Source organism: Stegodyphus dumicola, chromosome X1, assembly GCF_044657685.1.
Source record: "Stegodyphus dumicola isolate Sdum_Otavi_A_Nest chromosome X1, ASM4465768v1".
NCBI classification, from domain to species: domain Eukaryota; kingdom Metazoa; phylum Arthropoda; class Arachnida; order Araneae; family Eresidae; genus Stegodyphus; species Stegodyphus dumicola.
This window is the reverse complement of record NC_140780.1, coordinates 84,316,116-84,430,170: the sequence shown is the minus strand read 5'-3', so window position 1 is coordinate 84,430,170 and position 114,055 is coordinate 84,316,116. Positions and strand designations below refer to the sequence as shown.

The 114,055-nt window shown below is 33.1% G+C and overlaps 1 protein-coding gene across 4 annotated transcripts; it reads left to right on the top strand.

Annotated features, from left to right (window-relative positions):
- Positions 1–456: 456 nt before the first annotated feature.
- On the top strand, positions 457–87,344 carry LOC118182675 (KAT8 regulatory NSL complex subunit 2-like). Of its 4 annotated transcripts, none has more exons than XM_035352065.2 (9): positions 457–605; positions 26,012–26,243; positions 39,140–39,360; positions 48,954–49,068; positions 55,156–55,322; positions 59,210–59,449; positions 59,655–59,803; positions 71,368–71,496; positions 86,439–87,344. In XM_035352065.2, exons 2-9 carry the CDS (start codon positions 26,014–26,016, stop codon positions 86,523–86,525), a joined length of 1,338 nt encoding a protein of 445 aa, XP_035207956.1. In that variant the 5' UTR covers positions 457–605; positions 26,012–26,013; the 3' UTR covers positions 86,526–87,344. The 4 variants fall into 4 exon arrangements, with proteins under 4 accessions (XP_035207956.1, XP_035207958.1, XP_085663913.1 ...); XM_035352067.2 differs by lacking the exon at positions 86,439–87,344 and adding an exon at positions 72,913–76,265; XM_085807787.1 differs by lacking the exon at positions 457–605 and adding an exon at positions 10,660–10,678.
- The last annotated feature ends 26,711 nt before the right edge of the window (positions 87,345–114,055 follow it).

The window sequence follows — 114,055 nt, the reverse complement described above, 5'->3', positions numbered from 1 at the left end:
ATTCCGTGTCAGGGCCTCTTTTGGATTTCTCGTGTTGATAGTGAACAGCTAACAAAACACCTGAAGTTTCGAAGAAGAGAAGTTTCCTTTTTCAATTTGATGAATGAGACATTGTGTTGCCTTGGCTACTAATGTTTAAAATTAATTTATGACTAGGAACAGCATGAATTATAAACAAATAGCTAAGTTATTGCATTTTATTTTTCGGCTATCGAAATGCGACGCTACGAGCAACGTTTTGAAACCAAAAACTCGTTATGAATTACTTTAGGACTTTGAATTGACTTTGAAAACGGTCACAGAGCATTCTAGAAAACGGACAAAATCACAATGAAAATTATCATTTGGCAGGGGTAGTGTCTTGTGCACAGGCATACTAGTACTTATCACATTCCACTGAGACACGCGGAATTGTATTTTACGTTAGAAGGTTTTCTGGACATTACTGCATTGGCCGTGGCCCGAAGAGCCCCTGCTATATAATTTTCCCTTTCCCCTCCCACGCTGTTAGGCTGAAAGACTAGCTAGAAGTGAACTGTTACTTTCGTTAATATTCTGAAAGCAGGCCCTTAAAGATCAAGAAATTAAAAAAAGTTGAGTTGCAAGTAAGGAACAATTAGTCGGTTTCAAATCATTTGTAGTTTCTTTTGAAGCAATATTCTACATAATTGATTGAGAGGTGACATTGTTATTCTAACAGTATGAAAAAGATAGTATGATCAGCTGTACTTTGGGTTTCATTCATTTTGGTCTATAAAGCGAAATTTTAATGTTCATGTGATATCTTGCACGAGTATTTAGTGAAAGAAATTTATAGGGTATAACATTGAGCAGTTATTTACTGTATTTTTTGTAGGTTCAGTGGTAGTAATTTTTGTGGTTTTGCTATTTGAGGCTAATTAGGGTGTCTTCCAAATAGCTTTAGTTGTTGGATTTAACTTTTTGGTAGAAAAATTTTCTTGGTTATTCCTGTTATTTAAGCATTGTATATCATTTTAAGGTTAGAGTAGACTGAAGGGTACCTCTTGTATTATCGCGAAGTTTTTTTTATTTTTTTTATTTATCGCCAAGTTGTTTCGTTTATCGCTAAGTTATTGTTTCATTTATGGTAACACAAGTAGTTGAATGTTTCGTAAATATACTTATTAATTATAGAATTATAGAATTGGGTGTTCCTTTCACTTTTTCAGTGAAAATATATTGATGTGAACATGGACAAAGTCAAGGGAGTGCACAATGCCAAGTTTGTACAATTCTCTGATGTTTTTTAAATGAAAACAGGTTGATGTGTACATGGATAAAGTCAAAGGAGTGTGCAATGCCTAGTTTGTGCAATTCTGTGATTTTTTTTAAGTGAAAATAGGTCAGTGTGCACATGGATACCGAGTTTGCGCAATTCTTTGACTTATTTTTTTGTCTTTGTGTAGGCCCACCAGTGGCCGAGCAGTAAAGTAGCTGAACGCTGGTAGTTCGGTCCGAGGTTAGAATGCCATGAGTGGGCTGGCTGCATGGCGTTTTCATGGTTTTCTCCCGTGTGTAACATGTATACGAGCCAGTTTCCCTTAGAAAGTCCTCCATGAAGGCATCCCTCCCCTTAGGCAGATAGCCCTCGAGGCTTTGCCATAATCTCACAGATACATTCAAACGTTGTCTTAGTGTAGTGGTGATTTTTGGTGCTAAAATCACCACTACGCAAAGCCAAAATAAGTCAAAGAATTGCGCAAACTTGGTATCCATGTACCGCCAAAAATCACCAATTTTCGCCAAGGTTTACCATATCAATCCTTCTGCCCTTTTGATCATGAAAGTTTAGAACAAGCACACTTATGTTATTTTCTCGAAAAATCTAGGAATTTCGATGAACATTGAGAATTTGTAAAATGAAATTCGCACGCACAAAAAGCATTGCTTTATAAGCATAAGAATTTTGCATGAATTAATTTCCGTTCTGATTAGGTATTTTAACATGTATGTTGTGTTAAATCTATAACCAAGTTTCAGTATTTGTTATGATAATACGTATTTTCAATCTGTATTTTTATTTATCCTTTCATATATTTTACTTTTGTTATATCATTTTCTTCCAGTTGTAATTAGAGATTCACTTTTAGATTTTCTTGTTGGAAAGCACATTATTGTATAAGTTACTAGTGTCTTACAGTACAAAGTCTGAGATCCGAACTCGTCGGGACTTCCGTGATTCCAGATTTGGGATTTATTTTTCCGGATATTAGATCATCAGTTTGAAACTAGTAAGATGGCATGTAGAAATTCTAAAATTAAAAATATTAAATCATAATTTTTGAAATAATGAAGCATTTATGATCCAAAGGGTATCAAAATTTACAAAAAAAAGCTTAATATTTATTTTTTTTACTTTATTAAACATTTCTTTCAATGTAAGTTGTTTAAGTTGCTTCGTTTTTTGTGCTAATACTTTCTCTTTAATTTTGTAGTCGGACATAATTTCTTGTTTAGTTACATTGTTCAAGTCCTGTAATTGCTGTGTCGAGAATTCCGACTAACTTGTCAATTGAAAATTTTTATTTTCAGTAACCTCTCTGTCACTTTCTTCACTATCGGTAGTGGTATTTTCTGGATCTTTCTGGTGACCTTTTGCGGTCCAGATTTTAGATCATTCTGGATGTCCGGATCTCAGACTTTGTACTGTATAAGCTGTTACTTTAAATATTAAGTAATGTGGTATTCTCATTTGAATAATTAGAAGTTTTTTTTTAACTATAATTGAAGAGACTGTGCAGTAATTTTAGTAAAACATTGATGGTTTACAGACATAATGCCAAACTAAGAATACATGCATTTGTGTGACACTAACTTTTATCAATGAATATGTGAATATGTTTGTTACAAAATAACTATTTGGCCACTCCAAAAGTATTATTTTCTTCCTGTGGAACTTTAATGTAAAATCATAGTAGAGCACTAATATTTAATGGCTAAGATTATCACTATTTCTCATTTTGAAACTAAGTTTTTATTGCCATCTTTATAGAAAGGTAATCTCTGAGGTTTATGTATGCTATTATGTATTGTTCTAAGGTGTATATAAGCAGTACTTTAAAATCCTTATGAGCTAAGTAATTTTGCTTTGATCTGGACTCTTAGCAGGATATGTAAGCAGCTCCCATCTGAATTTTTGTAGAGTGATCCTTATGATGTTACTGTAAGGAAGCAAATTTCTTTTCCTATTAGCTGTTTCAGGCAGTTTGAGTAAAATGCATGAACAAAATGGATGAGTGTATCACACTCGTCTTCTGAGTTAATTTAGATGAGTTTACAATGAACTGTAATACTGGCTCAATTAAACATACAGTAAAATTAATTTTCTATAAATATCTTTCTTTTTAAAGTTCTTGTCTTTCAAAATTTGATAATCATTGTCATTTGTGATTAGCAATTTTATTTAATATCTGCTTTTAATCAGCTGTAGCAGTCCAAGAATAATTGGTACTTCTTTGTTATAGCAACGTCCAAGATTGAATTGCCAGTCAACTGATGTATCTCACCAAAATCTGGTTGCATTTTCTTATACCTCTCTGCATGATCATATATTAGCACTGGCTGGGTGTTCTTTTATCTCGCCACTTGTATATTAGCACTGTGTTGTATTTTTTGTCTCGCCATATTATTCCTATACGATTCATTTCTGATAGTTTTCGAATTCGCATTATTTATTTAAAAATTTATCCATTGCATTTTTTTGGTAAAAATATATATCAGGGTGCCCCTTGACAAAAATTGGCAATTGGCCAGCAAGGCACAGTTTCAAGATGGCCGCTACACAAAACCAAAATAACAAGTCAGAGAAGTGCGCACTACCTTAATTTTGTCCATGTATATATCGATTCATTTTCACTTTAAAAAGAAATCGGGAGAATTAGGACCTCATATAAGGTTAAAAAAAGGTTACTCATTGCCAAAATTGAGCAAAATTTATAGCTGATCGAAGCTCAATAAACTGCATTTTAAATCACACAATGAAATAACATAAAAAAGGATGTACATATTATCTCATTTACGCACTACAAAAAGGAAATATTGACTTATCTTATTTAGAACTTTCTGTGTCTTCAGTCTGTGGCACATAAATTCCTTAACAGCATCCAAAAACTTTCTAAAATTATCTAAACTAGATTATGCATATTGCCGCAGATATTAAAAAAAGAGTAAAAAAATATTCTCCATAGTGCCGGACTGCTGATGGCATTTCTTCCGAAAATCCCTTTTTATTATATTCTACAACCTTTCGATAATGTTGATACGAGCTCCGGTTTCCGGATCCATAAATGTCACTGCACGATTTACTGAGAAGTGAATGAAGCCATTATCAAAAAGACACCAGCAGTTGGCAGTATGACTTCCAGCAATTGGATATGATCGTGTTTCCAGGTAAAATATTCTGTTGAATTGCATCCAACAAAGTTTCTTTTCATCTGTCCTCGACCACTTCAAAAAAAAAAAAAAAAAGTTCCACTTTCTCGTACCAAGCACCCAGTTTACCACCAGTAGCCATTTTAAAATGCAATGCACAAAATACGCAATGTACTTCCTAACCGTCATCCTAAGCAGAAATAAGCTGTTACAAATATTTTCCCATCAGTCAAATTCACTGCAATGACTCAACCAAGCACATTGTAATAGGGTTTTCATAATATTCAACTACTCACAGAGTTTCCGACTGTCCCAATTTTCGACCGCTCTCCAGCCAACTTGATTTACAATATATTTCTCCCAACTTTTTCTTATTCTTAAAATTTCTCCCAATTTTTATGAAACTTGGCTTAGTACTTTGTTATATGAACAAAAAAAAAAGTGATTTTGGATGTCTGAAAGCAATTGAATTTTCTCTAGATTATATCTAAAACAAAACCTTGTGAATCAGATGAGAATTTCTGCTTTGTGAGTGAGAGTATACATATCCAGAAATGTCTTTCTCCAGTTCTCCAATGGGCATCAAGCTCCACTGCATGTCATCTGGCATATATTAGCCAATGAGCACAAAGCATGCTCAAGGCTGTGATTTGGATGTTCTTTAGTTATTTCGTTCATCTTGTCCTGAGTTGTGTGAGTACATGTACCTTCGGGAAATAGTTTTAGAATTTATCATCTTTTGCTATGTCTGCGGGAAATGTGAAATATTCGTGTACGTTTCAAAAATTGTACACGGTTGACTTTCCTTCCTTCCATTATTTCCTTAAGGAAATGTAATAAATTTGATATGTGTACCATCTGTCGTTGTGATTTTTCGATTTTGCATGGTGGAATGGCGAATGTTCTCAAACATGTGCATATACAAAAACACAGGACAACATGAGTTTTTTTGAAAAAACGAAAAATTAAATTTTTCTTTGGAAACAAAGGACCAAAACGTTATTAATGCAAAATGTCTGTTCTCTGCCTTTTTACTGGAGCAAAACCTGCCGCTGAAGGCATCGGATCACACGGCAGCTTTATTTAGAAAAAATTTTTCCCAATAGTGAAATCACTAAGAAGTACTCAAGTGCAAGGACCAAAGCAGGTGCAATTGTTAAAGAAATGGGTTTGAAAAATAAATCTTCAGTTATTGATTGCATTAAAACAGCTGCATTCTGCCTCTTCACGGATGGAAGCAATAATACCGATTCAAAACTGTATCCGATTGTTGTTTCTTTTTTTAATCCAGAGTCTTCAGAAATTGAGTGCAGTTTACTTTCTGTCCCCACTTTAGAAGGACATTCGACAGGCTTTAATATACAACACAGCTAATTATTAAAACTTTAAAAGAAAATGCACTCCCTCTGGATAATTGCTTAGCACTTGGTACCGATAATGCACCAGTAATGGTAGGCTTGAAGACTGGTTTTGCAGGCATCTTAAGAAAGGAAAATTCAGATTTGCAGATTATGAGGTGTACCTGTGACCTTTTAAATTTAGCAGCTGAAAAAGGGGCAGCTTCTTTACCAATAAATGTGGATGAACACATTGTTGATATTTATTATTATCTTGAAAGGAGTTCTAAAAGGAAGGGAAAATTGAAACAGTTCCAACAGCTGCATAATACTGAAATGAGAAAAATTTTGAAATGTGTGTACATGCTGGCTGTCTTTAAAGAAATGCTTATATAGAATCCTCGGTCAATGGAACCCACTTCTTGCATTTTTTAAAGAAGTAAATGCTTCGAGAGTTAAGATAAAAGGCTCTATTGAAAGTTATAAAATACCTAAAGTAAATGGAGATGTAGTTACTACTCCCATTGTTAAAAATAGGTTTGAGAAAAATAAAGTAATTTCTGCACCATTCAGCAATTCAACTGGCAGTTCTCAAAATAATACTGCAAATATATAAGCGTAAAGCTGATACAGATTTCTGTCAAATTTAAAGAATTCCTCAACACATGAAACATTCTCCGATTACTGTAAGTTTATCTTGTAAAGAACGAATATTTATGTTTTTTTCTTCGGACCTTAACAAAGCTTTTTTTTTTTTTTTTTTACAATTTATTTTGCCATCATTCGATGTTCTTGACACATTTCTACAAAAGAGAATCCCATTAATTCTTGTTTTGCAATCAATAATTTATGATTTGTTTAAAGGCATTTTATCAAAGTTTGTAAAACCAGTCTGTGTTTTGTCTTGTCTATATATGATGTGATTTATGGTGAAATAGAAAATCAGAAGAAAGATGAAAATTTGGTAATAGGAGCTGCAATTAAAAAGTAGTGGAAGAACTTTCAGAAGAAGACAAAAATAAGTTTTGTCTTCTTCTGAAAGTGAAAGTTCTGACAAAAATAAGTCTGTTAGTGAAATCAGGCCTATGTGCTCTAGCAAATGCATCTTTTTCTGATATAAACAAATTAAATTTAAATTTAAACAAACACGTATAAAAGTAAAAAAGCAAATTTAAAGCCAAAAAAATATGTGTAAGCATGTAAAAGATTTAATTCTCAAACTAATCTACAACATCATTTAAATTCAGAAGCATAAGCAAATCAAGTACAAAACCAATCCATGAAAATTAATTCACTAATTTAGCAAATTAAAATTAATCCAAACAATTTTTTTAAAAATGTATAAGTGAATGATTGTTGAGCAGGCAGGAGACAGACTTATCAAGGGGAAGTTGCCTCCAAACCTAACTCTCCAATCATTCAATTCGTGTTTCATCATTCATGCAGGCAAGGGTAAAAGTCAAAACCAAAAGTAAAAAGTGAAGAATGTCTAAAAAGAAATACCAATAAAGTGGTACCCTTAGAAATTAGCATTTAAGAATTAAAGTTCTAAAAGAAAAATACCAATGAAGTCTTTTGAGAAACAAGTAAAGGCAAGTATTAAATTAAACTTTTAAAAAAAAAATTAAATTTTTTAAAAAACTAATTTTTTATAAAAAATAATTTAGAAACTAATGTATTTTAGAAACCCTTGTCTACAGAAACCTCCCCGACACGAATATGCATATCAATAAAAAGAAACTAAAAAAGAATTAATATCAATAATAAGAAACAAAAAGAGTAATAAAATTTTTTTATGTGTAAGGTATTTTTGTGTTGCTTGCATTTAAGAATTAGTAACTATTTAAAGTTAATTCATTATTAAAAACTATATTTTTATCATTTAAAAAGTCTTTTTAACATTGTGAAAAATCTCCTGATTTCTTAAAAAAAATTCCTGATTTTTAAGTGTCATAGGTTGGCAAGTATGTACTCAGATTACCAGAAGTGAAATAACAATTTGGCCATAAGTGAAACAACAACTTGGCGATAATCCAATTTTTTTTTTTTTTTTGTGAATTTAATTTATCAAGGAATGAGGTGGATGACGTGCCATTTTTTCAAGAGAAAGATCTTTTACCTGACAAACGCACGGAAATGGCCACAACGTAGAACTTTGTTAATGACAAAACCATCTGGAGCTGCAGTGTTCAAAATTGCACAAAGAAGAAAGACCTCCATGATGGAAATTGGTTCGGCGATTCTTGAATATTGTTTGTCACTGCTGTTAAATTTATGTATTTTTGGGGCGAGAAGTTGTCGGTCATGAAATGGTGTAACAAACAGCTTAATATGTGTGAAAGTGCTACAGTTGACTTGAACAACATATGATAAAATTATAATAATAAAGATAAGGTAAAGGATTCTTAAAAATATTCTTAGGAAGCAACGTGGCTATTATTGCTATTATTGTATATTATGTTGTTTATTTTTACAGTCACCACTTCTGAGCTTTACAAATAACACATTTTCTCGCATTATATTTCTGTTGCAACATAGTTACTTCCAAATACACTTTGGTAAATAAGCTTTGTTGCTTTTATAGGATGTGTTTAAATTTTTGAACTATACAGTGCCATAAATGCTTTTATTTGGAAAAAGAATTATCGTTTTATAAACTGGAACAACATATGATAAAATTATAATAATAAAGGTAAGGCTAAGGATTCTTAAAAACATTCTTGGGAAGCAACGTGGCTATTATTTTTATTATTATATATTGTGTTGTTTATTTTTGCATTCGCGTTTCACAAAGTTGACGAAAATATAGCTGAGATTTTAGAGCAAATCTAAAATTGCCAAATATTGTTGAGGATGGATGTAACAAAGAAGTACCAAACAATTTCCATGTTTAGGTGAAAGGGTTGAACAAATGGACATTCGTGCTTGCTGTGTACAATAATCCAGTCTCGTTTGCTTCTCAGACTGTGTGTCAAATAATAGAAAATCTACCCATACTATGTGTACTGTTTTGCTATTTCCTGCAATGCCTGCCAGTGTCTATGTCTTTAAGATTTACCTGACCTTCAGCATCTTCTGATCTTCACAAATGACACATTTTCTCACATTATATTTCTGTTGCATCATAGTTACTTCCAAATACACTTTGGTAAATAATCTTTGCTGCTTTTATCGGATGTGTTTAAATTTCTGAACTATACAATGCCATAAATGCTTTTATTTGGAAATAGAATTATCGTTTTATAAACTGATGGATTATGAATAACATTACCCTAGAAAGTCCTTAACACTGATTAGAATTGTTTAGAAATAGTGTACTCTGCAGTTTGAAAAAGTGTTGTGAATAAAAAAAAATGTTTTAGTTTTGATGTAATATAGTATTTGAGTAAGGAAATGGAACATGCATTCATACTTACATACACAAAATTGGTACAACTATATTTCAGGGTGCCCCTTGGCAAAAATTGATAATTTTTGGCGATTGGCAAGGCACAATCAAGATGGCTGCTACACAAAACCAAAATAACAAGTCAAAGAATTGTATAAACTCAATGTTCATGTACACATTGATCTATTTTCACATAAAAAAATCGGGAGAATGATGAGGTCGTATAATGTTAAAACGAAGTTACTCATCACCAAATTGAACAAAATTTGTAGCCAATCAAAGCTCACTAAACTGAATTTTAAATCTCTGAATGAAATAACATAAAAAAGGAAATACATTTCATCTCATATACGCAGTACATAAAGGAAATATCCACTTAACATATTAGAAATTTTTGTGTCTTCAGTCTGTGGCACGCAAAATTCCTTAACAGCATCCAAAAATACTGCTATCATCACATAAATTCACAAAAAGCAAGAGTCAAAAATATCCTGTGTATTGGACTGTCGGTGGCATTTCTTGCATGAACCTTTCTTGCGACAAAGCCATCTGAACGATCTTTACGTTCAACCATATGCATTTCCTTCGTACAAACAGGACATTTATAATGAGTACTAAGTAAACCTTCATTTACACACCAGTCAATTAATGCTTTTTTCCCCTCCATTTATTCCAAATAGTACAGAAACTGAACATTAATCTCATCACATAGAGCCATTTTACAGTGTACAGCACAAAATAAGCAATGTACTTCCTGACATTGAATGCCGAAATAAGCCCTTATAAATATTTTCCTATATGTCAAATTCACCGCAATCATGCCATAATAGGGTTTCCATAACATAAGTACTCAGTTTACCATAACTGAAACAGTTTGATGATAATCCAAGGGGCACCTTAAAATATAGGCTAACCCACAAAGTCTTGCATATTAATTGACATTTTATTTAAAAACATCAAAATATGAACTTGGTCAAAAATACGTTTTAAAAATTATTCTAAGAAATAGCTTATTTAATTATGGGAAATTTCAGTAAAGCTGTCGGTCTTAGAGGAGGTATGACTTTATGGAGGAATTGTTAGGAGAAACTGGTGCATATTCGCATATCATTTCTGGGAAGCTTTTGAAACAGTAATGGAGTTTTGAAACAATAATGGAGTGAGATCACTATTTACACTCAGTTATGTGTATATATAGCTGTGGGTGAACTACTGGTTTGTTGATCCCCGATGGAGATCATTTTAAGAAAGTTACTGAATAGCTTTTCATTCATGTATTCTAGTTTAAATTAATTTTTTTTATTGTAACAATTAAAATATCAGCAAGTATGTAATCTGTATTACTTCATATTGAAACTGTCAGTGTACTAAGTAATAAATTTCATATTGCTATTGATCCCCTTTCTAATGGTTCTGTTGTGAAAGAAAAAGTGTTCATGCAGGTTCTCCAAGACAATTCGTCATTAGGATACCCTTGTGCTTGCACTATTTTGAAAATCAATTTTTAACTTGAACATTAATAAATGTTCTCACACTTTTCAGCCATTGTATGGTTGTGCAGGTAAGATTCTTGTTTTTTTTTTTTTTTTTTTTTTTTTTTTTTTTTTAATTGATCATCATAGCAGAGTAAAACTTAGTTTGAAATGGTGTCCTGACATGCACTTATTAGTGCAGTCTTAGCAACCAGTTTGTTGCCTAGATAAGTGTTAAAATTAGCTAATGAGTAATGATGTAATGAGTAAATAAATATTATGGTGAAATGTGGATAACCAAATTTCCAAACTATAAATAATTAAGAAAGCCTTCTGAGCTGGCTGAATCCTTCGAGTGAAAATTGCTAACATATGGTGATACCATTTTGTGAGGATTTGTCTTGATGAAGATTGGCTGACTTGCATAAATGTGCTAGCACAGTTAATGCAGCTGTCCTGTGACAACCACCCTCTAAGCTGACTATCTTTAAGCCATTACCTGTATTTCTGAGGACATAAATTAACATTTACACTAGTAATTATAATTGTATTCTATTAAGTGTCCAGCTCCTGACTTGATGAAAATGATCAAGTTATGTACTAAGGTAACTACCAAGATGTCTAATTTCACTGTGAATCTAAATCTTTTATGTACTAAACAAATCAAGAAGTTGTATTTTCATTTCTTACTATAGCAGGATGTTTTCTTTGGTATGGAAAACATTAACTTATATTCGAGTCATTATTTTGTATTTTTTCCGAACTTGATGTAATCTGTCCTTTTAGCCCAGGGGTTCTCATCCAGATGGAATTCCTCCCTAGGGCAGAATGCATAGTTTCAGAGGGGAACACTGTCAGCCTTTTATTAACCTGTGAAGTATTTAGGAACAGGAATACCTTTTAGAGATGTTCTGGCCGTTATTTTTGCTTTTGCTGTGAAATTTCGTATAACATTCAAGATTACATTTTTGATGATCATAGGGATTGTGACTGGCGCTCTTTCTGTTAATTAGGAATTAAATTATTGTGTAAATATGTTAATTTTTCACAGGATTATTTTTAAAATTTTGCTTCCCTTTTTTCCTTTTTTTTTTTTTTTTTTTATTACATACTAACCTTGAATACATGAAAATTTCTAATGCAGGTAAAGAAATAGTTGGTATGTATTATTTTTCTAGTTTCATGTTTGTATTGTATTCAACACATATTTTTGTTTGGCAGTATTAATTTTCCACGGTGCCAAACAAAAACTCATCCCGCTTATGGAATATAAACCTGCAAAACACATTAAAAAATAATCTAAAAGTAAATAATTGTATTTTTTGAGTTTTGGAAAAGGGGGCCAAATGCTCATCTACAATGGTGAAAGGGATGCATGGGGTAAAAAAGGTTGAGAACTGCTGTTTAGACTTAATGACTATGATAATTCAGTGTAGCCAGGTCTAAAACTTTTATCATAATTAAGCAAATTGGAATCCATATAAAAATAATCAAACATCAGTTATTGGAAGTATGTGTGTACAAGGGTAAGAAATGGTTGTATTGTCAGTGATTGCAATTGAAATTGTATTCAGTGGTAAGATTGCTAAATGACTACTAATTATCAGCCATTTCCAAAGGATACATTAGGTGCAAGTGCCCAGCTATTCGAAACAACATATTTGATTATTAATTATTTACACCTACCTAAAGGTTAAGTACCAAACATTATATAGATAGATCTAACTCATAGTTTAAGTAAGTGCTTACATATTTATAGCGATATAAAACTGTGAAGAGGAGAATATAATGAGTTTTTTATAAAATTTAAATTTTTCATGAAGGTTTATCTGAAATAATATTGACTGCTTGTTAACAGACACATCAGTTAGAGCAGGGTTTCTTAAAATTTTTTCAGTCAAGACCCCTTTTTATCACTGAGATTTTTTCATGACCCCATGACCCCATAATATTTACAAAAATTTTGTGGGACCACATAAGTATTGCACAAATCCAACACAAGCATGAGTGAAACTGTCAGTTTTTTCACTTTTACTGTAATACATTATTTCAGGTTTAAGTCATTAACTTTAATTTCTATTTTCAAGATATAGTACAATGTAAGAATTTTAAATAAGTAACGGATGAAATGACAGAGTCACGTGCAAAGCAAGGAAAATGAACGTTTATATTATAAAAAGAATGCGTCGAAACGTTTTTTTTTCTTTGTCTGTGTTGTCTTATCTTTATCTATTTTCAGATACATTGTGTAAAAGTATTTAGTAACTGTAATATTATAATAAGTTAAAGAAATATCAAAACTGCTAAAATTTTTGACGACCCTATGCTGCAGGTCCCGCTACCTCCTTGGGGATCGCGACCCACAGTTAAAGAAGAGTTAAGAGCAGCGAAGCTGATTTTTATATAGAACATGTGATTGAGAAAAGCAGTAAGAATTTATTCAGCAATTTTCTTGCAGTTATAAGTGATCAAGTAATATGAATCTGTAAAAAATTAGTGAGTTATCCTGCATTCTTTTCCAGGCAGATGAATGAGCTGTGTATATGAAACTTTGGTAATTTTTCTCATATGTATTGATAATACAGACCAGTTTACTTTAGAAAGTCCATCATGAGAATAGCTCTTCCCATAAATTTATTGCCGTAGCATGCTTTGCGGAAATTAAGCCAGAGTTACAGTTTTTTCAATTAATTCCATTCTATTATTAAGTAGATAAATAAATATATCGCCCTTGTTTTCACAAGTAAATGTGATTCTACCAGCATTTGCACCTAGATAAAGGTGGTAGAGAAAACAAATATAGCTGGTCAAATATATAATAAAAAATCTTTCAGAACAATTTGGTTTTCATAGCACTCTGTACATTATAAATAAAACAAAGCTGACAAGCGTCATACTTAACAAGAGACGTACTTAGTATATGTGTGATTACTGTGATGTGTCAGTGAGCTATGGTAGCATTATGTTTTAGTGATGTGGTGTTCTTTCTGCTTACATAGCCGGATACTCGCAACTTAATGTATTCTTTGGAAATGGCCGATACTTACTAATGCATGTTATTAAGTTATAGATAGATCTTGTTACACATAAATAAGAAATAAATTAGTGCACATGCAGCCTTGCACATTAATACATCAAGAATACAAAGCACCAAAACTTTCATTGAATTATTACCTAAACGAATTCTTATGAAAACGAAAACTTAAGAAACATCTCATATATAAGATTAGCCCAAGTAATATATAGATGTATAATTGTATTTTCCCTGTTTATTCATCTGTCCTTTCATTATATTATTAAGAATGTTAAAAAAATGGATCTTTATTTTATTGTTGATGCAAGTATATAGCTGAACCTGAAAGTATATATGGGGATTAGGGGTAGTCAGCAGCCTACGCAGTTGCAAATAAATGCATAGTTGACTTCTGGAAACTTAGAAATATTGTTCTTGATCAGAAAATAGCTACCGGTAACATAAATAGTATATTAACACATATTATATATGTTCATAATGTTATATGTTGTATTCTTACTATAAAGTAAGCTAATGAAAAGAAAAATTTTCTGAAAGAAAATTGCAGGAAAGGAAAGAATTATCTATAGTCTACACTGTATTTATCCATAAATATAGAATAATTTACAAGATGAATTTTCTGTCAGTACCTACATTGTCGTACAGCATAAAACATACTGTAGAGTTTATATCTATTACTAACCTAAGATGCCAAAGGTTAAATGTTTGAAAAATGGGTTGTACATAGCAAGTGATTCAACTTTTTTTTGAATAGCACAACTCCTGTGTATTTGAATTAGTATCAGTACAATGGGACTTTGTTTGTATGCACATTATTGTGTTATTTAAATTTTATTATGTTATTTAAGATCTGTATAATATGCTTAACACAATATGAGATAACTGAGAACTGTAGAAAATTTTGCTTTTCTATAATAACTCATTTCACTGATTTAGCAACTTATTCAAGTAGAGATAGTATACTTCATAATTTGCATTTTAAGCAGACAATTGTATAACACCTAAACTCAGCCCAGTATTTTCGTACATTATTTCAATAACACAGTATATTCTGCAGTTAATTTTTGTATATTTTTTTAATATCTGCATTAAATTACTAAAGCTACTAATAATTGAAATATAGGAATTAATTATCTTATTACTAGGTAATTGTTTCATTAACACTTTCCATGAATCTCTTTTCTGAATTCTCTCTAGGTCTCACCCTCAGAAACTAAACTTTTGGTGACTCTCGGACTGAGATTTAGCACCCCCTATGCATTTCATTAGTTGCTGTCACCATTAAATCCCTCATCCAAGATTGAAGTGTGGGGGGGAGGAAGCCTGTGTATCAAAGATGACAAAAAATGGCAATGTCAAAAAAAATCACCTGCCTATTAATTTCAGTAAATCAATTGATAGAGAAGTTGAAAAACATGTAATAAAATAGTTAATACAGATTACTTTTACATCTACTCTGAGACCTTCTTTAAGCAGTAATATGCAAATTATTAATAATTAGTAATCCAAAGGATGAAGTCTTTTGGTTTTCATATAGTAGCTGGAAAGGAAAACACACAAAAAGTGTAATATTAAGAAAATGTCTCTAAAGATTTCTGTTTTCCTTTCATACTAATCAATGGTCACTAGTCTGTATAACGCATCAACATTGCTCAACTTGGCACCTGGGAAATGTGAAATTGTAGTATAATTTTTCTGTAAATGCTCTGGCCAATCTTTTCAGATTAGAAGAGTGCAGTGCGATCTTCATTCACCAGTAATTGTGATTCCAGTAGTATTTGCATCTTGATAAAAGTTGTAAAGAAACTCCGCCGATTCCGGATTAGGGATTTTTCCGGATTATAGATCATCAATTTAAATCTCGTAAGATGGCATGCAGAAATTATGCAATTAAAAATATGAAATCATAATTTATGAAATAAAGAGCAATTATGATCTAAAGGGTATCAAAATTTACAAAAAAAAGCTTAATATTTGTTTGTTTACTTTATTAAACATTTCTTTCAATGTAAGTTGTTTAAGATGCTTCCACAAAAAATTCAAAAAGTTCCTTTTTCTTGTGTCATATATAGTAGCCTTTCCAATGCCATACTTCTCGCATAATTTTGAGACGGATAGGCCTTTATCCGTTTTTTTTTTTGGCAGCAATTCCACTTTTTGTGTAATGGACATCAAAACATGCTTTAGCTTTGTAGATCCTTTGGCAGCTCCAGAATTGGAAACTCTTTTTGACATAATCAAAAGTTCAAGCTTAATTTTTATAAAATTGCTCTAACGGTCTGCAAAAAATAAACTGTTGCTGAATTGGGTCATTGAATTGTATCACCTAAACTAATTCCTATGAAAGTAAAAACTCAGAAACATTTCCAATAGAAGATGAGCCTATGTAATATATAGTAAGTTTCCCTTAAGTATTTCTTTGGTTCTCTTTCATTATATTATTAAGAATTTTTAAAAAAATTGAGTCTTTATCTCATTGTTGATGCAAGTATAGTTGAACTTTGAAGTATATATGGAAATTAAGGGTAGCCAGCCACCAATGCAGTTGCAAATCCATGTATATTTGACTTTTGAAAACTTAGAAAACCTATTCTTGACCAGAAGCTACCAATAATACAAATAGTAGATTAACACATACGTGTTCATATTTGTTCTATGTTGTATTCTTACTATAAAGTAAGCTGGAGAAAAGAGAAATTTTCTGAGAGAAAATTGCAGGAAAGGAAAAATTTATCTTTAGTCTACATTGGATAAGTGTGGTTCACCTTTCAAAAGATGATTTGCCTAATTGTGAGCACCTACATTGTTGTACAGCATAACGAGTTTGTTTTTTGGAATTAGTATCAGTACAACTGTTTTTATTTGTGTGCATGTTATTGTGTTAATGAAAGTTTATATTATCAGGAGTACAAATATGTCTCTACCATTTTTATCAAAAATTAGGCATTTATTGTGAAAGAACAGTATGTTATGTTTTATTAAAAGTATTGTCCATCACTAGCCACTACTTTTTCTCATCTTTCGGGCAACATACGGATACTGTGTCAGAAGTGTATTTCATCTTTTGAGATTATCCACAAATCAACTCTATTTTTGGTATTTTCATATGATATGAATTGCTGCTCAAACAGACATTATCAATCGAAACAAGTGGTAATCAGAAGTAGCAATGTCTGGTGAATGCAGCTCGAGGGATAGAGAACTTCTCGTTTGAGTGTTTCTAAGTAGGCTTTTGCCATGTTTGGGGTGGTAGTGGGTGCATTTTTCTTCGAGTGCTCGGCTCAGTCTAATCAATTTTGTTTGGTAGAAAGTCTCAGTAATGGTTTCATTCAATTTGAGCAACTCGTACACAACTACACAATATAATTTTTTTTCCATAAGTATTAAGCATGGTTTTTAATGTTGAAGCATGGCCAGGTGGTTCCCATGATTTCTTCTTCTTTGGGTTATTCTACGAGATTTATTTTTAATCACCAGTTAGTTACTATACGGTGCAAAAAACCTTTTTGTTTATGCCTGGCAAGCAGCATTTCACATGGAAAAAAAATCGGTGGTCAATATTTCTTGCCTTCATTTCATATGGAACCCAATTTCCTTGCTTTTGAATTATTCCCAATGATTTGAAATTGAATCACTTCTAATGTAAATGCAAGTTCTCAATAACACAATATATCCTTCAGTTAATTTTTGGGTACTTTCTGTTTGTCCCCCCCCTCAGCCCCTTGAGAAGACAGTTAAATATTGGTGACCAATTTTTCGCCAAGCTTATGTGCAAAAAACAACTGTCATTTTCAAAATGGCAGTGCACCAAGACTAATCAATAAAATTGAAAAACGGGATTCATACAATCCCTACAAGTCCTTGGGTTCTTTTAAAATGGTTTTTGATCTTTAGAAGTCTGTAATTTCAGCTGAAATTAGGAAAATTACCTTAATTTTAATCATCTGGCATTTCTGTTTTTTACAACTGCCATTTTGATTGTGAATTAGCATTTTGGAGGAATATTTTTGGTGATATGCTTCCAAATACACTCATGTCCATAAATTAAGGATAATGCAAAATCAGGCAAAAGAAGAGTTAGAAGCAAAACAAATTTGACTTATTTGTAAAGCTTATTTATTAAACAAAAGGTGAAGAGCCAAAAAAGATGCTATATGTTTGATATTATTAAAAAAATTAGCGATTTTTTCTCCCTGGAGCAAATTACAAAAAAAAAAAAAACCCTATTTACAAAAAACCAGTATTACATGGTTGGTATGATTGTTAACACATTGTATATCTCCCAGACGATGCAATACAGTCCGTACAACGCCTAGGCATGCTGAGTATCAAATTATCGATCTGATCTTGGGAGATATTACACCACTCAAAAAGCAATGCTCTCCGAAGTTCCGGTAGACATGTAGGAGGAGGTTGACGGGCTGCAACTCGTCGGCCAAGCATGTCCCACATGTGCTCTACTGGATTCAAGTCCGGTGAGAATGCTGGCCAGTCCATACGGTTGATATCCTCCAATTTAAGGCATTTCCTTACGATGTTTGCACGTTGGGGATTGGCGTTGTCATCCATAAACACAAATTGTGCACCCATGGCGCCCCGAAACAAACGTACATGTTGTTCCAGAATGACGTCCCGATAGATTTGGCTTGTCAGGGTTCCAATTTGAACATGCAGGTCAGTTCTGGAACTCAGAATAATTCCACCCCAAACGAGCACTCCTGCACCACCGTAACGGTGTCGCTCAATGACGTTTTCTTGGTGGTAACGGGCAAGGTCCGTAGAAAGAACAGGTTAGCTCACTTGGGGTAAACAAATGAAAATGCGTTGTCGCTGTCTATTGGCTGTGACGTCACTGAAGTTTTCTCTCCTCAGATCAACATAGATTTTTGCAGTGATTTAAGCTGAATGTAAGCTTGTGCGCAACTATGGAAACTCGTTCGTTTTTCTTTTCTCTCAAATATAATTAAATTTATGTAGTATAATGGTTGGTACGCACTGCGCGATTGCATTATGCGCCAATAATGCAGGCAAAATAAAACATAATCAGCAAAATGTATTATTTCATAGGTATAGAAACTTAGTGTTTTTTGATTTGATGCATAGAAACTATTCTATGCATTTTATCAGGTATATTTAAATGCCAACGGTTTTAAATATTGTTGTGAATTGTGACAGATGCATATAAATACGCTTAAATAGTTTTAAATTATGTGTATGTGCATTAACTAACTCGTGTTACACATGGAAAAATGGCCATACAACCAGCCTTTTCTCCAGGAATTGAAGTCAAACGACCAGTGTTCAGCTAATGGGCTTTGTCAGTTACTTAGAATTTGAGCCTATTGTATTGTTAATATGGTACATGCCAGAAATACAATATCATTAATACACGGAGTACATGTAAGCAATAAGAAGGATAGGTGACGGAGGACAGGGATGCCTGGCGTATAACATTTCAATAAGAAGAACAACAACACCGCAGAGTACAGAAAGCAACATATTAGAAGTCCACAATTCATTTGGCGAGCAAATTAAGTTGTATTATTGTACTTAAGGCTATCATTTCTGGATAATTTAGTTACAGTAATTTTGCAAAGATAGTAAAGCAGTTCCTTCAGCAATATTAATTTTCTAATTATTAAGGCTTTTTTCTTTCATATTATTTGAAAACAGAGTAATACACAGCATGCATTTAAATGCAATCAAAATTTAGGAAATGTATGATTTAAGAATATAGAAACATTTAAAAAACAAATATGCTAAAATTCTTGTAAAATATAAAATTTCATTTTCTATCTGTACTTATAATTTGTTATGATTCGTATTATGAATGAATAATATAACTTAAGCAAATATTTTATTTATTATAGTTTTAAAATTTGCATTCCATTACTATCCAGTGCACCATGATATATTTCATACAAAATTTTATCTATAAAATTAAGATCCACATTTACTAAGATTTTGTTGAATGTAGTGTTTAAAATTTAGTACCAATTTTGACTTTTGCATTTAATTATATAAATTTACCTGCAAAATTATATTTTGATAGTATCCACGAATGTAAACATTATGTGTCTGTGGGGATATTGTACACAGGTCATCATATTAAATAAACATCCACCCTTTTTCTATGTGTTCACAGAAAGTACGATGACAGTCAAATGACGTTAAAATAAACTGCATAATGTTTTTATGAGTGCATTTATCTGTGTATGAATAATATTTTTCCACAACTAAACTTTATAACTCTAATTTTTTTTTTATTCATAGAATGGTTAAACTGAATATGCTAAATGAAATGTAATATTTAAGTTATCATATAAACATATTTCTTTTTTGTTACCAAAACAAACACATACAGCATTCAGTCCTATTAATATCTGCCCACCAGCGGCCGAGCGGTAAAGTCGCTGAACACTGTTAGTTCGGTCCGAGGTTCGAAACCCGCGAATGGGCTGGCTGCATGGGCGTTTTCGTGGTTTTCCCCATATGTAACGTGTATACGAGCCAGTTTCCTTTAAAAAGTCCTCCACGAAGGCATCCCTCCCTTTGCCATAATCACACACACCACACCACCTATTAATATTTAGGATTTACTTCTCTGAAATAAAAAATGAAGATGACAATCCAGAAAATGACTACATGTTTCATTTCGTTATTATTTTTATAAATTTAACAATACATAAGTGAAATAAATATAGAAACCTAAAAGATAAAATTCTAAATATACAATATTAATAACAAAACATAATAGAGGATATGCAATTATTCTTTTAATATCTTTTACTCATTATTTTATATAAAAAGTTAACATCTTCTATCTGAATACTTTTGGAAATTTTTATTTTTTATTTTTGCTAAAAAGTAAAATTCAAAGAATTAAGATTTAAATTAAAATTAAGTCTCAATTTTTACATAGAATTACATAATGCAGCTGCTGATTTTAAAGAGTCTGCTGATTAAGTATTACACTTCCTTTCAGTTATAGCTTGAATAGTTCATTTGTTTATATTTCTTGTTGCTGCTTTACATCAAGAAATTACAAACAAGTTTTAGAATCTAGCGACTTATAATTTTATGCAATTCCTTTTTTTTTAATCTATTAAAATTAATCATATATTACAGGAAAAGCTCATGCGAGTTCATCTGAAAAAAAAAAAAAAGTCACAAGTAAACTAAGATTTCTAAATGAAACAAGTACTGCAGAAACAATTGGACCGAAAGTAGGCTTTAGCAAAAAATTAATTTAAATTTCAGCCAAATTAGATTCCAAACATTAGGGACAAGTTTGTACAGCTTTATAGAATAAATATTCTTAATTTGAATTTCTTCTATATCGCTACACTCGGCTTAATTTCTAAAATTAGAAGTGCCGGAACCCTATGGAAGACCATTAGTAAAGAGGAACAAGAGTAAATAAATAAATAAAATGACTATTAAAATCATTTATCATTTAAAAATTAAATAGTTAATTATTATCAAATTAATAAATAATTATTTAATTAATATTAGCAATTAATATTTATTAATTATTATCTAACCATTAATTAATAATTGATTATTATTTATTAAAATAATTCAATAAAATGCAAAGAGGTAAATTGACATTTAATAAGGGATTTTCAATATAATTTTATTGCTGCTAAAAATAAAATTTTTGAGATTAAATTTCTACTGAAATTGTAGTTCCGTTAATTACATAAAAGAAGTGCCAGAGCCTTCTTATGTAGGGCTCCGATCCATTCCGGCTAGAATTATCATTTATCCTATGAACTGAAAAGTACCAGAGCCGGCACAATTTAAGCTCTGACTACACTACATATTTTCCAGTTCTTGTGAAGTGTGGGTTTTCAGTCTGTTGAAGCTAAAATGAGTAACGGTATAAACAGCTGAATCTTGAGTAGCAAATTCTGTAAGGAAGTTTGGAAGATTTTTGGTGAAACAATAAATTACTGAGGGAACTTTTCGTAATTAAAACTTATTCTATACAGTAAACTAAGATGCTACAGTGAACTTCAGTGATGTCACAGCCGAACGAGTCGCTGGCTCTTCGTTTGTTTACTCCAAGTGAGCTAACCTGTTCTTTCTACGGACCTTGGGTAACGGGTACCTGGAGCTCTCCATATGAAAGTCCTCCGAGAATCAGACTGCCAGCTAAACCTGGACTCGTCGGAAAACATCGCACAAGCCCACTGTTGCAGTGTCCACAATGCATGCTCTCTACTCCGGGCTAACCGCAGGCGACAGTGGAACGCATCTGACAGGTCTACGAGCATATAGACCAATCTGTCCTAAGCGTCTGTACACGGTCTGCCTTGAAATTGTCGTACCAGTGGCTGAAGAGAGCTGACGAGACAGGTCTGGGGCTGTGCTCCACCTGTTTCTTTTGGCAGTAACCACCAAATACTGGTCCTCATTCGGCATTGTAACTCTGGGGCGACCTGTGCTGTAACGTCTACTCACATTATCATCATCTTGGAATCGTTGCCAAAGCCTGGAGATGACATTGTGGGCAATTCCAAGTTCGTCTGATACTTCCAGTTGGGTACGGCCACATTCCAGACGGCTGATAATTCTACCACGTAAAAAATCATTCAAATGCGTGCTTTGTGTCATAACTATTCGGTTATTGCACTGAAATGCTTATAAAGCGCCTGCGAACAATTTGACTTCTTTGCCTGTATTCCTTATATATCGCTCTCTTACACTCTCGCCATTGTGATGTACCATCGGTGTCATATGGTTACTTCCTGAAATTTGCATATGATTCTTGAAGATGTGTGTAGTGATTTTACAGGTGATATATTTATTTTAGAGCTCGATTTCCGCATGACTCTGAATTATCCTTAATTTATGGACATGAGTGTATGTATTTGATGAATTATCATTTGAATTCATTCATTCTTTTAATATAAATGGTGTGGTACTCGAGTTTCTGGGCAAGAAGTGAAACATAAACATTTTGAAAGTAAGTACAAAGTCCGTAATCCGGACCTCAAAGCCATAAACTTTTTTTTAAATGCTTTACGCATGCGCGTAATGTGTTTACGCATGCATGTTTAATGTATAACGGATGGTATAAGCCAGGCTAAAACTATCTTTACTGATTCTAAGGCATTTCATTTAATGGATTTTATAATTATTGGATTATATTGTTATTGGAGTTACCAGTTATTGGATTTTGTAAAGAAATGTGGAGAAGTGGTAATAAATGAAGATGATATAACAGAAGATTTTCATAGCGACAACAATGCCCCAATCATCAATCAATTAATGGATGGCGAAATCTGTAGTATGGTTCTAGATCCAGAAAATAATGCTTCTGATAGTGAAGAAAGTGACAGAGAGGTTATTGAAAACGAAAAAATTTCGATTGACAAGTTAGTCGCAATTACAGGACCTTGAACAGTGGAACTTTGTAACTGAACAAGAAATTATGTCTGTTTATAGAATTAAAGAGAAAGTATTAGTACAAAAAACAAAACAACTTAAAACAACTTACATTGAAAGAAATGTTTCATAAAGTAAACAAATAAGTATTAAGCTTTTTTTTTGTAAATTTTGATACCCTTTAGATCATAATTGCTCTTTATTTCATTAATTACGGTTTCATATTTCTAAATGTATAATTTCTGCATTCCATCTTACCAGATTTAAATTGATTATCTATAATCCAGAAAAACCCCTAATCTGGAATCGCCGAAGCCCCTACGTGTCCGAATTGCGGACTTTGTACTGTATTTCCTTTTGGCTAGTAAAGAGCTCATAAAATATTACGTCAAAAAACAGCTTTTTCTTTTTTGGGGATATTAATTCCTTTATTAAACTTCTCTAAATTTGCTACTTATCAACATTTTGGCAATTTTAAGATTTAATTTGGAGATCTATGAAATTTTCGACGATTTTTTTAAATAAACTTAATAGCATTGATTAATATCATTAAAATAATGATAATGTATTAAAATTATATTTATGAAATATTAAAATAAAAAATTATATTCCTCTGTCATATTACAGAGTCACATTATTTTTCATTTTATTACTTTTCATTTTGGCAACCAGAGCATTTTGAATCTGAAAAATACGTAAGGTAATAAATGCTGTGAAGCATAACTTCCAAAACACTTTTTTGTGAAAGCAAAATAGCTGTTGTAATTATTTTAAAATTAATGTACTTTGTCGTCTGTTAGTTTTTTTTTTTTTTTTTGTTTTTCATGGTAAGAGTTTTTCTCTGCTTAATTGTCTGAGATTATTCAAATGTGTATATTTCGTCTATAAATTTCACTTTACAGTTTTCTTCTCTGAATTTTTTTCAAAAACAAGCTGCCTTTTTGCTGTCACAGAATTTGTAGGGATAATTTTTCTTTGGGATTTTAAAGCTTGCACCTCAGATGGTTTCAAAAAATTTGAAGGCAAGATTTATAGACCTATGCTTCCAGGAGATTCCAGAAAATTGTGACAAAATGAAAAATGTCTTTATGGTATTAATACACAGTAGACATGTTTTAGCAGAAGCTTGTGATGAATTTCTTATTTTTTTTGAGAATTTTTGGAAGAATGTGGAAAACATAATTATTTGAATTTTCTACTTCTGATCCTAGAAGTCTTTACATGATTATGTTCTTTTTTATTTTCTCTTCTTTTCACTAGATACAAGCATAGAAAATTGCAAAAATGGTTCTAATCATGTCATATGGGCTGACATGTGTAGAAATTAATTTTTCTGTTAATAAAGAAATTGAAAATTGCATTTTAAAATATTCATGTTGTATGTCTCAATGCAGTATGCACAGGGCTGGCAATGGACATTTTCCCACCTGATACAATCTCTGCAATTCCTAAATTCCAAAATTTTTGCTACCTCTAAGTTCTGTTGCTAAGTTCCTGCCCTAGATTCTAAAAATTTTGCCTTACCTAGATTTTGCTTTTCTTTATTAAATTCTAAAATTCTAAAAATTCTTTGACTCTGGCCCTAACCATGTATCGTTTCATATTTATTCTCAATACTCATCTTATGAAAGAAATAAAATTAGCAGATTCATCTGTACATTCGAAATACATGCAGTTTTTTAGAGTAACATAACTCTTTAATTCAAAAAATTCTAAGTTGAGAAGAAACTTATTGAGGAAGAAATTAATACATAAAGGCAAAGAAAATAAATTAGCTAAAATATCTGGGAAGTTTTCAAATTAAAAAGACACATAAATATTGTGTATTATTTGTAAATTCTTCTTTATGATTTTAACATTGAATTTTAATCATTATTTTTAAAAAGTAAAAATTAAAACTAATGGTGACCATGTAAATCGATAATGACTAAGTTTACATAACTACCTAATTTAATTATGTGTAATTAATTGCTTACCCCAAAAGTTATCTCTGCATGTTAATGCAAGGTATTGCCTTTCGTTAATTGTTACTGTGGACACAAGATGAACATAAAATGTAAAAGTTAAAGTCTAACTTTATGCCTTGCAGCTAGTGAGACTTAATATGTTACAAAACGTCTTATCATCTATAGTGCTTTATTGGCTTATTGGAACCTTGAAGTATATTAACTGGATTACAACTCCAGCAATTCTGCAAGAAGCTACGATACTAACTACATCAGACAGACAGAGATAACTAACTTTCAGCATTTACCAACTGTATCAACATTATGCATTTAGGTCTGTTCTGATCAGCTAGTCTCTCATTGCAGGAAAGCAGAAGCAGAGACAACAGCCAAGCTTTTTTTATGAATCTTGCCGATTTATGATTGTACTTCTCTGTTTAACCTATGGCAAAATCTGCATGCTGTTTATTCATCCTCTGGATGACGCACATATGTGGTAAAACAAGGCATAGAAGAAAAGGTCAACATAAAGCTAGCTGTTAGTGAAATGTAAATAAACTACCCCTACATCACTATTCTTCATTAAAATATATCCAACTATTGTAAGTCTATGCTACTTGATAAATTTTATAAAGTTTATTTTATTCTCAAATTTGTTTAATAATATGCATCCTACTTACAGACTTGTATTATTCTTAGTATGATATTATAAAAGTGAAATTCAAGCATAGATAATATCTTTAATTTATTTAGTTCTCATTTTCCAATTGGTACTTAATTTGTTGTTGTTTATTAATTTTAACTAATTCTTTTAACTTAATTAGAATAAAGGAAATTACACAACTCGAAGCACATAATTTAAAGGTCAACTGTTGTATGATGTAATGAAACAAACGTTTTAGAACCTTCATCACTGTTATGACCAATTTTTATTATTAGATTTAACAGTTTTTAAAAGAATGTAACTTTTAGCATTGTTTTTACGTTATGTTTCAAAATGATTATGGTTACAATATGTTATGCTTATTTTGAATATTTTTATATTTTAGAAATGCCAAAACCTGCAAAATACAGCAGCCAAGCAAATCAACCAGAAAAATTTTGTCGGTATATTCATCGCTTTTGCAACCAAACTCGATTGGATGGCTATAATTATTGCATACGCCACATATTGGAGGACAAAAGTGCACCATTTAGGCAATGTACATACGTTCATTCGGTAAATAAAAAGAGATGTACCAATGCTGCCCCTAAAACTGACAAGAGTGAAAAACGTGATGGGTAAGTTTTTTAATGTTTTGACTAGTTTTTGTTTGAATATTTTATAATTTTTTGGCATAAATTATGTGTATATTTTAAAAATTTCACAGTTAGATAAACTACACGTAGCATATCATATTTAGAAAACAAAATTTCTAATTTGTTGGCATTTTGCAAAATGTTTTATTTGCTTTTTGATGGCTTGCACCATCTCTGTATACCCTTCTGCTGTGCCCTAGAAAATCATATGGTTACTGTTTCCTTCAAAATTGTCATTTTGTCTCATGAAGAATATTACTGAACATTATTTTTTGCTTAAATCTTAATGTGTAATTCTTGATATAATTAACAAATATCAAATGTATTTTTAAGCATGAACCATATATGTAAATTCACACATAAAACTATATAAATTCAGAAATCACCAGAAGGATGTTTAGTATGTATTGCTGAAATGTACTTTTCTTGGAACCATTATTTTTTAACCGTAGTTTATTGCATCGTTTGAAAGGTTAATCTGTGACAGGTATTTAAGAGTTATTGTTCATGTCATCCTTGGTGCATGTGTAGGTTAATTATTAATAAATCAAACATTAATACTGGTGAATTAATCTCATGAAAGCTTTTGAGAGTAATAGCAACCTTTTCAGAGCTTTTTTCTTTCTCTTTTTTATAATGCTTCTGAAATAAGCTCAGTGTCATTAAATAGTGCCCACTGGATGAACAGTTGCAACCTTTTCAGGGTGTTCCTTTTAAAAAATTCAGAACTTTTTCCCACATTGCCAACATTTCTTTCATCTCACTTGAAGAGATAACCTCTTCCACTTTTGCTTCCTCTGCAATCTCCTGCAGAAATTCCATTTTTTGCTGTGTCTGTGGTTCTGTCAACTTCTCTATAAACAGTTCCTCGGATTGCGCAGCGACAAGCTTTTTAGTATCTTCCTCATCCACTTTCCAAGATACACAGTCTCCTCCAGCACTTCCTGTTCAGATCTAAATCCTTGAAAGTCCCTTTTAGTCGCAATCTCAGGCGTCAGAGTCCTTTTTCTAACTCCTTGACAGGCCATATCAATAATTTTGAGGCATATGACAGTATTGTAGCTGTCGTTCCAGAATTCTTGAAGGGTGAGGTTTGTGTTCTTCATAACCACAAATCAGTTTTGAAATGTGTTTGGTAAAACGTTTCTTGAAATTGGAGATTGCCTGTAGGATAGGTTTGGTGTTGGGAGGAAGGTAAAAATCTTTACAAAGCTGATCTTCATGAGGATGTAGTCCTTAAGGTTTGGTGGGTGGAAAATAACATTTACAAGGAAGAGAAGGACTTGTATGGGTAAGTCATTCACCTCGTAGTATTTCTTGACAGCAGGCTGACAGACCAAATTGACTGTTTCCACAAAACTTCCTGGTGACCCATACCTTTAGGCTTGCTTTCCACATAACCTGTAGCTTCTCTTTTAAAACCTTATTAATTAAGACAGTTTTTCCGAGTGCTATACAAGCACTGTTTGATCTTGCAGTTGCCACTCACATTTGTGCACAGTGTGAGAAAATTTATCTTTCCTGGGAGTGTGATCTGGCATCATCTTCCTTCTGCTGTTATGTAACTTTTGCTTGTCATTTTTTTGTGCACAGTGTGAGAGAAAATTTGTCTTTCATGGGAGTGTGATCTGGCATCATCTTTATTCTGCTGTTGTGTAACTTTTGCTTGTCATTTTTTTCCAGAAGAGCCCTGTCTTATTACAGTTGACAGGGTTTATAGTGGTCCTTACTAGTGCTTGTAAGTCCTTATATTTGAAAATAAATTACAAAAGCCCTTATAGGTGCTTGCTTTTTTCTAAAGCACTTATTTTTTTGTTTTTAGTGCTTTACCCCCTCGCATCAAAGCCGCAACTAAATAAACAACTTTTTCTTTCTTATCTGGAGCGTCAGATTGTGAATCATACTTCTGGAAATAGCTTTCTCGGCATTAACGTAACCTTTGATTCGCGCGAGTAGAGACAAGTAGAGCCGAGTACGTCGTTCTATTGGTCAAAGAGTTGTGAAAGGGGTAGAAAATTCCTGTATATTTCACATACTTTTCCTCCCACCCACAGACTATAGAAGTTCCAAATCCCACATGGTCAGTTCATATTCGCGTTTATTACGATCGATAAATATTGATAATATATGTGCAGTAAATGCTGAAGTATAGCTAAAATGGGTGGGTGTGTTTTTAACACAGATTGGCTTTCTAAGAAAGAATATTCTGAATGGCTTAAACAAAGTGAAAATAATTGCAAGGCCATATGTTCCTGGTGTAAAACTGAAATCAACATATCAAGTATGAGAGAATCTGCTTTAAAGTGTCACATGGATCGTAAGTAAACTTTTTCCTATTAAATTAAAAGATCTTAAAAAAAAGAATCTCTTAGAAAGAGAAGTTAAAGTGCTTGAAAATAAAGCAAATGAACTTGCTGAAAAGGCTGAAGTTACAAAAGACTTTAATCTTTTAAATAAATCTAATGAAATGCTAAAAGCTATTTGTGAAAAACAAACTTTCTTAAGAGATTTGGATTCAGACATTAATGACAAGAAAGAAAATAAAAATAAAAAATAGAAGTAATATTACTAATTAATAAGCATAAATCTTTTTTTGTGTTTCTTTGTTATGTTGTAAAGTACTTTGTATGAATATAATAAATACAGTTTATTATTATTTATTTTTCTTAAACTGATATTTCATCATTAAATCTTGTATATAGTTTATTTTTGATTAGGGTTCTTTCCCCCCCTCTCATTAAAAACTAGTTCTATAAATTGAACTGTTATCTGCAATTAAAAAATAATTATAATTGTTTCCGATGGTTGAGTAATGCTGATTCTCTCTTTAAATACTGAATTTCTCCGATTTTGAATTATGGTTAAATCTCATTTATATTTTTAGGTTATGCAGTTGTGTATATATGTAATTAAACAGCTGCTTATTTTTTAAACTAAAATGTAGCTACGAACCCTGTGTTGAACTCTTGTTAGAGCGATATATCCTATGGCTTTGATCAGTTCAGCAAAGGATTTTACAAATTTTTCTGCTTTACAATCAGAGCTCATTGCCTCACCATACCTGACATATTAAGTAAACCCTGGTTCCTTTTCAGTTCTTGAACCACCCCTGACTCTTTGAACAGTTCCTGTGAAACCTTCTCTGCTGATGTACCCTTGCTCTGCTGCAGCAAAACTGTGACTCTCACAAATTGTGGTCTCTGTTACAGTGTCTCCAGCGAGTTGCGTCTCTGTCAACCACAAAAATAGGAGATTCTCCATCTTTTCGGGGAACAAGAGTTGCATAATTTTGAAATAAATTTAATGCCCTTAAGCTGGAGTTACAAATGCCCTTAAGCTGGAGTTACAGCCTTTACCAAATCCTTTTGCTTCATAATAGTGCATATCATAGAAATCGTACGATTTGCTGCATTGCCACTACATCTTGCTCATGTTAGTTTATAATCTCGTGCTTTAATTCCATGGGTACCACCTTTTTTTTGCTCGCCAATATTCTTTCCATATTCTAATCATAGGACTTCTGGTTATAGGATAAAAAAAATTAGTTAAATAACTGTATGTGCCAAAAAATACAAAATTAAAACAACATGACAGAAATGATGGGTATATCTAAGATGTGGTGACATCACAGACAATTTGCAGGTGCAAAACTTGCAAATCTGATTGGTGGCTCAGATTTGCGAGTCTAATGCATATCAGCTGGCTGTGATGTCACTGAGGCTGCTGGTATCTCAAATTTTGACTTGTAACTTAGGTAAAAAAACTGAACCCAGTGACTGCTCTTATCTAAAAAAACCCGTTCGGCACTTGTATCTCAAGGTACCACCATCTAAAATTATTCAAAATATACACATGCATTTAAAACATGAACAAGAGAGTTCATATACCTCCATTTAAAGACCACATGTAATATTTATTTATTATTATGGTGATTCATCTGTGTCACTCCAATCCGTGTAGTATAGCCACTTTTGAATTTTTGATGCATAGGACGTGTAATGCATTTTATATGTGTTGTTTCCGTATTTGGGGGTTCGCTTTACAAGAGTGCAAATTCTTTTATGCTGTTGATTGAAGACGGTTGACTTCCACTGTCTTTGCAAATTCTTCTACAAAGGTGAGGTTTTCCTTTTTGTTAAGGTTATTTTTTTAAAGTGGCTTGTCAACTTCTCCCACAAAATAAGTATCCACATAAAAAATGTAGAAATAAGCAGCCACATTGAATCGCATCTTTTCTTATGTATCAGAGTTCATATTGAGTGTACTGTTGAGGAAGAGAAAATAAGTTTTATGTCATTCTGAATATGTTTGTAAAATAGTACCTGTCAGAAGAAGGAGATCAACTAAAACTGCAATTATTGAATGTTAATAGCTTGTCTAGTGATAATTTCAAGGTAGTTAATATTTTATCTTAAAAGTAACCATTAGATTAAAAAAAATAAAATTGTGTAAGTTTTTGGATATCTTGTTAGATATACAGACACTTAAGCAACTTATTTTTAGCTTAATTAAGAATTTTTTAATGGTAAGTTGTTTAAGTAACTATATATAATTTCTTGTTCAGTTACAAAGTTCTGGTAATTGCCGAGTCCAGAATTCTTAGTAAATTGTCAATAAAAATGTTTTCCATCTGTAGCAACCTCTTTGTCTTTTTCTCACCATCAGTAGTGATATTTTCTGTATTTAGAACTATACTATATAGATTTCAAGTAGTGTTTTGTTTTTGCATAGTTTACAGCTTAACAAGCATCTGCTAAATACTATAGACAATGTATCATGAAATTAGAAACTAAAGACATGTTGTAAGGATCTTAAGTTTTACTAACGTTTATTTTATTTTAAATCTTTACTATCACTTCTTATTTTCTACTTCCGGTCAGAATTATAATCGTTAAAGTATTTATGCAAAGTTTGTCTGGCGAACGCCAAGTATTTAAGTTGTGGCTTTTTGCCAAGCGAGAGAGAGGAAGCAGTTAGTCGAAGCAGGCTGCTTACCTTAGAAGTTTTACTCAGTTGCTGGTTGCCTTCCAGGCCAGAGGTTTAATCCTCTTGATAACTTTAAACGTATTCTAGTGTTCACAGTTCTCTGTACTACATACGGCTTCCTGTTAATATAAGGCCAATCTTCCACGTTTATTATTTTAAAGTTAAATTAGAGTTTAGTTTTATTTTTATATTTTTACGTTTAGACCACAAGTAGTGGGTCTTTGTATTCCGAAGTACGGAAGTTATTGTAAATAGAGAAAAAAAAAGGGTTTTTGTATACCCTTCTTGTGTATCCTGTCTACTTCCCACAGTTATTGAACATAGCTTTACTAAGCTCTCTGTTCCGAGTCAGGTCCTTGCATGTTCCCGAAGAAAGTAAGACGGAACATTGAACCTGATAGTGGCGCCCAACGAAGAAGAATAACCATGGCCGAGTTTCAAGAAGAACCTCTGCTGCCTGCAGAAGCGGCTCAGAATCCAGAAATGCCAGCTGCCGCCCTGGAAGGATTTGGTTACATCGTCCAGACCATGCGCACTTCGATGAAACCAGAAGCAACATTTAATGGAAACTCACCGGTAACCAGTTTTTTGGAAAAATTGGATGACCACTTCATGCTCTACCCCGTGCACGAATTTCAAAAAGTTACCTTAGCTACCAGCGCTTTGAGGGGCCAAGCGCTTAACTGGTTCAAATGTATAGGCAGAAGTCTCTTGGGTCAAGCAGGAAGTCCCACCTATACTTACGAGAATTTCAAGACTGCTCTAGTAAAAGCCTTCCCTGTTGTAAGGGATCGTACGAAATTAGAAACGGAACTTTTTAGTATATATCAGCAAAGAATTGAAAATCTCTCAAGCTTTATTTTAAGAAACATTGACGTCTTCAAACTCTTGTATGGAAACCGTCCGGATCCTGAGATAATTCAAGTGATTTTGCCGAGGTTACTGCCCCAAGTGCAAGACTTTATTGAATTAAGAAATCCGACTACACTGGAAAAGTTATTTGAGCTAGCAATCCAGTTTGAAAGTAGAAGAACGGCGGACATTGAAAGAAGACGCCAATATCAACAGCGAAACCAATTTGGTGCGCCAAGACTACAGCAAACTCAAGCACACGGCTACGGAAGCAAAGCGAATCAGTGGGCAAGGAAACCCGAGCATTCAAAAACAGCCGGCGAACGTCGACAGTTCAATAGCAATCCAGGAAAAAAGTCTCAAGGCCAGTGGAAAAAGAAGGAAAGCACGGAAATGAAAAATAATTTAAACTAAAACGGATTTCTGCTGACTGGAGGGTGCGGAAATCCGAAGGCCATGAAAACCCCTCTTCCTTCAAGTTAAATACAGTAATGGTGAAAAATTTGACTCTTCCGAAGATTGAAGTGTTAGTGAATAATATCCCAGCCACCGCACTCCTGGATACAGGCGCGCAGTGTTCCTGTGTGGCAGATTTTTTTAGGAAGTATTTTCGGAAATACCGCATATATAATTCGGATAATATGACAGTGTTAGCTGCGCAGGGAGAAAGATGCAAGTGCATAGGAAAATTACCGTTATACGTTCGTATCAAGGACGAGCAAGTAAAGATTATGTTTTTTGTCGTAAAGAATTTGCAAGCACATATCATCTTAGGGATAGACTTTCTTTCAGAGGCAGAAGCAATGCTGGATTTTAACGAAGCGTCCCTTAAGCTGACGATGAAACCAGTTCGAGAAGAAAAAACACAACCACCAATGTTAAACCTTGACCACCTGCCTAAGGAAGAACAACAAAAAATTCGACAAGTGAATTTGCTTCGTTATTTAGTGATATTTCAGGATTTACTCAGGTTACTAACCATAGTATTGACACCGGAGATTCAATGCCAGTTCGCCACAAAGCATACCGGTATGATAAGAATAAGGAAAAAATTATAGAATGGTATATCACCGATATGCTACGTAAAAAGATCATAACGCCCATCTCAAGTAGTTATGCTAGCCCGGTGGTTTTATGTAAGAAAAATAATGACTATCCTTTGACACATCCAAAAAGGTGGAGATTCGCAATTGACTACCGTAAATTAAACTCCATAACTAAATATCCGGTATATCCGTTACCTATTATTGAAGAAATTCTAGGGAACATAACATCCACCAAATATATGACGACTTTAGACTTAACGACTGGTTATTTTCAAATAGGGGTTAGGCCTGAGGACGTGCCTAAGACTGCTTTTATAACCAAGTCTGGCACTTATGCATTTTTGCGTATGCCGTTTGGCCTTTCAGGGGCGCCGGCAACATTTCAGCGATGTATGGACATTGTGGTAAGGCCTGTTCTTGGAAAGTCCACATTTATCTATTTAGACGATATCATTATTACTAGTGATAATCTGGACCAACATGTACAGGATTTAAGACAGGTGTTTTCTTTATTAAATGAGGCCGGTCTAAAAGTTAATGTTGAAAAGTGCAAATTTGCAGCCCCTGAATTAAAATATTTAGGTTACAAAATATCTCAGAAAGGAATAGAGACAGGCGAATCAAAAATAATTGCTGTACAAAAGTATCTGACTCCAAACACGGCAAAGAAGCTCTCTTCTTTTCTAGGACTTTGTTCATATTATATGTCCTTTATAAAAGATTTTGCTATCGCTGAGCCATTGTTAAAATTAAAAAGGAAAAAGGCAAGATTCTCGTGGACGGCCGAAGCCAATAGTGCTTTCGAAAAATTAAAACAAGTATTAACGCAAGCCCCTGTGTTGAAATTTCCTGAAAAGGATGAAAATTTAGAAATTTCAGCGGATGCTTCGGATTATGCGGTAGGAGCGGTACTTCCGCAAAATCAACAGCCCGTGGCATTTTTTAGCCGAACTTTAAATCAAACACAAAGAAACTATTCCGTGACCGAGAGAGAGGCACTTGCAGTTCTGTTAGCAGTGCAAAAGTTCCGAGTCTATTTTGAAAAGGCGCCAATAACAGTGTACTCTGATCATGCGGCGGTAACTAGATTGTACTCAGGGAAAAACTTATCCCCAAGGTTAATAAGATGGGCACTCAAGCTACAAGAATATAATCTGGTAATCAAGCATACCCCCGGAAAGGAAAATATCGTAGCAGATGCCCTATCCAGAATTAAAATAGATGAAGAAGGTAATACCGTAAAGGTGGCAATGCTCACAGCATGTACAATAAATTCCCGAGAAACTGTAATAACCGAACTGGGTAAGGATCCTGAGTTTGGAAGCATTTATGAGTATTTAAAGGATCCTGAATATTTTAGCCACCAAGATATTGTGGCGATAAGAAATAGGGCGGCCCATTACGAACTAATAGATGGTCTATTATTCTATACAAAAACTACGAATTCCAACAACGAATTTCGACCTGTTATCCCAGCTAATCTTAGATTAAATATCCTGCAGGAGCTCCATGACAGCCCTTTAGCTTCTCATGCTATTATTCGAAAAACTATCCAACGCGTACGTGAGGCAGTCTATTTTCCTGAACTGCAAAAGTTAACAAGGGCGTATGTCCAGTCCTGCCCAACATGTCAAGCAGTTAATTATATTAATTTCCGCCCGGCCGGGTTTCTAAATAGTATTAAATCCGAATTTCCAAATGAAATAATTGGCATCGATTTATTGGGCCCTTTCCCAAAAAGTCAGTTAAATAAAAGTCGCTATCTCCTTGTTATGGTTGATCATTTTAGTAAGTGGACCGAAATTGTTCCCTTAAAACGAGCCTCCGCGAAATTAGTTACTGATTCTATTTTAAATAAATATATTTTAAAGTACGGGGTGCCCCTAAAAGTTATATCGGATAATGGTCCTCAATTTGTAAGTAATGTATTTGAAGACATGTGCCAAAAACTGGGCATACATCATTTAAAAATGGTCCCATATTGGCCGCAATCAAATATAGTGGAACGGGTCAATAGAAATATAGTGAAAATTATCCATAGTTATGTTAAAAATTTTCATAAAAGCTGGGATAACTATGTCAATGAGTTTGCTTTCGCCCTTAGGACCGCAAAACATGATACAACGGGCAAAACTCCTGCTGAGTTACTTTTAGGCAGAAAGATTATAATGCCGTTAGATAAATTATTTTATGTGCAACAAAGAGCCCCAGAATTTAAAATGGGTGATATAGAAAAACTAATTGAAGAAGCAAAGAAGAAACAAAAACTGTATTATGACTTGAAACGACGGGGAGTAACTTATAAAGTAGGGGATGAAGTTTTAAAAATTAAGCATTCACTTTCTTCAGCACCAGAAGATAAAACTGCCAAATTTTTTCCACAATTTGAAGGACCATATGTCATAGAAAAAATAACTCACGCTGTAGTAGTGTTAAAAGATAGAAATGGTGAAACCTGCTCCGCAAACAGTGATCAAATCAAACCCTACTTTGATCGTAATAAAATGCAAATATTTACAGATCTTTTGCAGGATCCGGCACGGCAGACACTGCAGGCACAAGCTCCAGAGGTGGACAAGGGCAAGCCATTAAGAGGCAGGAGCAAGTGAAAAAAGTTTCCCCGCGGGAAAATTGAAGGTAGCAAGAAAAAGAAGCCTTTCCACCGTCCAGAAAAGAGAGCTCACGAACACCCCCAGAATGAAGAAGGGAGAAGGACGACGTATGCAAAGAGAGCCAGGAGAAATGACGGCAACTATAACCCGGCTCTAAAATGGAAGATCTACTCATCCGACAGGACTCTCCGCAGCAAATGTCGCCGAACTGCGGAAGGGCCACCAGCGGCGGAGGAAAAGTTACAAGGAAAATTTGAACGGCCAGCAACGAGGTCCAAGCAGGAACACGAAAGAAGTTTCCCGGTTCCGCCAAGACCAGCTGCCATCAAACGGCCAAGACCACAGGCAGAGGCGAAAAAGAAGGTATTCAAGGGTGACCGAACTGGAAAAAAAAGAAAGCTTCTAGAGGAAGGCACTGAAGGGCGAGCCCGCACACGAAGGAAGATAAATCAAACAACAATCTACACTACTTTCCAAGACTGGGCTCAGAAAAGAATGTCCGAATATCACAAAGATAAGTAAAATTTTATGTTACTTTGCAAACTTAAGTTAATCTTTCATTCTTACTGCAAGTGGCAGATTTCAAGAAGTTTTACCTCATGCGAGGTCTACCTTTATCGCCAAAAGGGCGAGAAATGAGTTCTTACCGATTTTGGTATTATGTTTTTCAATTACTCGCATGTAAAACTAAAGTTGATGTATAATAGCGATGTGTAAAGACTTAAATATTGTAAAAATTTTTGTATAAATTTTATTTTGGCACTTGCTTTGAAAAGAATAGAAGTTAACAATGTACTACTAATGTATGTTGTCAAATGCGTAAAATTAACGGCATGTTAATATGTTCTTATATACAATGTGAACTGTTATTTCAAATGTTAAGAAATACCGTGATATGGTAAAAGTGAAAGTAATGTTAAAAATTTTTTTATTCGTGTGACTGTAAAAAGACTAAATCATGGTGAATTTGTGTTAAAGGTTGAATGAATGTAGTTAGGCTCTCTGACGCTACACTTCAGAGTTAGCCACTTTCAGAATAGTACCTCAGGGTTTAGAGTTGAAATTAGGGTGTGTTACGAGGTCTTGGTATGTTGAATTTTAGCACGTTAGTGTTTTGATTGTAGGAGGAAGTGTGGAACACATAGACAGAAACACATTCGTGTTTGGTGTTCTTTTACAACACATGTCAGAGAGCACGGGGAGAGATAATTAAAATAGTCATGAATGAAATAAGAATGTTAAGAGAAATATAATTATAAATGTTACTTGCCATTTCATTGTGTAACATTTCATTAAACTAGTTTTCCTTCCAGATCTCTGGAAGGAACCAGATTTGAATAAAAGCTCCTGTTTAGCAGTACAGATGAAAAAATTGTGTGTCCTGGGAGCTGCTATTGTAAAACAAATTTTTTTTAAATTTCTAGTTTCTAAATCTAGAGAAATGTTTGTAAAAGATTGGCCTCGCGTTAGATTCTAGAGCTAAAAGTTTTCAACAAGGTCGTTTTAGACCTCAGTTTCAAACTAATTAACTCTGGCGGGAAGTATGTAAGGATCTTACGTTTTACTAACGTTTATTTTTATTTTAAATCTTTACTATCACTTCTTATTTTCTACTTCCGGCCAGAATTAAAAGCATTGACTTATTTATGCAAAATTTGTCTGGCGAACGCCAAGTACTTAAGTTGTGGCTTTTTGCCAAGCGAGAGAGCGGAAGGAGTTAGTCGAAGCAGGCCGCTTACCTTAGAAGTTTTACTCAGTTGCTGGTTGCCTTCCAGGCCAGAGGTTTAATCCTCTTGATAACTTTAAACATATTGTAGTGTTCACAGTTCTCTGTACTACATACGGCTTCCTGTTAATATAAGGCCAATCTTCCACGTTTATTATTTTAAAGTTAAATTAGAGTTTAGTTTTATTTTTATATTTTTACGTTTAGACCACAAGTAGTGGGTCTTTGTATTCCGAAGTACGGAAGTTATTGTAAATAGAGAAAAATAAAGGGTTTTTGTATACCCTTCTTGTGTATCCTGTCTACTTCCCACAGTTATTGAACATAGCTTTAGTAAGCTCTCTGTTCCAAGTCAGGTCCTTGCATGTTCCCGAAGAAAGTAAGACGGAACATTGAACCTGATAATGTTGTTCTAAATGTTGTCTTGCTTCTATCAGGCATTGTACAAGTATAAATTACATTAGTTATTTAGTATAATTGTGTCAATTCTACACATGTGAAGGCTTATCTGATCCCAAATAAATAAATTCCCACATATACTTATGGCTTATCTGAAAAACAGTCAGTTGTTATTAATTCAGATAGCACTAACTGTAATAGCTTGGCTTATGAATATAATTTACAAAATCTGTTTTTATATATACTTAAGGCTTATCTGAATAAGTTATTTTTAATTCAAATAGCACTAAATGTAATTCTTTGGCCCATTAATATAATTTACAAAATCTATTTTTTTTTGTATATGGAAAGAAATTTCTGTTAAATTTCTTCTTATCAACACACTTAGCTTAGCACCATTGTTGGCTGAAGTCTGTAATTGCCACCTAGTCAGTATGAAAAGTTACCATGCTGTTTAGCATTCAGCTACTAATGTTTTAAAAAATGTATTTTAGACATCATTGCATGAAAGTTGATAGTGACATGGTGATGGAAGCAAAAAATAATTTAAAAAATTATTACGAGATTGGCTTCAAAGATGCTAGTTATTCAGTAGGGTTAAAATCGGAGAAGCCAAGCAAACAGGTCTTGTTAATTAAAATATGTCTACTGCACACATATCAAACATTAAGCATATACTAAAGCAAGATGCTACTTTTGGAATCTTTCTCCTTTTTGCAAAATAATTTCTTAAAAAAATTGCTGGTTAAGAAATTGGTCAGGATCACGAAAAAAAATTGGTGGTCAGGATGCCCGGATATTAGATTATTCCAGATTTTGGACTTACTGTATATAATATTATTTACAGTAGAGCTAATGACTTCTTTAGTCCTATCAAATAATGATCTATTGCAACATCCAACGACACTTGTATAAACAATCTGGAGAGATGAAAGGATTTTTTTTTAATGCTGAACTTGAGATTTGAGTAGTATATGCAGTAATTGCTAGACTTATAATTTAACATTAAAACTTATCCACATAATACATTGCTACTCAGTGAAAAAGGAAGATACCCATTTCTTTTGACAATTTACCTTGTAGAGAAGCCTTTAGTATTTGATTTATTTCTATATCATAAAATGCTGGTGCTAATCCATGGAATAATATAACCTGAAGTAATTTATATACTCTATGTAGTAAATACTTAGAAAGACAGAAACTTATACATAGATGTGTATATATGAATTGTCTTGATTATTGAAATTTGTCTTCTAGCTCTTTGTGCCCATGGCATGCTAAACGTGCCCTGCAGAAAACTAAATTTCTCTGTAGTAAAAAGAAAACTCGTGAAGGAACTGCTTCTTCTTTGCTTCGAGACTTAGAGCATTATTGTTCTAATTCAAAGCATGACCCAAAGTACAGCCGTGATGTAGGACTGAATGAAAAATACGACAATTCAAGTCCTATTACAAGTGATGCTATGGAGGGATCCTTGGGTAAGGTTTTTCCTTTTAAATTTTATGAAGTACATTTTGTATAAGTTAACATAAAAGTATAGAGTAGTCTTTAGTATTTGGTTAATTTCCTTCAAGCAGATATATATATCAAAATACCTAATAAGAAACTTTGGTCTTAATTTTCTTAAAAAGTTAAAGTAAAATTGAATTTTCTTAAATTTTATTACAATTGCAAAATATTTTGTACCAGTTCCTTGGAAATTTTAGCTGATTTCACTAGTTGGCGTACTGAAACTTTGTGGTTCATAATGCAATCACGAGGTAATACAGTAAAACTCGGTCTATCTGATATTCACCTAACTGGATAACTGAAGTAACCAGAATATTTTAGAATTTTAGAAAAAAGCTTTTCTCAAAACATTTAGTACATGAAAGATCTATAATACCATTATAGCCTTAAACCATTAATAATATGTTTTCATTGTTGCCAGACAGTGTGATTTAGCACTGATAATGGATAAGAGGATATCCCAACACAATCATTTTGGTTAAAATGTAAACTCGATTAATTCTCAAAAAGCCAGTTTAATTTTTGTAAAAAAATAACATATTTTTTTCCTAAATTTTGAAAAAATGATTCATATTTCAGACTGCATGAAATGGAATATTTTCAAATTGACAGGATCCAGATGTCAGAAAAAGCCACAATGTGCAACTTTGAAAATGGATAAACAATGGAAAACTGAAACTGGAAAATTATGATATGTGATTTAAGTTTTTTCATATGCTACATCAGTAATTTTTATCTCTGTATTATCTATTTAAATAGTTCTGTTCATTTAAACTTCTACTGAAATGACTGGCGATATCTTTGCAAACTTTCATTTGTGGTAGGATTTCCTAAAAATAAAAATACATTGCCTTTTACAAATTTTTTTTTCCCTTTTAAAAATTTTATGTAATTTTAATTGTAGGCTTTTATTTTATTATTCAAGTCGGTAACAAATAAGATGACTATTTTGAATTTTAGAGCAGAAATTTTTCCCATTGGTTCGACTTTTCTAACATGGCTTTCTTCTATTGTTTTTGTATAAGCTCATTTGTCCAGAAGTTTTCATTTCATAAGCTTTTTGAGTAGACCAGCTTTTAATGTATTAACATCCAAGTGCGACTGCAATTGCAAACTTTTTTTTTTCTGTTTTTTATGAATGATTCTGTTTTATTTCTTTAAAACTAATATTTCCAGATTTTGGAATTGGCACTGTCTCCCTGTAAGCCAAATGATTAAGACCACTGAATACTGATAGTTAATGCTTTTTTTTTTTTGAACCCAAATGAATGGGGTGGTTGCATGCTTAGTTTTTCCCTTATGAATTTTGAATATGAGCTGATTTCCCTTAGAAAGTCCTCTACAAAGACATCTTTTACCCTAAGCAGATAGCCTTCATATTCTTTTGCCATGTTCTAATTATCTAACCTAACATTTGAATTAACAATTGACTGGCCAGCGCTCAAGTGAGAATTTCCATTTGTGGCTGACAAAAGTATCACAACTGCCATATTTGCCTTAAATGCCATCTGCTTATACGTCTGGGAGGGAAAGGCATTTTAAGTGATAATTTAGCCAATGATTAATCATGTTGTCTTTTCATGTCATACTTGGGCAATTAGATTTAAGAGTTTGAAAAATAATTTCCGACTGTGCAATAGATTTTCACTTGAGATTCTTTTGTAGATGTTTTATATTTTTCATAGTTTTGTTCCTAATGGACTGAACTTTCAACCATATGAGTAAGCATATCATCACGTGTAAATGTATTTGCTCTGTCAATAATACTGTCTGATGATTTAGGCATAACTTTCTCCTGTATATTTGCTACATTGGGTGCAGCATTGATATTTGACCAAGAGTGGAAATTTATTGCATCTTCATCATGACTGATTCATAGGGAAGTTGTAGTATTCATGATTGATTCCTTTTTTTTCTATCTAAATGCATATTGTTTTGTCATTGCTAACATTTGAATTGTATAATTTAGCATCACTAACTAGCAATTTAACTGCAAACATTTCTTCAATATTTTATTTCATTTAATCTAGGTTTGACATTTTTAAGGATAAATTTTGACATTTTTCCAGCTATGCATTGACATAAATCTGAGATACTGAGCAGCGGACCCACTCTAAACAGCTGACAATTTCTCCAAGTGCACGCTGTTCGTATGTTAGATATCTTCTTGCTTGTAGTTTTTTTGTTTAGGTTGCATGTAGGTCTGATATTTTCTTAAAAAAAAAAGATACTGACAAAGCAAACAGTAGTGAGCCAAATTCTAATTCATTTTATTTCAAAACTAAAATTTCTAATATACATTTGCCATATTTTATAAATTTGTTATATCATTTTTAAGTATTTACCTTCTGAGATTAAAGGAAAAGTATTTCAAGAATTTTCATAATTAGCTCACGTGAAAGATCTTTGTATGAACTTTTAGCCATATATAGTCTTCTCTTTTCAGGTACGTTAACTATTACCATTCCCAATACATACGTCCGCATAATTGAACTTTATCGCTAGGAGCATCGATTTAGTGCTTGTGCATTCCCAGCCGAATTTGATTTTTTTTCAGGAACTTTGCAGGGATGGAAAATAATAAAATAGAATGTGATGATGAAGAATTGTGTGATTATTGTTTGTCGAATTGCAAGGATGGTGTTGTCGATGATGTTTCTAGTGACAGTGATATTATGCACCATACTGTTATTTGATGAATTTCAAGCAGTTTTGATTGAAGCCCAGATTTAGATAATTCTAGTTCTCGAGAAGAATAGTCTTCAAAGACAATCCCCAGTCTTGGAACGGTTTTTAGGTCTCTAAGGGGTAAATATAGAAAACATTCTGGATAGTGTAGCAGATGCTGTAGCTTTATTTATCGGCTATGATTTTTTTTTACATTTTTTGTAGAGGAGTCAGATAGATGTTATTATCAAAATATTGATAAATTCACAGCTTCCAAGAAAGTCCTCAAATAAAAAGATATTACAATACAAGACATGAAGAAAGTTTTGTAGCTTCTTATAAGACAAGTGCATAAAGACTAAAAAGTGTATTATTAGAATACGGATCTGTGTATAGAAACACGAATAATGACCAGAGACAGATTTTGAATGTTATTGAAGGCCTGGCACTTTAGTAATAATGAAGACTTGACTGATTTGTCAGTCAAGCTTTTGAAAGTCAGACCCACTGCTGAATTATTTTGTTCTAAATTTTAAAAAAATTTTGATAGCCTATTCAGAAGTTGTCTGTGTATAAAGGCATGAATACCTTGAAAGGGGGGGAGGTTATTCTTTAGAGTTTACAACTCGGTGAAAATTGTAAAATATGGAATTCTAGTTTGTATACTGTTTGAAAGTACTGCAGGCTACATGTGTGCTCAAGAAAAGTGATTGATAGAACAATTCATATGGATGACAACTTTATACATACTTGTGGCATCATATCTACATCGATAACTATTATAATAATGTGGAAAATAGTGAAAATCTATTACAAAATCAAATTAGAATTTGTAGCATTATTCTAAAAAACATAGGGCTTCCGGTATTGTGTCCCAAGGCAATATTAATATACTTTTCTCAGTGGTGAAAGTATTCAGATAAGAGGTAAGTGAAACAACACTTACCTGAATCATTGGGATATGCCAGTTGCTTATTTCCCGTTAATCTAAAGTGTTTGAGGAAACTCTTTATACAATGTAAAACATCAAGAGTTCAGCATCAGCTCTTTCCATTATATTTAATCTGCACACAAGTTTTACAGAAACGTTATAACAAATATGAAAACGATATCTTTTCATTTAAAATTTTTAAAAGCAACAAAAAGAACATATATTACGTCATAACTCCTTGAGTGCACAGTGAAAACTTACATAATCTTTTCTTTTCAGCTCACTTCATTATGTGTGTGCATGCGAAAAACTGAATTCACAGGTGGAAACATCAGGTATTGCAACATACTCCAACCTTTGAGATTCAAACCAAGGAGTCTCAAACCCTAATTCTAGGTTTAATTAATCGTCCATATCTGGATGTTTCCGAGTCTTTGGAAAAAAATCATTAACAGTTCTTTGCTTAGGAGGAGTTATCTTTTGAGCTAGTACTGGCTTGTCAGAAGGGTCTCCGAAAGACGATTTTCAACTGTCTTCAGTTCATTGAGAATGGAAGCCTGTTTGGCTACAGGTATAATGGAGTCGCTTTAATCTGTCACTTCAAGAGGTATTTACCTGAGCAATGAATAGAGAATTTCTCCACTTTTCATTTTTATTTTTTTCCAGACAAACTTGTCCATCTTTAGAAATATAGACTTCGATTATCCTGGCCAGAGGCCATTCAGTTTTCTTGACGTTGTCTCTAGAAACCAGAACAATATCACCAGTTTGGATGTGTTTCTGATTCTTCGTTGATTGGCATAAATGGCCCAAATACTCAGTATGAAATAGTTTTCGTAAATCTTGTTTCACAGGTTGTCGGTAAACATGTCTTTTTATTTAGACGACGAATCCAGAACATCAAGATCTGGGATTCTTGCTCCTTTAAGGTCATGCAAAAGCATAGAAGGGACAAGTGGAGTTATATCATCAACATCTTCTGAAATATAGGTTAAAGGTTGCAGATTAAGTACACTTTCAATGGCACAAATAATGATGTTCATATCTTCTAAATTTAGTGAACTTCCTAGAACCTTTCGTAGAATTCCTTTTATTATACCATGGGGCTGATGGGGGATTATATTTCCAAATGATCTTTTGAGATACACTGTATTTTGAAATGACGTCTCCAATAAATTTTCTTCAGCAAATTTTCAGCTCCTGAAAAATTAGAACCAATGGTCACAGTAAGAGATGGAAGGTCTAAAATGATAGTTCCCTTCGAGCTTTGAAATTTCTAAAAGTTAGCGAAAAAAAAAAAAAGGTCTGTTGATAAATATGTTGTCAACTTCAGATGTGTAGCTTAGTAAATGGCACAAGTAAATATAACAATCCAAACTTTCTGGCCATTTCTTAGGATTAATGGGCCAACATAATCCATTCCCGAGACTTCAAAAACTGCAGCTTCCTTTATGCGATCTTCTGGGAGAGGAGCTTCAATGATCAGTGTAGGCTGCAAATTAAATCGTCTATATCTTACACTGGTCCTAATTACATTTCTTACTGTCTTCCTGCATTTAAGAATCCAGAAATCTTCTCTTAAGTTGCTTATCAGGATTTGAACTCCTGCATGGTGCAATTGCGTGTCTCTGGTCCGGATGATTTTTTCTGTAACTGGATGATTACAGGGTAGTACTGTTGGATATTGGAAATTTCTTGTACCTTTTCTCATTAAGATTCAAGTCTGAACTTTCAAAATACCATTAAAATCAACGTAACACTGAATAATTTTCAAGCATTTTATCATCTGGTTCAGAAAACTGTTTCTTCTGTACAACTTTCAACAATGCGATCTCTGTGTTATTTCTTCCGTTGTCAAGATTCCACAAATTCGATTACACTTTTCAACCTTGCAATTGGTAAAAAATCGATGCATCCATGCAGTGACGCTTTAATTTAAAAATGCTCTAACATTTTATATTCATGTTAGAAAGTTCTCAGTAAAAGTTTATTTAGATGTTCTAGTATTTGAAGCAAAAGAAGCACTGTTCATCAGTGGTTAGAAACAAATATAACCACTGTGTACGCTTCTCTACTCAGCTGTACATGTTCTTCATAATTGCTTTCTTAGAAGCTCAATTATTTTAAGTAGGTTGCTTTTGGGGGGGGGAGGAATCACCATTGCAATTATTGATAAAACCTTTAAGTAATTTCCACTTGTCATCATGTAAGACATTTTGCTATTAGAAATAAACCTTACAAATAAAGCTTTCATCATGCTGTTTCATCTTTCTTGAAGTTTAGTTCTTGAAGTTTCTTGAAGTTTTGCTCAGATTATCTGGAACTTCAACTTTCAGGTTATTTTTTGACTTATCAGTAAAATTCTTTGTTCCATTCTTAAATATCTCGTTTCCGATATTTAATTGTCAAGGAATTTATATAATCATGTGGTTATCAATGGCATATCAATCAAGTTCTGGCCAGTGTGGTTTGACTTAATATTGACCAAAATAAAACAGCATTTTTGCATCAAGGAGCATGAATCATATTTTCAGAAAGGAAAATAAAATCTCAATCAGCTTAGTCCAGTTCATCCTAACTCTTTGAAAATTCTAATATCTTTACTTTTTCATACTTCACTACTGTTTTCTTCAACAGATCATGCTACAATCATTTTTATTTTACTTGCTTTCCATGTGAAATCATTTTGTCATCTAACTACTGTGGTCTCCCCTTCTGAAAAGAGGCATATTGTTCTCTCTCAGATTTGATGTAGGTTTATAGTTATTTATTTTTTTAAATGTACATCACCTGAGGCTGCTTTTCTGTCTAATTTTAAAATATGTACCCTCTCTAGCATTAAATAAAAATCCTCATAAGCTTTATTGTTGTACACCCTCAAAGCAGACTAATTGGATAACTATAGGTAAATTTTACAAAACTTTTGTCATGATTTCACCTAAATATATGTTTAGTTTAAGACACAATAACACGCCGAATAAATACTAATTCAGAAGTCAAACAACAAAAATCAGCGTTATATTCACAAAATTTTCACAGGACTAGTTTCGATGGTTTTACCGAACCATCATCTTCAGCTGCAAAACCGCAAATGAACAAGATAGGAAATAATGATTAGATGAGATAAGAAAGCCTGGACAAGAATAAGCAAGTGGCGCCATCTGTTGGCGAAACCAGAACTAAAACATAATTTCTCTAAAAGCCGAAGGCAAATTTGGATTGGAATTAGGATCGTTAACTAGAACAGAAAGATTTTTATGAATGTGAAATGCCTCTAGAAAATCCAGTTCTCCAATGGAAGATGTTTTTTGAATAATTTTGGCAGCAGAAAAATTGAAAGTGTGATTTTCGGACCAACAATGTTGAGCAACAGAAGACTTCTGTGTTTCCTTTTTTCTAACATATGCCTCATGTTCTTTGACGCAAAATTTTAAGGCTCTCTTAGTTTGGCCAATGTAAATTAAACCGCACTGGCAAGGAATCCTATAAATACCCCAGGAATTCATATCCGGAATGGGGTCCTTGAGTATAGAAGTTGGAATTTTATTGATGGGAGAGTAAACAACCCGAAAGTTAAATTTCTGCAAAATATGTGCAACTTTATAGCTAATTGATGGAAAGAAGGGAATGACAACAGAATTTTTATAATCTCCTAAAATAAGAGTGTGGCTTTTAGTGTGTTGAGATGAGAATTTTTTAACTGCTTGATTAATAATGTTGGGTGAAAAGCCCCTGTCAATAGCTATTGCTTTTAAATAATTTAGTTCTTCATCAAGGGCTAGTTTGGAGGAGCAAACTTGAAGAGCATAGCAGTTAAAAAATTCTCATCTCAACACACTAAAAGCCACACTCTTATTTTAGGAGATTATAAAAATTCTGTTGTCATTCCCTTCTTTCCATCAATTAGCTATAAAGTTGCACATATTTTGCAGAAATTTAACTTTCGGGTTGTTTATTCTCCCATCAATAAAATTCCAACTTCTATACTCAAGGACCCCATTCTGGATATGAATTCCTGGGTTATTTATAGGATTCCTTGCAAGTGTGGTTTAATTTACATTGGTCAAACTAAGAGAGCCTTAAAATTTCGCGTCAAAGAACATGAGGCATATGTTAGAAAAAAGGAAACACAGAAGTCTTCTGTTGCTCAACATTGTTGGTCCGAAAATCACACTTTCAATTTTTCTGCTGCCAAAATTATTCAAAAAACATCTTCCATTGGAGAACTGGATTTTCTAGAGGCATTTCACATTCATAAAAATCTTTCTGTTCTAGTTAACGATCCTAATTCCAATCCAAATTTGCCTTCGGCTTTTAGAGAAATTATGTTTTAGTTCTGGTTTCGCCAACAGATGGCGCCACTTGCTTATTCTTGTCCAGGCTTTCTTATCTTATCTAATCATTATTTCCTATCTTGTTCATTTGCGGTTTTGCAGCTGAAGATGATGGTTCGGTAAAACCATCGAAACTAGTCCTGTGAAAATTTTGTGAATATAACGCTGATTTTTGTTGTTTGACTTCTGAATTAGTATGTTTAGTTTGCTAAATGTGCAATCAAACATAATGGAGCAAAATATGTTGTTGGCTAAATGTTCTATCAGCTAAGTGTCATGTCTAAGTGGTCAGGTAAGTGCTCATAACCATCACCGATGTAAATGTTTTAAGTGAGTATTAATACCCAATCAACCAGTTAAGTGCTAAAATAGGTAAGTGCTCATGACCATGACTAATGTAAATGTTTTAAGTGAGTATTAATAACCAGTCATGTGCTAAAATATTTTTTTTTTTTTTTTAAGGCCAAGGTTTGAAAGATTTGAATAACAAAAAGGGAAAAATTATGTGGATTCTGAATCTTTCAAAATTTGTAGGATTTAAGGAATTGGAATGCCTCATTTCTAGTTTGTTTAATGTATTATATAAATTAATGGAAAACATCTAAGGGCATGTAATAAATTACAATATGTACCTAACAGTTTATGCTTTATATTTTTTATTAGGAATTCTAATGATTAAACATATTTTTAGAGAAATATGGTGATATAAATAAATAAATTTGAATTATTTTCCCCATTATTAGAATTGCTTATGGATATAAGTAGAAACTAATTATTTTTCTTATTAATTTAAACATATAACAAAAATCTGTACATTGTTTTATTCATAAAAATAATTTAACATATTGCAGTTGGAAAAACAAAAATTTTTTTGCTGTCAGTAGTTGAGACTAGTTTGCAACACTTTTATATTAGTCCACTGTATTGTAAAACAGTGTTTCCTAAATTGTGGTTGGGAACCACATTTTGATGGTTATGAATTTCATTCAAGTTTTGTTTTGTTTGTTAATTATCATATGTATTTACTTTAAATTGTTAATTAAACTTCATTGGGTGCTCCTCTTTTTCTACTTCTTTCCCCCCTTTTGAACATTCTGCCTATTATGTGTGTGGGTTGCTAGGAATTGCAACTACACTCAAACCAGTTTTTATGTGTTTTTTTTTTTTTTTTTTGGTGTGTGTGTTATTTTTTGGGGCGGTATATAAACATTTCAATCAAATTGGAACATAATTGATGCAGTTTTCAAAAAAAATAATCAATTAAAAAAAAGGAGCTTCTATCGTGTATATCTGGCTATCGTGACATACACAAGCGTCTAGTGAAAGAACAGCTGTCACAGAAACCAATCAATGTCTGCATGGTAACTGAAAAAGTCAGCTCTAAACGACTCTGACTTTTTTTTTTTAATAGCTACTCGTAAAGTTTTGTACGATTTTTGTATTCGATCCCTAGCCACTGCACAAAACCAGGTTTGAGTGTATGTACAGCTACACTGCAGTTGTAAGAAGATTGCCCTAAAGTAATTTTCAAAAAGATGCAATTAAATTTACTGGCATACGGTAAGAATGTATATATATTTATTTTATAGCTGAATTTTAATGCAATTTTGTTCCTTTTCCCTCCAAATAGGATTTTTTGATCGCTACTCAAAAGGAGATGCTGCAAGCCCATTTAAAGATCCAATCCAGAATCTCAAATTTGATGGATGTTTAACTGAAAAGCCAGGACCGGCTGATCCTCTGGCGTATGTTAATGAAATTTATATTTATTAGTTATAATTTTAAAATGATTCGCATTCATCTGTTCAAAATCATATTAACTCCTTCGCGACAGCATGTTGCTGAGCTACAAACCTTCTGCAAACAGGTGTGTCATATATGATGCATCAGTCCCAAATGTTGCTAGTAGCCGAGTGATACACTCATGCATCACCACTTGCATTGATCTTCCAGATGGGTGTTGCATATATGCATTCTCAAACATACATAATCTTTTAGAATTTTTTTTATATCACGAGATGGCACTCTGTATCCATTACATTTAGATTATTTGAACATATGCATTGCTGATCTTGCGTCCGTGAAGTATTTTCTGATTCTCTGGTGATTAGTTTAGATGTACGATCAGATGATATAAAGTAAATAAAACCCAGCTGACACGCAGTTGTCTTCACGTGATATAAACATTGAACAGTTTCCGATGCTTCAAATGTGCTTTTTATTTTTTTCCTATGGGAAGATTCGGAGTGAAGCTCTGGTTTTAGGAACTCTGGTTTGCATTCAGTTTGCAATCAGATTTAGATAGGAAACGGTAAGTTTTTTGCACCAAGTAATAGAGTTAAATAAATGGTGTGATGTCTAAGAGAAAGAAGTTTTTAACAGAAGAGTATATTCGAATTTGTAAAGCCCATGAATGTTCATTTGAGCCCATGAGTGACTATTTTGACACCAAAAACTAGATTTAAGTGGGAATAGCGATTTTTGTTAATAATATCTTTTCAGAGACTGAATTGGAAGTTTGTTAGTCCAGCAGAACGGTGGCTACTCCGTCACGAACTTGATCATTTTAAGTAATTGAAGCCTTATGAATTTACAGGAATTCAGGAGTAAACATATTCAAAGTTATGAAAATGAAACTGATTTTTTTTTCAATGATCTAATGAACATAATAGTGGAAGAAATTAATAATTTCTATGAACAAAAGATGAGGGAAAAATCCATCTTCATCCAAAATTAACATACTCCTCTAGATGTGCCTAAAATGAGGGATTCCTAGGATTAATTTTTCTACTGGAATGGACGAATGAAAAAGTTCTAACTGAAAATGTGTTTCATAATTAATGAAATGATAGCGACTAGATTATCACACACTGCCTCCTTTCTGAATCATTTATGCTATAATAGTTGATCGTATATTTTATTATTTTTTCATATGTTTAGATTGAGACTTAAGTAAGATTTTTACATTTCATCAAAATGAGTCATAAGATATTAATTAAAAATATTTTCAGAGTATCTTGATATTCTGCCTTTATGATTATGTTATTGTTAGATACTATTATAGAAAAAATCAAAACAATTGATAAAAAAAAATTTTAACCCTTTGTTGCATCATGTCCACTCTAGTAGACAAAAGTTTAAATTTGTTTATTCTTCTGTAAATGCCTTAACAGATTCAATTCCTGTGTTTATTCATTCTATGCTACAGTCAAAAGTCGTTAATCCGGACTCGTCGGGACTTTGGCGATTCCGGATTATTGATTTTTCCGGATTATAGATCATCAGTTTAAATCTCGTAAGATGGCATGCAGAAATTCTAAAATTAAAAATATGAAACCTTAATTTATGAAATAAAGAGCAAATATAATCTAAAGGGTATCAAAATTTACAAAAAAAGCTTAATATTTATTTGTTTACTTTATTAAACATTTCTTTCAATGTAAGTTGTTTTAAGTTGCTTCGTTTTATGTGATAATATTTTCTCTTTAATTCTATAAACAGACACAATTTCTTGTTCAGTTACAAAGTTCCGCTGTTCAAGTCCCGTTAATTGTTGTGTTGAGAATACCGACTAACTTGTCAATTGAAATTTTTTCGTTTTCACTAACCTCTCTGTCACATTCTTCATGTCTTTATCCATTTTTTGCAGCAATTCCACTTTTTGTTTGATGGACATCGAAACATACTTTCGTTTTGTACGATCCTTTGGGAGCTGCAGAACCGGAAATTCTATTTGACATAATCGAAAGTTCAAGTTTACTTTTATAAAATTGCTCTTACGGTCTGCAAAAAATAATAAACCGGATCCAATTCGAAGATTAAGGAACAACGCAATCATCAACATTAACTGAAATAGATAATTAGATAATTTTAGATTATACCATCCGTTATACATAAAACGCGCACGCGAAAACGTATTCTGCGCTTGTGCAAACGCATATGCGCAGTGGTAAAAGGTCTTACGTGCACGCGTAAACGCCTATGCGCATGTGTCAGCGCTGCGCATGCGCAGAAAGTTTTTAGGTTTGAGGTCTGGATTATAGATCATTCCGGATTATGGGTGTCCGAGTTAATGACTTTTGACTGTATTAGAACTTTCAACTGTGGATCATAGATGGCTGTATAGCATCAGTAAGTAAAGCATTGCTATTTGGAAATTGGCTGCTACTTCTGTTTCCAAGTTAGTATATTTTCTTATACTGCCATTTTTTATTCTTAATTAGTAATTTTAGACATTTTATTTTAAATGTCAGTTTGAGAAAATTGTGGAGTGGGTAGATAAAGATCTTCCGAAAAGAGTGAATTGAAAGTCAGATGTACTGCTTATCAAGCCAAAACACCACTGGAAATGTTTACGTTTGGCAAGGAATTTCTAGAACATTTGACATTTGAATCAAATAGGTATAGGTAATAAAATCGTAGCAAAATGAATTCAATCACAATCGACAAAATGAAGGTATTTTAGGGGATCTGTATGTACATGTCAGTTGTAGATTTACCATTTAGAAGATGATAATGATCACTGCAAACAAGGCAGAAAATGCTTTCAAATGCAATGACTGTAAATCGTTGGGAAGAGATATGTATATGCATGCTGTCCACTGTAGTGAATGAACTGTAGCAATTATTTAAAACAAAATTTGAATAAAATTAAATTTTATTATTATTACTAAGGTTATTTTAAGTAGAAAAAATACAAACATTTTCGTTTAACTTCTCTAGATTATTTGTATGCAACAAAGGATTAATGATTTTTTTTAAAGTTGGGCTTAGCACCGCGAAATATCCTGTCTTGTGAGATCTTACCTGAAACAACACACCATCTCCAAGGTGAGTTGCACTAAGCAGCATGCCGTCTTGTAAGAGGATTAACTGTTGATGCATATATGATACACCTGTCCTAAAGGGGTTAATAATAAAGCATCATAAATAAGTTGATGCCTAATTAAAAAAATCCTTGAAAGTAAAGTTTTCAGTATTCAGCATCTGCAGTCAGCAGCAAAAATTTTGTCTGTGAGATTGTGTTTAATATATAAGGTATGCTGTTAATGTGGCAACAAACTCACTTAAGTGATAGTAAGCATCAAATGGAACAATAATTCCTATGGAACGGGGAACAGACTTTACTAACTAAACATGAATGCTATTGCAAATTGTGTTTAGCATCTTTCTGTTTTAGCTATCATGCAAAGGTACAATCTTACTAATAAGTTAGGTGACTTTTCACACAGGCATGAAAAAAACAGCACACTGGAAAAGATTTAAATTGCCCTTTTATTTGATTCAACTTTAACAAAAATGCACGTACTTCGTGCTCACAGTAACACCAACTACTTGTGGTGGGAACTTGAGAATAATTTAACAATAACTTTAAATGGCCAAGAGCGGTGCTTAGTAAAAAAGACGTTAAATACATAGACAATAGATGTTAAATACATTTCCAGAAGGCGTATCAGCAACTCAGAGTAACAGCAGAAAGGGCAAAATAGCAAAGCGCACTATGCTAGCAAAATCACGCTCTTTCTCTTTTCACATGTTTAAGTACTCTTCACTTTAACTGGGTTTTCATCCTGGCAAAGACATGCGAGAGGAATTGAGTTCAGAAAAGATAACAAAAATTAGAATAATTGGTTATTCAAATTAAGGAAAACACTACACGTTTAATTGTAAAAGTCGCAAAAATAGTTACATAGAGTCTGTTATTAAATAAATTCCAAAAAAGTGCAATAAAGAATACAAAAACATTTCATTTCACAGCATATTTAAAACAATAGTTGTCACAGTGTGTGTTGTGTCAGTTATTGTCCCTCTTGATGTCTAATGTCACCTCTTTGAATTTGTTGCTGCAATAAAAGAGAGATTTATGAACCTGGCTATGAAAAATTTCATGTTAAAAACAATGATTCTTGCATCAAAAAGCAAGAATAAATAAATCTTTCGTAAATAACTATTGTTTTATCTCAACTGTTCTTTGAAATTTAGTTTCATTAAGATTTTAAAAAAGAAAGAAAAAACTAAGTTCATGAATTAGATTTTCTTCGAATTCAGAGCTATCAATGTTAGCTAATAGTTTTAATTCCAGTCTTTTTTTTTTTTTTTCGTGTTTAAAAGCCTTCACTGTATTTTTTAAGCTTTGAATTCAGCTTTATTGGGTAGATTATGCTGTGATTGTTGCTTTTCTGTTTTTATTATTTGTTTATCTTCCTTGCTATTTAAATTATGTACTTCTGATCTATGGACAAAATATTTTTGCTGCTTTACAAGTGCGAGTCTCTCTCCAAATGCCTTTTTTTTTTTAACTGACATTCATCTAATGTTAATTTTTGATTAATTTTACTAGGCATATTGTTAAAAACACTTTCCCTGAACCTCCTGCAAATAATTGTAGCTGCTACACCTGTTATCTCTTCAAATTACGGATGTAATCATGAGATTTTTAATTAATCTGAGAGATACCAGCTTTGTTGCAGTTTTTATTATTAGGGTTAAGACTGCTGGATAACAAGGTGTTTGACCTGAATTCAGCATCAGGCAAATGAGCTAGTTGCATGATTGGATTTTGTGTTTTTCCCATGTGCAACATGAATATGAGGCAGTTTCCTTTTACAAAGTCCTCCATGAAGGTATCCTACTCTTAAGTAGATAGCCCTTATGCACTTTTTTGTATACAAGTACATAACCTACTTACTTGTATCTATCTATTCCAATACTTTGGATCCTTTTCAACAGTCCATAAAAAACATGTTTCAGCATATTTAGTTCTTTATCTGAGGCTGCCCTTATTCTGTCATTACCTACTGTTCAAAAAATGCCAGTTTAACAACTTCTTGTATAATCATTTTCTACGTAACAATGGCACTACCATTCTTTGTGCAGATTTTGTAACACTTGTAACAAAACATGGATTCTGTGGTCAACTTTCATCATGGAATTTTGATTCATGCTTTTTACCCAGGCCTATATTGTCAATTGATAACATTCATCTATATGCAGAAGTTGGTCTAAGTTAAAATTTTTTGCTACTCTTTATGTTATATGGTTTAGAAAATATACTTAACTAATGGAAACATTTCATTCAGCAAAATTAGTTGTTAATGATGTTAAATAATACAACTTCTGATTAACCGGGGGCAGATCAGTCAAGTTGCAAATTAATTGGTTCTTGAGTTTGTTTATTGCAAAATGTTTGAAAAATTACTGTTGCATAAACAAACAAAATAATTAAACAAAATAAAGCAAAATTTATGCAGAAAGTGCAAAAAAGAAAAGGAAGTGTTCAGATTTTTTTTTCAGAAGATGTAATTCAATTGTACATGATTGAGAATATATTATAATAAAAATAAATAGAAAGTCATCCATTGAAAATAAATTGCTAAATCATAAAAATAGGTATACAGCCCATAATCTTTTGTTTATCGTTGATTCCTGTCGAAATGCAAGAGCATTATAAACAAAAACATTGTTCTTTCTGTTTTGATGTTTTTTTGTTTTGAATGCTGGTTTAATTTACATAACTAATCAAGCTTGTTCTTTGAATTCAACTGCTTGAAAATATAGGAAACTCGTTAATAGTATTTTCATGATATATATAATATGAGTTATTCCTTTTCCTATTTTTTTTAAGCTGCTGTCCTATTAATTATGATTTTGTGTTAATTGTGGGTATCAGCCCTATTACGAACCTGGTTAATCAGAAGTTATTTTTACATATTGATTATGAACTATAAAAGATGATGTGGCCATACAGATATTTTACCATTGATTTATATTTGTCTTAAATGATAATTGTCTTTCAAATTTTCATTTTCTTTTTTTTTAAAAAATTTTCTTAGGCATTGTGGTGCATATACATCTAAAGAAGTCTTACGATTAACACTTCTGAAAGCTAAAACTTTACAAGCATTGTATAATGACAGGCTTAACCATACATTTGAAGCAATTCGAGATGCAAGACTTGAGTATTTGGCAGAAAGGAAGGCGATGGAAGCACAAAATTTGGGTGAATTTTTACTTATTAGACGTTGAGTTTAAGTATTTGATCTTTTAACACTTGTGTAGTTTATTACAAGTTTGAATGAAATCAGGAAAATGATCTATCTTGAACTATGTAATGTAGATTTTTAGTAATAGCTTCTTTTTATAGGTTCTTGTTTATAGGGGATGTTTGTTCAGATTGGGCATCATCTTTGAGCGTGAAGTTTCCATCTTTAAACTACTTTTGAATGTGCTATCAGAAATAGCATGTTCTCCATACACAGTACAAATTTTATGAGCACTTTTTCTTTTCTTTTTTTTTTTAAATAAAGGAGTGTAATATGATGAAAGTTAACTTCTGGGTTCTTCATTCTTAGTTTTGCTCTAAAACAAAATTTATGCTGCAACACATGCTAGAATTGTGCAACATCTGTAGAAAAACAGTATTTAAAACATCTGCATCACTTAAGATCACCCCTTATTAGCAGTAACAAATTCTTGACAAGAAAACATGCTTCGATTTGAAAATGGCAAAACTTTCTGGACGACCCAACTGCATTCCTAATTGTTCCATCAAATCTGAAATCTTCATCTTCAGAGCATGTGCTGTGATTCAGTGAGATGCTATATATTAAGTACTTTGTTAGTAGATCATCTGCACACATATTTTTTAATTAGTAGCCATCATTTTTTTTAACATGTAATGGCTTCAAATTTTCCTTTTAATGCTCTATATATCAGAAGTGGTTGTGGTATGGATATACCCAAATGATTACTTTCTCAAATCTGAAAATTCTGGATTTGAAAAGTTTGTAAAATCAAAGATTTTAAAAATTATTTTGGGACAAATAAATCATTCAGAGATTACATAAATTAAAAATGTATATATTATGAAGTTCAGTGACAGGTCAAACTTTTTGTGTGAACGAATTAAGTCACGCGAATTCCACAAAGAAACCATTTTTGTTGTTTCTTTTACAGGAAGAAAAAATGATGATTGTAAGTTTTGGGCTGAAGTATTCAGACTGGAAAACGATGGAAAACAGAATACCCAGTATTGACAAAATTGATTTAAAATCTGTTTTAACTTTCTTTCGTGGGCTGGTTATTAAGTTCATTTAATTATATGGGTGATATTATATTAGATTGAAGAAATCTTTAAACAATTATAGCTAAGACACTGCACAGATTGAAATATCATTTATTCTCATTACACAGAATTGTGTATGAAGCTTTTGGTTAACATGTTAAGCCTGGCACTGAATTTACTGTCCTTTCCGTTCAGCCGGGATGAGTGATCAAGCGGTGCAACGCTGCAGGGTTATCCACGACTTCATGCACCAAGTAGAACTTATCTGTTGGTGAGCTTTGTCTTCTACTGACATACAAGTGCTGCCTGTGCATGACAAAGCTCGTGGTCGCGAATGTTAATACTGTCGGTCTACACCAGCCAAATGAAAATTCCCCTGCCGGCTACACAGAAAGTTCACCGGGGCCGGGCTCAACGTGTTAAAATAATCCCTCGGGTAACGACTGGTGATAATTTATTGCATAACTGGACAGTTTATCAAAATTCTTTACCTTTCATGAACAATTCTTTTCTTTTTAGCAGTTCCTTATGTCCAACACTTGTTAATCTGCATACTGCAAGTCGTAATGAATATATAGGTGATATGTTAGAATGAAGAAATTTTTAAACAGTAATATAGATGCTGCACAGATTGAAATTTTATTTGTTCTCATTACTCAAACTGTATATGAAGCTTTGGTTAAGCTCAAACTGTATATGCAGCTTTTGGTTAAAGTAAACTCTCAGATGATTGTTGGTAAAAGGTTTTAAAGACAATTTATTGCCTAACTGGACTGCTTATGCAAATTCTTTACCTTCCATGAATCATTCTTTTCTTTTAAGTAGTTCCTTATTTTGAACACTTGTCATTATGCATACTGCAAGTCCATATCTAACACTTAATGGTTGACTGAAAAGTAAATTGTACATGAAGACATATTCCTTATTGTATTGAATTTTCAAGTATTAGCAAAGAAAAATATAAATATAATAATTCCTATAAAGTACTTCTCAAGTGAAAAGAAAGTAGCAATAATTTATAGAAAATGTTGAGGAACCAAATAGATAGGCAACTGTGTGACTTGATGTGAAGAATAAGTAATTTTTAATGAATTAGGAAAAATATGCTTTTTACTTTGCTCGTGAGATAGTGTAAAAATATTTGTGTGCATATTTGTATGTGTGTAGTATATTAACGCATGTAAATTATTTGAAATTATGTAGATTTTTACTGCACAATATTTTTTAACCTTATTTTGAAATAAGGTTACATTCACTGCTGCTATATTAGTGTAATGTTGAAAAATAGCTGAAGCAGTGAGCGTCTTGCAAACTTCTGTAATACAGTGGATTTTAACCTGTTTTGCCACATGCGCTCCTTCCATTAGTAGATCATCCTACCCTTTACGAAACTAAAAAAAAAAAAAAAAAATACATACTCATTTATCTTGATTTAGATTATTTTTTAACATTATTTATAAATTAAGCAATGAAAAGTGTAGAAAATTCTTCCCCGGTGCGAATTCCTGTTTGAGAACCCTTGCTCTAGTGCTTAGACTGTGCTGCTGAACCATATGTGTGAATTGATCACTGTGCAAGGCTTCTGATTCACCTGAATCGTATAAGGCAGAGATTCTCAACCAGTGGTGGTATGCAAGAGAAAAGTAGGTGGTATGCAAAGACACAAAATTTTTTAAAGTATTAAATTCAAAAACTCGTGAAGAAAAAGAACAATTGATAGAAATTTTGTGTGATCGAACTCTGCCTGAAGATTTAAAAATTAACACACTTGTTAACTTTTGGCTGAAAACAAAGCTATTAAATTTTTATTGCCGTCTTGCACAACCTATTTGTGTGAGCAAGGGTTTTCTTCCATGTCATATTTGAAAAAGAAAAAAGAACAAAATTAAAAATGGATCCAAATTTATGGTTAAAACTAAATGAAATAAGTCCAGACATAAAGATATTGATCTCTCTTAAACAGTCTCAAATTTCACACTAAATTTTAGAATTAAAGTATCATAACTTGGATTTTGATAATTAAAATAACTAATTTTTTAATCTAATATTTTCGATGTGTTCATAGTTAATTCAAATACCCAATAGGTTGTGCAAAAGGCAAAATATATATATTTTTTAATATTTCTATTGAGATATTGAAAAATAATCATTGTAAAAAATGTAGTTGTGGTACTAAAGTTTTTCAATTTTTGTTTAGATTGCATGCGTTAGTCCAAAGGTTGAGAACCGCTGGTCTAAGGGAAGCCACAGCTAGGCTTTGTTCGGTGGCACTACGATTCATTTTTTTGTGCTCAAGGTTTCTGTGTTCTTGTTTGATAATCGCTGTATCTGTGTATTGGTATTATTAATAACAGAATTCTCCACGTCAGTATGTTTGTCATTGCTTATAAATTTGCTTTACTGTGGTTGCATTCATCATAAATACTAGTTTCTCAAAAGAATAATCTTAAGTCTGAGTGTGTCATAGTTCTCCTGTGATCAAGTGGGAAACCATTATGACTTGTATTTGTCAGCGGTGCATTATTTAAGCCATCTGTGTACACTGAGCAGGTTTAATTTCGTTGCTTAATAGTGGTTTGGTTGTTCTTTCGTATACTACTTCCTAAGAGAGAGGGGCTTTACCGTCACACAGCGTGTGTGTGCTGTAATGTTAATCATTTAAATATCTGTCCATGATATATGCATCATGCCAAAAAAAAAAAAGGGATCTATTTTAAATGTTTTTCATATTTTTGTGGTCTAAAGTATCTATTAATGTTTTTACTTCAGTTTAATAGCAATTTGTATGTTTATTATAATGTTTGATATGTTTGTTTTTTTAGAAGATAGATACGAAACCTGTGTAGATGAAAAAATTTTGGATAAAGATGAGGTGAAAGCCTTTAAGGCTCTTGAAAAGTATCATACTCCTCAAGGTACTGAAAGACTTCTGTGTCATTTGGCTGATATGAAGTATCAAAGAATAAAGAAAAAGCATGTCCATGAAAATATATGCATTTTTGTAGAAAATGGGAAGAAGTGTAATAGAAAGAGGATATCTCTGTCTAAGTACTGCTTTAATCGTATCCTTTTGAGAATTGTAGTTACAAGTAATGAAAAATGCATTATGGTGAAATTTTGAATCATTGTGCTGCTGTTTTTGCTTTTTGTGGCGATTTTTGTTCTTAGTATAACTCCTGAATTTTGCAGTTTGATAATTGTAATGGTGATATATAAAATTGTAAGAAAACTTTCCATTTATGTGAAAATTTTCTTAATGAGAAATAGACATTTTGCATGACCCAAATCAAGTACTTTTCAAGCCATGTGGTCTTGGGAAAAGTAATGATTGCAACAACCCTGTTCTTCCGATTGAAGATGATGTGTCTTGTGAACAGCATTTACATTTAACTCTTTTGAAACCCAATGAAAAAGAGGTAAGACAAGGCTATATAAGGATTTTCTCTTTTAGTTGCAAAGCATTTTATTGGATTGATGCACATAAAATATATACATTTAGATTGTTGCTTGCAGAAACTATATAACAGTACTAAAGCAGTTACTAATCTAATCACCCTAATTCACTGTACATTGATGCACTTTGAGCTATAAAATGTGGGACTTTAGATAGCACTGCAATAAAATTTTTATCATTAAATATAGGAAAATAGCAACAACCTGATGTATAGCGTATTCATTTAAAAAAATCTGCTATCATTGATAATACTCCAAATGATGGAAAATACAATCTGTGGAGGTGAAAGTTAATAATAAGGTAGTTTAGGCAGATTTTTGAAGTCCATCTGATGGAGTGGTTGAATCATCTTTGAGAGACTTGAAAGTGGGTGTTGTTATGAAAACAAACTGTATGCATGACAAATATAAAAAATATGATGGCTGTGCTCTATGCGAACAGGCAACCTCTAATTAGTTTTCTGCAATTTAGGATCTCCCCTTAGACCAGTACCTTCGAGAACATTGTAGCCTATTATGTAACAGCTACTATAAGTAACGAATGCGTGCCATTTTGCGGACTGAAGCTCGCTTCTCCTGTGCTATACATCTCGCTGCTACTTAACCTATCTTTCCTTTATGAGAAATATTGATGACGCTGAAAGTTTAAATTCAATCGTACTTAGTTTAAACCACTATTGAATATGTAATTTGGAGAATTTCGTATGAAGTAAAGCATGATCTATGGTGAAAATTGAATTAGCTATGGAATAAAGATGTGCAATTAAAAGCTAAATCATCTTGTCTCATCATTTGGATTCTGCCTTACCACTCTGCCTGTACTTTGATGCCAAGCTTCATCACGACTGCTGGAAAATATCACATGCATATACCTTTTAAGTTTTTTTCTTGGGGGATGAGCAGTTCTATTTGTGTTCCAGTACCACAGTGATGCATACTGATGGCATTACCTTACTGGAAGAAAGAAATCATAGGTCATGCTGGATGCTGACCATCTTATAAATTGCTCTTTCTTTTGAGTAATAATACTGGCAGTTATATAATCCTTTAAGATAAGTAGCTACTCAGTTGGTTTTTTTATGTATTTATTGGTAGGCTAAAGATTTAAAATACAGTTCAGCTGTTTTTCATTGCATATTATGATTCAGTTTAGGATTTAGTCTTTTCATCTTGAGAAGGATGGAACTACTTTCTCTCAAACGGTACTTTTGTTGGGGGTTATTTGATCTGTGTAGCATCCAGATATGCATTTTTTTTCATAAATACTTTAATCGGAATTGATTAGTTCACAGTAAATGAATGACATTTTCAAATATGCTTTGGATTTAAAACTTCTATAATAATTAATAAAAGTGCATCCCTAAACATCAAAGCGATGGAAAACCTCAGAAACCCGTCGTAAGCACAGAAAACTATCACCAGACTTAGGAACTGTCACAACCACTAAATGCTGAGTTTTAAGAAGAATGCTGATTTCTTCTTAATTTCTAATCTTGCACAGGGGGAAGTTCTTAATGAAGCAAAATGGAATACAAGTGCACTGTTTATAGTAAAATCTGAATATTCTCTTTAGGTTTCTATTAATTTTGCACTTACCGTACTTTTTGATGTACTTGAAAGAATTGTAAACAGGAAAAATACTTCTTATTGAGAATTTATTATATATGTTTTAAATTGCTTCATGTACTTTGGAGTGGGGCCAAAATCATTTACTGTTTTAATCAAAAGTCATCTAAAATAAATAATGGCAAAACATAAATGATATGTTGTAGAAGAAGCAGGGGCTAATCCTAAATGACAGAAAGAATTCAGAAGAAAATTCAAGAGCTAAATTGTATATGCTGTACAGATTATTCAAAGTAATTGTTTTTAAACAATTACTTTATATTTAAGTAATTGTTTAAAAAGGCTTTATGTTTAAAATTACCAATATATGACAAGTAATCAGAGCATGAAATGGAAAGACAACTCTAAATTTTCCTTGCAAGTGATCTAGGGAATTTTTTTGTACTTTCTCAAAACAGCATCAAGATTATAATCAGATTCTCTGCATACTAACTTCAGCATATCCATTCTTTTTTTTCTATCTGAAGAACAGTAGTAATGGGACTTTTAAGATCATATATGCAGTGGTCCACGTATATGTCTTTAACATACTTCCTTAAGAAAATGTTGTGTGGTGAAAGATCAGTAACATAGGTAGGATGTGTGTGCAACGAGTTATGGATATATTAGTTCCATGCACTTGGAGCTGCTTTATGAAGGAAATAAGGCTTTTACATTTAAAGTTTGATGATATTCTGATATTAAGGATTATCCTTTTTTATTTAATATATACCAAATGAAGGGTTACTCTGCACACTAAGTAAAACTTTTTGGTTCTATTCGGTTTCGAGGGCCGTAAAAATCACCAAACTTTTGTTGATACCGATGCTGCCAAAAATAATTGCGGCAAGAAAGGAAGTATAATACTAAATAACTATTTAAGATTTATGTTTTAATTTAGATGAAAGGATAATACTTTATATTATTATAATTTATTTGAAAAAGGCTAAACATGACTGAATGGAAGCATAAGAGTAAATAACTATTTCAGATCATTATTATAACTTATATAAAAATTGCTAAACATAACCGAATGGATGCCTGCATCGCTATTTCGCTACCGACTTATTGCTAAAGCATAATTTCATCTCGTTGGTCGTTCAAACGTAATTTTCTATAATGAATGATGCCTTTTCTTTGAAAATATTCTCGGTAAAGTGCAAAATCGCTCACTTATTTGTTTCCTGCTTTTTACAAGGGTAAAAAAAGTTGGATTTTTGTCATTTTTCTTGTACTTTTTAAGTGAAAATAGGTCGATGTGTACATAGATAAAGTCAAGGATGTGCGCAGTGCCATTTTTATGCAATTTTAGGATTTTTTTTAAGTGAAATAGGTCGATGTGCACATGGATACCGAGTATGTGCAATTCTTAAAAACGCATCAAGCAGCAGGTGATTCTGCACTTTACCTAAAATTCTATTGCCGACTTTTCGTCGTGGGCAATTCCCAATTGTTAAATCCATAGGATATCAAAAAAGGATTTAAGATCAAAAAAGGATTAAAAAATTAAACTAGTATTTCAATGGCATCTTAAGAAATATAGAACTATATAAACTTACACAATCTGAAATCAGCGCGTGCGCTAGATTTGGCTAGCTGTTAAGGGGGCGCGTTTGCTAGGTTTGGCGCTTTTGCGCATACATTTTCGCTGCAATTTTTTTACGGCCCTCAAAACGGAATAGTACCAACTTTTTGTTATTTTAATGTGTGTGGTTTTTGTGTTAAGTTGTAAGATACTGTGTATGATATGGCGTCTAAAGGAGGATTCTTATCCTAAAATATTTTTATTACTATTTCCTTTTTGTACTAAAAAGAACACCGATGATACTTCTAATTTCTGTAAACAAATTCTATTATGAATTAAAATTTTTAATGTAATTGCAAATGCGCATATCTAGTTTTGCCATTGAATTAAGAAAAGCAGCTTTTTGTTTACAAAATGACCTCAAAATCAATAACTTGGCCTGAAAAAGTATTTTAAATATAAAACTTTATCATGTATTTGTTGAAATGAGCTAAAAAAAGAATTTTAATATTAATAAACCCTTAGAAAATCTTTTAAGTTTGTCCTTTTTGCAATTTTTTTTTCGGTTGTGAAGTATCAAATTATTTTATTTTGGTGTGTGTCAGTGCTAAGTATACTCATGAAAACAAAATTTCTGCCAGGAAAAAGTAATTCATTATTTCAAAGGAAATTAATAAAGTGTATTTACCAGCATATGTAATAAAGAAGCAAAGTCTTGAAAATTTCTTGGTCTTCAAAGATAGTTCTTGTTTAATATATTAGATTTGGCTTATTTTAGTGACCCGATATGTTTTGTATTCATAAAATAATTCATCAATATATCTTTCTTGCCACACATATCTAATACCTGTTTACTGCACCAGAAATGTTCCATTTCTGCTGTTTTACCAGAAAGCAGTTTTCTTTCAAGAGTAAAATTATGTGCTTGATTTCACTCTTTCTTTAATTGCAAACAATAATTTTTTGAACTGGTTTCATTCTGAAAGAATATTTTGTTAGTCTTAACTGTATGTTGCTGGAAGTATCTTGTTTAGAATGGTGAATTATATTAGAAGGAATGGGTTTAGAACTAAAGAGGCTGTATGGCTTTACAAGAAATTTCATCTGATGATTTGATGAAAGACTACTGCTGTGCTGTGTATCAACTGGTATAAAAAAATGCAAAATCCCACAAATTAAGTTAGCAAATTAGGTTCAGAGAGTTTTCCATTTAAGGAACTACTACCTTGTCCTGGTGAAAGATTTCTTTCTTGTGCAATAGTAACATGCCTATCACCAATAGGCAGTACTGTAAGCATATGTAAAAGTAAAATGTCAGTACAGTTTGTCTTCTGAGTTCTGTGCACCAAATTGCATAAGTTAATTGTTAATACTTAGCTAAAATCCCATAAATGTAATCTGTGGCATATTTTTAATCAGTGCTATTAAAAGATGTATTCTAATTGCTGATTACTTTTTAAAGTAAAATCATTTATGTGAGAAAATACTATACAAAAAAATTTAAATATATTTTGTAAACATGTTTTGAAATACAAATTGGTTTCCATGCGTTAGTAAACATTCCATGCATATTATTAAAGTTCAGGCATATTTAAAATTAGGGAAAAATCAGCTTCAGAATGGTCAAATATGCTGAGTGCTGTTAGTTTATTCTGGGTTTGGTTACTGGTGCTCCTAACTGTGTGGAGTTTTTCATTGTTTCCATGATGTGTAAGATGAATGCAAGACTATCTTAGAAATTCCTCTATTAAGACATTTTTAGGCGGATGTCCTTCACATACTGTACCCTGATCAATTAACTAACATAGCGACTAAACTTAAGGTTGGCATTGATTTAAAAAAAAAAAGGACTATAGCATTTTGAGAAACAATAATGAAATCCTGTAGCTTTTTTTAATATTAGCATCAATGTAAGGTTCAGTTTTTTATAATTTGAACTAACTATTCTTTATCATTTTTTTGGTTATTCAGTTATTCATTATCAAATCAGTTATTTATTATCAAATCACTATATATACACACGAACTTTATATATATATAGGGTGTTTATAAATGAATGGTGCGGTTTTAAAAATTAATAGTAAATGTATTACTTTATGTGGGGAAATCTTGTAGTATAAGCAGCGGCAACTGTTCATGTGTAGCATTAGTCACAATCCTTCAGTATTTGCATTCTTAGTCACATGACACACATCTACAGGGTAATCAAATTTTCCCTATAATCAGTGTAGCATGTTCACTGTGACGATCTGAAGTGCATGTTTTATTCGATCACAAATTTCCCCAAGGGAAACAGGCATTGCTGGTATGTAAACTTGGTCTTTAACAAACTCTCAAAGAAAGAAATCATATGGTGTTAAATTTGAACGAATTTGTGTTCAATTAGGGTTATAACCAGATTGCTATCACGTATAGAAATGAATATCCGATCACACTTTCTTGTTTGAAGAAATATGGGCCAAGCAGTTTCTTGCGGGACACTGCAGAGAAAACGTGCACGAAACTCACGCTGCACTGAGGCCATAGATATAGATATCTGAAAACAGCACGCAGAAAGCCTTTTCCTTTTACAGCGCAATCTTAAAATCTGATGCTGCGGTTGTGGAGTAAGCAGGTAGCGCATGAGAAACGTGGGACATTTGCCAATGCTTATACGGTGTAGGATTTAGCATGGGATGATAATACAGTATAAAGTCCGAAATCTGGATGTCCAATATCCGAATTGATCTAAAATCGGGACCTCAAAGCCACAAACACTTTTTTTGTATCCTTTATGCACGCACATTTGATTTTTCCTTCCATAATTAAATGTGTGGAAATTTTCACTTAAAAATTTCGATTCTTAATTTCACTTTCGCACTAAATAAAATACCTCATTGTGGAAAAACAATCATGTAAGCATAAATTTGCGAGATTAATAATTTGCTTCCATAGCCGAGTGTCTGCTTAGCATACATCTCAAACTGAAACATTCACCTATGTATTTATCCCGGACGCCGACCTGGTGAGTCATTATTTATTATATTTTGCTTTCATCACCACATGTTTATCAATACATGACAGCTTCAGTAATAACTCATGCAGTGATGTCTAAACTTTTTTTATATTAGTAATTGAATAACAAGACTATGGCAACCTTTTATGTTAACATTACGCTTGATTATAGATTTTTAAATGCTCTAAGAAATGTTGACGAGGAAAAATTCAACAAAATTTTCTTTTCATATGCTAAAAATAGATTTTGTTAATGAAACTCATAGGCCAAAAGATAACATTTAGTGCGGTTTTCATTAAGAATAACTGATATGTTATTCACCATAAACCCAGAAGCGGCGGCAGAATATGTCAGCACCGGACGGCAGAATTTAGGAAGACGAAATTTTGGGAAGCGCCAAGCGGCAAAATTAAGGGATGAGAATATTTTATTACTTTATTTTAGAATTTTTTATTATTTAGGGTAAGAACTGTGATCCAAAGTTTAGACGCGGTGAAAATTTAGAACTTAGGAAGGCGTTTTGTAGCAGAATTTAGGACCCGTAGAGACTGCATCAGGTTGTATCTAGTGTCAGCCCTAGATAAAGCCGTAAGTATATGTGGGAATAAATATTCAGGACTCTGATTAGTTTTAAGCATGTGCAAGAAATAAACGTAGGTATAGTAAATAGTAAACTATACTTCAGGTCAACCTAAGCTGAGAACACTGGATATAGTAGAAAGTGTATGCGACTGCCGTAAAATATATTTCTACCATTTCGAGAAGTAATATTGTAAAATTTACGCTGTGATATATGAATACTGTTGAACAAAGAAAACAAAAGGAAAATCTGTGTGAAACAATAGATTACGTTGCTTCCAGCTTTTTGTTTAAAAATTTGCTAAATCATGTCAATCATTCAATGACCAGCAGGAAGACATCCTTTTTTTTTTTTTTTTTTTTTTTTGCATTATTGGCGAAACTGCAAATTCCAGAACCCCGACCTCACCCCACTCTTGACAAGAAAAGCACTTAGGGCATTTCATTCATTCACTGACCGGGAGGAGAAAAAAGCAGTTGTTATGGTATCTGCTTCATCTTCGACATATGTGTATAATTTTTAACCTCATAAACCTGAATAAACAGTACCGCTAAGATTATCGTAATGAATGTTTTTGTCAATTACGAGAGGGCATTTTCCTAATAAATACGATAACAATATCGTTACTTGTTATAATCTTTGCGGGATTGAATACCTCAGTTAAAAAAAAAAAAGCCTTTTCCAATGCCACAATTTACGAGGGCTATCCAGAAAGTAGATTACGTTTTGGAATAAAAAAATAAACAAAGTATAGGAAACAAATTTTATTATATACAGATGAAAGCCACACTCAAATACTACTTTTCTACATAGTCACCATACAAATTAAGGCATTTATCGTAGCGATGTACGAGCTTGGAAATTCCTTCGTCGAAAAATTCGGCCGCCTGCGCCTTCAACCACTTCGTTACCTCTTCTTGCAGCTGTGCGTCGTCATCAAAACGCTGCATAGCCAGCCACTTCTTCATTGCTGGGAATAGGTGGAAGTCGCTCGGTGCCAGGTCTGGACTGTACGGCGGATGAGGAAACAACTCCCACTTAAAAGATTCAAGAACTTTACGAGTGACATTTGCCGTGTGGGGCCGGGCGTTGTCGTGAATCAACAAGATCTTAGAGCTCAACATTCCTCTGCGCTTGTTTTGAATTGCTCTTCTGAGTTTTTGGAGAGTTTGGCAATACCTTTGAGAGTTTATTGTAGTGCCTCTTTCCAGGAAGTCCACCAAAATTACACCTTTTCTGTCCCAAAAAACAATCACCATCATCTTCCTTGCCGACATTGTTTGCATGCATTTCTTGGGTTTTTGGGGAGAACTTGTGTGCCCCCACTGCATTGATTGCAATTTCGTTTCACAGTTCACATGTTTCACCCATGTTTCGTCACCAGTAACGATGCGATCGAGTAAAGAGTCACCATCCTTATGGCAAGCGTCCAAAAATTTCAACGCTGCAGCCATTCGCTGATTTTTGTGGTCCTCTGTCAAGATTTTTGGAATCCATCTTGCACAAAACTTGTGGTAACCAAGCTTTTCGCTGATGATTTCGTGCAACAAACTTCGTGAAATTTGTGGAAAACTCAAAGAAAGTTCCGTTATTGTGAAATTTCGATTTTCACGGACTTTAGCATCGACTGTTTCGAGAAGTTCGGCGGTCACTATGCTGGGTCTCCCACTTCGATCTTCGTCGTGAACATTGGTTCGGCCATTTTGAAATCTTATGACCCACTGACGCACTCCACCTTCAGTGATAATGTTGTCCCCATACACTTCACGAAGCTGCCGATAGATTTCTATCGGTTTACAGTTTTTTGCAGTCAGAAACCTTATTACTGAGCGCACCTCGCAGCTCGTGGGATTTTCAATTAACGCAGACATTTCAAACCGTCACAGTATCTGAACGGAGCACAGCACGAACCTCTCACTAGCACGGCTAGATGCAGACTGAGCTGCGCAACGCTCTGACCCCAAGATGGCCGCGCTAGCCCCGCCCCTAGCGGACACAGACGGAAACGTAATCTACTTCCTGGATGGCCCTCGTAAAAATGCAACAGCCGTTTTCAAGGCAAAAAAAAAGGCAGGCATATAAACAGTTATAAATAACATTATAACTGTTATACAAGCTAACAAATCCCTTAGAAAATATAATATAGAAGTGTCGCACCAGTAGCTGAGTGCTTAAATCGTGTGAGCGCAAGCGAACGAACGGGCTGTATTCATGCTTGGTTTTGGTGGTTTTCCCATGTGTAACGTGAATAAAATTAATTAATTGTTTCCTTTAGAAAGTCCTCCACGAAATGCATCTCACCCCTTAGTTGGATATCTCTTGTGTGCTTTGCTATATTTAAATCACCTAACCTAACCAATACGGAAGTACTGATCAATTAAATTAACCATGGTAGAAGGAACAAGGGTTTCTGTCTAGAGGATGAGATGGCTTCGTGGGGAATTTATAAGGGTAAAGGACCTTTTTTATACAACACTCTGAGGGACTTCTATGCAGTTCAGAGCTTACAAAAGCCATTACAACCAACTCGCTACATACTACCAGTGTTTCACGGCTTAAGCAACTTTATCATTAATGCGCTTGACTTGCAGATGATTCCATCTAAAGAAAGGAATAACCAGATTTTTTCATTTGATATGCTTGTTGTTTTTATACCTCAAAGGAAATGTATGGTTTTTTTTTTCCTAACTTACACAGTCATACACGATAACTTATACAGTCATTCACATATAACTCAGATTCTCAGTGAGCTGAATCAGTCTGCTTTTTATAAATATATTCCTTTGTGCGAAGCAAAAGACCCACCTTTCACGCCCCATCACGCATAGACGTTTCATTCGTCAAAGGATAATTTTAATTTTAAAATACAAGCAAACTGTCGTTTAATACGGCAAATGTCTTAAAAGCAATAAATGCACTTGAAATTTTTTAATACTTTTTTAGTTCTTTTAGTTTGTTGTAACTAATATAAGATATTTCTAATGTTATAATTTTAATTGATTAGTGGAATTAATTGGTATTTGATTAATTAATTGGTATAAGATCATTTGATTCTTAATTTTTATGTTTGTTTCGCAGTTTTAAAGCTTTAATATTTTTCTAACAATTAATACAGGATATAATTCTCATAATATCTGCTATAAAATATTGTCAGAGTTTTTTAAGCAATCTCAAATTAACGTCTTTAAAAAGAAAAAATAAAAAATTCCCCTCGTTCACTGTTTTGGTAACAACAAGCCGAATAAAATCTTAAAAATTAAAAGAAAATAACTTACTACCAGATTTTCCAAATTTATATATATTTTACTTTTAACTAAGCAAACGGTCTTGGGGGAAAATTTGGCGAAAACTGCAAGGAATACATTGTTAACTCTTCTGGTTTCAAGTTTTAAATATCATCAAATTAGTATTCGTCACATTTAGATAATAGTGAAATATTTAACATAAATTATGACAATTAATAACATGCCCTACATTTTACACTATAATGAACTATCAATTTCAACTGCAGTTTCACTGCATAAAAAGATTGTTATTTAAATACGCTGGATTTGGCAAGAAATCACCAAATGTGTAGCAAATTGGAGGAATTGAATATCCACGAGCAGTTTACTGCGTATGGATAACTTGAAGAACAGGGTGAGAAGCTGTGAAAAGGTCGTTCTAGCTTTGTATGTGTTCTCAGGTTAGCTTGTCGCAAAGTATAATACAATTCAGGCTTAATTCAATACGCAATAGGAGCAAGACAAAATTTAGCGAAACAAGTTGGCTTTCGTCGCCAGTCTTGTGATACACAGCCAATAATGTATAATGGATGCTATTAAGCTAGGCTAAAATTATCTTTTACTGATTCTAAGGCATTTCAGTCAATGTAGTAGACTGCACTGCTCCCTAATCTTGTAATTTGATCCAACTTATTATTTTTTGCAGACTGTTATTATTATGGCAATTTTATAAAAACTAAGCTTGAACTTTCGATTATGTCGAAAAGAGTTTCTGGTAAAAACCTTGGGAAGATTTTGAAAATTATCGCCAACACCAAAATGACCCATTTACTGCTCATCATGAAGTCGTCGTAAGTAGCCCAAATCCCGTGTGCACTGGATACTAGGATTAAATCGAGTTTCCAATTCTGGAGCTGCCAAGGGATCTACAAAGCGAAAGCATGTTTCGATGTCTTTTAAACAAAAAGTGGAATTGTTGCAAAAAGTGGATAAAGGCATATACATCTCAAAACTGTCCGAGGAGTATGGCATTGGAAAGTCAATTGTATATGACAAGAAAAAAGAAAAAGGAACTTTTTGAATTTTTGGTGGAAGCAACTTAAACAACGTACATTAAAAGAAATGTTTAATAAAGTAAACAAATAAACATTAAGCTTTTTTTCTAAATTTTAATACCCTTTAGATCATAATTGTTCTTTATTTCATAAATTACGATTTCATATTTTTAATTGTATAATTTCTGCATGCCATTTTACGAGATTTAACTTGATGATCTAATATCCCGAAAAAACCCTAATCCGGAATCGCCGAAGTCCCGACGAGTCCGGATTTTGGACTTTGTACTGTACATCGATGTCTTACAACTTAAAACAGTTAAAACTACACTATTCATTTATAAATACCATGTATATATATATATACTATATATAAAATGAAGGCTTTTATGAGTAATACTTAAATGTAGTAGTAATTTGCTTTAGATTTAAGTTATGATTACACTTTTCACTTTTAAAAAAAAATTTAGATTGAATTTGTCTTCATGGTTAATAGGAGACTTTTCATGCCGAATGTGCAGTAATAATTTTAAAATATTTTAGGTTGCACAGAATATACCTCCAGCTGCTGCTGATCCAGTTCAAGAGCAGGAGCATTTTCAGTCAATGGATGATATTGCCTCTTTAGGTCTTGATGTTGTAACACCAGGATCTCTGTTTGGACTTGATCAAGTAAGTGTATAGTGCTTTAATGCCTTACTGAAGATATTATAATATAAAACTGCACACAGTAAAGTAGTTCTCAAGCTTTTTGGTATTTTACACAAAATAATATGTGTTGCTGTGAGGCAAGATAAATTTCTTCTATTTGTATTTTTCCATACTTTCGCTATAAAAATAATTCCACTCCCTTTTATTTTGATGCACACGGTGAACATTAAAATATATTCTGGGCAATTTCTAATAAAAATATTCATTTCTCAATGAAAAATAGTAAAATTTATATGCTGCTGACATATGTTATAAGTTACAAAATGTATTTTATATGAGAGTATTAACAATACTACCTATTAGGGAAGAACAGGAAACAGAAAAGTGTTTACAGAGACATATTGTTGCTATTAATGAACTCAGTATTAATTCCTTCTTGAAATATGACAGTTTAACACATGCTATTCACATTAAGACATATAGATATTGTATAAGATGCAGAAAATAACATAATACTTCTGCAAGTACAATAATATTTTTGCAAGTGATAGTAATGTATACCTAACAAATGTATTAACTTTTTTTTTTTTTTTTTTTTTTTTTGGCTATACTCAGGTATGCTTAAAATTTTGCTCTGAAGCAATTAGATGAATACTTGAGATGCTTGAAACAGTGTCTAGAAGTGTATTTCTGCACCGACTTACAAGATAATGCTGAAATACTGTTTGATTTTAGTTCCAGACATTGAGACAGTTTAGAGGATTTGCATTAAACTGTTGCAAAATCTAAAATTCTAAATTTTTCGCCAAATCTAAAATTCAGTACCAGTTATATAAAAAAATAGAGTTTTAACAAGTTTTATATGCATTCTGCAGCAGAAAAGAAATAGTTCATTTTTGCTCTTATTTTATTTCCTTTGGTATGACAGAACAAGGAATAACAATTAAAACTGTTTTGAAAATTCAAACTGTGAGCGGGTAGTAATCAAACAGCCATTAAAAGAATACATAAGGAGATTAAAATGGCTGTGACTGTAAGAAGAAATAAGATTAAATATGCAGTTTTTAAGTCATGAATCCGACTTTTAATTAAAATTATTAAAAAATTTCTTACATTTTTTAGTGTTTTAAAATTTATATATTTATATTATATATTTTATAATAGTTAAGTACTTATAAATTCTTTTTGTTGTTGTCCTTTCATCTAAGAACTGTTCTGTGCTTTCTATAATTTCCTTTTTAGTAAAATAAAAATATAGATGTATAAAATTATACTTCAAAACCCAAAATTTTTGTAATTGCTTAATAGTGATAATGATTCTCTTTAATGATGCAATATTCCAAATTCAGATGCTGACAATTTTAATTTTTGAATATGTTTGTAAAATATGCATATTGAATGTGCTTTTTCTTTACATGCTGCTCGAAATTTCTACAGTTTTTGAAAAATGCTGCTCCAGACTGCTCCTTTTTTTAAAATATGCTGCTACAGCCTGCTATGGGTTTAAAAATTTGCTGCTGTACTAGTTGATCCCAAAGTACATTTTTCAAACTATTCACTGACTGTTTTGAGGGAAATATTTTGCAGGTTGTTTTGCAGTATGTCACATTTTTTGAGTGAGTTATTTGTTCATCTTAATAGTTACAATGCCAAGACAATATTTAAACACGAAGTTAACAATGGAAGAAGAACTATTGCTTATCATTATGTTCTACACATCTTTAAAATGCTGTGTTCATCGAAATTGTGTTTTCAAACTGTCCTATGATGTGACACACATAGGACCAGGCATATGCTCAGGAACCTGGCTACTTGACTTTGTCACCTAAACTGAATGTACTTACTAACATTTCAAGTACTAAAAGCAATCTGTGTCCCTTGGAAGATGTGCTTGCTAGTTACACCATGGTTTCTGGTATGTGCCTGAACATATCTCTACTAATAATAATTGCAGGTTTTGATTAGCCCATATATCCTGAATGATCTCCTTTTGATGTCTGAAAGATAAGTCTAAGGACCTTAAGGCATCAGATTTTTCAAGGCAGTATTTTTTGTGGAAGATATAAATGTGTACAGAGTGTGAAAAATGGTACCGTCTTACAGAAAGTATCCCTTCATAAGTTGGGTATTGTTTACTCTTCTTTGAAGGTTATCTTGGGAAGTTGAAACTAAGGTTCACCAGTATGCCATTTCATGTGCTCCAGCAATCTTTTCCACCAAATTAAAGAATGATGTAAATGACAAGTATTCAAGGTTTATCAGTTGCTGTATAATTGGTGCCATGAACTGTTTGATTTTTGCATGTTCAGCTACTTTTTCGCACATCACCGAAAAGTATCCAGTTTTCTGAGACCGAAACAGTTGCTAAGAGCATCATTTGGGTACAGTGACACCTTTATTGGGGGGACTGGGTTTCTCTTTTCTAACTCAGAAATATACATGTTTTTATAGCTTTTTCATTAGTTTTTGGATTCATCTTCCAGTCTATATCACTGTGAATATCAAATTTAAGTTACTAAACCCATTATGTGGCAATAACAGAATTGGCAAGCAAGTTTCCTTTTGTAATAAATATTCTTTCCTTCACTGTATGAATCTTTTCCATTATACCTGGAATTGATTATGCGGCATATAGAAATGATATAGTCTTCAAAAGTACATGCATTCGACTCATGATTCAAGTGTAGTCCAATTTTACATTCTATAGCAATGCTAAAGTTATAACTAGTTAAGTCAAATATTCTGCTAAAATACCCAATATATAGCCTCACCCCTCCATTCTTATTTGGGAACATCTACATTAGGTTGCACATATCTTTTCGCTAATGAGTTTTTTTCTGCTGCATACTCAAAAATTTAATCTCTACTTTGTCATTAAGGAAATAAGTAATTTTATTTGGATTTTTTCTCTGGTTGTAAAAATTTATGGAAAATGGGTATGGTTGAAAAATTTTTTTATAGTTATAATGCAGCATTGAAAAATAATAAATGAATGTCGAGGAAGATGTTGTTTCTGTGTTAATCAAATATAGTAGTTGGCACTTGGATTTAGCAACCCTAAACTCTGTAAATCAGTGGTCTCGTACTTGAAATGCATGTGGGCCAGATGCATGATCTGAAAGCAACTGGATAATCCAGAACATTTTCTGACAAAATAAAATTTAAAAAAATTAAAAGAAAAAAATGTTAAGTTTCCTCTACTGATGATTCATCAAAACATAATAAACAGCAATAATAACATAAAGGAAAAAGTTCAGATTTATATTTATTTTCTATCGGAAATCTCTTAAGTTTGTCCATGCAAGAAACATCAATTTGTTGTATACTTTGTAATTCAAATGTAATCAGAACTATATATTAAACATTTATTATAGGTAATTTCGGTATTTTGAATCAATCATTAAATAACTTGCTTTCTAACCTTAACTGGAAGATTGGAAATTTCAGAATCCTAAAGTTCCACCAGGAATTAGCTGCCAAATTAAATTTACCAGTGCAGGAAATTTTCCCACTTTATCCTAGTCATGTGGCCTGGCATACAAGCATACGTTGACAAAGCCCCAACCTATTCATTCTGTTTTTCTTTCAGTAGCAGTCTTATATTTAAACTTATTCCATATCTTAATACCTTTAAAACTATAAACAGTATATTTGCAGCTAATACATAATTGATATATAGATTCACAGACCACATGAAATTGCTTTGGGGCCACATGCAGCCTGTAGACAATGAGTTCGAGACTATTGCTGTAAATGATTTAGAAATTCATAATTCTTTTAATATTTGCTTTGGTTACAGAAATTTGTGCCTAGGGCATGCATATTATACCATACTGACAAGTTTTGAGATAATGCATTTAGGCTCACAGAGAGTCAGATTTGCTTAATGGATGCAGCAGGTATCTGCAGTTTATGAGTATTGGTAATTAACATAATGTGCTAGGAGGGAAATCAGGAAAATTGGTTTAGATCAAATGAAGTAAATTGATGAATGTATGAATTGCATGTATGAAGTATTATAACTGACTTTATGACAACTCAAAGAGACAGCTGGTTCAAGAATGAGCAGTCTAAGAGTCCATAATGATTTCATGGGAACAGAATATCACCTTTAATTACTATGATATTATCAACATACCTACTGGAAGAATGAATTTTGTAGTATAATAATCATCAGCAATATTTGAATGCCTCTTGGCATAGTAAATGATTCTTTCGGCGTCTGTTGAATTTAAGTTAATTATCAATTTTCATTGTGAATGAGGTGGCCCCTGCACAAAGCCATATTGGTCTATTTTGTGTAGGAAATTAAGATTTATGTTGAAGTCAATTATTCCAGGTAGTTTATGAGTACTGCATATGTTAAAACCAATTTAGGCTCATATTACTGTTTTTCTGCATTTAAATACATTATTTCTTATAAAGAATACCTTCTTGTTGTACTGAGCAATATGTTGTGCACAATATCCAAGCAATTTATCGGCTGGATTGCCTTGCATATTTGGCAAATCTTAAGAAGTTAGAACATGTATGAAACTAGATAGAGATATTTTCTAAGCATAGCTTCATGCAAGAACTGTAATTGGATTGCATCTAAAAAGTGAGACAACAAAAAATAACGTTTAATTGAACAATAATTAAAACTTTTAGAAACATGCCCCCCCCCCCCGTGAAACAAAATGTGTCAAAATGTGTAGCAGCTCGGGTTGATTTACATGTGTCAGAAAATTGTACTGATTTAACTTATTATGTATTTATTGAATAAAAATACCCACTTGAATTTGGAGAAATCTTGAGTTTGGAATCATTTCTTTCTTATTACTGTTGCTCTTTTGTGTTAATTACAAAACTGTAGTTCTACACATGCTTCTTATTTTTTCTGTTTTTCCAACATCTTACAACAGGGAAAAACACTTATTTTGTAATGCTTTGTTAATATTCAATTTCTAATAGTTCTTGATTTGCTAAAATAACAGCAATATTCACGTAGCCAAAATTAAAAAACAGTATTGCAGAAGCTTTTTTAATGGGTTGCTTCACTTAACAAAAGATGAATTTCATTATTTGCAGCTTTAAAAGTTGATTTTCTGACCCATTATATTTGTCTGTGAGTTACATGAATTGTTTTTATTTTGAGCATATGTAATAAACGTAACGATAGGTTTGGACTGCATGAAAGACTCTGTGTGAATAATTTTTTTCAGCTGAAAAGAAGTACTTATGATTTCAGCTTGCATAATAATCTGTAACATTTGTTATTTTTCTCAGATTGATAACATACAGACTATTAATTCAGATTTTGTTTTGTAAAATAATGGATCAATGAATTTTTGTAAGTGAATTAGTAAAATCTCAGAGTCATGCACCTAATGTAAGATTAGAAAGTCTGAACTTTTTCCAGATTTTGAATGTGTTTAAAATTTGCTTGGCGATTGAAATATTTCATTAAACTTTCCATCATTTTTAAATATCTGATGTAAAGCTGAAGAAACCTACAACATTCATTAAGTTTGAATAATAGTTTGTTAAAAGTATTCCTTCCAGAAGGGAATTCCTTATAGTCCTAAAAAGAGAGTTGAGTTTGTTGGTCTTCAGATAGTAAGGTTGAGAAATATCACACTTGCTGTTATTTTCATATAAAAGATGTAAAAATAAGTATGTGACATCCATTTTAATTTCTTATTTCCATACTTGTAAAGTCTTTGCATTGTGTATCGCAGTGATAATTTGCAAAGACTGAATATCATATTGAAAGATAATAGATCTGTAATCAAACCAGGGCTACATCTTTGTGTTGTTAGTGTAAGTATTGCATTAAAATGCCAAACACATAACGTTTCTATTAACTTGCAGAAAACTCACAAATATGTAATACTTGCTAACCAGCATAAAAACATTACTAATCACATATGTGACATTATAAACAGGTTTAAATTTTATTTCTTAATTATTTTTCTTATGTACTAAATTGTACTTTGCTGACATGTCAGCAAGGTACAATTTGTAAGAAGTTTATATAGCAATAGGACATTACGAAGAAGTACAACATTAAATAATGTTCTAGAAGTATGAAATGCCAGTTCTAATAACTTAGCATGCTTGATATATTCACCGATGAATGCAGTCTATGCCTGTATTCGAGCTGGAATTTCTTGTTGGATGTTCTGCAGCATTTCAGTGTGTAGATCAGTGCTCCGCAACCGGTGTGCCATGAGTAGGATATAGGTGTGCCGCAATCAAATACATGTATTTGACATTTTGCAATTTTTTATCATGTATTTAATACACAATGACAATTTTTTTTCCTTAATAATGTCAATTTTAAATGTTTTTATATATTTCACTGTTGTGTGGTTGTGTGTGTGATTGTAAGTGTGTCAGCATTTGAATTTTTTCGGCACTTCCTTGATAACTCGGAACTCTTTGGTGTGCCACGAAATTCCAGAAAGATTTTTTGTGCATCGCAGGTGAGAAAAGGTTGTGGAGCACTGGTGTAGATTACTGCATGTTTGGATAATGCAGGCGGTATTGATACACTGCTGTATGGTTAGCTGTGCACCTCTGCTTTCAGGTAATCCCAGAAGTCCAGTGTGTTTATGTCAAGTGACCTCTTTGGTCTCTCCATGTTATCTTTGTAACAGATAATTTTGTGCTAAAAATTTTGCTTTGATGAAAACCAATCTAGTGGGACATTGTGACACTGCAACCGTCCAAATTGCAGAGGCTAATGCTAAGTCATCTAGGATGTCAGTACTGTGGTTTGTAACAGCTTCAGGCTTCATCCACTTAAAATTCCATTGTTGAACAATACAAGCCTAGTTTTCAGATTTTGCATCCAGAGACCAAGGCATCTGATTAAGCTCTTGTAGTCGGTTTTTAAATACTCTATTGAGTTGTGTCTAATACTCCATTGTGATACCAGCTGATGCAAGCACCATTATGTTAGAACCGCACAAAATGTGAAATGACTTACAGCAAGCCAGTTAGGAAATCAGGAATTGTGGTTTGAAATAGCTGTAAGTATCTGTTCAAGTTAAGATTCTGTAATAGAACACAGGTCCTGTGAAGTGAGTGTGCACTATCTCATATCACACACTGAGACATCCCTGCATGTAATGAACCTCTTGCTGTGATAATGGGGTTTTAAGTGCCCAGTGGTAAAAATTGTGCATAACAACACCCCATTGTGTTAAATTCCATGTCAGCTGTCTACATAATGTTAGCCGAGAAATCCAACTATATGTAATGTAGGGGTCGGCAATACGAGGCTCATGAACACCTTGTTGCCCATAAAGCAATTTTAAAATGCTACTATTCAAACATCTAAATTCTAAATTTTAGATATTTAGACAACAAGAAAACTGGCAATGAATGATTTTGGTAAAAATTGAAATTTTATCTTCACAGTTTTAACAGTTGTACAAATTGTACCATTAAACATTTGACAGAAACTGGATCATAGCATCATCTAATAAACACACCAGCTTGTTTGTACATAAACTTGTCATATAAATCTGTATTTTGAATTTTGAGTCTTCTCTTAGAATTAAATGATGAAAAAGCAGCACTGTTTTTGCAATGATTAGGAAAGTAATTTCACTATAGGTGATTATTGTGTGTCCACAACTTATTTCATTTGCACAATTTACTTGTCTGCCAACATTTATGAACAATCATAGACTCCAACTACTACGGATTCTCCGTAGTTTCTACGGAAATTCATGAAAAACTACGAGCTACGAAAAGTATGGAAAAAACTACGGATTTTACAGAAACAAGAGCAGGAGAACCAGTACGCAAAACGGAACCAACTAATTCATCCGATGATTGGCTGAATACTCGTGTTATCATATATCACGTGTTGAGTGCGTTCCTAGTTTTGAAGAATTAGCCAATCGTAGATCAGTAACTCCAACCGTTAACGACTTATCAATAGTTCCACCCAATTGTCTGTCTCCCAGGTTCCTCGCTGATGCGTGTTTAGGCTGCATTCGGCTGCATTGTGTAGTTTACGGCGAGAGCTTAGCGTGTGTCTTGTGAACTGTGAATCAGGTGAAAGATTTTTAATCATAATGCTGCCTCAAACGAAGAAGCCAACATTATCAAAGCAGCAGTTTAAAGATTCATATTCTTCAGAATTTCCATGCATTAAAGCGTCCGAAATTTCTGTGAATCACGCACACTGCAGTGTATGCAACAAAGACTTCTCAGTTGCTCATGGCGGAAAAGATGACTGTAAACGGCATGTGTTTTCTCAAAAGCATATAGAACTTGGCACCGGGTTAAAATCTAAAGAAATAACAAATTTCTTAATAAAAGATGATGAAACAGATCCTATAAAAGCCGAATGCTATTTTGTTCGTTTTTTAATTGAACATAATCTACCGCTTTCTGTTTCGGATCATTCCAAAGAGCTTTTCAAAGCAATGTTTCCGGATTCTGCCATAGCAAAAAAATTTAGCTGCGGTCATACCAAAACTGCTGCTATTGTGAAAACGCTTGCAGAAAATACTGTTGCTGATATTATAAAATCAGTGTGCAGTACATCATTTTCTCTAAGTACTGATGGAAGTAATGATAACAATGATAACAAACTGTACCCATTGGTTATAACATACTACAGTAAAGAAAAGGGAGTGATAATTACTTCATTGATTTCTATTTTAGAATGCACGAATAATACAGGAGAAGGTATTTTTAATTGTATAAATGAAAACTTTAAAAACAAAGGTTTAGAATGGAAAAATTGCTTATCATTTTCTTCAGATAATGCTAGTAATATGATTGGAAAGTTTAAAGGTGTAGCATCATTTATCAAAATGCATCAACCAAGTATAATCACCCGAGGTTGTCCGTGCCACCTCTTGCATATAGCTGCAAAAAAAGCTACTGAAAAATTAATTGGCTCAGAAATTGAAATGTTGATAATAGATATATATTTTTACTTGGAGAAAAGTTCGAAACGGAAGCATAGCTTCAAAGTTGCTCAACAAATTTTGGGACAGAATGCAAAATCTCATAAAATTTTGAAATATTGCAGTACGAGATGGTTATCTCTTTTAGAATCTATAACAAGGATTTTGGAACAGTGGGATGCTGTGATAAATTTTTTTGGAGATAAACCAGATAACAGTGAGAATGAAGGAAAGAGATTGCAAAACATTAAAAAAATTTTACAGTCACCGACCACCAAATTGTACTTGTTATTTTTGAAAAATACTTTGCCTTTGTTTATAACAGTAAATATTAATTTGCAACAACAAGCTCCTTATATACATAAATTGAGAAGAGAACTTTTTGAACTTTTAATGAATTTATTTGTTAGATTCGTAAAACCATCAGTAATTTCTAAAGAAAATGAAGATGTTACTCTAACGTCTATTCCATTTCAGAAGTATAGTAAACAAAAAGAAAATGAAAATTTAGTGATTGGTGCGGAAACAAAACTATATTTTAAAAATGCCAAGTTGAATGAAAGTGAAGTGAAATCATTTTTCAATTCTGTGCGAGCTTTTTTTGTAACTGCATGTTCATATATAATTGATAAATTTCCACTGAGTGATCCATTTCTAAAACATGCTGAAGTTGCTGACATCAACTTGAGAACTGAAGTCTCATTTTCATCTGTTCTTTACTTGATGAATACTTTTCCATCCATTATTGATGAAAAATGTCTTAATCAAGTAGAAATTGAATTTTCCATGTATCAAGTAGATGATTTGAAAGAAATTGTAGATTTGCGTATTAATATAGCATGGGGAGAAATTGCCAAATTAAAAAATATGAATGGGTGTATTAAATACAAAGTATTGCCTTCTGTAATGCTTGCTGTCTTAATAATACCTCATTCAAATGCAGCTTGCAAAAGAATTTTTTCTATTGTTAAAAAAAATCAGACGCAATTTCGACCAAATTTAGGTCTTAAAACTCTTGAAGCAGTTTTGATTGAAAAAATAAATATGCAGGCAAATGAAGAACTGTGTTATAAAAAAACATTCTCAAAATCAGAACCTAAGCTTGCTAAGCATGCTACATATAAATCTTTGCATTCATAAATTATGCGTATTTTGTTTAATACTTATATGTATCATTCTTGGTTATTTAAATTTTATTTCCCTGTAGAAATCATATCCAGAATAAAGATATGATTTATAGCTTCTGATTTTTTCTATGATTAGTAGTGATTTGAAGTACTTTTTATTAGTGAATGCTTGAGGAGTTAAAAGAAAATTTCTAATTAAATGTGCATATAATTTACAAGGTATATTTTTAATTATTCAGTTTTATATGTATATGGATTTTAAATGTAATAAAATTGATTACAATTAATTATTAATTTAAAATTAATGAATGGTTAATTACAACATACGCTACGCGCACATTTTCAAAGTTGTAAAAATGTCGTTCGCGCGTTGACTACTGACAAGGTTTGCTGAAGGTTGGAGTCTATGAACAATGTGCTGGAGCAACAATTTTTCATAAATGTATTCACAGTAACAAAAGCAATTAAGATATTGCAACTTTTACGATCAATATAAAGTAACTTTATTATGATATAATTGCATATTTATGTTTATTATTTTAATATCTATATTATTATTGCCACCCCACAGTCCCCAGCAAACTCCCACATTTCTGAAATATGCTCACTTAGTAAAAGCAGTGGTTAAACCTCTGATCTAGTGCATTCAGCCTGAAGTTGTACCAATCGTGCCATCTGTGGTAATGTCCTGGTAGCAACATTTATGTTAATGTTGCACTGTATGGGTAAGCTTACAGTTCATGCACAGTTTGCAACACAGCACCAAATATAAGACTATGTACCTGTCATATGGCAGTGTGAATGGGTTAGTGCATAGGCCACCAGCTGCCATTTGCAGGTGTCAACCTACCTAAACAGGAATGACTTGTAATGATCAGCTTCTGTAGGCCAGCGTGTGACATTAATGATTGTAGTCGTAATAGGATCAGAACAGTTAGAGCTCTGCTGCCTCTGTTACCCAGTGACCACATTTCTGGTCTAAGAGTCTTGCAATAGTCCTTATGGAATAATTAGCCATATTCATTTAGTCCCCACTCTGTCAAACCATTTCTAACTGCCAGTTTATGTTTCTGCATAAGTTATGACGTAGTATTTCTATTGGAATACCATCATCCATCCATTACTAATTGTGAGGCATTCATTTTTAAAGATATGTATCTGATGTCATTACATCGCAATGCCAGTTATAGCAGTTATGCCAGTGATTGGATAAGGGACCTGCATTTTTTGTGCTTCTGTTATTATTGATGTATACAGGGTATCATTTCAGGCTAAATCTGCAGTACTCTACACTTTTTTTCTGTATCTAATAATTTTCATAATACAGTAGCTAAGTTTCTAACATTCATGTTTAGCAGAAGCACCTGTTGTAAGTCTTTTGTAATGGAGTATAATCACTTGATTGTAGGTAGACACAACTTCTACCACTTTCTGAATTCAAAAGTTATTTCTCTGTTAAAGGACTTTAATCATGTGTATGGCCCTAGAGGCAACCACTGAAAGATGACTAAGGAGATCTTGTATGTAGACAATTGCTCCATTCTGCTGAAATTACTCCTTAACAGTAACAGGCACTGTTGGCATTTCAAAGAAATGTTTTGAGCATTACCACATACCATTGAACATTAACCTTATTTTTTCCCCTCTGCCTTTAAAAGTATTTTAAAAAAGTATGGCCAAATGATGAAAAATTCTATACTATGGAAGGAATTCCATGGCTCTTTTTTTTATTGTGGAGAAGTCTTTGATGTAATTTTTGTGAATTTGGTGAAGCAGAGTATTGGTAATTCTGCTTGTTGATATTAATAATTTTACTGTCTATACTGTTTGTTGCACATACCAATGCTTCATCTCGGTTAAACTCTTGATTATAATCATGATGATGACCAACACTATAGAAGTGCTGTGTATCCATTCATGTTTGAGAATAGTCTGCTGTTTTCAACACATCCTCTGTAAGTATTACAAGCAGATAACATGGACTTTCCATTACAATCAGCAGTTGAGATGCCCATCAAACTTTAATTGAAGGAAACTTTAATTGAAGGAAACTACAGAAGTACTTCTGCACTCATTGGTATGTCCTACTTTGCAGCAGGACTTAGCAATAGGTAGCAAGACCTAAATGATCAGATTGATGGAGTATTATTGTTAAAAAAGCTGGCTGAAATCTGACTGCTGTTTAAAATTGTGTGATGGAATAGGGGCATACTAAATTTTCTTAAGTATATTTAGTGAAGAAAGTAAGTTTCAGTATTTATTGAATTGACCACATTATCTTTAGTGCATTTTTGGTAGTGGTAGTATTTTTTTCTGGGGGTGCATAACTTAAAAGCTATATGATGCACCAGTTATGATATGTTTAAGTATATAAACAAATAAGTACCAGACACAAGTTTAAAGCAAAATGGATTTGTAAAATTGAATGAAAAAATATAACTTGCAAGATGCTGAGATTGAACAAGTACATGAAACTAAAACAAATATTAGCAAAGCAACAATCATGTGTTTGCTGTAGATTTAGTCCAGGTCTAAATGTACGCCAAACACATGGTTGTTGATTTACTAATTTTATGTTTCACTTAGCCATATTTCTCTTCTATTTTAAGACAGTGGTTTCAAATGTGAAAACGGGTAAAACATAAGCATGAATATAATAAAATGCATAATGTTAAAATATCAGGAAACTACATTGAAACCAAATCAGATTAAATAGTAAAGACCTGCCTTTTTCAGGTCCTGAAATAAACTGGTATTGACCCCTTTCCTTAGTTCATTTGAAAGTACCAGTTCCACAAGATGTAGCTATACCTATCATAATATCCTTAAATGTTTAAGTCACTGATGATGATGTGATAGGTATTTTAATGTGCTGCTTGGAATAGTTCTTATAAAACCTTTTATTGTTCTTTTTCACATGCTTTTTAACTATTTTAATATGGTGCAAAGCCCGAGATCCAGAATTATTAGAACTTTTGCAGTTCTGAATTTAAGACATTTCTGTATTTTAGATCAGTTTAAATCTACTAAGATGACATGTAGAAATTATAAGTTAAAAATGTGAAATAGTTGTTAATCAAGTGAATGAAGCATTTATGATCTTAAGTGAATCAAAATTTACATACAAGAGCTCAGTATTTATTTTCTTGTTTTATTAAACATTTTTTTTATATGTAAGCTGTAATGCTGTCTCTCTAATTTTATAAATGGACTTAATTTCTTATTCAGTTATAAAGTTTCATTATTCAGTACTGTAATTGCCATGTGAAGAACTTCCACTAAACTGTCAGTCAAATTCTTTTCATTTTCAACAACCTCTTTGTCAACTTTTTACACTATTTGTAGTGATATATTTAGATTTAAAACTGTACTACATACTTCGCAGTCTGGCAATGCTTCAATCTGATTGGTGTTTGAGGTATTGGCATTGCAATAGAAAATTCTATTGTTACACCTTTCTCCACAAATTCCATTAATTAGAAAATTTTCTCTTTTGCATACAGTAAATGAAACCTGCCAATTCATAACTGTCATCATCACTATAACATATGATAGCTGGCCATAAATTCTGCTATGCAATTTTAAATATCTGCAAACATATCCTCCTGTGACATTGCTGTCCTCTACTGGGCAGGTTTTATGTTAAAATATGTCATAATTCTTGAATGGTCTTGTTCAGAAGATTTAGCATAGATTTTAAAAAGGCTACTTTAAATCTGCATTTCACTTGAATATCCATAAGCTGAGGAATAGAGTGACATTGATATATGCTTTCACTTTGCAAATGCTACCAGTCAAATTAGAAAGTTAAAAAAGAGCAAATTTGTTATTTTCATTGAAAACTTAAGCTCCTCAAGATCTTTTTATCACGTTATTTTAAAATGAAGACTGAAGTTCCTCAGGATCTCTTATCATTTGCCAGGTGATTTGCCAGCAAAAGAAAACCAGTGGGAGTAATGTCCTGCTAAAACAAATGTCTCCTCAGAGGCTTATTGTTTACATCTGCAAAACCACCCAAAGGCTGAAAGTGTGGTCAATGGCATGATCTTTGTGAAAGGTGACTTCATGAAGGTCATGGTAATGGCTAACATCAATACAGCCTCACAAGTGTTTGAAAATGAAAAATGTAGGAATTTCAGTTAGTTGAAGTAAAAATCACTTTTATGGTGCACCTGCTTTTTCTTGAGTATTATATTCTGCATAGGTTTTATAAAGAGAAAAACTGCAGTTTGTTTGGATTTTTTTTTAATGTAAAAAATTTTGTGCTCCACAAAATATCTCACAAGTCTTACAAAATATAAGTAAAGGAAAGCACATCAATTTTAAATAATTCAAGTAAACATATATAATTTCAAAAAAAAATTAATAAATAAAATTAAGAAAAAAATAGTCTAAATTGGACATCCAGATTTTAGACTTTGTACTGTATTTTAAAAAACTATGTTTCACATTTTGAAATACTTTAGAAGCTTTTTTTTTCCCCTCCTATGCATAATATTCAGGAATTTGTTTACTGTGTACTGAAATGGGCATTATCACAACTAAATTCTTACTGTGAGCATTATGTCACACTATACACTTAATTGTTACAGTATTTTTTCAGGATAATAAATTGTAAAATATTCCTTTTTATTAGGTTGGATAAACCATGTCATGGATTGAGCATGCAAAAGGAAAACTGAACGACATTTACTAAAATAATTGTTTATTAAATTTTGCTTATGTATTTTTTTATTTATTTATTTTAAATGTTCTGTAGGTGATGTGTAGAATTATTAACATTTTTATGTAATAAGTTTATGCAGTTTAATGTATAGTTTCTTAGTTAAAGCCTTATAGTTATATTTCTTTATTTTTTTTGGTTATATTTTCTTTTTGTATTTCCTTATTACAATTGTAACAAAATATTCATTTTTATTAGTTTGGAGAACCAGGAGAATCAACAGATACAGTTCTATCAGAGGACCAAACAGATCTAATGCAAATTCAACCAATAACAATAAATTAATGTTTCTTCTGGTACTTGTGTGTGTATACTAATGTATGTGACTGTAAGAGACTTTGTGATAACAAGAATCGAGAACAGGATATTGCATAAAGAAGACAAGTAAAAAATATTGCATCAAAGTTTATTAACTATTTAATGATCATAAAATAGAAAGCACACTCTTATTATGACATATTATATCTTGTACTTCTTCCAAATGCAGTTTTCATGCTTGCGTATAAATGCAATAGTATAAGAAGCAGAAGTACTAGAAAGAAAATATTAAGGATGGAATACGGATTGAGTATTTCAATTTGCATTCATATTACTTATAAAATTATTTTGAAAATATTCCCATGACTGGATCTATGGTATATAGTTTCAGATTACTTATATAAAGAGAACTTAACTGTCCAGCTTAAAATGCAAGTGATGCTATATTTACAAATCTCTGAGTAGATATTTTATTTACAAATCTCTGAGTAGGTATTTAAGAGGGGGGGTAGAAATAATCAAAATTAAAAAGGCTATTTAAGTGTTGCAACACTCACTGTGCCTTACTTGAATTGCTGCTCACGTTTTCCTCCTAAATTCAAAAACATTTGAAGCATTAATTCATTTTAAAGCTGTTTTGCTGCAGAAAAGTATAGATGCCAGTGTTATAGGGATTATTTGTTTGTTATCTTTTTTTTTTCAAGTTTATATATTTCAAATCTTATTATAAACTGTGTTTTAAAATACATTTTCATTACAGTTTTGCTGTGTACTCATTATGTTGTGTTTCATAATGTTTTGTCTTTCATATATTTTTATTCAGTTGTATTAAAATTGGCAAATTTATTTACGCAGTTTTGTTTTACTTATGTACAATATGGTATCACAAAGCAAAGTATACCCATGTAATCTTTTAATTTAATATCCCTCCTCCTCAATATAAGTTCTCAAACTGGTTATTATGTTAGAATATTTAGTCGAAGATTGCAGATGATAACACATAATGCCTTCACATCAGCTACCTAGTTACTTAAAGTGGTATGCACTGATTTCTTATGAGATAGAATGAGGTCATGCAAACATTTCAGTCAAAGTATATAATATCTTGATAGTGAAAACAAGTCTAACAGAACCTGTATATGGTAAGGACTGGACTGCTATTACATTGCTGAAACGTCACCAAGGCATTAAGAGATATTTAAAAAAAAAAAAAAAAGCATTAATAGTAAACAAAGACTTTATATCTCAGATGTTTATGTAACCAAACTTAATTTGGTGTTATGAAAACTTTCAGCAATTTAAATGATGATCCAACTATTCAAAGTGTGTTTTAAGAAACGTAGTTTTGTAATTACCTTATTTTTTATTCACATATATATATATACACAATGAATTTTAAATAGAATGGTTCAATTAAATACTCTTAAGTTAACATGTCATACTTGAATATAAATAATCATGCATTATTGCATTTTTTATTAATTTTAGTAAATGCACATAGTCAAATTTATTTATTGAACATCAGTATCAAATAACGAGTTCTAGATAAAATAGAACTAAATTGTGACACTTATTTTACAACTACCATGTAATTTTAAACACCAGCTGTGCATCTGGCACTACAAATGAATTGGGCAATCAGACATTTTGTTTTCTGTCAATATTTGTCTTTAATTTTACAACAAAAAGTTTATCATTTGAATTTAATTATTATTTTCTTTTAACTTTATTGTTTAGTCCCCCCCTTCAAATTTGATTAAATGGATGTCACAGTTGAGTGTTCAGATGGCAATTTATGCTTCTCCTTAATAGTTACGGTGAAACTGATGGTCCAAGTAAGTTCTTCATAAAATCAAATCGGGAGACTTCTGATTTTGATCTTAAATGAATTAAATAAAACATGATCCTTTTAATCCAGGAAAAAGGGTAAGCACATAGTATTAAGGGTTGGGAGCATTTTGAAATGTCTCTTCAGCAGATCTTTTTCTCTTCCATGCTACTAGTTTAATTAAATGCTGTGTTATTATCAAGAGATGTATGTGAAGAGTAAGTTTGAATTTCTTCACTGTCTTTATCCATATATTTCAGATTGTATTTCAGCTGGCCAATGTTTAGTGGTTAAAACTGAAAAACACTTGTGGTTTGTCCTAAAGTCTATTTAATCTGTTTGATGGGCTGGCTAGATAAGATTTTTATGTCTTTCCTCATATGTAGTGCATATATGAACGGAGTCTTTTCTGCCATAATGCAGTATAAAGTCCTAGATTCAGAATTGCTGGGACTTTGGTTATTCTAGATTTAAAAAATTTACCATTTTTAGATCAAAATATCATTTATTTAATTTACCATTTTTAGATCAATTATAAAATTTAAATTTACCATTTTTAGATCAATTATAAAATTAAAAATATAAAATGATTGTTACGAAATAATCAAGCACTTATGATCTGAAGAGAATCAAAATTTATGCATACACATGCCAAAAAAAGCTGAGTATTTGTTTGTTTTATTAAACATTTTTTTTAGTTATTCTAGAAATATTGCATACACGGCTAAGGTCAGTCAGTGCATTATCATAGGCTAGATGTGATTTCTCTAGCCAGCAGGTATTTCAAAGTGGCATGCCGTAATTTCACTTAGGAAAAAAATCGATTTTTTAGCACATCTGCGTTTTTTTATTTTATTTTATTTTTATTTGTAGTATTATGGTCTCCACTTTTAAACTTTGTTAAAATAATGGCTGGTGGTCTGGGTATTAGACATCTGGTTTTTGGTCTGGTTACATCATCCAAAATGTTTGCAATGGGAAGTCACTAGGATTAGACATGCATGACCAGGTTAATAATGAAAAATTTGCTCGCACTCAAATTTATTCCCGGAGAATAAGCTTTTGACATGTGGGTGGGAGCTTTTTTCATGAAGCCTCTGTTTCTGGACTAAATTATGTATGACAAACTACAGTCATGCCCATAAATTAAGGATAATTCAGAATCGCACGGAAATCGAATTCAAAAGTAAAAGTTTCACCTGTAGAATTATCGCACATATCTTCAAGAATAATATACAAATTACAGGAAGCTATTAGATGACGCTATTAGATCTGAAGAGAATCAAAATTTATGCATACACATGCCAAAAAAAGCTGAGTATTTGTTTGTTTTATTAAACATTTCTTTTAGTGTAAGTTATTTAAGCTGTTTCATTTGTCAGGCTAATACTTTCTCTTTAATTTTATTGAGAAACATAATTTCTTATTTGGTACAAAGCTGCATTGTTCACTTGCAGTAGCCTTGTTGAGATCTCTGGTTAACTGTTACAGTCTTTTCCATTTCCCAACCCTTTTTGTCACTTTCTTCACTACCAGTGGAAGTGTTTTCTGGATTTAAAAACCATAAGACAGATTTCTCTGTCTTTGATTGATTGCTGATTCAGCATTGCCATAACAATGGAAAACTGTTATATCAGCTTCATTTATTTTCACATCCCTATATTTCTTCACTAATTCTCTTAATTGGAAAATTTTGACCTCTATGAGCATTCAAAATCTACACTAGAATAAGGTTGTTTTGCATAATTTTGAAATTGCACTTTCTTAAGCCCAAATTGTAAATTGCCATTTTGTCTCACCAAGCCACTATGGAAAGCAAGTATGCATTCACTTTCAGATCCTGCTACAGCTCCAAACTTGGAAACTTTTACACAGAATTAAAATTTCAATCTTTAATTTTGATAAGATAGCTGCAATAATAATAGCCTGCAAAAAGTAATAAGTAATAAACTGTATTAAATTTACAAAGCTAATTAAAAGCTTACTTCTTTTTATGTTAACTAAACTTTAAATCCTTCAGAATGTAATTCTTTCTCACTTCCCTTCTGCTAAGCCAGCAAAAGAAAATCAGTATGATCAGTTTTCTATGTTAAGTGAACGTAGGTTCTTCGGAATGTAATTCTTTTTCTCTTCCATGCTGCTAATCCAGTAAACGGAACTAGTATGAGCATCATCCCAGTCCAAACAAATATGTCTTGGGGCTTCATTTATTGTTTACATTAGATAGAAAGGTGGAAATCCCTTCTCCTCCACAGCAGTTCAAAAGCCAGAAGCAGGGTCACGGCTAAGGTCAGTCAGTGCATTATCATAGGCTAGATGTGATTTCTCTAGCCAGCAGGTATTTCAAAGTGGCATGCCGTAATTTCACTTAGGAAAAAAATCGATTTTTTAGCACATCTGCGTTTTTTTATTTTATTTTATTTTTATTTGTAGTATTATGGTCTCCACTTTTAAACTTTGTTAAAATAATGGCTGGTGGTCTGGGTATTAGACATCTGGTTTTTGGTCTGGTTACATCATCCAAAATGTTTGCAATGGGAAGTCACTAGGATTAGACATGCATGACCAGGTTAATAATGAAAAATTTGCTCGCACTCAAATTTATTCCCGGAGAATAAGCTTTTGACATGTGGGTGGGAGCTTTTTTCATGAAGCCTCTGTTTCTGGACTAAATTATGTATGACAAACTACAGTCATGCCCATAAATTAAGGATAATTCAGAATCGCACGGAAATCGAATTCAAAAGTAAAAGTTTCACCTGTAGAATTATCGCACATATCTTCAAGAATAATATACAAATTACAGGAAGCTATTAGATGACGCCGATAGTACGTCACATTGACGACAGTGTAAGAGAAGTGTTAAGGAATGGTAGCAAAGAACTAAAATTGTTAACAAGCGTTCTATAAGCCACTCAGTGGCACAACCGAATCTGGAATCTGGGCCTACTCTGATGGAAATATCCGAGGAACTTGGAATAGTCCAAAGTATCATCTCTAGTCTTTGGCAAGGATTCTAAAATGATGGAACTGTTAGTAAACTTTATAGTACAGGTTGTCTCCGAGTGACAACTCTGAATGACGACCAGTATTTGATAGTAACTGCCAAAAGAAGCAGATGGAGCAGAGCATTAGACCTGTCTCGTCAGTTATCCTTACGGGTACCTACGGGGTACGACAGTTTCAAGACAAACCGTGTACAGATGTTTGAGACAGATTAGTCTACACTGGTTATCATAAATTAAGGAAAAATCATGATTACTAAAAACGTTACATGTAGAATTTAATGAAACTTACCCACAATATACAACGTATAGTAAGGTATCAAATAACATAAAAAGAAATTACCAGACAAATATGGTAATGTAGAAATTAACACATGTATAAAATGACAAATTGAAGGTGTCAGTATGCTATAGGAAAAGTACCTTCAATATGGAATATGATCGCCTCTAGAAGCAATACAGCACGTGGATCGATGTGTGATGCATTCAATTATGCGGTCTATCAGTTCCATAGGAAACGAGAGCCATTGCTCTTGCAAAGCAGTTGCAAGCGCAACAAGGGTCTGAGGGGCGTATTGAGAGCAGCTAGACGTCTCCCTAAAGCATCCCAAACGTGCTCGATAGGATTCAAGTCCGGGGATCGAGCTGGCCACTCCATGCGCATAATTGTTTCCTGTTGAAGATAATCATCTACGATGCGACCCCTGTGTGGTCTTGCGTTGTCGTCCTGTAGCAGGAAAGCATCACCTATTGCCCCGGCATATGGGCGCACGTAAACATCAAGGATGTCATCTCTATAAATCTGAGCATTCACTGTTCCTCTTGGAAAGACATGGAGGTCTGTGCGCCCACCCAAAGAGATACCGCCCCAAACATAGACACTGCCCCTTCCGTATGCATCTCTTTCACGGATGTTTGAATGGATGATAACGGGTTCTAGGTTCTCTCCATATAAAATAATGCCTGCTATCCCTTTCTAGACTAAACCTGGGCTCATCCGTAAAGAGAACCGCCCTCCATTGATCAGGCGTCCAGTGGACATGTTGTCATGCCCACAGAAAACGGTCCCTCCTATGGCGTGACGGGCTGGTCGCCTCATATAGAGACGACCTTCGTGAAGCCTTCTACGCACATTTGACATTGACACGAACCTTCCGGTGGCTGCAGCAAGGGAGGATCTAAGAAGAGTCGGAGTAGCGGTTCTATTCCTGCGTGCACATAATGTCAAATATCGGTCATCGGCGCTCTCGTAGCAGTTGGCTGTCCTTGGCTGAACCTCCTAGATGCCGAATGTGTGGTTTGAAATTGCCTCTTAAGTCTATGAACCACAGAAGGACTCACATTTAGCCATCTGGCCACTTCTGTTTGACTTTGTCCTGCCTTTAGTCTCCCAGTGGCTCTCCATCGCAGTTCTGCAGGCAAATGATGCCTGGAGGTCATTGTTACGAATTGGCTATCTCAGATTTCTGATGTCACTGTCACAGTGAAATATGTGGGTTTGCTCTCAAACATGGACTTTTATGCTCCTCGTAGATAACGTATTCCGAAAGCAGCGCCACTAATTTGCATATCGCAGTTTTACTCAGCTACTCTTACTTGGCAACATATTCAAATTTTACACGATTTGGCTTATTTTTGAGGGAGTTATCGCTATTTTTGTGATTTTTCCTTAATTTATGATAACCAGTGTATATGCTCGCAGGCCTGTCAAATGTGTTCTGGATGCCTATTCTACTCTCCGAGAATCGACAGCAGTTTGTGGGCTGCTAGTGAAAAACAGGTCTTCCCGACACCTCATATTATCTGAGTACAGAAATCCTCGGAAGCGCGCGGAAAAGTGTTGCCCCGTCATCAATCAGGCTTGTCCAGTTGACATTCTAAGTAGACAATGGCTTTGTATGTGTTTTCGCCGCTAATTTTTTCGTATTTAAATGAAGAATACGGTCATAGATCTCGGAATCGGCGGCGAATTTGTAGAAAATATGTTGATGCTTTTGCTGTGCCAGAAGATGTTTTCATTGCATATTTCAGATTGCGAAAATTTATAGTTATTTTAATTTACTATAAACTGAGAAAGTATTTGGAGCCACATTCAGGGAACAAGAATGCAATTTCTACTGAAAGAAAGGCTATTTATACTTTTCCTGAAATTATAGATATATATTGTAATTACATAGTTTAAAAATGTAGAAGATAATAAGTATTTATCTAGCTTCTTCAGTTAATAAAAATATAAACGTCCGAGAAGCATCTACTCGATTTATGTACAACAGGGATTAAGCTTATTTTAAAATATAGCAGTAGAATACCTTATGAACAATATTGTGAACACAGTAAGGAATGTCGTTCATTATTACGTGAAATTCACACTACTGTAAAATAAAAATGAAAAAATTTTTTCTATAATTTTTTTTTTTTTTTTTCAGTAGTAGTAGTAGTAGTACAGTACAAAGTCCAAAATCCGGACGTCCATTATCCGGAATGATCTAAAATCCGGACCTCAAAGCCGTAAACCTTTTTTTTTTTGTATGCTTTACGCATGTACATTTCATTTTTCCTTCCATAATACAACATGTGGAGATTTTTCACTTAAAAATTCCGATTCTTAATTTCACTTAGCCACTAAATAAAATACCCCGTTATAAAAAAATAATCATGTAAACAGAAATTTGTGAAATTAATAATTTGGCTTGTCTCCGTAGCTGAGTATCTATTTGGCATACATATCAACCGAAACATTCACATATTTTATATCCCTGACGCCGACCTGGCGAGTCATTATTTATTATATTTTGCTTTCATCACCGCATGCTTATCAATACACGACAGCTTCAGTAATAACTCATGCAGTGATGTCTAAACTTTTTTTATATTAGTAATTGAATAACAAGAGTATGGCAACCTTTTATGTTAACATTACGCTTGATTATAGATTTTTAAATGCTCTAAAAAATGTTGACGAGGAAAATTCAACAAAATTTTCTTTTCATATGCTAAAAATAGATTTTGTTAATGAAACTCATAGGCTAAAAGATTACATTTAGTGCTTTTTTAATCCAGAATAACTGATTTGTTAGTCACTATAACCCAGAAGCGGCGGCAGCATATGGCCGCACCGGACGGCAGAATTTAGTGAAGACACAATTTTTGGAATTTGGGGAAGCACCAAGCGGCAAAATTAAGGTATGAGAATTTTTTTATAATTTAGGGAAAGCACCGAGATCCATAGTTTAGGCGCGGCGAAAATTTAGAACTTAGGAAGGCGTGTTGTAGCAGAATTTATGACCCGCAGAGACTGCACCGGGCGGTATCTAGTGCCGGCCTTAGATAAAGCCTTAACACAGCCAATAATGTATAACGGACGCTATTAAGCTAGGCTAAAATTATCTTAACTGATTTTAAGGCATTTCCGTTAATGTATCAGACTGCGCTGCTACTTAATTTTCTAATTTGATCCACCTTATTATTTTTTGCAGACTGTTATTATTAGAGCAATTTTATAAAAATTAAGCTTGAACTTTCGATTATGTCGAAAAGAGTAGGGAAAACATGTTTCGATGTCCATTAAACAAAAAGTGGCATTGCTGCAAAAATGGATAAAGGCATATCCGTCTCAGAATTATGCGAGGAGTATGGCATTGAAAAGTCGACTGTATATGACGTAAGAAAAAAAAAAAAGGAACTTTTTGAATTTTTTGTGGATTTCGACACCCCACTTGCAATGAATAACAGCAAAAGTGTTCGTTATGCTGAAAGTCACGATCATGACAAAGTGATGAAAGAATGGGTCAGATAGCGTCGCAGCGATGGCGTGCCATTGACGGGTCCAATGCTAATGGCTCAAACCAAAATATTTCATGAAGAAATGAACTTAAACACTGAGTGCACATATTCGACAAGTTGGTTAATAAATTTAAAAATCGCCATGGTATAAGACAATTAAAAATTTCAGGTGAAAATGCTTCAGCTGCTATTGAAGCTTCTGAACAATTTGCAGATGAATTTACTGAACTCATTATTAGTGAACGATTATCTCCAGAACAAATTTGCAACGCTGATGAAACTGGTCTTTTCTGGCAATATGTACCGCGAAATACCTTGACAACCACTACAGAAAAGGCTCCAATTGGTGTCAAAGATTTCAAAGCGATACTAACAATTTTAGCTGACGGAAATGCTGCAGGAATGCACAAGTGCAAACTTTTCGTAATCGGAAAACATACATTTAAAGGAGTAACGATTTTCCCCGTTATAAATCGCGCAAATAAAAAGGGCATGGATGACACAAGTGGTTAATGAATGATTGGCTTGAAAATCATTTTATACCTGAGGCTCGGCAACATTTGGGTTCGGTTGGTTTACCTGATGACTCAAAAATAGTCCTGATTGTAGACAACTGTTGGGCTCATACTTCACTTAAAGTTTTAGTGAAAGATAATGTATCGGTATTATTCTTCTCTTCAAATTGTACTTCTATCATTCAGCCTATGGATATCGGAATAGTGCGCGTGCTGAAATGCAAATATAAAGTAGCATTTTTAAAATCTATGTTAAATTTCTTGAACAGACTGTTCAAGAATTTTCGAAATAATTTAGCATAAAATCTGCTGTGTGAAGCATCGCAAGATCGTGGGAGGATGTGTCTCCAGATACGTTAAAAAATGCTTCGCATAAATTATGGCCAGCTACCCTATTTCACGGTGAGGATGATGAAGATGATAGCCGCGAATTTGAAGGTTTTCAGATATCGCGAACTAAAGCTGAAATTTTCCAGTTCTTGGAATTGTAAAGAAATGTGGAGAAGCGGTAATAAATGAAGATGATATAACAGAAGTTTTTCATTGCAACGACAATGCCCCAATCATCAATCAATTAACGGATGGCGAAATCTATAGTATAGTTCTAGATCCAGAAAATACCGCTACCGATAGTAAAGAAAGTGACAGAGGCTATTGAAAAGGAAAAAATTTCGATTGACAAGTTAGTCGGTATTCTCGACACAGCAATTACAGGACTTGAACAGTGTAACTTTGTAACTGAACAAGAAATTATGTCTGTTTTTAGAATTAAAGAGAAAGTATTAGCACATAAAAAAAAAAGAAGCAACGTAAAGAACTTACATTGAAAGAAATGTTTAATAAAGTAAACAAATAAATATTAAGTTTTTTTTTGTAACATTTGATACCCTTTTGATCAATAATTGCTCTTTATTTCATAAATTACGGTTTCATATTTTAATTGTATAATTTCTGCATGCCAAGAGCTATTAATTTCGTTTTGCCATTTTGTGGCGTTTCATGGTAAATGGCGTTTCACTTTTCAAATTGTAGCCACCAGATATTATCGCACTCTTATTATATTTAAAGAAATTAAATAATGAAGAATCTGCGTAGTTGTGTGAATGTTTCTCGCACTCTGATAAAACAACGGTACCTAGAGCCATCAAATTTTGAATAACGTAATCCTCCACCCTAATATATGCATCTGGAAGACCACATTTGGAACTGGGAATTTGTTTTATTATCTATTTCATATTTTGTAAAACATTTATGAGTGTTTGATTAAGAAACTTAACGATTTCAAAGCGAGCAATGGCAACACTACGGACACCAAAAAAAAAAAAAAAAAATTCATCTTTAGCTCGGGAGACTGTGTATCGGAAATTATAGATATGGTCTTTTTTAATTATATGACATTGTTGTTGAATTGAATTTTATGGTTTAAGTGCGAGGAACATGATATTTAATAACTAAAGGTAACACTGGAAACGTTAAAAAAACGCCCCTTTGGGCGTAATATAAAATCTGAAGGCCTTCAGATTTTATATTACGCCCAAAGGGGCGTTTCCCAAAAAAATCTGAAAGCCCAAAGGGGCTTTCAGATTTTTTTTCTGTGTGTGTAATTTTATTTCGATTTAAAATTGGTTTCGAATGGAGGACCTTCTGAGGGAAACTGGCTCGTATACACGTTACACATGATGAAAGCCACGAAAACACCGATGCGGCCAACCCGTTCCCGTGATTCGAACCTTGGACCAAACTATCTGCGTTCAGCGACTCTACCGCTCCACCGCTAGTGGGCTTATTAGCTGAACTACACTGAATTATTATTGTATTATGCTATACAGTAACAATGCTATAAGACTGAGGGTCTGTTCATGAAATAGTACTTTTTTAATCTATTAGTATTAAAGAATCATTATAGCAGAGTTCTCATTTTTATATTGTAAAAGAGATATTGATTATTATTGCAGTTTTCTGTTCAATGTGTCAAAGTGTTAAAATGCTGGTTTGACAAGGACTTCTTCAACTGCAGGAGACCTACATTGATTATTTTTACTTTAGTACTTCCATTGTGAAAATAATATTACCATCTTTTCATTACTTTCACAAAATAAAATTTTTTGAGAAGGAAGAATATTTAAAATAAGCAGTTCTTGTATGTATATATAAGAAATAAGATAACAGCAATGTAATATTAAAAAAAAAAGTATTACTAATATATCTGTGATAAAAATTGCAATATGAATTAATCACACATACAGAATAGATTATTATAATTTTGGTTATATATTTTATATTGAAAAATTATTTTCTTTCATGTTAATTATAGAATAAATTATTTAAAATGAAACATTTTGATGCATGTGTGATAGCTGAATGCAGCAGCAGTCGGTCAAACTGTAATGAACGAATAAATTTTATTTTCAGCCCAAAAGGAGTTATAAATGGCCGTTTTAGGGATGTCGCTTTCGTGCACTGGAATTTGTTAATAAGCTCTAATTAAGTCAGTGCATGAAAAAATCTTCTTTCTGTGTAGAATATAGCCACAGTCGGTGAGGAATGGTAGAGAATATCGATCAGGAGTGGTAATATTATTAACACGTTGAGCGCCACACGTATTTCTTAGGCAATTCCGTTCAGGCCACGCGCGCCGCTTAAAAGCGCTGGTATTGTAAGGTCAGGAGTAATGGCCAGAAAAAAGACTAAGAGAGTTGTCACATTTTGTATTAGCAGTAATGGAGAACCGTTTTTATATTTACCGTGTTTCAATAAAATCCATTAGTCCTGTAATGAATCAAAATTAAGTAAATTTTAAATAAATTTTCTGTAATTCCATAAAAGTGTAAATTTTATAGTTATAGATCATGATACACGCAGGGCCGTCTTAAGGAATTCGGCGCCCATGGGCTACTAAAAATAATGCGCCCTTCTTCCTAAGAAAATACACAGAATGGCAAATGGGAGTCGGAAAAGTTATACAAAACAAAAGTGTCAGAACTAGAAAAAAACTATTTATTACTTTTATAATAAACTGTTATCTTTATTGTAACTTTTCTTTAAAGTCACTTATTTAAAAGATGAGTATAAATGTTTACCCAGATTTGAGGGGATTATCTCAATAATGACAGTTCCGATCAGTTTTTAGTCTAATCCTTAGAACTTGATCGGAACTATTATATGATTCTCCATCAGTGCATAACATAAACAAAAATAAAATTTGATTAAATAAAAAACCATTTAAGAACAAAAACACTCCTTAATCTAAACAAATGTAACTTATATATTTACTTTCCTAGCTTTTTCTTTGGCAAACTGATCAATAATATCACTAGTATTTAAATTTTCAAATAAATCTCTTTCAATAGACAAAATACTTAAATCATTGAGTTTACTCTGTCCCAAAGAAGATCGTAAGTAAATTTTATTCTTTTGATTGCTGAAAATGATCTTTCGCCACTGCACTTTGTTGTGGCGATACTTAAAAATATGCGCAGTGCTGTGGTTACGTTTGGAAATGTAGATTCAATTTTTAACTCGATTATTGTCTTTAAACTTAGTTCTGCGATAGATATATTTTCGGTATTTTCCAATAAATTCACATGTTTAAAATGTAGGCATTCTTCAATAAAGTTGTTTTCTAAATCATTCTGATATATTTCGCACAACTTTGCAGCATTATTTCTAATTATGTCTTCATTTATATTTTTTAAATTAACTAGAAACCCAAATGTTGAATAAATGTCAACATATGCACATTTTCTCTTTTGTACTTCTGCTAGAATTTTATCTATAATAGCATAATATGTTTTTATGCGGAATTCGTCATTTGCATCAAGTTGCACTTCTTCCGACGTATTTTCGTCGAACTGTCTTTTTCTTTTCCGCAACCGTTTGTATTCATAACAGCCAGATAATTTTATACCTTCTGATTTGTAAAGGTTAAACGAATCTATATTTCGTTTCGATTGTACACATTTTTCTAAAGAAGCATATAATGAAACAATGCATTCAATTGTAATATCAACTTTTTGAAGCGATATATTAGTTTTATCGATGGTTTCCAATATTTCACTCCAAAATGCTATCATAATAGCAGTTTCCAATGAGTTGAACTCATTTAACAACCCCTGGGCTTCAACTTTTGTCGCAGGCTTTTGAAAATTATCTTCGTAAAGTTTAGTTAAAGCATTTTTAAAATTTTCATAGCCCGAAACCACTACTTTCACTGAATCAGCTCTTGCTGACCAACGAGTGTCGCTTAATTTTTTGGGAACTTTATTTTTTGCTGTTAGCGTATTTTTTAAAATTTCCCATCTTGATGTTGATGCGGCAAAGAAATTGTATAAGTTTTGTAGAAACAAAAACAACTTAGTTGCTTGTATGCAGCATTCAGCTGCCGATTGTCCAATTAAATTTAAAGAATGTGTCGCACAGGGCACGTAAATGGCAAGATTATTTCTAGATTTAATGCGTGCTTGGAGGCCGTTATATATACCCGACATATTAGAGGCATTATCATAAGATTGTCCTCTACAATCTTCCAAACTAATATCTAAATCAGATAATAGCTTTAAAATACAGTCTTGCATTTCTGAGCTCTTATGGCCAGTATTCTCCAAAAATTTTAAAAAACCTTTCAACGGGTGTTCCATTTTTATTGACATATCTTACGACAATGGTTAATTGATCCATATGGGAAATATCGGGCGTCGAATCTACTATAATAGAGTAATATTTTGCCTCTTTTAGTGCCATGATAATAAAACATCGAACATTTCTGCCCAATATTTTTAGAAACTCATCACAAATATTTGCAGATAAATAAGAAATATTCCCAGTACCTTTATTTGCAAAATTAAATATATGTTGTTGCAAAATAGGGTCAAATTTTGCTAAAAGTTCTAAGCACCCTAAATAATTCCCATTATGTTTATCACCAATAGTTTGATTTTCTTCCCTAAAAGCCAAACCCCTTGAACTTAAAAATTTTATGACTTCGATGATACGTTCTAAAATATTTTTCCAGTAATTCGTATTTTTTTCCATTGATATAATAGAATAATTTTTGAAATATTCCCATTTTTCTGTAGATCTGTTCACAATTATACGGGTGTTTTCTTTATGAAGGGCTGAATTTTCATGGTCCGAAATTTTTTCACTGTGTTTCCAATCGTTAAAACCTGCACTAAATGGATTATTGGCACTACCAAACAGTTTGCAAGGGATGCAATATACTTTTCCTGAAGTATTTGAGTATAAAAGCCAGTTTCTTTTTTGTTGTTTTCCGTTTTGTAAACGTCTATAAAATATCATTTTTGTAGCATACCTGCTCTGTGATTTGTAGACCACTTTAGATGCAGAAAAGTCTAGTTATTGAATATCTACCTCTACGTTAGATATGTTCTTCATTATATCTATAATTTTATCTTCGCTTATTCTTCTCCATAATGCTGGATCAGTATAATTAACACTCAACATATTACTAAGTTCATCTTCATCTAAATATTCTCTTTCTTGATCTTCTGGCTGTGGCTGTTCCATGTTTTGTTGTTTCTGGTCCTCTTCTTTTTCTTTCACATTTGATTGCTGGGCATTATTGTCATACTGTTGTTGATTTTTTTCTTTTCCCTCTTTGTGTTGCTCATCCTCTGTAATATCCATAGAAAGTGTTTCGCCTTTTTTAAAGAAATTTGTTAATGTAGGCATTTTTTCCAAGAGAGCTTTTTGCCTCGCCTCTTTCTCTTCTTTTAATTTACGGTTGGCGGAACCAGATAATTTTTTTCGTTTATGTTCCATGGATAGTCTTCCTACATAATGGAATAAAAAATTGTTATAAAATTGTTAAATATGTATATATCATTATTAATTAATTTTTAGCTAACATATACACTAGTGGACAAAAAAAACGCATAATCAAAAAAATGGCATTTAGCAAGATAATATTTATTAATTTTAAAAGGATAAAAAATAAATTGGTTTTTTTTCTCATTTTATATTTAAAAATATATTTACTTTAAGGTATAAAGAAATTAGGCAGTATATTGAACGGTTTATAAAAATCAAAGTGGACAAAAAAAAAATGCATATTGTTTAATTAATACCTTGTATGCCCGCCCTTTGCTTTATAAAGTGCTTCAGCTCGATCTGGCATACTTTCGACCAACTTTTTGCAGAAATCCGGATCAATCCTGTCCCATTCTTTATGCGTTATCCTTTTTAACTCATCAATGTTTTTTGGCTGTCTTTCCCTAATTCTTGTTTTCAGGTGAGTCCAGAGATGTTCTATTGGATTCATATCTGGTGATTGAGATGGCCAGCTTAGCACAATAATCTTCTTATCTCTGAAATATTCTCTTGAATGCACTGAACGATGCTTTGGATCGTTATTTTGTTGGAATTCATATCCATTAAGACCCATTTTTGAAGCTGACAATGCAAGACAAGAGTCGATTATCCTAGTATATTTAAGGGAATCCATATTTCCCTCAATGATCGTTAACATTCCAGTGCCATTGGAGCTAAAACAACCCCAAACCATAATATGCCCTCCGCCATGTTTAACAGTAGGCTTTAAATTTTTCAAATTATAGCTTTCCCCTACCTTACGACGCACATATCTTCGTCCATCTGATCCAAACAAGTTTATCTTGGTCTCATCTGACCAGATTATGCTATTCCAATGCTCTTGAGTGTAATAAACCCATTTCTTAGCATGCTCATATCTGCTTAAAACATTTTCAGGACTTAAATATGGTTTAGAACAGGCAACTCTGCCAGGCAAACCTATAGAACACAATCCACGACGAATTGTTCTAGATGAAACACATTTTCTTTTTCTGTCATTTAATATATTTTTCAATTTATTTGATCCTAATTTAGGATCTTTTGAGATATTTTGCTTCAAAAAAGTTAAATCACCTGATGAGAGTGACAACTTTCGGCCAGATCCCGGTTTTCGAGATGAAGACCCTCTTATAATATATTTTTTAACAATTCTGGAAATTGTTGATTGATTTACGGAGTATTTTTTTGCTAACTCCATTTGGCTCATTCCAGACTCGTGGAAAGCTACAATTTGAGCCTTGTCTTCAATTGATAATTGCTTTGACATGGATGCACTGAATCATAGAATTTTTTTATGTTTTTTGGCGGGAAAAGGCAATTTTTTTCAATATGCATTTTTTTGTCCACTTTGATTTTTATAAACCGTTCAATATACTTCCTAATTTCTTTATACCTTAAAGTAAATATATTTTTAAATATAAAATGAGAAAAAAAACCAATTTATTTTTTAACCTTTTAAAATTAATAAATATTATCTTGCTAAATGCCATTTTTTTGATTATGCGTTTTTTTTTTTTTTTTTTTTTTTTTTTTTTTTTTTTTTTTTGTCCACTAGTGGTATGTAAAAGGAAAAGCACTTACATTAGGAAGATAATAATATAATTTAATAATTTCCACTTAATTTTCAATTTTTAATTCACCTTATTCAGTCGACAAATACTAAAATTATATCAATTTTACTTTTGTCGTGCAATCTATATTAAGGTACGCATCAGTGACCCCTTTATGTTCCTATCTTTTATCAGGATTGTTAAAATAATACAATTTACGTTTAGATAAATGAATATGCCCTGGCGACGCGGTGAGTATACGTAGGTGGTCTTATATTAACTCCAGTACAGCTCCGACAGTTCAAATGCGACTGAAACAAAAGTACGATCGGTAGGGTGTTACTCCTATTTCGCGTTGCCCTTCTCTATCTATCGTTTTTCAGCACATTTGGAAGAAATAAAAATCAGTTTAATATTTTAAGAAGTGTTTTAATTTAAAAATAAGTAAAAACTAATAAAATGAAAAATAAATTTTTACTATATCGCAAATAAAAAATTGCCGCCTCAAAAGGCTTGCGCCCTGGGGCTATAGCCCATTTAGCCCTGTGGTTAGGGCGGCACTGGATACACGCTGTCAGACAGCGGCGTTCGGCGCGGCCTAAACCGAAAGTATAGTGTCGGCCACAGATGGCTGACGCGGCCTAAACGGAAAGTCTAGTGTCAACCACAGATGGCTGACGTGGCGCTCAACGTGTTAAGAATTCTGGTAATTCCCACACGGCCTCCAGTCACCTGATTTCTTTAGAGTGAGATGTAGAGGATGGCTCAACAACTTTTCGAAGGCCTGCAAATACCTTGTTGCAACATAAACTCAGTTGGCTTTTGCTGCTTTTAATTTTTCGGCTGAGAGTGTTCTGAGCCTAGTGGTAACAGGAGCCCCTTATTTTCAATGAAATGTTCAATGTTGTTACTTTGGATTTTATTATTGAGTGTTGGCCGCAAAAGATCTGGAGATTGTCTGAGGATTACTTCGTACTGATTATGTACTGCATGAACCATTGGTGAAACGGCACCATAGGAGGGGTCACCAATGGGAGATAATGAAGTGATGCCATTAGTTATTTTACGATTTTTGCTGTCAACCAAAAGGTGAAACTGAGATAAAAAGTCAGTACCTATTATTGGCTTATTAACATTAGCTATGACAAAAGGCGAATCAAATGCTCTTCTCAGTCCCAAATCCAATTTTAGCAACTTTTGCCCATAAGTCTTAATTTTGGTTCCATTTGCAGCAAAGAGTTCCAGCTTTGCAACAGCTCTTTTTTCTTTCGATAATGGTGGAATCACGGAAATTTCGGCGCCAGTATCGATTAAAATTGAGTGGCACTCTCCTTGTCACGAATAAAAGGACGACCCTTGGCTCTCTGTCGTCTTCGAGGGTCGGGGATTTAGTTTTTCTGCTAATGACCGGTGGCTTTGTTAAGCCAATTGCAAGGATTATTGCATTTGAAAGCCTTATCGCCGAACCTTGAGTGATAATAACATACGCTTTCATTTCCGCTACTACGCCTATTGATAGAATTTTTTCCAGAGTGGGATCTGGAAACGTCTAGAATAATGCCTTATTCAGTTCGCTAACTTGTAGGGTTAACTCTGAAATCTGCTCCTGTAATTTAACTAAAACATTGTCATCTCTAGAGCAAGCTACAGCAGCATTCTGATTTGATGCAGATTTTACTTCCTACATTTTATCGGCCATTGTTGCCAGTTTGGCTAAATCATCGCTGCTGATGGATAAAATGTTCAAGATTGCCGTGGGTAATCTTTAAAGCCAGAGAGTTTTAAGGATAGCTTCACCTACCTCTGTAGAGTCATTAGATTATTTTTAAAGCAGGAGTGATGAAAAATGAGCAACTCCTTTGCCGGGAATTGAACCACGGACCTCTGGAATACGCGCCCAGCGTGCAGACCACTACATTACGAAGACATGTTAAGAAGGCGGGAGAAATATCTTATACCTTATCTGAAGTTAAGTTCTTGATTTCGCATAACAACTGTGAAGGCTTTCTATCACCCAATTTCACCTAAGTTAATAATTTTTGGGTCTTTTGCGTTTCGGTTTTGGCGAAGATAGAAATTAGTTTGTCTGTAATAGCTGCGTACTACTTGTCGTCCCTTGGGGCATTGATCAGAATGCCCGACACTTGTGATAATATTTCAGCGTCAGTGACACAATCTTATTTCATATGTTCTGTCGTAATTGCTGCATTTCGAAATTGAGATTCCAACTGGAGAAACCATATCTTTGGATCCGATTTTCAAAACGCTGGGACTTTTATGCTAACTCTAGCGATCGATGTCGAAGCGTCGCTTTTGTTTTCGCCTTCGTTTGCCAATTATTTCTTTTTAATTAAGAAAGCCACATTCGGAGAGTATTTTTACTTTAACACAAGCAAAGCAGCTGTAACACGAGTATTATATCTTATTACCTTTTTGTCTTTTAAGAACCAGTACAAACTTATAAAAATTGCAGGGAATTAATCAGAATAAAGAGATTAACACATCGGTCATTAGATGTGATTAAAAATGTGTCACACATATTACAAACACCTGTCTATGATTAAAATTGTCTGATATAGTGAGTAGGTATCGTTCTTTAAACAACGTCAGTAGAAGTTTATTATTTAACTTTGAAATAATTAGTATAACTTTGAAAATTTTCAAATAAATAAAATTCATTATAAAATTCATTTAATTTTATATTTATATAAGCCAAGGAAGTTAATAGAACGAATGTTACATTTATTTTTAATAGTTAAATGTACTAGAGTTTAGATTATCTTACAAACTAAAAGTCAAGTTGTTTGTCTCACATTAATGACATAGATGAGCCTGCCGATGCTTGCGCAGCTGTTCCATGTTTGGATATAAGCAGCTAACCTTAAGTTTGAGATCAGTACATAATTAAGTCAATTTCGGTCTTTTGTTTTAAATTAAATTAATGATTAAAATCTTCCTCACATAGATATGTAGAAGCGAACAACTTTAAAGCACCCTTGAATTTCTTTCTAAGTCCAGTGCTAGTGGAGAGTTCAGTTAATTGTTCTCTTCCATTCAATAACAGTTTTGCATCTAATGGTTCTGTGAGACTAAAGGTGCATCCAAGAGATAATAAGAGGTTTTGTAAACAATAACAACATTTATTTACAAGAAAATATATGAAAATTTCAATCAATTAGGCATCTCTGCCTTCCATGTCCTACACCTTTAGTATCCTGCCTGCCACTGACTATTGGGACGAACACAGCGCTCTCTAGTCAGAATGACGCTGGAAATATGTAATAAATAGTTTGTTATTTTCAAAATCGCAATTGAAAGGATCAAGAATCCATGAAGTTACCTCTTGGAAAATAAGCTTTAAATTGTGACTTCAGAGTTTCTAGATGTGAACTTACATCGTTCGTAATTATTTTCCGGTAACGATGTAATTTTCAATTAAAAAAAAAAAAAAAAAAAGATTCTGAGGTGGGGAATGATGCGAAATATTCTTTCTTTCATGCAACTAAACCACAAACTAAGTTTCCTTTCTAATCCTTTTAATTTCTCATGAGCATTGACAACAGTCAAAGAATTAAGTTATGCAGATATTTAGTTATTTAGTGTCGAAAATGCGTTAAATGTTAAGAAAGATATGCCAGTGTGCTTAGTCATATGACATCAGCAAGAAATTAGGTAAAATCTTAATAATTTTATTTACAAATAACAGAACATTTTTGTAAGTCTAAGAGGACCACAGTCTAAGAAACTCTGAAATGCATGATCTTTACTGTAACATATCTTTGTGATATTCAATTCTGCCATAGCAGCCAATCACAGGTAACTATTTAACGCATTACGTTTGGTGCCATCGCTTACTACGTCGTGTAACTTTCGATTTCACATCCTACCGTGTTCTGACAAATAGTGTTTTTATTTTTCAACACCGCGTGACTTCCATGACAATCTGTGACAGCCTGAGACTAGCTCAAGCAGCGGTACGCCACACATAATTTTCTCAACATAGCTAAATGAATACAAGCATCAACATTAAAAGGAGTTAAATACGTGCAATGTTCATCGATTATCTTACAGGTCAACAAAATACATATGACGAAATGCTTTGAACAATGGTCCAGCGATTGCATAGCAAAGTGTTAATTTCCATACAAGTGCAAAATTAAAAGAAAGGTTGTTTTGGTTGTCATTTAGGAGCATTTTACGATTTGCAACATTTTTGGATCATGGTTTAAAATGTATAATATTTGACAAAACCACTGAAAATCAAATATGATGTGATATAAATCAAATCCAATGTGAACTTTATAGTTTTCAGTCATATTAAGTCAATGGGCTAGCACAATTGTGAAAATATCGTATTTAAATCAAATTCTTACACTCAGGAGGCAGGAATATGTCTGATATGGCAGCTGCTTGACTTATTAAATCTGTATTATTTATGTATTTTATTAGTTAGTAATGACTCAAAAGCAAAAGTACAACTATATCAAAATCCAGGGAAATGGTGGAAGAAAAATGGCTATATATATCCTAACGTCAAAATATTTTCCAATTATAACTGTTATATAATTGATGATGTGAATCAGATTATGCGTCTTAAGAATTAGCTTTATCCAATAATAAAACTATATTTAAATGTACGCCCACGTCTGTCTCCAAGTGTAATCCTTTCAATTACCATCCTTCCATCCAGTTAAACCTCTCCAAGTTACATGTATGAAACAAACCATCTCCTATACATTACATATGTATATATTTATAGTTAAATCATTAAGTAAAAATGTAAAAATAGTCTTTTAAAGTCATATATATAATAGTTTTAAGTTCATTATACAGGATGCATAATGCCAACTTTCAAATAAATTGTTAAATTGAGGCTTTACTGCATTAGGTAATGTAAAAAGAGTAAAAAGCAAACCCTAAAGTTAACATTCATAGAATGTCAGTTTACAAAATTTATTTGAGATAGTAATACAAAATTCTGGATACTGTTGTCAGTAAGTCAATCAAATGCCTTTCCTAAAGAATAGGTACTGAGGTGAACTATATTTTACTAATCCTTTTATGAAACTGAAAATTCTGAAAAGTGTTTGATTCATTTAGTTCAAAGCTATTATTTATCAGATGTAAAATCTTTGAATTTTGTTAACGTTTAAAGAGAAGGATAATATTTTAAGAGTACGAACTAATATAATTGATCAAGATAAGGATGAATTATTCGTGCATCTAATACTGTTAACGGAATAGTGAATTTACTAGATTATTGATCAAATTTGTACATATAAGAAACTGTCATGCTGGAATTCATAAATGTCATGAAAAACCATCGCGTGAACCAAAAATTGGCGAAATAATTTTAATTAGTGATGATAATAAAAGGCTTTTGTTTTGGCCTTATAACAAATTATTATCGATGTGATTTCTGGTCGAGATGCGAAATTTCGCTTAAAACTCAAAAGGAAAGCGTCTTGCGACAGGTGCATCGGATCTTTCCTCTAGAGATACTGTACGGTTTTCCTTATTTTGCATAACAAATGTATTTTAAGTTTGATACCTGTACTGAACTTCTCAACTTCTCCTCACATTCTCTCGCCAGGGTGTAAACTTAAAGCTAAGTGAAGTGCGTATTTAAACGGGTGAATCTCTGAGTTATTCAGAGCGTGTTTTCGCTAGCCAGCGCACGTTTTCGTTGTTGTTTCGCTGTTACGCTAGTAAGCCTCTTGGCCATTTCGGATTTATCATCACGCCGGTTAGCATAATTCAGAAGTACACATCGGCGTAGCCACAGAGGGAGGGGTTTCGAAAATGGACCAATCAGCTTCTATTGCTCTTGTGACGGTGAATCATTGGAACTGGGCATATGAGCGTATGTTGTTTACATTTTAATTTCCATTTGTTTCGCAGTTATAAATGCATAAATGTACGAAATAATTTTGTTGAAGACAGATATTTGGGGCAAGCACTGAAAATTTAGGGAACAGCATTTCCTTTCAATCGCACTTGTTTTAATGGAACTTCTAAATTTCTTGCCCGTTTTTTTCTTCGTATTTCTCAGAAACACGCTGAAAATCTTTCTCGTGGAAATGTAATTCACAGACCTAAATCCAGCAAATGTAAAAATAGACCTAATTAAATTAATTTTATAAAGTAATAAAAGTAAGATTTCTTGATTTAATTCAAGAGGATTCAATTTATTTTTTAACAAAACAGGTAATATCAATCATATGTGTCTTTATTTCCCACTCGGGGGGGGAGAAAAGGATTCTTAGTGACATAAGGTTTAATAATATTTCAATTTTCGTGCGTTTGGAATTTATTTCTTATTTCATGCAAAACTATGCACTTTATATTACAATTAAAAAAATCATAAACATATTTATTCCCTTCACAGTCTCTTTACAAAAACTTATAGTACAAAAACACACTCTTAGACAAAAAAAAAAAAAAAAAAAAAAAAAAAAAAAAAAAAAAAAAAAGATGCACCACGACGCACCGAGAAGATATAAAGCAAATTGGACACAAATTGATATGCATACAAGTTTGGACGGAAAATGCAAAGTTTTACATTTTGGCTGCCAATGAATGAACGGTTGTCGCTACAGCGCATCAGATCTGCGCAACTCTCAGGATATTTAAGAGGAGAAATTACGAATTTCATTACGTGTACCCTGGTAGACAGTAACCATGCCTCACATACAGGTGCGCGAACGATATGCGCAGATGTCAGAATTTAAGAGAGGTCGTGTAGTTGGGTTCAAAGAAACCGGTTGGTCTAATCGGCGAATATCTCGACATTTGAGCAGGAGCGATCCCACTATTGGACGATGTTGGCAGGAATGGGTGAACCATGGCCCCACACAGCGTCAAGAAGGAAGCGGTAGGCCTAGAGAAACGACAGAATGGGACGACCGAGCAATCGTCAAAGCGGCACTCACAGCCCCAGATGAATCATTATCATCGATTGTACGTGCAACTAGTGCTTCAGTGACCGCAAGGACCATTCATAGACGGCTCACAGAAAGGGGCTGAGGTCACGGCGCCCCTTGCGCCGACTACCATTGACCTCTGTACAACGTCAAGCCCGTTTGCAGTGGTGTCGGGCTCATTCGCACTGGAATGTCACTGACTGGAGTAGAATAGTCTTCAGTGATGAGTCCCGCTTTGAACTGAGCCCCGATGACCAGCGAAGGCGAGTCTAGAGACGCGCCAGACAGCGGTGTGATACCAACCTGACTGTCTTCTGGCAGACAAGCCGACAACCAGGAGTGATGATCTAGGGTGCCATTTCATTTCATAGTAGGACTCCTTTGGTTGTCATCCGTCGTAACCTTACAGCACAGCGGTACGTCGACGAAGTTCCAAGGCCCGTTGTGTTGCCTTTCATGTTACGCCACCCTGGGCTTACATTTCAGCAAGATAATGCCCGCCCCACACTGCACATGTTTCTACTGCTTGCCTTAGTGCTTGCCGAACATTACCTTGACCATCAAGGTCGCCGGATCTCTCTCCTATTGAGCACATTTGGAGCATTATGGGTAGGACCCTCCAACCAGCTCGGGATGTTGACGATCTAACGCGCCAGCTGGACAGAATTTGGCACGATATCCTTCAGGAGGACATCCGCAACCTCTATCAATCGATGCCAAGCCGAATAACTGCTTGCATAAGGGCCAGAGATGGACAGACGCGCTACTGACTTTTTCACATTGTGAAGCTCTTTCACTTCAATAAATCATCCAATTCTTCTCAAACTGTAATCATTTGTTTTTCTATACATGTACATCACTTGTACCAATTTTCGTCCCATTCGGATAACTCCTTCTCGGTGCGTCGTTTTTTTTTTTTTTTTTTTGTTGTTGTTGTTGTTGTCTAATGTCTAAGAGTGTATATTAAATATTAAATTAAATACTTTCATTTTCTACTATATACGTATGAAGTTGAAAGTTCTAAGTTATAAAATTAATCAAAAAGTAAAAAATTGGAGATTTTAAAAATTAAGTGAATATTTAGCATATAATTCGATACATAATTATTAACCATACAATTCGATACATAATTATACTAAGTGATACCTGATTACTTTACACAATATTATACGTAATGGTATATTGAAATGAAATTCCTTAATATTAACGTATTCATTCTTTTAAATAAATGCAGAAGCAAATACCTTAATAAATTTAAATTTCAAGTTAGGCTTAACTTTAGAATACTTCGAAATGGTAAACTTTTCTCGCGGTATACATCTTGTTGTTTAGGAAATGTATTTACTGACACTTTCGGGCCATCATTATGATATCATTAGCATAACGGCACACATTACTTTAAAGGCATAACGAAAAACGAAAAAAAAAATATCAAGATTAAATTAAGCAAACATTCAAAGTACCAAAACAACGCTTTGGTTCATTAACGCGTCCTCTCACGATTTTCCTAACTTCCTCATGCCATTTGGATGGCCTTGGACCGAAGGGACTATCTTTCGCACACCATAGAGATAGCCAACATTTTTTGACGTCACCGAACTACGAGCCTACAGTAGGGAGGCTGGTGTTTAAGAAGGTGTTGGTACTTGTGAAATATGCTGCCGGTTAGGTTTTTGTGAGCCAACCTGTTAGGTGTAACTTACGTGCTATCCAGCACTACTTATTTTAAATGTTGACATGAATTAAATTTGACGTTTTTAGTTTCACCGCAAGTTTGACAGTGCCCTTGTACCGCACGAAGATCGTGCCTTTCTGCTAACTAGTTTGAATTAGTGAAAGGTTATTTTCACCCTTCTTCTGCGCTGGTATTTATTCACGCCTGTGTGAGAATTCGCCAGGTTCAGTGTAGGATCTAACTTAGTTTATGTTGAAAAACAGAGAACGACCTTCCAAGTGGCGCTCGAATTTTTTCGAACTCATGGGTGACAACGAAGCTGCAGTTGAGCTAGCTCCATCGACATTGCAAATTCCACCGGCTCCTGGTAATCTTATGGAAAGCTTTGGTTACCGTGTTGAAACAATGCGGGCATCCGTGAAACCCGCAGTGATATTCGACTGAAGAACGTTGGTCGCTAGCTTCTTAAAAAATTTAGATAACCATTTTTTGCTTTATCCCATTCCCGAAGTCCAGAAGATTACGATAGCAATGACCGCCTTATGAGGGCAGGCATTAAACTGGTTTAAAAGCTTCGGGAAATTTCGTCTGGGGGAGATAGGCAGCTCCACATATACGTTCGAAAATTTTAAAGCTGCTCTGATAAAAGCTTTCCCAGTGGTGAAAAATAGAGCTAGGCTTGAGGCCGAATTGTATGGCAAGTACCAACTTAAAGTTGAAGAATTGTTTAACTTCATTTTATGCAAAGTCCAAGTTGCTAATTTGTTATATGGTAAAAAGCCCGATGAGGAATTAATTCAAATTATCTTGCCTCGACTACTGCCGCAAATTCAGGATTATATTGAAGTGAGAAACCCCAGAGCACTCTAGAGCAATTGTTCGAGCTGAGCTGGCGGTGAAATTCGAGAGTAGGAGGGGGCAGAAAGTACGCGTACGAAAAGTTTTGGCCCGAGACCAAACGGACAGTTTTCTAGGCCGTATGCAGAACAAGCAAAGAAATCCAATTACCTGGAATAAGTTTCATTCCCATTTACAACTCCTTACCAGAATAAGTGTTTAGTATCGCGTTACATGTAAATGAGGTAGAAAGAGTATTTAAAGAAAATTTCGCTTACTTCAGGAGAAGAGCTTAGGAGTCCTTAGTGGCGAGTGTTTGCTGTCAGGTTGTTTCGTTGTTGAAAGCTAACTACGCTCGGCAATATTGTATGTGCCTGCTGATATTCGCTGGTTAATTGAATTAAGAACCAACTGCGTTAGATAATTTTGTACAACTAGGGCGAAGTTCAGTTTAGCAATTGGTTTGGTTTCTTATTTACTTATCTTCATTTTGAAGCCCAAGTGGAGGCTTTCTATAACCCCGAAAAAGGGCCAATTGTATTTTTTGTTTGAGATAATAAAGGGTGAGTTTAACCCTTTTCTGAACTTCGTCGTTTACACACTTATACTCAGCGATAAGTCGCTACATAGTTCAACTAGGTTTCTACGAATTCAAGCGTACTTAAAACAGTTAAAAACATTATACTATACTTAATACAAAAAATTTAAAGAGATCATGATTGAAAATTCTTAATCATGAATTGCGCGTAGCTCTTTCACTCGTAGACCCAGACAGGAAAAAGTTCTGTTCACAGATACAATCCCAAATATCTCACTGAGAAAAGAAGATAATATATGCATTAACTGAAGCAAAAGAAAATTTCAGATATTTATATTAATTCTTCGGATGTCTATTTCGTCATTAAATTATTATTATTAGCATGTTTATACATAATTAGTAATTATTTTGTGTATAATTAAGTTCAATTTTGTATTTTCGCATCATAATTTTATAAGATAAGTGTTCTAAGAATTTAATCACAATTTCACTCCGACAAATCTGAGAATTTATTTTATAAGCTGGGATACAAAAACTTTTTCAAATATTTGTTTCGTTTATTTCGTGCTAATAACTGCATAAAGTAGACTTGTCAGAAAGGAATGCGTTATTGGAATGTTTGTGCATTATAATGCAAAAATAGTCCAAAGAAAGACCTTGCTAACTGAAAAGAAGAAATTAATCACTATAATAAACAAAATATTTCTTCATAATGTGTCGTGATATTATTTATGCTAGTGAGATGCGCCTTGAAATTATTTAAAATATTAGCGTGTGCCGTGACGTGAAAAAGGTTGGAAAACTATGAAATACTGTATACGCTTTATAGGGTGTTTCAAAAGGATTGCGAGATTAAATATTTTTTTATGTGGTTAAAACCACACCACTTTTATCTAATTGCTGATTTTGGGAGATCGTGCGAAATGGAATTTCACTAAATACAAGATTTTGAATTTTATCGTATATAGTACAAATTGTGATTTGAAACTAATGCTTCTAAATTAATAATTTTCCAACATATAAAATAACTTTTACAAATCTTGTATTCCAAAATATAGGCTCGATATTTACTAT

Coding starts and splice junctions, on each gene's coding strand:
- LOC118182675 (XM_035352065.2), top strand. CDS start 26,014: ATGCCAAAACCTGCAAAATACAGCAGCCAAGCAAATCAACCAGAAAAA. Junction 39,361..48,953: donor TGCTATGGAGGGATCCTTGG/GTAAGGTTTTTC, acceptor CCCTCCAAATAG/GATTTTTTGATCGCTACTCA. Junction 59,450..59,654: donor GTCTAAGTACTGCTTTAATC/GTATCCTTTTGA, acceptor AATGAGAAATAG/ACATTTTGCATGACCCAAAT.